Source organism: Lottia gigantea (genome assembly GCF_000327385.1).
Source record: "Lottia gigantea unplaced genomic scaffold LOTGIsca_109, whole genome shotgun sequence".
Classification (NCBI taxonomy): Eukaryota; Metazoa; Mollusca; class Gastropoda; family Lottiidae; genus Lottia; species Lottia gigantea.
The window spans coordinates 699,850-844,028 of NW_008706978.1; the positions used below are offsets into that span (position 1 = coordinate 699,850).

The 144,179-nt window shown below is 32.8% G+C and overlaps 12 protein-coding genes across 12 annotated transcripts in view; 6 read left to right on the top strand and 6 right to left on the bottom strand.

Annotated features, from left to right (window-relative positions):
- Nucleotides 1–3,051, top strand: part of LOTGIDRAFT_237542 (hypothetical protein) — a gene marked incomplete at its 5' end in the record, with an annotated part of 3,219 nt that extends 168 nt beyond the window's left edge. Inside the window, 5 exons of the mRNA XM_009046965.1 lie at nucleotides 365–422; nucleotides 1,116–1,214; nucleotides 1,525–1,586; nucleotides 2,108–2,216; nucleotides 2,745–3,051. Of these exons, the coding sequence (XP_009045213.1) occupies nucleotides 365–422; nucleotides 1,116–1,214; nucleotides 1,525–1,586; nucleotides 2,108–2,216; nucleotides 2,745–3,030 (614 nt within the window). The 3' untranslated portion in view covers nucleotides 3,031–3,051. The remainder of the gene's footprint in view (nucleotides 1–364; nucleotides 423–1,115; nucleotides 1,215–1,524; nucleotides 1,587–2,107; nucleotides 2,217–2,744) is intronic.
- A 252-nt stretch (nucleotides 3,052–3,303) lies between these two features.
- LOTGIDRAFT_207566 (hypothetical protein) lies at nucleotides 3,304–6,353 on the bottom strand. The gene is made up of 5 exons (XM_009046966.1): nucleotides 6,177–6,353; nucleotides 5,580–5,726; nucleotides 4,872–4,997; nucleotides 3,502–4,405; nucleotides 3,304–3,416 (listed from the first exon to the last, which is right to left on the bottom strand). Exons 1-4 carry the CDS (start codon nucleotides 6,273–6,275, stop codon nucleotides 4,259–4,261), a joined length of 519 nt encoding a protein of 172 aa, XP_009045214.1. The 5' UTR covers nucleotides 6,276–6,353; the 3' UTR covers nucleotides 3,304–3,416; nucleotides 3,502–4,258.
- A 2,775-nt stretch (nucleotides 6,354–9,128) lies between these two features.
- On the bottom strand, nucleotides 9,129–15,860 carry LOTGIDRAFT_237545 (hypothetical protein). Its single transcript, XM_009046967.1, has 9 exons — nucleotides 15,734–15,860; nucleotides 14,749–14,916; nucleotides 13,828–14,021; nucleotides 13,513–13,628; nucleotides 12,890–13,037; nucleotides 12,270–12,429; nucleotides 11,401–11,535; nucleotides 9,523–10,892; nucleotides 9,129–9,500 (listed from the first exon to the last, which is right to left on the bottom strand). Exons 2-8 carry the CDS (start codon nucleotides 14,902–14,904, stop codon nucleotides 10,872–10,874), a joined length of 930 nt encoding a protein of 309 aa, XP_009045215.1. The 5' UTR covers nucleotides 14,905–14,916; nucleotides 15,734–15,860; the 3' UTR covers nucleotides 9,129–9,500; nucleotides 9,523–10,871.
- Nucleotides 15,861–16,374: 514 nt separating this feature from the next.
- Nucleotides 16,375–21,388, top strand: LOTGIDRAFT_237546 (hypothetical protein; the record flags this gene model as incomplete). The annotated part of the gene is made up of 8 exons (XM_009046968.1): nucleotides 16,375–16,441; nucleotides 16,803–16,953; nucleotides 17,168–17,209; nucleotides 17,555–17,666; nucleotides 18,775–18,958; nucleotides 19,177–19,254; nucleotides 20,072–20,302; nucleotides 20,511–21,388. The coding sequence occupies 8 exons, from the start codon at nucleotides 16,375–16,377 to the stop codon at nucleotides 21,386–21,388; spliced, it is 1,743 nt and encodes a 580-aa protein (XP_009045216.1).
- Nucleotides 21,389–23,833: 2,445 nt separating this feature from the next.
- Nucleotides 23,834–24,941, bottom strand: LOTGIDRAFT_136778 (hypothetical protein; the record flags this gene model as incomplete). The annotated part of the gene is made up of 3 exons (XM_009046969.1): nucleotides 23,834–23,890; nucleotides 24,355–24,424; nucleotides 24,859–24,941. Coding segments are annotated over 3 exons (210 nt in total), but the record flags the coding sequence as incomplete, so codon positions are not given.
- Nucleotides 24,942–27,741: 2,800 nt separating this feature from the next.
- LOTGIDRAFT_237548 (hypothetical protein) lies at nucleotides 27,742–40,056 on the top strand. The gene is made up of 15 exons (XM_009046970.1): nucleotides 27,742–27,893; nucleotides 28,917–29,007; nucleotides 29,775–29,968; nucleotides 30,368–30,478; nucleotides 30,994–31,127; nucleotides 31,642–31,762; nucleotides 32,672–32,789; nucleotides 33,285–33,361; nucleotides 33,589–33,765; nucleotides 34,223–34,343; nucleotides 35,020–35,210; nucleotides 36,135–36,236; nucleotides 37,195–37,404; nucleotides 38,699–38,753; nucleotides 38,927–40,056. The coding sequence occupies exons 1-15, from the start codon at nucleotides 27,798–27,800 to the stop codon at nucleotides 39,115–39,117; spliced, it is 1,989 nt and encodes a 662-aa protein (XP_009045218.1). The 5' UTR covers nucleotides 27,742–27,797; the 3' UTR covers nucleotides 39,118–40,056.
- A 3,334-nt stretch (nucleotides 40,057–43,390) lies between these two features.
- LOTGIDRAFT_237549 (hypothetical protein) lies at nucleotides 43,391–53,716 on the top strand. Its single transcript, XM_009046971.1, has 9 exons — nucleotides 43,391–43,531; nucleotides 48,176–48,252; nucleotides 48,799–49,008; nucleotides 49,887–49,961; nucleotides 50,355–50,456; nucleotides 51,203–51,265; nucleotides 51,807–51,929; nucleotides 52,435–52,518; nucleotides 52,893–53,716. Exons 1-9 carry the CDS (start codon nucleotides 43,525–43,527, stop codon nucleotides 52,953–52,955), a joined length of 804 nt encoding a protein of 267 aa, XP_009045219.1. The 5' UTR covers nucleotides 43,391–43,524; the 3' UTR covers nucleotides 52,956–53,716.
- Nucleotides 53,717–56,025: 2,309 nt separating this feature from the next.
- LOTGIDRAFT_237550 (hypothetical protein) lies at nucleotides 56,026–72,152 on the bottom strand (the record flags this gene model as incomplete). Its single annotated transcript, XM_009046972.1, has 27 exons — nucleotides 56,026–56,263; nucleotides 56,861–57,064; nucleotides 57,565–57,633; nucleotides 58,156–58,288; nucleotides 59,145–59,326; nucleotides 59,890–60,050; nucleotides 60,293–60,457; nucleotides 60,646–60,814; nucleotides 61,051–61,197; nucleotides 61,739–61,972; nucleotides 62,414–62,750; nucleotides 62,897–63,047; nucleotides 63,212–63,424; nucleotides 63,747–64,029; nucleotides 64,418–64,541; nucleotides 64,696–64,811; nucleotides 65,173–65,334; nucleotides 65,825–65,971; nucleotides 66,404–66,582; nucleotides 67,109–67,286; nucleotides 67,896–68,019; nucleotides 68,825–69,038; nucleotides 69,996–70,137; nucleotides 70,559–70,661; nucleotides 70,983–71,113; nucleotides 71,620–71,766; nucleotides 72,054–72,152. 27 exons carry the CDS (start codon nucleotides 72,150–72,152, stop codon nucleotides 56,225–56,227), a joined length of 4,353 nt encoding a protein of 1,450 aa, XP_009045220.1. The 3' UTR covers nucleotides 56,026–56,224.
- A 326-nt stretch (nucleotides 72,153–72,478) lies between these two features.
- On the bottom strand, nucleotides 72,479–76,083 carry LOTGIDRAFT_136810 (hypothetical protein; the record flags this gene model as incomplete). Its single annotated transcript, XM_009046973.1, has 5 exons — nucleotides 72,479–72,568; nucleotides 73,438–73,563; nucleotides 74,892–75,043; nucleotides 75,196–75,355; nucleotides 76,009–76,083. 5 exons carry the CDS (start codon nucleotides 76,081–76,083, stop codon nucleotides 72,479–72,481), a joined length of 603 nt encoding a protein of 200 aa, XP_009045221.1.
- Nucleotides 76,084–77,829: 1,746 nt separating this feature from the next.
- LOTGIDRAFT_171133 (hypothetical protein) lies at nucleotides 77,830–84,517 on the top strand (the record flags this gene model as incomplete). The annotated part of the gene is made up of 11 exons (XM_009046974.1): nucleotides 77,830–78,205; nucleotides 78,641–78,726; nucleotides 79,198–79,307; nucleotides 79,535–79,688; nucleotides 80,105–80,251; nucleotides 80,906–80,971; nucleotides 82,843–82,937; nucleotides 83,094–83,136; nucleotides 83,259–83,339; nucleotides 83,509–83,610; nucleotides 84,383–84,517. 11 exons carry the CDS (start codon nucleotides 77,830–77,832, stop codon nucleotides 84,515–84,517), a joined length of 1,395 nt encoding a protein of 464 aa, XP_009045222.1.
- Nucleotides 84,518–96,311: 11,794 nt separating this feature from the next.
- LOTGIDRAFT_136747 (hypothetical protein) lies at nucleotides 96,312–96,584 on the bottom strand (the record flags this gene model as incomplete). Its single annotated transcript, XM_009046975.1, has 1 exon — nucleotides 96,312–96,584. The coding sequence occupies one exon, from the start codon at nucleotides 96,582–96,584 to the stop codon at nucleotides 96,312–96,314; it is 273 nt and encodes a 90-aa protein (XP_009045223.1).
- Nucleotides 96,585–111,762: 15,178 nt separating this feature from the next.
- On the top strand, nucleotides 111,763–119,905 carry LOTGIDRAFT_136803 (hypothetical protein; the record flags this gene model as incomplete). The annotated part of the gene is made up of 10 exons (XM_009046976.1): nucleotides 111,763–111,991; nucleotides 112,882–112,956; nucleotides 114,026–114,148; nucleotides 114,533–114,623; nucleotides 115,984–116,150; nucleotides 117,024–117,150; nucleotides 117,977–118,210; nucleotides 118,617–118,811; nucleotides 119,274–119,408; nucleotides 119,758–119,905. 10 exons carry the CDS (start codon nucleotides 111,763–111,765, stop codon nucleotides 119,903–119,905), a joined length of 1,524 nt encoding a protein of 507 aa, XP_009045224.1.
- Between the last annotated feature and the right edge of the window lie 24,274 nt (nucleotides 119,906–144,179).

A 144,179-nucleotide genomic window follows, 5' to 3' on the forward strand; every position in this document is an offset into this window, starting at 1 on the left:
ATATTTGCGACTATTAGACTAAATAGTACAGTTCCCAAATGAGAAACCCGTTTACTTCTTCTTAGTTAGTAGACCTATACTGGCTATAGGCCTACTCTACTAGTACAGCTATTTTGTCTTTGTAATTGTATTTTATTTTTAGTGTAATGAACAATAAATTAGTTGATGTGTTTGACTGTTGTTCGATATTTTCTAAGAATGTCTTTGGAAACCAACTTGGAAGCCTGTTATTTAATTTTTTAACGTTTGAGATAAACACACTATCAAGCCGCAAGGGGTCTACACCTGAAAATAATGTAAGATTGCAAAATAAAACAAATATGCCTATTAATATTATGTTATTTTTTCGATAATTCTTTTTTAGATGGGAGTAGTCATTCAAAGTCTGATAATATTAATTTTAACAAGAAAACATCAAAGAGGTAACTGGAATTTTAAACAGACAAGTAGGCCTAATTATCCTAAAAAGGCTAATGTGCTCTCTGAATACAATTAATTACATATAGAAATAAATATCACTTAACTACAAGTAAAAAACACCTTCCAATATCATGATCTGTTGATAGAACAGTAGGCATGCATAAATTTGCAAAATAAGCTCTTCAATTACACTCTTTAATTAACCATGACATCATTGTATTAAATATTCATGTGCAGAGATTTGAACAAATTCTCAATTGGAGCTGAAATCAGTCTCTATCAGCTATTGCCCCTCATGCAAATGCTGCCGTCCCCCTTGGCATATTGGGCTGGTTACGGGCCTGGAGATACAATCATCCTGATTTATGAAAGTTGGAATGGTGCAAATTGATGCTATAGTGTGTCCCCAACACATAAAAAATTCAGATAATCCCTATTGTTATTTTCTTGCGTGATTGTGATTTGTAACATGAAGTAATAACATTGGTGATATTTAATGAAACGCTGATATGTTTTTGTTGTGTTAAGGGAATTTTGATGCTGAAAATTGATACAGATGAAATTATGATCTTTCGGTACTGCTTGACAACATTGTATATTTCAAAATGTCCATAATCTATATAGTTGACAGTAGAATATGAACTATCGAACTGAATCCATTTCAAAATTATTAAATAAAGTGTTCTTATTTTTAGAAATAATTTAAAGACTGATGATACTAAAAGTAATGAGTTGAATACAACACCAGAATTTAGATTTTTTATAGCTAAAAAGCTTGGATCATATTTAGACAGGTATCTATTTTGTTTTTATACCTATATCGATTGAATATATGTAATACTTGTCAGCCACTTCATCAGTATAATTTTGGGCTCTAGAACAAATGACATGCATGTGCAAATTCTTAAAAAGTTAAAGCATAATTTCTGAAATGACATAATATTTTCATGTCAGAAACCACAGTGGTTAAGAGAGTACATGTAGCACTTGGCTTTGTTATTAATTTTCATTACTCTATTCCAAGTTCACAAGAACATGGTTTTAATACATTTCTCTATCTTGCAACTTACTATTATTAGTATATTAACTATTGTATTTATTTAGTATCACAGAATTTCCAGAAGATGAAAATATTAAGAAGGATGCCAAAATACCAAAACAAGATGGTAAATATATTTTCTTTCTTTATATTGTTCATTTTCAAAGTATGGCAAGTTCTAATTATTTGAAATTCAGGGAATTTTCTCCAAATCCGTAAGAGATTTGCCAATTTGGGGGTTGATTTGAGTCTTGAATATATGTAAATAGTCTTCAGAAGTTTGAGTAATGTATGAAAATTACATAATTCCAAACCAAAATATCTCAAACTTGGAATTTTTTTTGCTATTTTTATAGATGTCTTGTCTATTTATGGCAGTGTCTGAAGAAAAGACAACTTGTCTTTTTATGTTCCACACACGGATAATTCTGGAAAAAGATGGATTTTATTTCAAATTTTGACACTGACCTTTTAACACTTACTGATTAGATTAGCTAAAGAATTCCTGTTTCCGAGACTAAGGTACGATGGGTAGAAAATTTGGCCCATCTGTCCCTTTAAGATCAACATAAAACATATTTTAATTATTTTCTTCTTGTTCTGTTTCTTTTGTAATATCATGTGTATAGCAATATTTTAACATTTCAGGTTTTCGATTATTTTCGGCGTCCTATGGGGACTGGTTGACAGAAGATGAGGTAGAGAAAAGATCAAGTGTCAAACGCAAAAAGAAAAGGAAAAGCAGCTCAAGTGAAAGGTAATGACATGATCTGATGTCATACTGGGATAAGTAAACATGAATAGCATTGTTGTTGCTTTCTCAGATTAGATGAAAAATATGGGAGGTTTTATACTATGATTGTACACAGAGTAATTACATTGATGTTAATGAATGAGTTACGATACTTAACAATTTTTGTCATTTATACTCTAGAAATTATTCAATGAAGCACACGATTCTTTCAAATTCCCTTATTGAAACTGCTGTTTTAGCATATGGACTCCTGGAAGGGTTAGAAGATTCTAGTTTATCTTCACATTGGTCAAGGGATTGTGTCTTCATCTTATACCTTCACTGCAATGGTCCACTTTCTTGTTTCACAGAAGTTTGATTTGATTTGGTATACAATCCAATCAAATTACTGACCGTCAAGCAAGAAAGCGGGCCATGGCAGTCAAGGTATAAGATCTAGACGTAATACCTTGACCATTGTGAAGAGGATTCTAGTCATGATTTGGAATATGATCTTTGAAATAAACAATACAATATATTTTCTTAATTCAGTGGAGAAGATGAAAGACTGATGGAAGCTGTTATACCTGATGACTTTCTGAAAGACATTGTAAATAGTGTTTCTGATCATCCATCATCTCAAAAGGATAATATTGATAAACATGGTGAATTGCCCAGTGAAGAGACTGATCAGTGCAAGAATAAAAAACATAAGAAATGTAAACATAAAACTAAAGACAAAGAAGACTCTTCTGTTTCACATGATTCACAGCAAGATCTCATTGAAAAGAGAAAACATAAGGAAAAGAAGAAAAAACACAAAAGTTGCTCTGAATAAACTAATACTATGAACTTTGTTTGTTTCTTGGTTGTGTAAATTCTTTAGTTTATCCAAAGGATGCAATTTTTTTTTTTAATGTTCCTTTTGTATAATCCCAACATTTTTGTAACAATCTTCTAGATCCCTGGTTTTCACCCTTTGGAGTTGGGGTTTGTTTCTTCTGCTGTAGGAGAAAAATTTCTCTATGTGGGCTATAGGGGCTTTTGGTGTATGTTTTTCAATAGATGGACAGTGTAACAGCCACTACCATAGAGCAAACCTAAAACAGTTAGGAAATGTTGAAGTATTATTTGCTTGAATGAACAATTATAAAATTTACATAATTTCAATTGCCCATTGGTTTTTGGGGTGAAAGGGGTTTTAAGGATTGTTCTGGTGGTATGAGGGCTGAAAAATGTTTGGAATCACTGTTCTAGTTGTTTTACTGGCTCATAGAGCATACTTTTAGCTCTTCATTAATTTTATCAGAAGTAAATTTTTAACAAAATGGTATGTTGATATATTGACTAAACTTCTTCAACAATATCCCATTCAGACATTACTGCACACACACAATTTAAGTTTTTGATATGATAGCAATTTGTCACATTCATAAGATGCCCAACTCAGAAACAGTTCTTTAAAAAGTAGTGTCAAATAGTTTTAGGATAACCTCAGAGGAGTTCCTTCTGACAGAATGTGGAAGCTTAAAGTTTGATGAGAAGTATATTGTGAAGACAGATAAACCAGTATAAGATTTCATAGATATTGGTTGTATCTAGTCCATCTAAAACATTTTCGGAAAGGATCAGTGATACATCGTCGTTTAGCTATATGTTAAGCTAAAAAATGTCAGAAAGCAAAAACACATTTTATTACTTACAAAAAAAACCCAAATATTCAGAATAATTCACACAGTTCATATAACATAATTTTTGTCATTTTAAAGATTTAGAGACAAACTGTGTCTTGCCCATACATCTCTTATACTAAAAAAAATAAACAGACTTCCTATCACACATCTATTTAAAATGAAATTCCTCCAAAATTCAAATCTGTTTTTTGAAATGTCACCAAACAAAACTTTGATTAAATTATTTTTACAACATAAATTTTGACAAATGTCCTTATGTACATCAATTATCAATTCACAGATAAATATGTATAATATATAGAATATTGCAGCGACTGGCAGTATTGATATCATTACATTCTTCCTGAGTAAGGGTATGGAACTTATGTAACCTTAATTTTCTCCTCCTAATGTTTCTTTATCAAATTGGTATTCACCAAGTCCTGGTCCAACACGTTTTAAACTAGCTATATAGTTAGATATCTCTTTAATAGATTCAACTTGTTCATCAAGAAACTTTCCTTCTATGAAATCAGTCATCTAAAATTAAAAGGGACAATAATAAATCATATAAAGTACTATAATAAAATAAGTACATGTAATTATTGCAATTCTACTTAACCAATCGTTTGATGTCACTATCGCAAAATCTGCTTTGCGATAGCAGCATTATGAAAAGCTTAGTTTTAGTAGAATTGCAGGAACCACAGACTTCTCATGAAATGGTGCAAATTGATGCTTAAATGAAATGGTGCAAATTGATTCTTTACGTGTCCCTGAAACACATATTATAACACTCCTTACAAAAAAAGGTGACAAAATCTTGAAAGACATTTCTCGTCTCTTTTAGAACACCTTTATCACAATAGATGTCACTACAATCTTCTATGAGATAGACCACCATAACAAAATTTATCAGTAATTCTACATAATCACAATTGGTGTAGAGCCACTGCTTTGTTTAGGGTTTGGACCAGATGTGACTAAATTGTTGAACAAAACTTACCTGGGCATCATCGTGAGTATCAGCAATTTTATGAAGATCTAATAGGGATTGATTTACTTTCTTCTCTAATTGTAATGATACCTGCATAGCTTCTAATCCAGTACCCCATTCGTTCTGTTCAGGTTTCTAGTAAAATAGTCAATATACATCTTTATATATTTGAAAGGAGTCAACCATCAACCATATTATAGTCATCTCTAGAAATACTTTGTCAATGATGTCAATTTCAGTCACCTACAGTGTTCTCAGTGTTTTTATATATAAAATCTGATGCCTACTATTTGACCATAAGCATTGAATATTAGTGATGATCCCATTACATTAATTTATGAAAAATTCTTGAAAATTTTTAGAAAAGAATCAACAGTTTTAAATTACGCACTGATTATTTGTACTGTCACGACGCGTATTCTCTATGGCTGCTAACAATGATACAGATAAGATAAGACACAATAGGCGTGCAAGTTGTTAGTTTATAGCGTCAAGCCATTTTGTTTATCAAGAATGATATTAAGTGACTTTGTTAGGGTTAAATAGGGATGGCCATATGATTTTTAATGCCCATTTTTTGACCGTCATGGTGCGAATAGCCACAGCCGTTTAATTAAGTGATCAAACAGTTAAACATATATCAATAAAAAAATAGCTGATGAGGTAAAAGTTAAGTGTCAAGTCCATAGCATGAAATTTCATTATAACTGTTAATACCTGGACATTGTTGAGAACAATTCTACCACCTCTTGTATTTTGATATTTCATCAATAATTCAGCATGTTCTCTCTCTTCATCACCTTGTTTCTTGAAAAACTTAAAGAAGCCTGGTAAGTTGACGTCATCTCGATCAAAATGAAATGCCTAAAATAAAATTGGGCATCCAATTTTCACAAAGGCCTACACTGCATAAAATGTAGATAGGCTAGGCCTACATCTTAAGAAAAAACTACTTCATAAGCTCCAAGTCAAGACCATGACTGCTACAGAAACTTGTATTGTACTTATAGGAAATGGCACCAGCCCCGTCGCGATGGTTGGATCCATGAGGGCTGGGCCTCAGTAAGCGAGCAAGTGAGAATTAAACCCCAGGAAAACCTCCTTTAGTTCAGCAGAGATTGATTCATTTACATTGTCTTTGTACATAATAAAAAATATATAGATTTTGACACGTTTTTGGTACCTCAAAATTGTCAGAAATGAGTTCTGGGCCTTTAATTCTTCAAATTTTCAGAGTACAAAATCTGAGCCCCAACACCATTTCATTCCTGGCGACGGGACTGAATGACAGTCGACATTGAGGTAAGAACTTACCATAGATTGATAGACATAACTTGCATATAATTCTAGATTTATCTGTCGATTAATTCCAGCTTCACAATCTTCATGAAAATTATGGCGAGCAAGAGACATGGCTATAGTTCTTGTTATAAGATGACGAAAAATGTCCCTAACTCTGTTCACAACAAATGAGCACTATCTGACCACAATTGACGGAAATAACAAACGCTCGCGGTTGGACAAAAGAAAATATTGAAGTTCAAGGTCATAAGCTCCACTCAACTGGAACTGTTTTTCTTCACTCGACCTACAAACACTGCTCTTAACAGTTTCTATTTTTTGAACCATACCTATAGGGCAATAGAGATTGTGAGTGTCATGAAAACAGTTTTGTGGATTTTTATACGCCCACATGGAAATGTGCACGTATATTGCCGTCGCCCCTGTCCGTCGGTCCGTCCGTTCACATTTCTTCGTAGGCACGAACGGGAGTTATGGTAATAACGTAATTCGTCGTTTTTATGGTCCGATAGAGGCTACAGTTTTTATCCAATCTGAATGAAACTTGGTATGCATGTATATATTGTTGAGATCTCGGTCAAGTTCGAAATTGGTAATTATCGGATGATCGGTTTCAGAGTTATTGCCCTTGACTTGGTTTCAGAGTTATTGCGCCTTGACTTAGTAAAAACGCTTCAAATTTTGCTTGTAGTCATGATACAGGGTGCAGTTTTTATCTGATCTCAAGGAAACTTATTATGTATGTATAAATTGATGAGATCTCAAGTTCAAAAATAGTAATAATTGGATGAATGGTTTTGGAGTTATGGCCCTTCAATTAATTCAGTGATTCAGACATTGAAATGATGAATTGCCTAAAGAAAACTTTCAAAACCTTAAGGTACTTATGAAGGTGCAAAATCACAAGCGATGGGTCTGAGTCTTCTCTCATGGAATTTATCAAACCTAGAAGTCTGAATGTCTCATTACTGAAGAGCCAAAATTTTCCTTCAAACATTTATATTTCGGTTTTGCGTAAAGATTTGCCATTGCAAATTAGGTGACATCCTGAACATCCGTTAAGTTTAAAAATCTATGAAGCTCAGATAATGTATTTAAATAGTACTAAAAATTGAGGCAAAAAACAGATGTACACACTACAAATTAATCAATGACTGCTGAACTGAAGAACGTTTTGAGATTTGGCTTAATTCTAACTGGCCGAGGCCAAGCACCCACCCCATTCGGACAACGAACTGGGGGAATGGAATGATGGCTACAAAATGGTGAGACGCATGACTGAATTTGGAATATCAAAGGTTTCATAAGGGGAAAACATACCTTCATTTCACCTTAAGATGGTTTGTTGATTCACTGCATTCTGTACATAGTACAAAACTATTTTAGTTTCTAATATTGTGAATCTACCAAAGGAAACAACAGGGTTATTTAGTCATGTATTTTATTGGTATCCCATATATACAAATTATTTCACAGCATCAAGATAATTTATTAAATTATAAAGAAATCACTCTTATCATAGCAGGTGCTTTGTTCAGAATAACCAAGTAAGCCACAGTTAGTGGTTTTAATTAACACAAAAATGATATGGCAACTATAGTATGTTTCCAAAAGCACTGCTCTTCAGTCAAATTTTCAGTAAACAGATGCCAAAAAGAAATTCCCACTACGCTGTGAAATAGAAACGAAACAATGGCTGAGTTGTACAACCAATGATTTGTTAATTTATCTTCTATATTTTTTACGCAAATGCTTTTCACTATCGATTCTCTTATATGGTAATATATGGTGACCAAAAATATTTATCCACTGTCCAAATATGAGAATTCAAACATATAAAAACAAACAATTTACGTTTAAAAGCAGTTGATACAAGTTATGTAATATAATTTTGGTACATGTATGTGGTAATTCAATTACATTTTATTCTATGTCATAACCAATAACACTGCTTGATTTATTCACAAATATCTTTGCCAAATTATACTAATATTAACAAGTAATAATATTAACAAAAAAACAATCGATCAACATTATATAACAATTAACAAAAACAAAATATATACAGATATCTTTTTACAATGACCAATGATCTTCAAGCTATTTTGATATATATATATTTTTTATTTGTCATGAAAATCATAGAACACAACATTATAAAAAAATAGCATGCACTGGTCCAATTGTAGTTTGATATGATATGAAGATTACTTACTTTTCTACTTTTGATGAAGATGAGTAATGTCTTGGGAAATATCATCACACAGTGACTTAGATTTGTTACCAAAGGCAGTGGTTCTCAACATTTAAGAATGTGAGGCATTTGACCAACAAAAGTTCTAATTCTTAACTGTATATATGTATCGTCTGCGCAGGTAGCCTACCCAGTTAACTTGCAGAGTTTCTTGCCAACTTGCGGTATTGTTACTGAATAGTATACCAGCTATATTTACACTTGGGATTCAGGACCGAAAACTGAAAAAAAATTGCTTGAGAACCACTAGTCCAAGAATATTTATCATGCACAGTTGGCAGCACACAACCCCACCAATATTTTAAAGACCACCCTTTTCATGTCAACAACCCACAGATGACAATCAGGTTGAACAATTTCAAATTTACCATCTTGACATCCAGGTTGGCAAAAATTCACATCACTAGTAATAAAACCCTGGCTCAAAGCATGATGTGAGAAATCAATGTCAGTTTGTCAAAAGATGATCAAAGCTAAGATGATCAGTAACTAATGAATACATTTAAAGTATATAAAAGAACAAATCATGGATTACTCAAACTTTGTTGTTAAACTTGAACAATAGAAACTAGATAAGCAGTTATTTGAAAACATCAACAAAAATATATCAGAATATATGTGAGATTATGAGACTCTCCCTATACATAACAGTACAAAGTTTATACAAGACGGCAAAATATTAGCTAACAAACAATTTTATTTGTTATCATACAAGGTTTTTTTTTTTGCAACTTGAAAATGATTTCCCGGTTTTAGTTCTTAGAATTTCCTTTTATGTCTACATGATCAGAGCTCCTCTCATGTTGTAGACATGGACAGCAATTTTTTTTAAAAGGAGAGTCTTTATAGGCATATAAGCACTCAATAAACAGTTTTGGAATTATAAAACTCCCACATCTATTGCACTTTAAAAGGATACTACCTCTCGGAATGGACATAAAACTTTAATTCTTAAACTTGGTCAACAAATGTATATTTTCATCAGTTGGACTTACCAGGTGCCATGACTAAAAAAAAGAATCTCTATATCAATTAAACTAAATAATTATTGAAACACACTTCTAAGCATGTTTCAAAATTACTTGTTAAATGAATTATATACTTAGTTTAATGGATTTATTGGATTATAAAGGGATTCTGTTGTATTATAGTTATGACACCAGATAAGTCCACTGATGAACAAAGACTCATTTTAACCAAGTTTAAAAATGTTTGGGTCATCCTAAAAAGTAGTATACCTTTCAGGAAAGTAATATTATGATCTTCAACTATCATGTCTATAAATGTTTTTAAAACTTGAATATGAGAGCCAAATTAAACAGACGAAATTTTGAAATAACAATTTCTCAACAAAAAACCCCACAAAAACTATATTACAGCATATCAATTTCAATATATCCAATAGACATACTTGATACTTCTCACACAAAATAAAGAAACAGGAAACAATACAATGATATATCTGCAATACTAGCAATTGTCATTGTATAGGCAATTGCAACCAATACTGTACATGAATTAATATGCTACAAAAAATGTAAGGTAATATAAGAAACACTATAAATATGATATATGTGACATAAATAATATGTAAGGACATGATAAGTTACTAGGTGGAATGTAATGAAATTCTGATTTGTTGATCAAGGTGTTAGTTCCATCCCCTTGGTGGCACTCGATTGGAGAGTTCTGAACATGTTCCATCTGTTCCAATTCTGACCTCTCTGTTCCAATTCTGGCCTCTCTGTTCCAATTCTGACCTCTCTGTTCAAATTCTGGCCTCAGTCGGACAATATGAAAGCAAGATATGTCACATTTAAAATTTGTCCATCTATTTCATTCTCCTCCATTTTGAATTCTGTCTCAACTTACTATTTTTTCAAAACAGGTTGAACGCCTTCTGAGCTCTGTTCCAACTTTTTTTTATTATGTCTGTTCCATTCTACGAATCCTGAATGTGCAGAAGTCACCAATTAAGTGGCCCCAAGGTGTTCTAATTATCTTATCTTTGATGTTCCATCATTGTCATTTTGTGAAATGTTCAATATAATATATAAATCGGATCACAACTCACAAATTTCATTTTGCAAAGAGATGAAAAGTGCAATTAGGTCTTATCAAATTAGATAAACTTCCTCAATATCTTGAGGTGTCACTGACTTTCAAGAAACACAATTATGTAATTCAACTTACAAGCCCATAAATACATAAAATCTTCTTTCACACTTTCCCAAAAAACCTCTTCTGTGATAGAAATATGATAACTATAGACTTAAAAACTGCATAACCCAATGTTACCTTGCTATCACAGAATAACACAAGAGAAATACTTGTTCTGGTAGAAAAGATTCATATCCACCTGGAAACAACATAACAAAAATATTCTTTTCCCTTTAGATCACAAAATATTCTGAAAGTAAGTTATCACAGGCAGTAGAGATGATGAACAGAAGTTAGGCAGATGAGGTTGGAACCTGAAATTTAAATAAAAAATTAGTTGTATAACGTATCAGACAAAAAAGCAGAGAGGTACTAGCAATAAGCATGGTAGTAATACATTCTGAGAAAATATTCACAAATTGCTAATATCCATTAGTTCATAGCACAGCCTTAACTGTGAATTTGGCAACAAAGAATATTTCAAGGGATTCTAAATTGGTTTTCTTAAGTTTTTAAGTGTATTGGAAACAGAAATGGTATTTGTACCAGTCCAATTTTTAATCAGACGTCTGCTTCCTGTAATTCCACTAAAACGAAGTGTTTGATGACGTCACTGTATCACTTAAAGACTTATAGTGATGTCTGATTGCAAATTGGGATGGTGCAAATTGATGCTATCAGTGTCCAAGATACACATAAAAAATTTTATTAAACCTCTTTACAATATACAGTACGACAGTATAATTCTTACATTTTTGTATTCAATATTTGTTGAACAGGATCTCATTGGCATAAATGAACAAAAATTCTACATGGACCTACCTTTTCTATGTAATGAACAACTTTGCCTTTTGATGGACGGCCCCGAACTAATGCATAACAGAACATAGTAATAACCATTACAAAGAGAAAGTAACTGGTGTGCATCAAATGTAAGTTAATCAAAGAACGGTCATTCTGAAAATAAAAGACAAAATGGTCAAATTTAACATTGTTTAACATTGTTAAATCTGTCATTATTCATATCATGTCATATATCTTAACTGTAGTGAGCTAGTATAAAAAAGGTCAGTTTACTCTGCCAAAAAAAGGCCCTCTTGAAGTGAACCGTACAGGCTTGTATACTGCGCTGTTTTCACTGGGACAGAATGATAAGTACATATCTGCTTGCTGATATTCAAAATGCCCCGCCATAAACAATGTGATTATTTAGAATTCGTGTTAATTTTGTCACCTTTTTGACACACACAGAAATGAAAATTTATGTTTGTGCGAAATTCACAGACATTTGACAGACATTGAAAGCCACGTAATGTCTAACCTATACTAGATGTCTAATAGAGGATATTGACCATCATTCATTTGAGCAGCCCGTCAGTCATGTCCAGCATATTAGAGCCAAATCAACAGCCCTGGCATAAATATTGGAGTTACAATATATTGACATTTTGTCACCCCGTATTTGGTCTGGACCATGACCACCTCGGGCCAACTTGAAACTAGCACAGTGTCTAGTCCTCTCAACCTATTTACACTGCCACTTTTTCTGCTGCACTGTTCTTGGTCCCGATAATTTTTAGCAGTCTAAAGCAGCAAATATCACACAATGAACTATTTGTTATAAGAAGTTTGAATAGAACTTCTTATATATGTTGTTGAAATACAATGTTTTAAAATAGAAAGTAGCATACCAATGACAACATAACTGTGAGGGATGGATCTAGTTGATATCTAACTTGAATAACAGGACGTTTTTCACATCTCATTACATTCTGTCTTGTTTTATGACCAACCATTTTAACTCTATATTCTATACCACCTTCTGCACTCGATACACATCTGTCTGGTTGGCTGAAAAATATTAAGTTTTACATTGAGAAAGATGCTATCAATATTATTGATGACTCAATGTTCAATTTTTGTTTTAAAAAATGGTAAATATTGTTGGTAATTTCTACTTTTTACAATTACAGCTTGTTAACCTCTTGTATTTTAGGTGCTTGAGGTTTAAAGATGGTTTTTAGTGTCAAATTAAGCAAACTTATTTATTAATTGGTGTTTCTAATGAATTATCATGTAGTCTTAATCATATCATTATGTTCTTATTGCATATAATTAAGCTTAAAAGGCAAATCTTCAAAAATTTTCAAGGCAAATCTCCAGATTTTTCAAGGCAAATCCCCAGATTTTTCAAGGCAAATCTCCAGATTTTTCAAGGCAAATCCCCAGATTTTTCAAGCAGATTTTTCAAGGCAAATCTCCAGATTTTTTTCCTGACATAAACAGTTGAAATAAAATAGAATACACAAACCTTGTTTTAGGAAAAAAAGATTCTGGAGCTTGGAAACTGATACAAGTATATATTGGAATTGTTATACAGTCTTCACCAGTACATTTAGTAGTATTCCATTCAAATGGTAAAGTGAAAGTAACATTCATAACTTGATCTGCTACATGACCTACAATAAACCCCATTTATAACTGTATTTATATTGAACACATGACATGTAAAGACACAGATCTTGTTGATAAACACTATTACCATATCATTGTCATTCTTGTTAATGTTACAAAGAAATGTAACTATGGACTCTGTTGCACATATCTCCTAGTATTCAAGAGCTCAAAAACATGTTTATCTGTTTATAAATATAAATAAATGCTTAAGTTAAATCAATAATAGGTTCTTATTATCAAAGTTTATGAAAGAGGGTGAGATAACATAACAAAGCCCCTGCGCTCAATAGAGCAAAATGCTTCCTAATATCAATAGGAAAGATGAACCATTTTGTGAAAAATTAAAATTAAAACTGAATGCATGGTATGAACTTGCCAACCAGAGCAAATGGAAAGTGCCAAATAGTGCAATGTTCTGGCTTACTTTGGCAGCCTTGTTCAAATTAGGCCACATTAAAAATTCATTGAGATACCTACCATTTAAACCAAGTTGTCTACCACTTAATGTTGTAGATAAATAGGTTATATTATGTGGAATGCTTACAAAATCTACAGTTGGAGTCATTTCAACTAACATCGATAAAGATATGTTTCTGAAAAGAAAAAAAAAACAATGTGTTTTTACTGTTGCAAACCATTCATTAAAACATGCTGTTGTTACTCAGAGCTTACATACATCAAAATAGTTATCTACAGCATTAATCCAAAAAGATGCACAAGGAAAATTTAAAAAACCTCTTTACAATCCCTTTATTTTTAGATCTGTTTGTAGAAGTCAATTAAAATACTTACACAACTCCCTCATTTTCTTTAGTTATAGGTTTAAAAGTTGTTGTTTCTATATCTTTCAGGACCTCACTCATCTTTTTAGTGGGTAGAGAGCTAGTACCAGTAGCTGAACTGGTTGATTCTGTGACAAAATCACTAGAATTACTCAATACACAGAACTCTACATCAGAAAAACTTTGTAGAAAACTATTCCAATCCTAAAAATATAAAAATAACATGTTAAAAGGCTCAAATTTGAAGGAAGGTAGGCAAAGAAATACAAAACTATGTACATGGAAAAAGCACACACAAACTTAGTTCACGGCCATTTTGAATATCTTCCTCGACTCAGTAAGTCAAATTTCAAAAAAGGATATAATATTTCAGCAAAGCTTTAAAAAGGTCTAGAAATGGCTTTTAATGGGATTTGAAAGCTTTGTTACAATACTATAGACTTTTAAAATTTGACTTATTATGTCGAGGTAGAGGTTGTGAACTATGTTCGTGTGTGTTATTTCCATGTAAGAACCATACAGAGTTTCTTGGCCAAAGATGGTCTTCACATTGATGTTTAATCACTCTCAACAGAAATCTGGGTTTTATCGGTAAGCTCACTTTTCATCTATGTTTGTAATCAACTGAAACTGTACATAACTGTAATAACCCTGATGGTCCTAAAGCAGATGAACATTGCGCTAGTTATAAACTACATTATTCAAAGGCACGTATTTCAATGATAAAACTTTTTTTATGAATATGAATATAAAGCTTTTGTAATTGAAAGTACATGAATAAATGAAATACATGAATAAATTTAAATATTTCAGACTAAATCTTATCTTCATAGTTTTTGGATATCCTGGTCTACCTTTGATTATGAGAATATTTCCATTAATATCTACACTTAAAAATCTGCACCAAAAATTTAAGAAAATTTAGAATTACCTCTGTCATATCAGGGTTAGGCATATCACGAACTTTAACAATATAGGCAAATGTTATTAGAGCAACAGCAAATGCTCCTAAACAAACCATAAATACAACAATAGGTGGACGAGACTGGGAAAATCCCTTTAAATTTTCTATCACCACAAAAGTCATCTTGCATGCTTACTGAAATAACGAAGAAAATGATGTTCATACGAAATTATTCACTAATTCCATTGTCTTTGATAAAAAAAAAAAAAATGACATTTATGAACTTGACCATGTTGTTCTATGCATAAGTGCAAATTTGATTGATTTCAACACACTATTAGTTCACAATTGGAATGGACAATAAATCTTTTCTACATAGTATTGACATAAAAAAGATAACTTCAGAAAGTATGTCTACTACTCCCCTCTATGTATTTGACTATTTACTGACCATAGTTTGGCATAGATCATATCAATTTTGTTTTTTTCATTTGGCAGGTCTCATATCATAAGCTTAAAACTTAAATAGGTCGAAAAGAAAGCTTCCTAGATAGGCCAATGCCTAATGCTAATCAACCTTTAATTTATTTGACACAAAATTAAAAATTTAATGAAACAGTGTCACAAGCTTGTTTTTTTAAGTTGGTAGGCCCTAAAAACACAGTGTCCTGTCAACGTCACTACTGCCTAGTAGTAGTGGCACGGACTAGAACTCAATATAGTTTACTTCAACAAAAAAAACTGTTCGTCTGTGTGACATCACATTAGTTGGCCCTGAAACGGACATTAACTCATCATATTATTCTACCACCACCTAGTGATCTCAGATTCAGTTTTAGTAGATTTCTCACTGTCACAGTGCTTCAGTTCTGTAACTCGGGAACTGTATGTTGCTTACTGTCACTGCTGCTAGAGTGCCGTGGATGGACATGCAAAATGAGTTTGTAAAATTCACAATCAATCCTCGCGAGAAAGAAAAGTTACAGTTGTAGTTCTCAGACTTAATACTTACTATTATTTATCATGCACAATATATCATTCTTCAAACTTGACCAAGTAAAGTCAAACTGTAACTTATAACTTTATACTTCAAGGCCTTCTATTTAGCAAACTGTCAACAACAATCTCTTTCGGACGCCATATTATTACACGTTTGCTCTCGCGGTAATTTGCGTGAACAAAATTCTATGTCAAAAATGGAAACGCCCACTGGAAAAATATTATTCATAAGGCTAGCTAATTTTTACGTCTAAATGTTCGACTGAAAAGTGTCAAGTGCACACTTAAATGATGGCTTTGAAAAGATCTTTTGAATTAATAGAGGCATTTATTCAAAGGAATGGGATATTAAAGTTTCTGAATAGTAAAAGATATAAATAATATTATGTGAATTAATGTTATTAATGACGTCATAGGCATGTGGCAGAGCAGGTGCTCGATTGGTCCAAACTTGACATATGTCAATCAAAAGTCACATGGCTCGAATATTTGCATACTGCTTACTGTTTTGATCCAGTTGACGACCGCCATCTTATGTTGGAGTCGGAATTCTGTGTTGTTTTACTAGAAAACATCTTTTTTTTTCTTGGAAAATTTGATGTTACTTGAAGAGTTACATAACAGGATAACGCTACTTCATTGAATCAGTTGATAATGAGTTTAGATACGTTGTTAGAGGCTGCTGAATATATCGAGTGGAGCGCCCATTCTAAAACACGTGGTAAGATGGCACATGGCTTGTCTGGCTGTCTGCATGACCTAAACAGTATGGCGTGATTCGATTTAGTAGTAAATACTTTTTCTCTCGAGGTTGTGCATTGTGGATAGGACCGACAGGACCACACACATGCTTGTCATACTACGTTTTTCATTTATAGAAATAAAGTGTCCATGAACATGGAAAATTTAGATAGAAAAAAAAGAAAAATATTGAATGAAATATAACAGGAATAAGCCTAGTGCTGGCCTAAGAAGAAACCTGCTATGTCATTAATTGTTTAGCCTATGGCTGAGAGCATTTTTGTCTTTCACACAACTTTATATTTCTGCAGGCAACAAGAACTGACTTTTGTACTTTACAGAGACTGGATCTCCTGAAGGGGAAATAATGACATTTATAAAATCTGAAATGGATGAAGAACATGAGGATGATGGCAACTCTTCTTTGGATGGCAGTTTAGAAGGTCACCATCAGTTTGATGACAACAATAAAGAGAAGCGTCGAGCTGGAGGGTAATCTTTTCATTTAACTGATATTTTGACCTGCGTGGTAAATTTATATGTATTTTAAATATTGGATGAATACAAAATTTGCATGAAATCATTGCAATGAAATATCTTAATAATTATATGCAAAAAAATACCTTGTTTGGGCAATAGAAGAGTATTATTATTAAATTAAAAGGAGTATGAATTCATTTCAAAGGATGCTTTTTTCTATTTTTAGGGCTGGGACTAGAGAAACACACAATAAATTGGAGAAAAATAGGTAAGTTTGATTAAAAAGCGAATTTCTATTCTTTCAGGAAGCCTTTTGAATTTGAGAAAATCAATCAATGCTTAATAATCATAGACTACAGGTCTTTGTGACTTTAGTTCAATTTCAGAAAAAGTATGGTGCATGCATACCTACTTCCACATTGATACCATAGACTGGAAATAGAAAAACCTAAAAAGGCTTTTAACAGTGCTAACAAAAAAATTGGATTGGAGAAAGTCCTCTCTGACTTGATCCTGTTGTTTGAAGCTATTGGGCATTGATTGCAATCTGGAAATTAATATATTTTTGCAATTTTATTTTGAAATTGATTAAAAGCCAAGTATTACATTTTAGGAGAGCTCATCTGAAAGAATGTTTTGACTTGCTGAAAGTTCAAGTTCCATACATGGAAGAAAAGAAGACATCCAATTTGAGCATTTTAAGGGGAGCATTGAAATTTATTCAGGTAATAAACTAAGATAATGCCATGATCCTCAAAATGCTATTTATAGTGTAGTTTCTCTGTAAGTTATGCCAAATAATATATCATTATCATCATCATTCTCATCAATAATCTTCCATAATGTTCTTTTTTTGATCATCTCTAGGAATCAGATTTTTGGTTGTTTTTATAAGGAGTATAACTGTAGAATAATTGTAAATTTATTAAAAGCTCATTGGATTGAAAGAATTTTGTCATCTATTTCATTATTCCATTTGGCTGATGTAGCATTTTTTACTAAATCTTCAAAGAATTTAAATTATTTGTAAATTATAGGGTACTGGGGAGTACTATCACCATACGGTGTCTACACATATTATTTACATATTTGACAATGACATGACCTGGTATTCAACAATTTCTGATTGATTAGAATCTATTATTATTCATGTTGATGAGCATTCATTAATTATATGACAGTTACATGTGCATTAGATATGAGGTTTGGACTTTAAATATTGGCTATTTTTTTATGTCGTATTTCATTATTCGTCATTGTCATGTGATTATTATCTATGCCCTTAAATTGGCAAGTTCTTTTCATATTTCACAATTTTGACACATTACTATTCATAGTAGCCTAGTTAGCCACGTTGATATGAACATGATGGGAGGAGCTAATTAACATATGGGGCGTGTTTGACCTAGATGAATTAAGTTAATTTAATCTGAACTATATATAGCTGAATGGTGGCACCTGGAAGCTTTTGATTGGCTGACAAGGTTGTAAACAAAGCCTTTGATCACGTGTTATGTGAATGTTGTGGAGATGCGTGGGAGTTAATTGGAGACATCTAGTATTCAAAAGATAAAATTGAATAATGAATATTATTTGAGCATCAAGCTACATTTTTTTGCTCTTATGCCACAGGTTGATTTTAAAAGTGCACTGTCAGAAAATATCCGGTCATTTAGTGATTCACACACTGATATAGTTCAGTTATTTATGAATTAAATAGTCATTTCTGCTTCCTTGGCCAGTGATCCTACCAACCAAATTTTCACCCTTAAAGTGTCACCCTCATGTAAGTGTTTTTGGCATTATATTTTATTTGTAAATAACTTTCTTCAGAATTTAAAGAGAAAAGAAAGAGATTTAGAAAAAGATCTTCAGAGCTTGTCAAATGAAAAGTGTAGATTACGAGAGAAAATTGCCAAATTGAAAGTTGATTTGGCAAAGATGAATATGGATGTTGATTTGACAAAATGGATGCCAGTAAATGAACAAGAAACCAACTCAACATCGACTGCTTCAGGTAAAAAAAATTTCAGTTAATTTAACTGGACAGATTTTTATATCCATATTTCCTGACTGACAGCATTTTCAGTCTTTCAGGATGTTGCATGCTGGCCAATACAGAAGTAACCATCAGGAATTGTGTTTCTGATATTTTCTTGTGTGGAAGACCTACTGGATTTGAACAAATTGAATGACCATTTGATCTATTAACCTACATAACATAATGTCTTTCAGGCTCTGGTAGTCCTATAATGAGTGATAATGAAGATGACAAGTTAAAGAGACCAGGGCGTAAAGTTAAATCAGTGAAAGGTATTTTTTTTTATTGACCTTACAAAATTTGTTTAAAGGGCCAGGTTGAGCAATATTACCTTAGTCCAGGCCTGTGCAACGTTTCCGCAACGGCGGGCCACATTTGGGGTATGCGAGTAGGCCGTGAGCCACGCAACCATCCATAAATGGATCATGGAATTAACAATGAGAAACAAGCAATTTTTTCAAGTCATTTATACAATGACATATTTCAATGTGCATTTCAAATAGCAGACATATTTGACGTAAAATCACTGTTTCACACAAGGACAGACCTCGTTAACAATTTGATTAGTTAGATTCATTTGGATGTGATGGACAGTGACAAGAGCAAAGAAGCATTTGGTCGCGGGCCGCATTTCCTTCAAATTTTACATGACGCCGCAGGGCCAAATAAAATGATTTCGCGGTCCATAGGTTGCACAGACCTGCCTTAGTCTATAAAAATGAAACTTTTTTTGTAAGATAATCGTTGACATCGTAAGACATTTAGTCAAGACCCAAATCAACTTCCAATATGGTAAAGCAGTCCCTATAAAGAAATGCATTATTATCAATGCTGCAAGAGTCTTTTTAATCAAATAGGTTTGGGTTTGCAGATCTGAGTCATTCTGCTGAGTCAGAGACAATGGCCCTGTGCATTGCATGGTTAATACAGAGTTGATCAGATGCACACTGTATGGTGTTTGTCTGTAGTCTGTAGTCATGGCTCACTTTATTGTCCAGAATATTCCAATCAGGTGATATTTTGACTGACATCTAGCTCCATTCACCCGATCTTAACCACTAAAATTTTACTTATTTATAATACTTCCAGTGAAACAAGGAAAGTCTTCATATCAAGTTCCAATGATAAAAAGTATTCCAGTGAAGATTATAAAAAATCCTAGACCATTAGCTCCTGCTACATCCTACACAACTACTGTATCAGCTACAACACCCACCATGGCAACTCACATCCGTCCCCCAGTCACACAACTTTTACAGCAGACATTGAGTAAACGTCAAGCTTTACAGAAACAACGAGAAAAACAGACTGTAACACAGTGTAGGTGCTTTATCACTGTTATTGTAGAATTCTAATGAATACATTTATATACCACATGAGTGTTGCTGGACATTTTGTAGCCACTGTTAAAATTTAGTTCATGGTAACCTTTTATGAGTCATCTTCAGAAACAATATCTACTGGTCTTCGAAAAAAAAAAACACCAGCCCTTCACTAGCTAACTAATTATAGAAATATATTTTTGTAGCCATGCCAGCATGTACGATGAACACATCCTCTATAGTTCCACCAGTGATGAACCAGTTACTTCGTCAACAGTTGTCTTTTCCTGTTTCATCAACACAAGTTCAGATCTTATCTACAGGGTTGAATGGATCTCCATCTCTTAATTCCAAAGGTACCAAATCAAATATGCTCCAATCAACTACAACCTCTACAACTGTAGGTGTACCTAATGCTTTGACTAGAACATCAGCAGCTATGGTCAGCTCTACAAGAATAGTGCCCATGCCATCTACACAGTCTATGTCAACTTTGTCAGCTCTAAGTCAACTTACTGCTGTAGCTGGTTTAGGACATACTAAGACAGTTCAGAGTTCAGTTGCTTCTCCAACGTTTTCCACTATTTTATCAAATAACAACATGAACAGACCAACCAATCAGCTGATAACTACCATGGTCACACCCTCTGTCACCAGCTTAGCTAATATGTCAGCAATCAAACCAATATTGGCTCCACCCCCTCCGACACAATTGGTTGCAGGCCACTTACTTAATCCAATGATTGCCCAGTTCCCAAGGGCTACACTGACATCTCAAGCTGGACAAACAGGAGGTCAACAAACATTGGTGTCGTTAGCTCACATGGGTACTGTTACACCAATGGCAGTCGTCCCCCAATTACCACAGGCATTGCATATGACTGGCTTAACTCCTGCCCAGTTTAATAGTATCATGAATTCCCCACAAATATTAAAACAATTGCCCATTCTTCATCAGCCGCTTCTACATCAAATTCAGCAAAGCCCAGTGATTGGACAACCAATGGTTAAACCAGTTGTCATGGTCTCCTTACCAAATGTGAGTTCAAGTAATTCATCAATGAATATCACAACCACCTCCTAGCATTGACTTGATCTAGTATTTTTGCATTTAGAATAAATCGTGTAACTTTCAAGATTTGTAATCTTGTAAGAGAGCACTGTATGACATTTTGTTCGTTGCTGCAGATGTCGCTTTTCAGTGTCATGTAATGTGCCAATATGTAAAATAGAAAGTACTTAATTTAATGTTATATCTATGATGTATTTAACAACTTAAAATTTGGGTTTGGAATTTTCTTTGTGCTTTGCATAAAGTGCAAAAGCAAATTAAGGAATCCGAATTGAAGTTAAATAATGTTATATTAGTCTGTGATCACCATCTTCGTATTGTCATTGTCAGTCATCACATCATTCATCTTTTCATATGTTACGTCAATGTATCAAATGTTTAATATCGGGTATTGAAATATAATTTATTTTAAGTTTATTCCATCATTCTTCTTTCTTAATAAAGACCTAGGTCATTTAGACTTTAAGACATTTAAGATATCTTTGTTATTATTACTTGGAAATGTTGAATTTTATTTATATGAAATATAAAAAAAAATATGCTATAGTGCTAAACTCAAATGTTCCCGCATGATTTTTATTGTCTGTTTTGTTAGTAAAAACTATCTTGTAATAAGAAGAATCTGTGCTTTGGTTCATAATTTGAGAAATTTTTTCATATTTCATAATGAATTTTAGTGCTATATCACCAAATATAAGAAAGAGTAAAAGGCAGCTATTGTGTCATATTTGTATGTCAAACTTTGTACTATTATGTTTTGTGTTTGTTCTGTCACTATTTATAGTCAAGAAGTGTTAACTTTTGGAGAATCATTGACTTTAAACTAATGCATGTACTATATTTAAAAATATTTAAGAAATTTTCCAAAAGTTACTATTTCTTGACTGTTTCACTTTGTTATGAGTAATTTATTGCTTATTTTTGGTTCACTCCACATGATCAAAATAAACTATGAAAATCAACTGAATTGTCATTATATTCTTTCCTGAATTCCATGATTTTAAGTTTAAATCACGGCCTTCTTCAGAAGAACAAAGTGGCAAACCCCTTTACACCCTTTATGCATGAACATCATCGTGTCCAAACCACGCCCCCATTCCATATACTTCTTCAAGACCTTGGTTATACAAGTGGGAAAAATTATTTAATCATAGATAAATATTGTCCTATCAAAATTTGCCCTGCTGTATTGGTAGCCAAATTTCAGCCAATCAAAACAAATCACTCATAACAAATGAAAGCAGCATGCCATTGCATATTTTGATTAATATGTACTGTACAGAATTATAGCCGAGAGAAAATCAAACCTTACTTTGGAATATTGACTTGGAAAGAATGTGTTCTTATCTCTTCAAACGGGCAGCGACAAAGCAATGTTATGTTTTGTTTACATCACCTCATTTCCATTCTATTGATCTGATTGGTCTGATTCAAATAGCACCAATTTCATTTCCACCCCCACAAACCAAAGTGTAGTGGGCTTAGTTTAATACGGGTTAATAAGACCATGTCAAAACTCGTATTCGTGATACGATATCTGATCATGTACTAAAAAGGGGGACCCGACCCTAATGAAATTAGTACCGGTATTAGTCTTAAATAGAAATTGTTTTAATCATTATATCAACAAGAGAAATATATCTACTACAAATATGTGGTAACACACTAAGATAAGATATGAAAGCCTTTTACATATTTCAAGAGAGAGAAATCTGTTTAAGAAAGGTTAATTGTCTACTGAACCTGAAATAATTATAGACTTTGTTAGATCCTTGAATGAGTGAGGAAGGCAGTCACCTCAAGAATACAATAAGATTTCAAATATTCAAAATACAAATAAAACAACCCAGCCAACAAATTTAAAATATCCATGCAAAGCATTATCTACATAAAACTTAGTAATAGGTATCATCCTTTTCCCAAACAAACTAAATAAAAAAAACTTGTGAAGGTCTTATAAAATGCTATTTCAACTAAGTATCAAATAACACAACAGTATGGAATACACAGAGATCCAATTCAAATGTTAATCTCACGCAGATCCATTTCAAATGTTAATCTCACGCAGATCCAATTTATATGTTAATCTCACTGAGATCAATTTTAAATGTTAATCTCACTGAGATAAATTTCAAATGTTAATCTCACGCAGATCCAATTTATATGTTAATCTCACTGAGATAAATTTCAAATGTTAATCTCACACAGATCCAATTTATATGTTAATCTCACTGAGATCAATTTTAAATGTTAATCTCACTGAGAACCAATTCAAATGTTAATCTCACTGAGAACCAATTCAAATGTTAATCTCACTGAGAACCAATTCAAATGTTAATCTCACTGAGATCCATTTCTAATGTAAATCTCCCTGTGTAAAATTGGGACACAAATCTTATTCTAAAATTGTACACAATTCCATATTTACATAAGTTGCCTTCCGGTCATGCATTTCAGCTATCTGTTTAAACCTGCTTGTGTTTGGTAATATAACCCATCACCTTTTGTTGCAGTCTGAAAAAAATCAAATCATATCTTGACTTAACACAACATTATGGTTTTAATTCAAGCAGTAAAATAACCACAGTAGCAATGAGTAGATGTTCAATGTTCAAAATAAATGTTTTTCATCATATTAAAACAGAATAAATAAGTGGACACTGAGAAGTGTAAAAAAAACACAATCTTATTACTTACAAGTGACATAAAGAAAGCTATTTCTGTATATATCATAAAATTTAGCTGATTTAAAAGAAAGATTATCTAAGGTAGATTTGTTTCTTCAACCTTTTTATTTCAATTTTTCCTAAATCTCAGTGAAGTTTGATATTAAATAATTTTTAAAATAAGTGCTAAAGTGGTAGTATGAACCAATTTACTGATCAAAACATGAAGCACGTATTTCCCCTTTATATATTACGACCTGCTTATTTTTTGAGTCTTTACAAATCTTGGATGAATCAAGGAAACATACTAACTTTGTTTATTTCTTTATGTCTCTCTTTACTAACTATTTCTTCTATTACCTCTCCATCTCCTTTTATCAATCTTAAAATATCATATCAAATTTTTTGAAAATTGTGAAAAATAAATGTTACATTTGGCCAGAATAAACAAAAATTCTCATAAAATTGAGACAAAATTTGAATAACGGTTATTAAAAAGACAGTGGAAATGCTCAGTGGGTAGCGAGATTGATTGTCGTCTGCTACACGATTAGGTGCCGTGGTTTAAAATCATTAACAAGGTTCCTGTGTTTCCGAAAGTTGACCTGGTGTCAACATCAAATAGCTAAGATTTCCAGCTTTAGATAACTAATATATATGTTCTATCAGAAAGTACATCTGAAAATTAATGATAAAATTAAACCAAGTTCTATAGCTATATCAATTCACTTTTCTTAAATAATCTCAAATTCAGCTCTTTTTGATGTCATAGCAAAATCATCAATAGAACCTCAGCAAATAACAAAAATTCCTTACCGATGCCGTCCAGTTTCAGGATCATAAACTTTTCTCACTATACTTTGTTGTTTTTCCCATTCTTCTTTTGTCATAGGTTTCAATACACGAGCGGTTGGACCAATACTGGATGATTTTTTAACTGCGTCTGGTCATACAAGACTATATTAGAATTTATATATTGTAATGAATGCTTTAAGTTCTAAGAAACTTTTGAGAAAGAAACTATAAGAAACCCCGTTTCTTTTATCAAAAGGTACAACAAACAGTCAACTGTAACACAGGCTGTGTCAGCCATTTACATCCGTTGATGACTTCATAAACAAATTTATTTGAAAATGTTCTTTGTTGGAATGTTACTAGAATCTAATTCCATTTCAAAGGTGAATGAATGACATAGGATACAACCAAAGAGATTTTAAAAATGGTTTTCATTAAAATCCATTTTCACCCTTTTAAGTTTGATTCTTTCAATTCTAAACTATTAAAATTAAGCATTTTCTTATAATATATTATATTACATTAAGAGCTACAGATGCTGCTTGAAACCAAAAGATGCCCCCAAAGTTATATCAAGAAATTCCTAGAAAACCTCTTTACAACCCTTTTAATTTTAACAAATTAACACTGAATTTCAACCCACCTTTTTTAATCTTTTCCTGTATTAATATAGCTTCTTCTATACTTTTCCTTTTCTCTTCTTTCCTTTTCAGCTTCTTCAATTTCTTCTTCTTTTTACGCTTTTTCTTTCTTCGCCTTTCTTCTTCTGATGATGAAGAAGAGGAGGAAGAGGAGGAGGAGGAGGAAGATGAAACCTTTGATCTAAAAGAAAACATTAGGAACATTATTTATGTGGACTCTCTAAAGATTGGATGATGTAAAAAAAACATAGGCTTGCGGAAAGTCTCGCAAGCGAATACGCCCACCAGTAGCTTGATAAAGAGCTTAATGTGAACGGTAAAACAAACTCTATATCGTAGCACAAGCCAAAAAAGTGAAAAAACGCAATATCAGAGTTTTATGCGATATCTCTGAAGAAAATCATCGGATCCTCACCAAATTCAATAGTTCACATCTTCATAATGATATTGACACACATACAAAAGATCAAAAGAATCTATAGAAGTACTAGGAATGTACGAAAATCGCATAATTCCTTCAAAAATAACTCGTATAGATATCTTTCCTATATATGGCAGTGTCTCAAGAAAAAAAAGAACTTGTCATTATAATTTTCAAACCTTTGTTGTCAACACTATTACTGATTGGCATAGCTAAAAATAATTCCTGTTTCTGAGACTAAACTATGATTGATCAAAAAAAAATCCATACATAACAACTTCTTAAATTTCAAATAAACCATTATGATTCAAGTTCTGTTTTAATATTTCTTAATAAACTCTTATTAAGTTTAGGTTCCTAAATATTAAGGGCAAGATACTTTTAGTTAAAACATTCATATAAGGTAAGGGACACATTTCTCAAAATTTTACCCTGTGCCATTGTCTTCTGTTGAATAGTAACTTGATACCTAATCTGTAGATTTTGGTTCTATAGTCTTTTCTCAAAAACCAGTACATAAACATAAATTTAATTTAAGATAAATTACTAACAGAAAAGTTCAACAGGACCTTTTTCTATGTTTTGACTTCTTTGAATCATGTTTTCTGTGTTTTTTTCTTTTCCTGTCATCTGAGGAATCACTTGAACTTGAATCTGTGGAGGTTGAACTATCTCTTTTCCTCTTCTTAGACTTTGACGAATGTCTTCTTTTTTTAATTACTTCATGATCCATTTCTAAAATGAAATGAAATTATAGAATAATTTTTATTGATTTTGTGAGGATATTATGTACCCTTATCGCTTTGAAAAGATACCAAATTTCTCAGGTCTTTTTTATGTGATAAGAACCCTAATATAAGTATTCCGATTTCTATAGCTTAAATCTTAAAATGTGCATAATTTTAATCTTGATTTTTATTTTTATTGCATAGTTTTTTCTGGTTGAAGTTTTTGCAAGTTTTTTTTTTTCCAAAAAAAATGTCCTAGAAAAAAATGTGTGTGTTCTACGTGTAAAGTTTGACGAAATTCAATAACGCATGATATTCCTCATTATAATCAATAAACATTAAGCACACATTGACATTGTGTCTTCAAAATTTGTTTTTACACAAGACAATTTTCAGCCAAAATTTGTGACTTTGCTGAGTTGATTTGAAATTTCTAGGAGAGAAATGTGTTTCTTTTCAAAGTAAACTTACAAACAAAAGATTATATTTTCATCAACCCAAATACATTCTAATACTAGCAGTACTATTTCAAGTCTTAAGAAATATCGAAAAAATTCAAGAAACCTTTTTGATTTGCTTAGACTAGATCTATAATTGATTATATTTGTAAACGTGTACTCATTACTGTGTCTGTAAAAATTAGTGAAGACGAAGACGATGACACATAACAGTATAACACAATAATAACACAATTTGTGGAGCAGAAAAAAACTCTACAAATCCGTTTAGAGACAGGACACCCATGATTGAACTCTTGACATCATGTCAATAATACCTGAAGGTGTTGAAAATTCTCACAGGTCATTAATTTTCATTTTTCTTGCTGCCATTTTATTAACTTGTTTTGCGGAATTATCTCGGATGTGAAACGAAAGAGATTTTGGGCGGGTTTTTTTTACCAAAACACGAGTTAGTTTTATATCACATCTCAGAAATATTTCAATTTGAGCTACGTACTTTACAATATTATTGGATTTGAATCAAGTTATATTCTTACTACAGACTTAAAGAGTTGATTCGTTTTGGTTACATCTGAATATTATTTATTTTTTGTCAAGCCTAGTAGCAGATATATCCCAAAATGCACCATTTAGCGTCAAAATGGCTGCCAAAAAACTAAACAAGCTTCTGGTCGTGAAATTTTAGTTATTTGTCGCATGTTTTCTGAGAATGACCACAGTAAACACTATCTCTGCTTCCTCGGCGTTCGAAACGCAACTGAAAACTTTGTGTCTCAAAGAATTTCCATGTGGTGGGGGATCATGGGTAAGAAGGTTCTTCATCAATGTTCAACTATTTCTTGCCATTTCACTACTACTACTAGCCCACTTCCACTTCTCTTCCCAGTCTTAGACCACAATGAGTTGAAAATATTTTGATATCATTTAACAAATATTAAAATGTCCAATTTGTGGAGTGTCTTGAGAAGTTCGAGTTGAGGTCCAATTTTACATCCATAAAGTTTCTCATAAAATCACTCATTTAGGACAGAAAATTTCCCCCTCCTAAATTCATATTGTCATGTAATTATTTTTTTCTGTTTACATTTCCTTCAACCCAAAACCATTCTAAGACTCTAAGTATTATTTTGGAGTTGTTTCATACATTTATCTAATCCTAAGCTTATATTTTATATATGGTAGCAAGTTTTTGCTCTGTTGTGTGAGGTGTTACTTAAAAAAATCTTAAGGAAGGAAAATACCAAACTAAAGTACACACAAAGTAAAGTTCAGGTTTCACTCCAATCTACCAAAAAAATAAGTCGGATGAAAAATTGAAAATCTGGCTTTGAACTGATTGCCTATGCAAAATGTTTGTTTCAAGAACCTCAATTATCGGTGATGTCCGTAAAGTAAGAGCTGTTATGAATTGTCCTGTCTTCTATTATAACTTATAAAAGGCTGTTTTAGCATACTTTACAGTTTTGATGATCACAGGACAGTTGTGCCATTTTGGGGGGTTGATTTGAATCTAGAAAATATGTAAAAGTTATAGTCTTCATAAGTACAAGACATGTACGAAACTCAAAAATACTTCAAACTATGAATTTTAACATTCAAACTCAGATAATTCTGGACACACACAGATTTGAAGGCTCAAATATTCTAGTTTCTGAGACTTAAGTATCATTGGTCAAAGGAATAATATTCTAGTACCTGTAAATACTCTTGGTAGATTCTACTCTAATGGAATCTTCAAGCTTTTTGCAAGTGTGAAAACATTGACATTTTTGTCAAAAATTGATGCTGTGAAATATTATGTCAAAGCTGATTTATATTAATATTTCAGAGAACGAAGACACAACCAGTACTGGTGTCATCAGTCAAAGTAGAAAAAAATCGAGAAGATATTGAAAACTACTTCACTGTTACATTAAAAGGTTTCATAACAGTGTTTTTAATTTTTTTTTTTTTCTATGAAGTTTTTGGATAAATAATGTCAAATAACAATTTTTGGCAGTATTTTTTGAAATGTTAAATTTGAAAAAATCTAGCACCTGTCGATTCTGACTACTGAAAATTGCCATTGTACCAAGCACAATTAATTATGACCTTCAGCATCATATGTAAAATATTTGGGATTCAAACAGAATATGCAATGAAGTAGACAAGTAAGCTTACTACTCGCTATTTTCTTGTCCAGTATATAGTTGTCCAGTTGTATTTGAAATGAAAAGACAAAAAAATTTTTCACAAGGATAACACCACTGGTCTTTGGTGAAACTCTTTTACGTTGATATTTCTCAGATAATCCATACACATTTAAAGCTGGGTTATCTGGAATAATGAAGAAGATGATTCATTAGGTCACCAGATTTTGACATCCTGATTGACATTGCATGACCAACTTGGGTTGGACATAACAAAACACATGATGTCAAAGTTCTTACAGTCTTACTAACTGTTCTACAGCTCATCTGCTGAGGCTCTTGGCTATTTGCTTTCAAAATCATAAAAAGTGTCATTAGTCCTTAGTGACTGTTATGACTATTTTGTAATTCAGTTATGTTTCATTCATATAATGTAGGTGAACTTTTCTGAACCATTACAGAATGCTCTATACCTGGTATAAAATAAATTAGGCAAGAAAAATTCAGCTTAATGTAACAAGAATGTCTTCAATAATTTCTTCTCATTGATTTTGCAGACTATGGAGCAGAAACAGAGAAAACTGAGTCGTTACAAGAGTATGTGAACTCCAAATTTTCACCATGGCATTTAGATTACAGTTGGAGTGAAGAAGCTAAAACATTACGTGAAATAGCTGTCAAATCTCCATGGTTAATAGATGATAGATTTGTTTTGAATCATTTCAAGACGTTACGAATTGTTGATAAAAATGTAAGTAAAATATATTTAGGATTTGTGCACGACTTTATAGAAATTTTTTTGACACTGGATTCTATGTTCAGTAACAGTCAGGTGTAACATACTTTATGAAATGACAAATATTGCATGAATTCATACCACATAAAAAAAAAGGGAATAATTTGCGGACAATGTAAGTTTACTCAAAATGATCAAATTCCCTTGATATTAAAGCCGATTTCTTGAATTCCTAATACATCAATAGGTCATGAAATTTAGACTTTAGAGGGAATATTAATGAGATATCAGTCAGATTTAATGATTGAGAGTGAATTAGTTACTGTCAAATATGGGTCATTAATATGGGATATTATCTAAAAGCACTGCAATAGTTTTCAGATAAGTACTTTTATTCTTTTTTTTCTCCTCTAGGTTACAGAAGTTGATGATCTATTACTAGAGTTGAGAAATTTAGAAAACTTAACATTGAGTGCTAATTTGATCACATCTATCAATTCAAGAAATCTACCAGTATCATTAAAGGTAAGTTTTATACGCCCACATGATAATCTATGTGGTTGTATATAGAAAGCATCATAGAAGCTACAGCTTTCATTAAATTTGGATGAAACTTGGTATATTAAAGTTAGATACCGGTAACACAAGTTATAATTAAACAACGTTTTGGTGAAATACAATATCATGTCTTAACTTCTACTTTGTGAGTGTATGTTAACTTGCCTTGTCTATATTATTTCTAATTTTTTTTTACCTATGGCCACTCTTTTAAGATAGTCAGAAAGGGGAGTGAACTCTTTACAGGTTGTTCCAGATACTAATTTTTATCAATCTCGAATCAATTATTTGACAAGATCTCAAATAAAGCCTCTGCGTATTAGATATACAGTCCTCATCAGGACCAAAAATGGGTATTCAAATATTAATCTTACAATATACAAAAGGCGTGTTGATCTTGCAGAGGCTGAATTTCCTTTGCAGTTAATATTCTATATTATATAAAATTTTGCTATTTTAACCCTTTATGTTTTCTATTGTAGGTTTTAGAACTATGTGCCAATGAAATTCGTGATTTATCATCATTATGTATCAAGCCGCCACCAAATCTCTCACATCTTGGTTTAGGTTTTAATAGAGTATCTTATATTGGTGATTATATCACAGGAGATTATTGGTAAGTTGGTTACATTGTTTTTTGTTAAAATCAATAGGACACTTTTTGAAAAGCTCTCAATTGTTTAAAGGTTATTGTCATTTTATTATTCCTCTTGCCATGTATATCTAAATGTATAACCTGCCTACAAAAGAGTCCAAAAAGCTTTAATTTTTCAGACCTTGTTACAGACCTACACAAAAAAAAGTTAGTTTGCTTTCTATGTTTTAATTTGAAATGATGGCAAACCCAACTTTTGATTTTCATTATGAAAAGAGATACCAATAAGGGAAATGATCAGATGATAACACTAAAAGGTTGCATTTTATACCTCTAAACTTTTTAATAGTTAATTGCATATTTATGAATAATTTCTTATTTTTTTGGATTTATCAGATTATATAAGGATCCTGTTATGTTATTTATGACACCAGGTATATCTACTGATGAATATATGCTCTTATTGACCAAGTTTAAAATTCTTAAATTTTATGTTCATTCTAAGACCTTGTAATTAGTATGCTTTTTATTTCAGGCCAGCTTTATTGTCCCTAGATTTATGCAATAATAATTTAACTGATTTATTAGATGTTGTCAGAAAATTAGGAACGTTACCAAAATTACGAAATTTAATTTTACAAGGAAACCCGTTATCTGTAAGTTCATACTTTTTGAGGAAGATTATACTTAAGTAAAATTCTAGGCAATGGCTTCTATTGTCACAGATGTCATATTGTATGGCCTAAACTACATGTAGTTACAAGATATTTGTTTAAGTTGACAATTTTACGAATGTGCAGCTGGTAAACTTTTGATTATAAAATTATCTGTTATAACTCATAATTTTATGTTGGTATAATATCAAAAAGATTTATTAAGTTACTGTAACAAAAAAAAAACTAGGTAACAGTCAGTATTTTTTCAATAAATTTGAAAACAATGTGAAAAATACAGAAATATACAAATATTTCTACTAAGAATATCAGAATAGTAATAGTCAGTAAGCATTTGAGCACTTCCAGGAAATTAATTCTAATTTAGACATATGCACTAGTGTTTATTTTTGACACAAAAAATCATCAAATTTTAGAATTGATTGGGGTTTATAGAAGATACTCCCCTCTCTCCTATAAAAGCACTGGCCAAGATCTCAAGAGAAGAACATATATTAAGTGAAAAGTGAACGCCGACATCATCCAGTTATTTCACCGAGTGTAGCTATAAGGGGAAGTTTTATAGCACAGTCGGTTAGAGCGTTGGTTCTTAACATGACGTCATTTGCTTGGTTACGCCGGGCAAATGGCCGCTTTGGGTTCAATCCTCCCTCGGCGTTTGATAGTCGGACAACCTTGAATAGCCTAAGTCATCTTCACTCATAATTCCAATCCACTCAGCTGTAAATGGGGATGGATAAACCGGAAAAGATCAATGCCAAGAGGTTAGGCCAAGGACCAGCTGGTAGAAAGAATCTTTAACTGTGAACCTAAGTTTTTATCCTTGTAAAATATAGTTCTTTCTTTCTTACTTAAAACTCATGTTTTTTTTTTATTTTTGTTATATTGTAGTTTATACCAGGTTATAGAGGTTATATTATTGACAGTTTAAGAAAATTATATATATTAGATGATCTGATGATTTCTGCTGATGAAAAACATCATTTTAAAGGTCTGGCACGAAGAAGAGGTATGTGTTTTATTTATAACTAGCAAGTAATTAGATCACTAATAATCATCTCTCAATAAATTGTTCTTTTGATTTTAAAGATGGATTTCCTTATTTTCATTTATTTGAGTTTTTTGTATTTTCCAAGCCTTTCAAGTCCATATACATTTCTTTCGATTATCATTATAAACACCAATGATAAGATAGTTGTGCTTGATTTTACCGAGGCTCTGTGTGCTACAGGCTGTGCATGTTAAAGATCCCCCGATAGTTAGAAATTGAAAAGAGCAGGCTTATGCCGCTGTCGTGGCAAAACTTCCCTCATTTGACCCTGCATGGCGTTGTCCGTCTTCATTAGCCCACATGGTGCAGAAAAGTAGGACGTAAAACTCCATTCATTTCATTTCATTTTGATTTTACTTCTATCAAATGTTAATAAATAGCAAAATTGATCCTCACAAAAACTCATTTACCCATGACATGCAATGTACTTTTATAGCACGGTTGTCTTTGTAGAGTATATATTAGATGAAGCTAAGTTAACATTGTCAGTATCCTATCTTAAAGGTTTACCTGTACCAGAGGAATTAAAGGTAAGATATTATTGTTTGACTTTGCCAGCTGATAGAATTTGATTTCAATTGGTTATAATTCAGTAGCTAAATACATAGCTATTTTGATAAAGTGAACCACAATCTAATCTAATTATTGATAATGGAGTGTTGTTGTAACAATGGTGACGTTCCAATGCTTTTTTGTTATCAGGTTGGTTTTGAATATAGAATTCTTTCATTTGAATTATCTCCCTTTTACTATATAGAATCCAGAAGAACAACCAGAATATCCTATTATAGAGAGACGTTATTATATTCAGTTTGAATTCCTTGAAGACAGTAGTGGCAAGTCTCATATTTGTCTCATACCACAGGATGATGCTCTAACAGATATGTCTATACAGTTAGAATCACCAAGACATGCTGATGATACTTCTATAATGGTAGGTAGTCTAATTTGTTACAATATATTGACTGAGTTGTCTGAACAAAGTGTGACTCACATCTTAAACAAACAGTCCAGACTTGTATCAAGTGTGGACACCAGAACAAGAAATATTTCAGTACGGTTGCGGGCTGAAAAGGGTCAGTTTTGACTGTAGATCGACAGTATGAAACTCTTGAGTAACAGCATGTTTCAGGTTCTGTTTTAATATTTCTATATCTACAATTGTTGTATTTAACAGAAAAATATTTTGTTATTGTATATCATAAATCATAATGATATATGTATAAACTTAAGTCAAATTAACTTTTTATTTAAAAGTGATAGCAAACATATCTTCTTTGACCCCACGGTCTAAAGTGAAATTTGTCCCTTCAGAATGAAGAATCTGGGTAAGATTTGTACCCTAGGATACAGAAGCTGCCTTGAGTAAGGTTTTATATGTTTATTTCTAGCACTCTGATGTTATTGGTAGTGAACAGATGGATGATGATAAAGATAAATTAATGGAAAAGAATGTTTATTTTAATAGTCAGCCTGATCTAAAGAATCTAGAAACTGCTAGAGAGTACACTGGTAAGACTATTTACCTTCAAGTCATTATTTAGTAAGCTTAAAGCTAATATGTCTGTTTTAAATGGATTGTAAAGAGGTTTTCTAAATTTTGTATGTGTATCAGGGACAATGATTTGCACCATTCCAATTTTCAATCAGACGTCTGTGGTTATAATAATTTTACTTAAAGTAAGTGTTTTATGACATCACCTCCGCAAATGTCTTATGTGATACAAGCAAATTTTGCAGGGGTGAAACACTTAGTTTAAGTGGAGTTGCAGGAACCACAAACACCGGATTGAGAATTGGAATGGTGCAAATTGATGCTATCAGTGTCCACGATACGCATATAAAATTTAGAAAACCTCTTTACAATCCCTTTAAGCTTTTATAGACATTGAATTTTTCTGCTTTACCAGAAAATTTGCCATAAGATTTCTGTATCTCTTTTCAAAATGGAAAACGAAATATCCTCTACAAATAAATAAAAATGAATTACTGAAACAGCAGTTAAAGAAACTCAAATTTACAAGCTATTTTTTTCTTTCTACCATTTTGATTAAAGATCTGAGTGACTAATCAACATCTATCTTATTGAATACAAAATTAATGTCAGAATTTGTTCTGAAAAGTTCCAAATTTAAAAAAAAATAAAAACTGTTTTGTTTTGAACTGTAATAAAATACTTAATTTTAAGGAGTTGAAGATGTTGGTGTAACAGAAGATGAATTATCTAAACCAATAAAACTAGCTCCAATATGTACAGATAAATTACCTTGGGCAGAAGAACTAGAGGTCAACTGGTCACAGAGTTTTATAAGAGATAATCTCATTGCTCTCAGAGATTTCTTTCAACAAGGCATGGATTTTTCTATCATTGAACAAGTGGTATGTAGTTTTTAAGTCTTAGATTTGGACACAGTATTTTTGTGAGTGTTTTTTAAAAATTTCTGCATAAAATGGACCTTCATGAAAACAGATTTTGCCTTAATGATTAAGTGTTTTTAGATGTTTTTGTACCTTCTGATAGAGTTAAATTTCAACTTTCTCAAATACTTTTCAAGAATTAAATGTGCCCTCACACTATAGTGATCACTAGAATAAAAATAGCGGTCAGAAAATTTAATTGCAACTCTCATGCAACTGAGTTACATTATTTACAACCATGCACAACTGGTAATCACTGTGGTGGGAGGATCCCTTTAATCCTAAATCAGGATCTAGTAATTCATCAAAAACAACACCAGTTAAAAGGGGCATTACACTTTTTTTGTAATTCATTTTCATTATCAAAAACGTCTTAAATTATATTGATATTTCTATAGTATGCTATTTATATCTATGTATCTACTTGATCAAACTGAATTTATTTCAAAAGGTTTAATTAAAAAAATCTAAAATTAAGCGTTTATTAAAATGCATACAGTAGTTTTCTAACAGCTTCTAAAAAGCTTAATAAACTTAATTTTACGTAATGTTTTGGTGTTAAAAAAATTAATGGCTGAAATTTTTTAGTTAATCTTTCAGATACGTTAAGGGACATGTTTCAACCCACAAAATAGCGGAATGTCCCTTTTTATCACTGTCAGTATGTTAACATGGATGCTATAACTGTCTAAAACAGCTTGTATAGCAAATATATAGTAAACATTATAACTGTCATGTCTGTATAATAATAAAGCTTAAATAACTGTACATTTCCCTGGTTGATGTGCTATGCTTTTGAATTGACATACCCATATATTCGTGTAGTGCACAATTTTGTTGTTGTGTCAACTCTTTCAAACATTTTATATACATAATCTCTGTCAGGTATTGTGTTATCCACAAGAAGAAGATACTGGCTCCAGTACACCAGCTAGTAGCAGAAAAAATGATAAAAATGCTACAGGTAAAGGTGATAAAAAGGCCAAGGTTAGTGGCACAGTTTCAGTCCTCACTATAATCTTTTTTCTTTTCAGCTACTCTTACTTTTTTTCTAATCGGCCCAGTTGCAGATGGGTGTAGATAATCAGGACCTTGTTGTAAGCCTGGCCACGTATTCTCGAAACGATCTTAGTGCTAGGACATCCTAGGATCAATGTTAGAAGATAAGAACCTAGGACATCCTAGAATCAATGCTAAATGATAAGAACCTAGGACATCCTAGAATCAGTGCTAAAAGATAAGAATCTAGGACATCCTTGAATCAATGCTAAAAGATAAGAACCTAGGACATTCTAGAATCAATGTTAAAAGATAAGAACCTAGGACATCCTAGAATCAATGCTAAAAGATAAGAACCTAGGACATCCTAGAATCAATGTTACAAGATAAGAACCTAGGACATTCTAGAATCAATGTTACAAGATAAGAACCTAGGACATTCCAGAATCAATGCTAAAAGATAAGAACCTAGGACATCCTAGAATCAATGCTAAAAGATAAGAACCTAGGACATCCTAGAATCAATGTTACAAGATAAGAACCTAGGACATTCTAGAATCAATGCTAAAAGATAAGAACCTAGGACATTCTAGAATCAATGCTAAAAGATAAGAACCTAGGACATTCTAGAATCAATGCTAAAAGATAAGAGCCTAGGACATTCTAGAATCAATGCTAAAAGATAAGAACCTCAGACATTTTAGCACTAATATCGAGAATACATGGCCCGGTTCCTCATTTGACAATGAAACAGGTTGGAGAAAATGGAGTCAATTCAGAATTTCTCTTTGAAAAACATTTCCAGACTTTGTTGCCTTAAAACCAGAGGGAAGAAAAAACTTAATATTCCTCATTTCTGCAATCTGGATATACATTTCCTCTTTTTGACTAAAGCAACTGTCCAAAGATTGATTTTCTCAAAGGAACATTTCATGTAATATTTTAGGGAGGCAAACCTGAGAAAGAAGACAAAAAGAAAAAGAAAAAAGAACCAGAAGTAGAGCTCAAAAGAATGCCCCCTCAGCTGAATACACTGGCCACATTCCATATTAATTTGGATGAATTCTTAGAAGGTGAATTTAACTATCAGTCTGTATTTACAAAAGGTAATACAGAAAGAGCTTCCACAGTGAAAAGTTCTGAACATGGCAAGAAGGTAGGCATGCAATTTCAAAGTAACATTTCCGGAATTGTATATCATTATACAAGTTCTTCTCAATAGTCATAATTACATTTGCATTCTTGATCACTTAAAATTGTATAGAACAGGAAAATAATGAGTTTTTAACAGTTAGTAGAATGTAAAAAGGTTTCCCATTTTCAGTGATGGGTACAGTCTGGAGGCAAAAAATACAATCAGGGAAATTGGATTCATGAGCAATTGTGGAATATGATTTATATCACAGTCAAGTAACCTAATTTCGTGCTAACCTATTTTTCGTGCATTTCCGGAAATGATTAATAATTTACATGTGCAACCTTGCGTGACCTCTGCATTTGCTTTTTTTGATAAACATGTGTTATCTCTACAATATCATCTATTAGAATGAATTCAGTAGTTTCAAGCAAGGTAAAATGTATTAATGTATACTTTGACAAATACAAAATGGCGGATTTCAGTTATTACCAAACGTCACCATTTTTTACAGCCGAATTTCCTTATAATCCCAAGCGGATTCCAAATATCGTCTGCTAGAATGTAGTCCAACGAATGAAGTCACGTGATCAATTAGCGGATTCCGTGTTCTTTGGAACACAAAGTGGTCCATATTCTTTACCTTGTTTCAGTGACTTTTAGCAATAAATCACGCTATGTATCTTATTTTGTCAGTCACTATTTTTTTTTTTAAATTGTGTTCTTTGAAGGAATTGTCACTAGTTATAACTAATTGATATTAAAGATAAATACTAAGAAGTTAATTAAACCACCCGATATCCATACAACGTGTTTTTCTCGACTTATTTATAGATCAAACATTGTACACGAAAATAGATGACGCATTCTGCCACATTTGTCGAGTTGGTTGCTCATGAAATATGGGTCAAAGTGAAGGATTCATAAAGAAAATCCAAACAAACAAATTTTAATTATTTTGTAGAATATCTGAGGTCACATCTTAGACATAAAAAAAAAATTCTGTTTTTTTAACATTGACAAAATTCGGTGTTGAATCCTTATATCCACGAAAATAGGTTACACCACTGTATCTTTGCAAATGGACATCCGTTACAAAAAATGTGGTTTTCTAATAACCATTAAGTCTAAAGCGATAGATGAATTAAGAAAGATTACCATAAAAGATTTTTTTATAAAAATTAGTTACCTGATTCAGTTCCATTGGATTTCATAATCTTATTCCAGCTTAGTTGAATGATGAAATCTTAAACATTGAAAATACACTTTTAGTTATTAAATTTTGAATTTTCAAATTATCTGTGTTGTATTGAAGGATGATAAAAAAGATAAAAAGAAACCAACATCAGCCAAAGCAGGAAAAGATAAAGGTAAAGATAAAGGTAATACTAATTTTACACCATTTTACTACACAGACTGAAGTAAGGAAAGCTGACAAATTTGACCAACATAGCGATCTAGATACTTCCCGTGTCTCTCTACTTGCTGCCCTGTTGTGGTCTACATATTTTGCTTTCTTCTAATCAGGCATTTATAATTCTAGATGCAAGAAAGAGTGCAACAAGTAAAGGAAAAGATGATAAAAAAGGAAAAGCCAAACCGTCTGTTGCTCCAGTTGAAGAAGGGGAGGAAACTCTACCACCACCTCCATTAGAGCTTCAAGTCTCTGTTGATCTTCACCATTGGACTACAGCTATGGACTCCTTAAAAGATGAAGAAGAAAAGAACAAATAAAATTTCAAACAGAAATACTATCAGATGAAAGTTATAATTCAGGAATATGTAGAGTGTGTTTTATTTACAAACTCAATTGTGGTAAAATTGCACATATATGGTTAATTCACTTTTTCAAAAACTCTCTACTTACACTTTAAATGTTCTGGTTATGGTCTACTTGATCAGTTCCATAATTATTCACATCATAGCAGATCACCAGTTGACTATGGTTACGAAAAAGAATAGTGTTCATAGGTTGTGAATGTAATTCTCATGCAACTGAGTTGTCAGTTTGGAACTCATGGCCACTTTCATTATTTGCAACCATACACAACTGGTAATCACTGTGGTAAAAGGGCACCTTAGTGGACAACTATCATGTCAATGTCATATGAAGGTTGAAACAATGTCAAAACCGCTAATATAATATCAAATTAGTCTGAAACTGTCCTACGCTCTGGCCACATTGAGTTCTAAATTGAAATTTTCATGTCACAAATATTCAAGTTCATACCAATTGTCTTAGAATGCCTTTTCGTCCATGAATATATAAGTTTTGAAAATTTTGCACTTGAAATGAACCCACTTCATCTAATATGAAAATGACACACAGTTTGAACTGAAAATCTCACTCTATAAAGTCATAGTTTCAAATAAGTTTGTTTCCAATGGTTGGCATTTGCATCAAAGCAAAGACAATCTAAGACTCTCAGCAATATTTGGAGATTAATATTTCAATTCATACAAACATGAGAACCAAAATGTGATTTAGAACTTGATGTGGCCAGAGAGTAGATTTTTATTTTTGATATTTGGAATTCATTTTTATGTATAATATAGGTGTAACATTCTCTAACTGTGATTTTTGATATATGATATTTTATGTTATATTACGCTGTGATAAAGCAATGTTTTGTGATATTTTAATGATTATTTTAAAGAAAAATAACCCTGTTTCTTTCTTTCTTTTTCTGTTTTGGAGTTCGGGAACTCACTTCATTTGGTGTTTCTGCCTCTTAATTTTAATCAACCAAAAAAGAAAGTACTGTATCTGATCGCAGAGTGAAGCAAACATGGAAAAAGAGTCTAGTTGTGCGGATTTGGAAAAAGACCTTTGAGCAACAGGCTGTGCATCCCTGACAGTTGGGAATCACAAAAAGAGTAGGCTCCAGTCCCAGCAGAAGTCCCTTGCTTGCTTCATTAGCCCAATAAGTCTATTTCAAAACAAGATGTCCCTTTAATTTATTTATTGCCGGACAGAAAACCAAAATTTAGACAATCACAATTCTTTGAAAGTATGACAGTCCGCGTTTGAATTTTGGGATGGGCTTCGAGTATTATTGTAATTCTGTCCATCTGTGAACATTTAGCCAGACTTCCGGTTCTTCACAAACCGCCAGGGGAAGAACTGCTGTCACTTTCAGGCCATTATCATGAACATTCTTAAAGTTCGTCTTCGTTTGACTATTCGTACTTTAGTCTTAGATCAGCTGTAAGCTAATCAGTAAAAGCTCACCGTCGAAAGCCTTCAAATCCACGAGTCAATTATCCGCATTTAATAGTTATGACGGCTCATCTGTTTTTTGATAGAAATAGAAAGTGAAATTCTTAGTTTAAGGTATTTTTGAAGGAATTGTGCAATTTTCCTGCATTTACTTCTAGAGACTAAAATCAGCACCCGAAAATGGCGAATGTTTTTTTAATTTCCATCATGCATGAAAGCCGTATAGAAAGTCCTGGATTTTATGACAGTATGGATGTCCTCCTTGATTGTTTGTTTCATTTGGAGGGAAGGAAAACAGGATTTTAATCTGAGAAGTGACACGGAGGTCTCTCCATTGGTCTAAAAGTTCATCCTCGGTTATAGCGTTAGTCCTATAATGTCTTTTCTGTATATATTTTTATATCGTCAGATCTTTCGCTTTTATTCCTAAAGATTTCCAGAATTATTTAACAACCGTAAATGCAAAGCTAAGCATATCTGGAGGGGGCTTCTTCATGTCCTGGAGATATTGGTAAAGTTTTGATTATCTACCAAAAATTGCTCATGTTATGACAGTTGTACTTGAAATTTAAGTGATACGTCTTAGAATGAACATAAAATTTAAGTTCTCAAGAATGGTCAATATGAGTATATATTCTTCAGTGAAATAAACTGGTATCATAAAGTTACAACAGAATCCCTGGAAAATTGGAAAATTCCTAAAACTAAGTAGTTATTGAAAAACGTTTTACCTTAATATTAAGTGTTTTTCAATAGTTAATTGCATATTTATGGATACTTACTAAGTTTTTTGGATTTATCGGATTATATAAGGGTCCTGTTATGTTATTTATGACACTAGGTATATCTACTGATGAATATTATATGCTCTTATTGGCCAAGTTTAAAATTCTTAAATTTTATGCTCATTCTAAGAGGTAGTATTCCTTTAAAGGTATACTTCGCCTTAGGATGACAAAAAAATTTTTTTAAAACTTGGTCAAAATGAGTCATCGTTCGACGGTATCGCTGGAGATGATTCATTTGGATTTTACTACCTGGGATTCCCCTTGCGATGCAGTGAAAAATGGCTCTGCCCCTTTGCGCTAAATAGCGTGCATGCTCAAGATCCTTGGTAGTTGGAAATCGAAATAGACCTATGCCAGTGTCGTTGCATGTAATTTGGAATGGTGTTAATTACAGCTATCTTAACTATAAACAAGGCTCGGGTGTTTTAACTTTATACGAGTTTTAGTCGAATTAAAAATGGTAGAGTTAATTTACGGATTGTGACGTACAGGTATTTGTCAGTTGCGATTGATAACATTTATGAATTTCAGTTTCACATGACTTGCTCTATTAGTAAGCTTATGGAATGTTCCTATGTAGGTTGATATTATTGTATCCTATAATAATATATGTAAGTTATAATTGTTTTGATCTTTATATTCTATATAATATAAGCTGTTAATTCTTACTTAGCATTCATTAGTTAATGTTATTCTTAACATTGTTATTTCACGTTTCTTTCATTGGGCTACTTTAGGGTAAACAAATGGTTCAATTATGTTGACAAAAGTCGCTTTATGTAAAGTTTAACCCTAATTTATACAATTCGAGAAAAATGCATGTAGACTAGTCATTTTATGATATAATGTTCTCATAAATTCAAGGCGTTTAGATTTTTGACTTTGCCGAACTTTGTTTCGGTGGAGAGGCAAATACTCTAATTATTAATCAAACGTTCAATTTTGGCTACCTGTACACTTTCGGGTACAACACCTGTTGTCAGCTCCGCAAGTTGATATAAGTAGCACAAAAAATATTGATATGGGCCTATTCAGTACTGTATAATGTTGAATTAGCTAGCGTTATGGAAATTTACTGAGTGGCATTATTATGGTCGATGTAAAATGATGCTCATATAAGTACCTAATGTTAATGAAATCAGAACTATAATGTGTATGGTCAGCATTTCCTAATGTTGATGTAGTCAGTATTACCTACCTAATAATGTTGTAGTCAGTACTACCTAATGATGGTGTAGTCAGCAACATCTAATGTTGATGTAGTCAGTATTACCTTAGTATGTTGATGTAACCAATTTTATCTAATAATGATGTAGTCAGTATTATCTAATGTTGATGAAACCAGTGTTACCTAATAATGATGTAGTCTTATCTAATGATGATGTTGTTAGCATTTATCTGATGATGATGTAGTCAGTTTTATCTTTAGTTGATGTAGCCAATTTTACCTATTGTAGTCAGCATCATTTGATGATCATGTAATCAGTTTTATCTTTAGTTGATGTAGCCAATTTTACCTAATGTTGATGTAGTCAGCATCATTTGATGATGATGTAGTCAGCATCATCTGATGATGTCAGCATCATTTGATGATGATGTAGTCAGCATCATCTGATGATGATGTAGTCAGTATCATCTAATGATGATGTAGTCAATATTATCTAATACTGGTGGAGTCTGATGATGTAATCCGCATTAGGCCTACCTAATGCTGTAAACATCACTATCTAATGTTGGTAAAGCCAGCATAATGTTTAAGTAGCCATATTGCCCAATCACTTATGATCTGTCCATGAAATAGGGACATTTATAATTGAACAATGGTAATAGGCGTTGTATATTTAATCTCTTACCTTTGCAGGGTGTTAATCACCTGGTGAAAGAATCTATTTATAGCCCACCTGTGTAAAAACTTGTTTAAGAAGGATCTGTTTGAACAGGTCAATAATTCAGAAAGCGTAATATACGTCATATTGATTTAGCAGTGGGCTGACAACATATTACTCATAGTGCTTATATTGTATAGGACAATGGTCTTATTCTGTGGCAATGTGACAATTCAGCTTTAGATTGTACAATCTTATTTGAGAGGGATATCATATTTCTATGTAAATTTGTTTAGAAACATTCATCATGGTTCGTAAGTGTCTTTCTTTGAATTTTTAAAATGATCTTAAGATAACGACTTTGTATGATCTTTAAAAAATTTTGAAAACAATTGCTTAATGAAATGTCCAATATAGGCATATAGTCTACTCTTATCATATTTGAGATTGGAAGCTTTTTGTTATGAACAAGGATATGATGTCTGTAAAATTAGGTTCCTTCGTGGATATTTTACTTAACAATAGGGCGACTACAGATTTCTGCGAATAGGCATGACAACCCTTAGTTGAATATTTATATGCATAAAATTGTATAGTATATATAGTGTAAAAATCACTCTATGCTAAGAAATGACATATTATTTACTTAAGAAAAATGCGATGGAATATGATATTCGGGAACATATGTTGAGATTGGGACAGTATATTCCGGAATATTAAACTTGTATTTCAAACGGGGATATAGATATATCACACTGTTTGTTTGATGATATTTGGTTTCATTTAATCATTAAAACTATATTGAACAAAACAGTTCATACTGCTCTATAAAATAGTTGACTATAGGTCTATATACAAGTATACATACATAATACAGACCTAGTCAAAAATCAATACTATTTTAGTATACAGTAAGTTCATTTAATATTTATTTACTTATTATGGTGTGCGGAATGAAAAATGAATCTTGTCCGAGAATGACCGACGTATTTTATCTAGACTTTACTTTCTTTTTGGAGAAATACGCGATACATTTAGTCTCTCCAAGGCAAGATACTCTAATTTGAGAGATAACTTCCGCATCAAGGAAAAGCTAAATGAATATTTGCTTTGAAATGACAGATTGTGAATATGCGTAATTTCCCATTCTAAGATCTTCCTGTTTCACATTTTTTAAAGGTTTTTATTCAATTTCAATTATGTGCGGTTGTTTTTAACTTTTTTCCTTTTGTAACGACCAGTTAAACACATAGGGAAGTTGACTAAAATGAAATAAAGTAGAATTTAAGCATTTTGCATACAAAGCTACAAATGAACAGGTAGTGATCCCATCACAGGGAAATTCAACAAAGATAATTCCACTGTCGCACACTTCCATTGCGAAGGTTAAAAGGGACAGGTTCGTCTTCCATTTGACCAAACCCTTTAGACTCAGAAACGTGATTTTTTTTCTAGCTAAGCGAATCAGTTGATACTGTTCACTGCAGCTTTGAGCCTTTAAATCCATGTGTTTACCCGTATTTGAAAGTTAAAATGACGACTCTGATTTGGTATATATTCACTTACATACAATCCAATCAAATCACTGCAAGAATGGCTGTTGCAATCAAGATATAAATTCGCAATTCGTAATAGCATTGTCAAGATGTCAACATGATCTGGTGAAATTGTTATGCAATGTACCTGTTCTGGGTCAGTTGGTATTCAACAAAAAATGTTCCGGTTAAAAATTAAATAATTGTTTAACATACATTCTAACATCTTTGGGTGCTATTGGTTCAAAATCCCCCAGAACACACTTTAAAGAATGATCTTTTTAGATCATGAATAACATTTATACCTTTAAAAACACGAAACAAATCAAACAGATATATTTACGATTGCATGTTAGTTGTCAGTAAAGTCGCGCTCGTCCGGATTCGACAAGATAGTTTGAAGGGCCTGTAACCGCCGTAAGAATATACGCTTGTACTAAAACCATATTTTCCAGTAGTCAAGCTTAATCCATTAAAGTTCGGATGATGTTCGGGCCCACGATTGGGCAAGAAATCACCTAACATTCATTCATTCACGATCTATTTTGCACCTAATTCTTCTTTAAAATAGGAACTTATCATCAGTTCATCAGTATATTGAAATCGTTGATAGATTTGATCATTCGTTTCCTTAATTATTTTGTCAGATCGGCTATGTAATACGCATTAGATAAGGATGCTTTGTTCCTCGAACACCTGATGCCATTGCTAATTAAGCTTTTACGTCAGCTTTCCAAATGTCAGTATTCCGTTAATTGGGAAAATAATTAGTGAATTCGTTATATTGTTAAGGGTGATTAGGGTTTCTATATAATGAAGCTATAATTAAAGTAGAGAGTATGATATATGACAGTGTACACTTTATAACTCACAAATTGGACAAGGGTTTGATGCAGTCTGTTGCACAGACGACTAGAAATAGATCGATGAAATTTTAGAATGGATATATAAACCAGTTACATCTATATTCGTTCTGGAAAATTAAAAAGACGCATTTAAAATATAATTTATGGTTCTCTGTTGAAATCAACCAACGAACCATTCAAGCAAATATAAGACTCCGTTATTAATATTTCAATATAAAATGGAGAATACCCCGCCTTGACTACGTAAAACTGCGTTTCAGTAATATTCCAATGAAAAGTACAACTTTAAAGGCCATGTATAGACACAGCTTTATGAAACCACAATCACTGGTTAATGTATGAAACACGTCGAAACGTTGCATAAAACTTTAACCAGTGATTGTTGTTCCATAAAGCTGTGTCTATATATATTACTCACAATTTTAAAGGCCATGTCACAGCTACAGGAAGGTATTTCACGGTTGTAGGCCTAATGGTTGCTGTTCTGCTAACAAAGCTGCAAGTGGGTGTATATAATCTGGCCTGACAAGCTTTCTTTGATGCCTAAAATTAAAATATATAACCCCAAATCAATCTAGGACACTATAACCTTTGAGGTGAGATTAAATAATGAGTATTCGGATTGTGAAAAATTAATGTAGAATATTCAATGAACAATGGGCTTATCTTAACTGGATTGTACATTGGTTTTCTAAACTTTCTATCGAGACACTGATATCATCAATTTGCACCATTCCAAGTTTCTATCAGACATTTGTTGTTGATATATAAAGGCCTAAGGACCTTTGCGATGGTTAAAACAGCATTGAAAGAATTACGGATAATGGAATACCGCAAATCGTTGCTATTAGTGTCCCTTATAGGCCTAGCCTACACCCTTTTTTTTCGTCAGAAAACCTCTAAAATCCCTTTAAATCGTTTAATCTTGGTCTAGCCTATACAGTTCATTAAGGTCAAAAAACCGGTATATCTGGTAGAATAACCTACATTGTCAATACTTGTTATGGAAATACGCTCGATAAAAATAGCTTACGATAGTCTACACACCACAAGAGTTAAAACGACTTTAGCGAGCATATAAGACTAATTTTTTCGATTTTAAAAGAAAAGAGAGTGCCTATCTTCTTTGACTAGGTCGTCGAGATATTTCCTTACAACTGGTTTAAAGAGGTCTGTAATTTCTTAGACCTCATTATTATTATTTTCATTGGCTGATATCGATCCATAGATGCTGTTTATAGCAATCAGTAACACTCAGTCATCTTGGATGAGGTGGTGATAACGTAGGTCCGGTCCCCATGATTAAAACATTTAGTATCAATCATGCAATTTCAGCCCCTGTAGATTGTGTTGGTCTGTCTGTGATAGAAAATTACTGGTGGAAATGGGAATTTAACATCTCGGCCCAATTAACTTCGGGGTCCTGTCTTATTTTGTTTTAAAGAAGTTGATTCTATTTCTAGACTACTTTGTGCTTTTGTTTGTCGGTCAACTTTTCAGAGTTCTACTTTTGGGGTTCCCCTTAGGAGCAATTAAGTAGGCCTATCCTAATTTGCAAGATAGTCAACTTTCACGACATGGTCTTTTGTATTTTGACGAGGATGGTATCAAAATCTAGACCACAAACCAAAGGGATAGTACCCTCAACCAAACCTGATTTTAGTCTAATCAATTGTCTCCCTTAAAATATTTTTTTATAGAAGTTATCTCCCTTGAAGTACAAAATTATCAGTCGATATAAAGCCTAACTAAAGGAAACGAGTAGAGAGGCACTCGAATTCTATCACATTTATTTTCTGTCGTAGAATATAATTCTTAATTCTTGTAAATGTGTGGCTTTAGTTTCATAGCATAAATTAAGGCTAGGCTAATATGTGTCTATTATTAGGATCTGTATAAATAGGGCTAGGGTTAGGTCTATTAAAGGCAAAATTTGTCACAGAAAACTTGGTAGGCCTATGGTAACACGAAAATGGTCTTTAAGGAAAGTTATTATTAGGCTATTAATTAGGTCAGGAGGAAAATTGAATTCAATGATTTGGTCACAGTAATTTTGACACACTAATGGCTCTAGGCACATGATTTTTCTCTAGATTTATAACTCTATTGGAGTTTGTCTTGTATGTAGGGCCAACTGATAGCGCTTGGTTAGGCCTACACTTACAGACAATGTGCTCTTCAAGTTCAAGATGCCCATTCTGTAATAAACCGGTATCCTGTTGTCTTCGCTTATCACTACACTTCAGTGTGAAGCTTTAAGTGGAATGGGGGACCAGTTTGAATTCCTATAGTTTTGGAGTAATATCCCACTAAAACTACATCTAGGCCTAGAACCTACATATTCTTAAGCTTGAGAAAAACCAATAGTAAGCTTATTCATATTGATACCAGCCTAGCTTTGCTTTCCACTTTTCCTTCTACTTCTAGACTGAAAATCTCTTTCAACCTTCTGCTCAAGACAGGATCATAACTTAAACCTAGGCTACACTCAATTAATGAAAACACAGATCATGCCTATAGCTTTTTGTATATAAACTGTAATATTTTGCTATTTCAGAATCTAAATCCTGTATGGCGGGGTGTGCTGGGAAGACAGCACGGGTGCTGTTGATCGTCTTTAACATTTTATTTGCAGTAAGTATATTTGTTATTGAACATTCAAAATTCTTAATTTTGACCTAAATCCTTTTACAGTTAATCTTAACACCACACCCTTTTGTAGGCCTACTGTTGCAATATAAAAACTCATATTATATTTGATAGACTTGCTGAATGCTTATATTCAATCCAGTTTGAGTTTTAATGCATAAGAAGAACACTAGCACAGTTGCACACCTCCTGTCCCTCATCACGTTAAGCTATTACCAACCTAAACAGTGCTGAAAAAAAAAACCACAAACTTAAAATAATTATAAAGAGGTTTTCTAAACTTTTTATGTGTATGGGGGACACTGATAGCATCAATTTGCACCATTCCAAGTTTCATTCCGACATCTGTGGTTCCACTAAAACTAACAGAATGAAAATACCTTAAAAATTTAGAAAACCTCTTTATAATCTTAAGTATTCTTTCAAAGAAAATATTTATGTCCAGAAACTTACAAAAATAATGAACTAGACATAAAAGAATAGCCTGCAGTTACAAACCATAAGAAATTGAAGCCAACCCTTTCATTTCAGGTATGTGGTGTAACCATCCTAGCAGTTGGTATCTGGTTAAGGGTTGATCCATCAGTTGTTCAACTACAGGAACTTGTTAATCTAGATAGTAAGAATCCCAATCTAGCCAACGCAGCTTATATTCTGATTGGATTTGGTGGATTTATGCTTTTGGTGTCAGTATTTGGATGTTGTGGTGGAATCCAAAAAAGCCGAATTTTACTTGGTTTGGTATGTAGACATTCTTTGTTTCTCAATAACACTATGACATAAGCAACAATCAACATCAACTTTTAGACTATTTATTTATCTGGAATTAGATATCAAAAAACAAGAACAGGTTTGGATAATGACCATTAATATGAAAAAATCAGTATCCCAGTTGAGAGAAAAGGCAATTTCAAATTAGTCTGCTGTTAGCAATCAGTCATATCTGTTATGCTGATTTTTTAAAAAATTGACAAAATACCAAGTCATAGAATTTTGGCCTTGGATTTTTTAAAAAATCACTTCAATGATCAATGTTTCATGGTTGTGTGTTTAACCAGATTGGCATAGGACCTACATTTTCTTTAACCATTATATTTTTGATGTAATATAGCCGATTTTGAGTAATATTTCTTGGATTGCTGTATCAAGGAAACATGTTGTTACTAAGATTATAGCGCTCTTTCTATACCACTCTACAATTAATTTACATGTATTGAGCACTATTTTAAAGGGACAGTTTCGCTATTCTTTTAGACTTATCATACTTTAGTCTCAGAAACGTAATTTTTTTTAGCTAAACCTATCAGTAACAGTGTTCAGTCAAAATTTGAGCCTTCAAATCCATGTCCAGAATTATCCGCATTTGAATGTTAGAATAACGACTCGTCAAGATAAGATACTCTGTGATATATAGAAAAGACATATATAGAAATAGAGAGGAAAATTCCTAGTTTAAAGTATTTTTAAAGGAATTATGCGATTTTCGTTCATTTATAGTACTTCTGAAGATTATTGACATATATTCAAGATAAAAATCAACCCCCTAAAATGGCGCAACTGTCCCTTTAACAATGAAAATATTTGAAATTGTATAGTAAGACTTTTATTACTAATTTCAGTACATAGCTTGTTTAGTTATTATATTTATTGGTCAAATAACTGCTGGTATACTTGCTGCTCTATATAAAACTGATGTAAGTATTGCAGACTAGTCTTTTATTGATGTATTGCTTCTGTAAATTTAATAAAAAAAACACTTTTATTTGGTATTTGTTAAAATGTAATAATATTGTTTAAAATACGTAAAAGGCAGGATGTAAGCCCTTTATTTTCAAAAATTAGATTTGAGAAACAGAAGAATATTTGTTGGGGATGTGAAAGCTGATTAATTCAACAAATGATTACTATATTTGTAGAAAATATAAATGTAGCATTTTAAATCTTTCATCAAATAAGGATTTTGTATCAAAAATTGATGGAAAATGACTTGTAAATGTCCCAAAAAAATCTGTCGAATGGAAGATTATTGTGCATCATGTTGCTTTGTTGTTGATTTTATTATTGTTAACTAATGTTTTGTTACTCAGGTGGAACACACAATAGAAAGCAATCTTTTGGGTGTATTGGAGAATGATTACAAGCCTGGTCGAACAAAATATACTCAACCCTGGGACTATGTTCAAGTTTGGGTAAGTTCTTAAAGATGGGTTCCCCTATTTTCATTTATGAACATGAAAATGAATAGAAAGTAGAGGTGTTCTAATGACGTTGAAAAATATCAGTTTGTCTCACATGTCCATAATTAATTCATAATTAGATAAATTAGAAGAGAATTACCAGCAGAATTCCATTGAGTGACCGATCAAGAAAGGTCAAAAGGTATTTTTTGTTTATCTCAACTGTAAATACATGGACATTTATGATTGGTTAAAACTCTTCATTAAATGCAACAAGAACATAATGATTTGATTAAGAATACATGATAATTCATTAGAAACACAAATTAATCAAATAGTTTGCATAATTTGACACTAAAATATATGGAAAACCATGTTTTAAGGGCATTCTGTGTTTTTAGTTGGCTTAAAAAACCTTTACTCGAGTCTGTGACAACTGGAGATAATGATTTTTGGTAGGTAAAAGTACTGTACAGATTTTAGCAAAATAAATATCTAATTGTAGAGAAATATGCATACTACTTATTCTAAAGGTTGCAATTTTTTGCAATATTTGGTTTAAGTGTTATCTTAAAACCCTTAACCCTTTCAACCCTAGCGGCCCGTTTACCGGCCCCACACTAACGCAATATATACCTGAGCAGACGGTATACCGGGTCTTACTAAGTGACATCAAACAACGTTATCGTCATACGCTGTTACTTTCATTAGTTGGAGTTTATGACGTTATATTTCATTAACGCTGTTGAATTTTTCAGTTACATTGTTGTGGTGTTCATAATTATACAGATTACAAAGATATAAAATTTGGAGTGGGCCAGGTTGGTAATTTATATGGTTTACAAATCAGATAACTGATAATGAATTAAGAGGGGTGCTGGCTTCTAGGAAAATCCAACTTCTGTGCTCCCAAAAAAACACTTTTCCTGAGAGAATTCAAAATTGAAAAATATTTTGATCCTGTGACGTAGTGTGTTTTTAGACACACAAAATGTTATATAAAGAAAAAATGGTTTATTTTGACTGAAATTATTTTTGATATCATATATAGATGCATATCTTCATCAGTTCACTGTTATTTTTTTTTAGTATATTTAAATATGAACACATATTTCCATCACCCTTGTTGGTTTATTGATCAGACCTTAAAGCCACCTCTAGCCTCCTGAGCATGGCCTCGCCTGCTTTAATAAGAGAAAATTTGTATTTTAGTTACTGATGACACATCATTTCTGACAGCTGCCAGTTGGCGTTTCTTACCTTGCCTGCCAAGACATATTTTGTTAACATCTTCATATTTTCTTGTTTCTGAATTAATGACTTTAGAAGTAGTAATATCACTGAATGATTTTATATTTACAGATGGTACCACTGACTTGCTGTATATTAGAAAATGAAGACCCAAATGATCCCATGCCCAAAAATAACACTCGTTGTCAACTAGAAGCTAATCAAACAGTTGCAGGAGAGTTTTTAAAACCATTAGTAAGTATTTTAATCATTCCAAAAACATTTAATTTCACAGTTGCTTCAGTCTGCAGGTTTGTTTATTTAACTATTATACGCCCCTGTCTGTCCGTCCGTCATAGGCGTGATAGAGACTAAAGTTTTTATCTGATCTTGATGGAACTTGGTATGCATGTTTATATTGAGGAGATCTCGGTCAAGTTTGAAATTGGTAATAATTGGATGACCAGTTTCAGAGTTATTGCCCTTGACTTACTAAAAATGCATCAAATTTGGCTTGTAGGCGCGATAGAGTCCACCCAGCTGTAAATGGGTATGGATAATCCGGAAAAGATCATTGCCAAGAGGTTTGACCAAGGACTAGCTGGTAGAACCTGTGAACCTAAGTTGTTATCCTTGTAAAATATAGTTGTTTTTTTTGTCTTAATAGTTGTAAATAACTCTGCATGGAACAAGCGAACATTTAAATTTCTTGTCTGTGAAAGAGGTTTTAGTATGTTATTTTGAACTGTAATATTTTCAGGGGTGTCTGGATGGAGTGACCAATGCTATTAAGGAATATGATGGTATTTTGATTGGTGTTGCTATAGGAATTGCAGTCATTGAGGTAGTACACACACACACATAAAATACAATTCACTTTAAAGCGATATAAAAGTCTTCTCAAAACACTAAGAGCATCAATTTGCACCGTTCCAATTTTTAACCAGACTAAAGTGGCCACATTAAAAATTAAATGTAATAAAAAAAAAAGTTTGGTCTAATTTGAATTAGACTGAAACATGAGCACTTTATTTATATCTGTGTTTGACTGTATACAATCTCTATTGTCCTATTCTGCATACCTCATTAATACTGAACCTCCGTACTGGCTGAAAATCTAAATATAGTTAATCATGACCTGTGCAGTGATGATATTGGGATATAACTGGATTACTGAAAGTCTCTAAAATTTTAATGTTATTTAATGTTTTTTTTCAGATTCTGGGAATATTGCTGGCTTGTTGTGTCTGTAAAAATATCCATTCAGAAAAATTGGCATAATGGGATCAAGGATTGATAACGGAGGGTTGTCAGATAATCTTTGCCGAAAATGTAACATCAAAGAGATTATCCTTACCACTCTTACCTAAAGTTTCACCTCGGCCTGTGCTTTCGTAATTTCAATTATATGTTGCTGTTACAACTACTTTTATTGCCTGTGTCAGGTATGAATTCAGTGTACATCCAACACTTATAAATATCACGCTGATGTAACTGAATTTTCACCTTGGCCTGTGCTTTCGTAATTTCAAGTATTTGTTATCACAATAACCTTCCCAAGTTGCGTGAACGTAAATTTTGAGTGTAATCTTTTGGATTCATTGAATTGAATTAGTCTGAGATTCATTGTCTTATTGTACAACAAACATTCCATGAATGCGTCCTAAAAATTATTCAGATTATTTTGAATTGTACAGATTATCTTAAATTATACAGATTATCTTAAATTGTACAGATTATCTTAAATTATACAGATTATCTTAAATTGTACAGATTATCTTAAATTGTACAGATTATCTTAAATTGTACAGATTATCTTAAGCTAAAGAATCTACACCCTCTGAAATCTTCCCTTGAAGTTGCCCTTGTTTTTATTCATATTTTACATAAATCTCAGTGTTGATGTAAATTTATTGTTTTTATTGCCTTCAATAGTAACTTCTCTTGTACATTTTCATTATTAAAATTTTTCTATTGTTTTTCATATTATGATATTATGTAATATATATATATATATATATATAAAGATTTTCTTAACTGAATCTACACTATCTGTTTTATTGAGTTGTTAGTAAACAAAACATCTCCAACATACATTCAACAACGGATCGAATTTTCAAGTCCAACAAGCACATTAAGATCTTCATGTCAGTGTTTATAAGTGTGCCATCAGTTAACCTCGAAATCACCAAACAAGCTTCCTCTTACTCTGCACCCGTTTTATGGAACAATTTACCATCAGAACTTCGATTTTCAAAATCTATCGACATCTTCAAGAAAAACCTAAAAACTTTCTTATAATGATTCTTGAGTATTATTTCATTCACAGAAATTTATTGATTGAGGGCGCAATAGGAACTGAAAAGTAATTTGCGCCATAGAAGTGAACTATTATTATTATTATTTGTTGTAGGAATTAATATTAGACAAAACAGTTTTAAAGGGATTGTAAAGATGTTTTCAAAACTTGTTATGTGTATGGGGACACTGGTAGCATCAATATTAACCATTCCAATATTGAGTCAGTAGGTAAGAAGGGCTGACATGGAAAAATGTCTAGTCGTTTGGATGGGACAATAAACCGAGGCCCTGTGTGCCACAGGCTGTGCATGTTAAAGATTCCTCGATAGTTGGAAATGGAAAAAGAGCTGGTTAATGCCGCTGTCCTGGCAAAATTTCCCTCTTTGCTCACTGCATGGCATTCTCCATCTTCATTAGCCCACATGGTTCAGTGAAGTAAGACGTAAAACTCCATTCCTTTCATTTCTAATATTGAGTCAGATGTCTGTGGTTTCTGCATTTCCATTTACACTTATGGCGATTTTGCTAGGGACGTCATAAAAAGCTAACTTGTAGTGGAATTGCAACAGCCATAGACGGAAATTGAAAAGGCGATAATTGATGATATCAGTGTCCCTGATACACAACAAATTAATCATACCTCTTTACAATCCCTTTAATATATATTGCCTTATTCCTATCGATTGTAAGGAAATTATAGATCTTAATTTCGATAGTTCATATCTCCCTTAAAACGAGATAAAGATTGGCTATGTAACCAGTTATCCCTGATTATCAGTGACTAGTTTTGTTCGTGTTTGAACTCTTCAGACTGATTAGACTCGCGTTGCAGGGTTCTATTCATACTGATCAGGGATCCTAGTGCAAGATTACCAGGGGGTGGGTTTTACTGGGGTTGGTTTGTTCCGGGGTAGGTAAGTTTTAGACTTCACCAGACTGTCTGAGTTAAGAGAAGCTGGGAGACATAAGAGTAAATGAATATCCAATGTCTGGGTAATTATTAAAGGAAATAAGGTAGCAGACTACATATTCTCCAAAGAATCTTAGTACTAGGACAGTGTTAGAAGTAAAGACTTCTGGATCAATGTATCAAAGTTTAGTTAAGTTAATATTAACCCTGTATCCCAATAATACACAGTCAAAGTAGTAATAATTCAATATATTTGTATTCAATAGACAATGATATGAAATATAAAACAATATAAATAAATAATTGAAAGTTTCTGTCTAAACAAAATATGGGACTAAATTTATTGTTCTATTGAAGAAATACCTTCTCCAGAAGAATTTGACAGAATTTTTTTTTCTCAAATTTCTCTGTCCAACTGTTTGCTTTACACAGTGATGAAGATAATTTCATCTACCTGCACTCCATTTTAAAACTATAAAATACTGACAAGTTAGTAAAGCAGAAGTGAAGAGTATTTTCTACGCCTTCATTGTCATCACCTATTATCTTTTACTAAATTGTAGAACAACCAATTTCAGATTGCGATTTCTAAATGTGGAATAGATAACTAAAACTTTACCAGCAAACAACCAGTCTAAGTAATTGTTACACCTTATTAAAGGGATTGTAAAGAGTTTTTCTAAATTTGTAATGTGTATTGGGGACACTGATAGCATCAGTTTGCACCATTCTAATTTTGAATCGGATGTCAGTGGTTGATGCAATCCCACTAAAACTAAGTGCTTAATGACATCACTATCGAGGGGTCTTATATGATAAAGCAAACACTTATTTTTGTGGAATTGCAGGAACGGTTCCTGAGGAACCACAGATTTTTTTAGAAAACCTCTTTACAATCCCTTTAACATTGAAGACAAAATGGTAATGAATTTACTACAAGTTTGTGAACCATGATTTTCCTTGTATATAATTGACTATAAATAATTCATACCAATAATATACATAATACAAATATAATTAACATAACAATTACATATTGAACAATCTATAATGTCACAATTATATCTTAATATTGTTAATTAGTCTTTCTCTGGATAACAGTGTTTTTATGAAACAGAATAGTGTTTTTTACTTTCTCGTAGAAACGTAAATGCATTTAGTACATCAAGGGATTAGTATTGATATGACACATTAAAGTTGAACTGAACTAACACACCCTAAAAAAATATTGACATTATAATCTCCAAAAATCTGAATTCACGACAAATCTCAAATAAAAAGATAACTGGTTTAAAACTGTCTCCCCACTTAAACACTATCAATAACTAATAAAACACATCTATAAAGGCCCAAAACCTGCAGTCATTAAAGCACTTTCCTGAAATAAAAATAAAGTACATTCTATATAATACCAATAATAGATATCACTTATAATACTGCAATATTTGTTGAAGTGATTGTTGCCGGGTGTGATAGCTCATGATGGCTTTTTTGCTTGGGGGTTTTCCCTTCAGTGTGTCTTAGGTTGCACTCGTTTTGAGAGTCTGTTCCAATTCTGGCCTCATTGGAATGTCACATTCAAAATTTTCCCATTGATAAGGTGCATCAAAATTCATGGAATTTTATTGTCTGATGACTTTTACTAGAGTTTTGGATTGATTAGCAATGCTTTGCTCGCTTGACATTAAGACAACTTTTGATGTATTGAGTAAAAATTCTTCAGAGCACAATTTCAAGAGAAATCTCGTTAGATCATGGATGGCAAGTGGAGTCACCTTAGGTTACAAAAAAGAATAGAAGAGCAGACACCAAATCTTTGTGTTTCAAACACCATGAAGCTACTGTTATGTGTTAGTCATGTGAAAGGCCTCTAAGATTGTGGACTGCCCAAGGCTTTAGGGCATCATTTGTATATGCAGTCTTTTTGAAATTAATATATCTGAAGGCCCAATCTGAAGTCACAATAGCTACTTACCACCAAATCATAAAATGTTTTTGACATGATAGAATCAAAGAAACCTTGTTCTTTTTGATAAATACTTCCTTTTGTACCCTGTTTTTTTAATTTTTGAGGCAGAGAGTCCAGGACGAAATCACAGTATCTTTTACCAGTTTGTTTTTTTCTAACAGCCGTATAATCATTGATATTCCCTACTGCCTCTAACAAATGTTCATAATCCTACAATTATAGATTGATATAATATCAGGAATTACTTATTCATATAATATGATTTATAATAATATTGTTAATATAATATAATAATACTTATAATATAATATATTAATACTGTTAATATAATATAATAATACTGTTAATATAATAAGTTATATAACAATACAGTTAATATAATACAATGATACTGTTAATATAATAAGTTATTTTATAATACTGTTTATATAATATAATAATACTATTTATATAACAAGTAACAAGTATATAATAATACTGTTAATATAATATAATAATACTGTTTATATAATAAGTTATATAATAATACTGTTAATATAATAAGTTATATAATATTACTGTTAATATAATATAATATAATAATACTGTTAATATAATATAATAATACTGTTAATATAATATAATAATACTGTTTATATAATATAATAATACTGTTTATATTAGTAAATTTTTAGACCCACACAACCAAAGTAGAATTATCTATAACTTACATTGAATTCTGGTATTTCATTAAATTCATAATGGGCATCCCACATAGTCACAGCTAAACTTGCTGAATCCTACAAAAAAGAGGCAGGTAATGTTTTTCAAGTGGAACAAAATTTTAAAATTATACAATGCAGCTTTTCAATTTTACCAAAAACAAAAAAACCAAAATTTGACAAACTCTATGGTAGTGAAATTGTGATGTATTACAACATTTAAAAAAAAACATATGTCTACTGAAGCAATTGTTGCTTGCAAAAACTTTGCCAATTTGTGACAAATTGTAACAGTATTAAACCTTTGTTTTCTAAAAAGTAAAAAATTCAATAGCCCCTTTAGTTTTCAAACAATTTTCATAAAACTTGTAGTGGAGGTATGTGATAACAAAATGCAGATCAAACTGGAGAACTATGACAGTTTGCAACAATGTTGAAAGCACAGCTCTTCTAGTTTTAAACCAATTTTCATAAAACTTAATGAAAAATTTTGGTTTGAAACCAGAATTCCATGAATGGGTTAAATGTGATCCACTTTCGTTTTTACAGTCAGAATGACCATATTATATTCAACTGTGTTACATTGAATTATTTACTTACATATTTTTCTTTTGGTATAGTTTGAGATCTTAAGACAAGATTAGCACTATTTTTAGTTATCTCTGTTAAAATTTCTTCTGTAGGATTGCCTTTAAATATTGGTACATAGTGTGTCCCAGTCAATACTGAATTTCTACAAAAAACAAGTCATTAAATAGGGTACGATGATAATATCTGAGATTATAGAGAATAAGAAGGCTCAGTAATATAATAGAGTCTTATTGATAGATCAGAATGATTCCCCATCAGTTTCTGCAATTCTCCTAATCATTCTCATAATGATTCAACTTCTACTTTTAATGCCCTGAGGCTTAATATTATCTATACAATCCAACAGAATCTGAACAGGCTAAAATATTTCTCAGGATAGATCCTTAGGTAAGACTTCTATTTAATTATTACCAATTAATCTTCTCAGGCTATGCTTTGTGATACAAGGCTTACAATATGATTATATTCTACTAGCAATAAGAGGTGATATTCTAAAGACAACAGTTTATTTTTCAGGAAATAAATTTTGGTAAGTAAAGCTAAGATTCTATATACGCGTCATGCAGATCCGTCATCCGTCATGCGTTAAAAATCGAAATGGTTGGTTTAAGAGGGTATGATTCCATATATGCGGAAGCGGTATCCATCAAAGGATCTGCGTCATGCGTTAAAAAAAAATCGCCGGGTGCAGCGATTTTTAACGCATCCGGATCTCCCAAATGTGACATATTTTGTGGGGATTCCTTGTCTTTTTTATGCACCAAAGCATCCATCTGTCTAGAAGTCCGTGCGTCAAAAGAAAGATAACACATAAGTTTAACGCACATATGGAATCATATTTGACGCATGACGGATTCTCAAGGGCCACATGACGCAAAGTCCACATGACGCATCCGCATGACGCGTATATGGAATCTTAGCTTAATTCTATCAGATGTGAGAGGATTGGATCACTTTTCGCATAACACAAGGAAAAAAACAAGTTATATGAGACATACCCTTCAAATATTGGTACAACAGACCATCCTATAATATTCTCCATATCAAGATTGAGTTTCTCGCCTTTCATCCCAGTAACAACTCCTGGTTTAGAATGGCTTGATTCAGCCTTATATTTTAATTTCAAACCAAATATTTGAATGATCAAACAACTATATGGATCATAAAATGGATGCAAACCCTGAAATATATTAAAATACAAATTGATCCATTTTTTCTTCCAATAGTCTTTACGAGTGTGTATGTGTTTTATGTGTGATTTTTATACACTTTTACATTCTTATTCATACAAGTGCCCATTTGCAAACCATAGTCTTCTACAAATAATAATTTGAAAAATGTTGGAATCCAAGAATCTGTGTCCTTATGGATTTAGAAAAAGATTGGAATGCCAAAATCGTATGTCTTGACAATTATGCTTCTGAGGACAATTCTATCAAAAATGGTGCCCACAATAAAATAATTACATTGTCATATTTTATCATTCTTTATCTTCAAATGACCTTCAATTTGTCTACAACAGGGGTTTTCAATATTATCCTTTTAATTACTCCCAGTCCCTCTATAAATCTTTATCATTGCATGATTTTCTCTATTTTTCCCCTTCAGTCTTTTCAGGACAATTTAAATTTAAAACTGTCAAAACATTTTATGTGCCTAATTACCCTCCAAAAAAATAAAATTTCCAAATTGACCCCAATTACCCTGGCCTACAATTACTTCCTGAGACAGACGTACACTTACTTCTGGTTGACTAGTCCAAACAGGTGACATCAGATAACTTTCATTATCATGTTTTAATGTTATAAATTTACTTTCTTTACCAAAACCTTCAGTAGTAGGTTCCATACCTAAAACTTTACGACCAGGTGCTATTCTAGCAAAACAGTGTACATAATAATCTCCTGAAAATTAATCACAGATAATCACAATGAATTCTTTACAAAAATATATTAGCTGACATTGGAATCAAAAGTTTGTTGTTAGATCATTTTCACAGCATTTAGCACAATGAGCGCCAAGAAGTTGACAAAATACCTACTGACAGCAATGACTGTTTTTTTAAAAATACCTACTTCTTTTAAAACTGTTTTTGATTAAAATAATGACACATTGAGAAGCTTTCATGCAAATGATACTCAAATACCTTTTAAGCCAAATGCCTGGTTGATCTTTATGTTGAGGCCTTGTTTTACACGATATCTAACGCATCTGGTTAAACTTAATGATTGGGGTTTCTCGTTACTGGATAATTGCTTCTTAATATCCAATCTCTCTATTAACCAGTCTCTCAGCGACCTATCTGACTGACCTACAAAAAAAATATTAGATTAAAACTGACTGCAAACAATGTGTTGATTTTGCAACATACATGTAATATATTGTAGGCCAATATGCTTATAGAATATTGAGTGTGATATAGCTATAGCCAGATTACATTAAATACCACCCTATGAAAAATTATGGAAGTGATTAATCCAAATTAGGATATTTTCTTACCAGTTTTAACTTTCTCAGTTTGTTGTAAGCGTTTGATCATTTCTCTCTCTGTTTGAGGGTAAGCTCTATGGATACCATAACTTGTGTAGATTTTTTTCTCTGAATCATTTGGTCGACATTGCTCAGACAAATAATATCCTAGAGAATATTTTGGTGCTGGTATTGGATTCTGAAAGAAACATCAGAGATAATAATGTGCATTTAACACAGAAACCAGCAAATCTACAGCATCAAAATTTTGCACAAATACATATAGGCTTCAACATAATTAACTTGTATGTGCTTGCAATTAATCTTTAAACCTGAGACTACTCCATAGCTGGGTTTGTCAACTTTCAGAGAATCAACATAGCAAATAGCATAATTTGGTACTAATTTAACACCAGCATTTTGACTAATCCTTACCTTAGTATGTGGTAATAATCTTATCAAAATTGAAGTAGATGGTATAGCAATATGTTGGTCTAAATCACTTGCTTTTAACTTGTCATTCTGAACAGGAAGACCTTCTCTTAATCTTAATTGATGTCCACCTACCAATAGTTTACCATTCTACAAAATATTGTATCAAATTCAAATAAATCATTGTAAAATATTTTCCACTAATGTTTTTGTGAGCTTTAAAGAATGTGCCAGATACTCTTTTTGGTTTTCTCTTATTGAAGAGTTTTATGGCAGAAGTCATACATTTTTCAAGAGAATCTAAAGAAAATCTATCTTGCAAGTAATGGGTGAGTTTTATTTTGCAAATTTAAATAGTATACCAATATTTTGAATATTTCAACTTTCTTAAAACCATTTCTTTTCAGAAAAAAAACCCCAAAAACAAAATATCTAAAACATGTGCTTATGTCTCCAACTAGCAATGCAAGTTGCATGTGTTGGCCCTGCAAATCAGATTGTGAAAATGGCTGCATGACAACTAAACTCTAAAATGTCATATTTTCTCATGCTACAATGTCATTTTATGTATTAACGTAAATTTTGGTCTAATATGATGTTTTGCTTCAACTCAACAACAAATGAAATGTTGGACCACATGTTTGTTGGAAATTTACTAAGACTTAAAAGGAAAACATATCCAGATTCATACCTGATCAAAAAGAGGGACCAAACAATTTCCAACTACACAGAGAGTTTCTTGAACAATATCTACTGTATAACATCTCAATAAGACCAGCATATCTTGTCTAGCTTGCTTATTACTTGAATTAATACATAATCTATAGTCAAATACTGGACATCTTGCTGACATGTCTAAATTGGGTATAGCTGCAATATCATTTAACTTGTCTATATCACCTGTTTGTAGAACACGTCCTGTCACCTAGAAAAATATAAAATTGACACTTATTTGTAGCAAAAAGTATTTTAGAGAATAAAATATCAAAATTACTGTCTCATCTCACATGCACATAAACTGAGTGATATGAACAACTTTCCTACTGAGCTTTATAGCAACTCTTTTGTACATATAGGTATTAGCATGTTGTCTTGCGATAAGGTATTGTGAGGTTTGAACTCTCCTAAAAACTTCTGATTCCACCGATATTGTTTCTTTCCCTATCACCAAGACATTTGGGCTGTGGCATCAATTTAGTTATATTAGTGACACGAGAATACATCAAAGAATTTACAAGAACAATCGTAAACCTCTCTTAAGATTGGCGTATGTATGATCACAAGGTAGGAGGGTGAGTGGAGTCCATAGAATTGTCAAGAGGGTCTCACTTAAGAACTTAATGATAGAAACACCACTGTCTCGCACCTTAACAATAGAAGCATTATCAGGTATGTATCGAACTTGATCAATATATAAATCAAAAGCATCTTTAACAGATATAGGGCTAGGATTGTCTGCTGCAGCAAGGGGCTGATGTTCTACCCATGGTTTAAACTCCTCTCTTAAACTAGTTCTAGATAATGTTGGTTGTGGTGTGGGGGTTGGCTGTGCTGTTGGTTTGATGATTGGTTCTGGTTTTTGAGTTGGATGTTGTTTAGGTTGATGAACAGCTGCTGGTGGTAGAACTGGATCTGGTCTTCTTGGAGGTAGATTTACAACAGGATCAGATTCTGGTGTTAATAGCTTTCTAGGTTCTGGTTTCCTAATCAATAAAATAAGGTTTAAAAATTCAACTGTTTTGAAAAGTCCCTTCCAAGCAGTAGTGTACTAAATGTTTGACAACATAAAGTACATCTAATAACACATTTATGGCAATGACATCTTCAGTTTCATAAAATTTTAACTTACCTTGGAGATTGTTTTCTGGTATCATGTGGTGGAACTGGTGTCGTTATATTATCTGTACTTGTAAAAGGATCAGGGCTAGCAGACTGTGGTTCATTGCGAGGATCATACACAACAGCAGATAGTTCAGAATTATATCCAATTAGGACATCAGCTAAAATATACATGTGCATGAATGAAAACAAAAAACAATCAAAATTGCATAATTTCGTCAACTAGACTATTATATTGTCACACCATACCTTCGTACAATTCCTTTGATAAAAGAATTGGTTGGGCCAGATTCCTTTGGCTATACATATCACTGAACAGACTTACCTTCATCTTTATCAGTAGAGAATGATGGTAGAGATGGTGTAATAGGGTGTGAAGATGACACCAGACTATCTGGTATTTGTCCAGGATGTAGTGTAAAACTTGTATCACCTAATACTAGTGACCAGGAGGAATCAGTTGATACTCTACCGCCACCTCTACTACCACGTTTAAATAATGGTACTCTAGCCCAACCTACTGATATTGGAGCTTTTCCTGCAATCATAAATAACAACGCATATGAAATCAATTTGAGCTTATCATTAAATATTTCTGCCCCCTATGGGTTAAGAAAGATGGGAGTGGGCAAGGTTCAAATTTGCATTCTCTCTTTAATTCTCCCATCAACAGGCTGGGGGATCCAGTTAGCAAGCCCTTTTAATTATAGGGCAAAAACTGTGCACTATACACACAAATATACTGTAATCAGAAAGACAGTAAATCTTATTTTGCTGTAAGAGTTGATTCAATACAACCAACATAGCTGTGTGTGAATTGTAACTTAAAAATCAAGTCATCCATAACAAATTGTTCATACCTTGTTGACTCTGTTGTACTGAATCATACTCTAATCTTAATATAGCATATGGTGAAGCTCCTAATTCTCTTTCAACATCATACTCCAAGAGATCCAAAGCCTCATACACAAACTTTTCTTGAGGATAGGACAACTGGTAGATGGAATTACCAAAATTATCCCTGGAGGTTCGATTGACTTTAGCTGGAGTCAGATTCATCCTTGATCTCAATCTTATACTACCAAAATAAATAGCTGAATGAAGCTTTAAATTCTCAGCCTTCACATTTAATAACCAGGGTTCCTGCAAACAAAAGGTTGAACTTCAACTTGGAAGATTCTTTTTCTCCTACACAGTATACCATTTGGTAGGGAAAGGTTTTAAAATGTGACACTACATTCACATAACCACACCTTGAACAATGCATCCATTAGCCACCCTGGAGCATTCAAGATGGAAAAGACATAGCCAGGTGCTTTCTGTTTAAGTGGATTACAGTTCTAAATAACTTTGTAATTGACAATATCTTCAAAATACAATATGAATGCCTTGAGCCTTTTGAGTGTGAAGTGAAGTGGAATTCTTGGCAACAAGGGTGGTTTTCAAAAGCAGCCCACACAACTCCAAATGCTTTCAAACAATCCTCTTCAAAACTGTTCATAGATTTATGATATACAACTCTTCTACTCACCCTTTGTACAATTTCTAATGGTATAATTAACTTTATACGAACACCTTTAATACCACAAGGTTGCAATATACCAGGAAAAGGACTTGCAGGATGTACTGAAGGACTTCTTGTTCCTGATGGTGAACTTGAAAAATAAAGAGCCAGAATGTTACATGTACAGATTGATTTGAAGGTTTTGTCATACAATTCATGCAATTACTCCTTCAAATTACACCTTAACATCTTCAAATGTTTATCATATAACATAGAATGTCTTTGATGCCAATAGTAATGCTTACCTTGGTCTTTGTCTGTTAAGATATTGTACCTCTGTTAAAGGTTTACCTATTTCTAAATGTATCCATGAGGCCTGAACATCAGCTGTATACAGTTTACATGGTTCAATAAGGAATACCTAGAAATATATTCATATTTATTTGCAAATATTAAAACCGGACCTTAAACATGTTATTAATCTGAGTTTATTGATGATTGGGCAATTACTCTGAACTGTTCATTGAAACAATGTCAATTTTGAACTTGTTCATCCTACATGTCCATACCATACATCAGATGAAAACTATAGCGTCTAATTAAGAAATGTTGATACATCAACAAAAATACTCATGAAGTCTGTGATATCAATTATCTGGAAACAGACATTAACTTGTCATCTACTGTACCACATAAAAAGGATGATAAAAGGTGCTGTTATGTATGTAACTACTGGTAAATGATTTCCTTTCAAGGTTTTCTGTAAAACTAAATCACCTTACCTCTTTCATACCCATATAATCTTCAACTGTCATAAACTTGTGACGTAACAATTGTAATAAAGATAGACATGTATTCTGTAATACTGTATGTGTCCAACCCTGCATAAAACACTGATCCCAAACATACATTACACCTGGTGTGTCTAAAACACTAACAAATCCCTGTTAAAAAAAATATATAAAAATTAAAATTACAACCAATCTAACACAGATCACCATCAAAAATTGCAGATTTTCCTTTAGTTTTGACCACTAACCAATGAAGGTAGTAAAATTATTTTCCTTTGGGCCTTCTAGAGTGTTTACGAGCATTTCAAGAACAAGGGCAATAACTCTACTAAATATCTTTCTGATTTTCAGCAGGGTTCCGTTGGGTGATTTCAAACAATCATATCAAGTTTCATCTAAATCAGTCAAGAATTGTGCCTTGTAGAGTGTTTACTAGCAATCGTGGACGGATGAACATGGGTGACAACAATATACGCCCCCCATTTCATGTGGGCATATAAAAATAATGTTACCCATCTTTAATTGAAAAGAATTTTTACTTTATTTGGTACTAAAATCAGATGTTGAAAAAAACTAGAATCTAATGCTGACCCATTTAAATAAAGTTTATTAATATTATCATTAATATAAAATAATTATTTACCTCTCCTATCCACCGTCTAATAAAAATAATAGGATCAGCTAATAACTCAGTTGACATACTCTCATCTCTTGATGCACCTGGATCAGTAGCCTTCAATATAGCTTCTGCCTTAGCCTTCTCTTCATGTATCATTTGAACCAGAAATTCCTTAAAGAACAAAATCAATATAATTGATCCCTTGATTAAGATTAGGCTGGGTAAAATCAAAGCAAGAATATAACTTTTATGAAGCAAATATTACCCATGAAATTAAGAATTTTGGCATGTTTTTAATTTAATAGTTACAGGTTTTCTCAATACTGAATTATTTCGATTATTAATTGATTATTGATTGGTAGTCTGCCATCGATGATTGATCTCAATTTGGTAATCGATACCCAACCTCAATGACATAACCACACAGTGTCATTTAAAGATTTTAACGCTCTAAGTGGCAGTTTATTCAAAACCCAGAGAATGTAACTCACTGAATATCTTTAATCTAGGAAGGTCCCCATTGGTCAAATACTACATGTAGGCTTACAGTTTTAATTTTGCACTGTAATCTCTGGTAGTTTATTAACTTTAGCTTGTACATACCTTAGGGTTAAATTGAACATTAATTCTAGAAATGGTACGCAGGTGGTTATATAATTCAGGATCTGATTTCTGTAGTACAGACATAACTTGTTCAGCTATAGCAAACACTTCAGGCCATTTTGGAAAACAATTAGTATTCAATAAATCTAAATACATTGATAAATCCATAGCATGTCCAGCTGTAATAGATAAAGAGAATATTTTGTTACATTCATCAATACAAATACACCTTCAAGCTCATCCTAGAACTCATCAAACCACATTAGCATAAATAATTTCATCCAAATCTGAAGAAAACTCTATCTTTTTTATACTAACAAACCACATTTTCACCAACTCAAAAACCATTCATTGAAACAACTTCAACTTTTAACTCATCTCAATCTGTATAAGCATACCAAGTTTCAAGCATATAGGATAATACTAGAATCACTTTATTCAAAAATACCAGTGACATGGTCCTGTCTAACATTCAGCCCATAGATCAGGCCTAAAATCAGACATAACAAGTGTTTATCACAACATCGCCTAATTCGAACTAGTTCAAGATCTTGTAAATCTAAATTCACTGGGTAGAAAATTTCATAAGAATTATATGAAAACTAAGAAAAGATATTGATGAATGGGCCAAAGGCGAAGATACATCCAAACTTTCTTGGGCCATAAATAAGGAAGTTTCTTTCCAGAGGCAACTACAATACTTACTTCTATCAATGACTGTATCAGATTTACCACGGAATGCTATTTGTAAGGGAAATAGCCAATGTATTAAATATGGTTCATAACTTCTATCATATACATACAATATATTCAATACTCTAGCTGTTTCTTTTAAATGATTCATGCCTTTATAAGCTACCATACTAGTTGTCTTAGAATACGTCTGAAATTGAAACGAAAGATTGTTATGATTGGAAGAGGACTAACCCATTTACATTGAAAGAACTTGGGACGAAAATCGAAGACATTCTGAATCTGAACCGGACATGACATTAAAACAAACTAAATAATCTCTTTGGACTTACAGTGGACCTACACTGAGTGGCCATCCATATACAACAATGTCAAAGGAAACCAAGAGTTGGATCAAGGGGAAACAGGTCATTGAATAATGAATAAATCAACAACCCTGACTTTAATACATTCATGCAAATTAGGATATGTAACCTCAGTCGTCAAAGTGTGGAGAGATATTGGCAAAATAAACATATTGAAATGAAGTCAAATTAATTTATATCTTGTACATATTCTTAGCATCTTGATAATACACGCCACAAAATCAATTTTTTGTGAAAGGTGATAATTGGACTCTTTTAAGTGTATTAGTATGCACAAGGATACCTTAATCTTAAGATTACTCTAATAGTTTTAAATTAAGAATTTGTTTTTCACTGTTTGATGCAGAATTGTACAATTCCCTAGAGATTTATAATTTTTATTCCTCAAATCACTTTTCTATTGTGGCTATTGTGAAATTGTTTTTACAACCTACCTCAATAACAGCATTCTGTATTAACCCATTAATAGGTGACTGTGTTGCTCTCTGTACATGTAAATCTGTTAACCCTCTTGATACTGCTCTACCAAATCTTTCTCTTACATATTTCTCAGCATTACTAAAACAGAAACATGTTTTGATAACACCTTTCTCAGTCTACAATATTTTACTCTATTTAACTCATTGGAGATTTTTTCTATATGCTGCACACAGGTTGTACAATTCCATATGTTTTGCATGAATCATAATGAACAGTGTCTTTTATTTATACCATTTGATCACTTGAGAACTCTTGACTCTGAGATCTGAATCAATATTGTATGCCATTGCTTCTATTCTTTGTTAGAGCATATGGTACACTTATAGCTTCCATTTGCAGCAATACAATTTCAGGTCAGACTTCGGTGGTTCCGGAATGCTATCACAAATAGGATAGTGAAGTCATATTTAGTCATGTTATTTCTTTAAAGATGGGTTCCCTTATTTTCATTTATTAAAATGAAAATGCTAATACTTATATGAATAGAAACTAGAGGTGTTCTAATGACTTGGAAAAATACCAGTTTGTCTCACATGTTTATTAATTCATAAATAGCTAAATTAGAAGAGAAATACCAGCTGAATTCCAATGAGTCAAAAAGTATGTTTTTGTTTATCCAGACTGCACATATATGGACATTCATGATTGGTTAAAACTCTTAATAATATGCAATAACATAATCACATGATTAAGAATACATGATAATTCATTAGAAACACCAATTAATCAAACAGTTTCCTTAATTTGACACTAAAAAATAAGGAAACCCATCTTTAAAGGACCCACTGAAGCTATAATTTTTAGTAACAAAGTATGACATTGAAAACAACTGACGATAAATGCACAAAACTGAGTTGGTGTTAAAATAGAATTAAAAACTTACACGTCCTTCAATTTTTTGCGTTCCATTTTCAAGAGAATATCAGCCCACATATAAGATCTTAGTTGTCCTGGTAACTGTCTTCCATGTAATCTACCTGCTACATGTTCAAATTTCCTTGGATCATGTTGTAATATAGCTAAAACTGAATCACCAACTTCATCACTCTGTTTACCCCATAATGGTGGAGGATCACCTTCAACTCTCTGTACCATGGCTAGAAGAAGATTCATGGATTTAAAAAGCTCAATGATTTGATGTTGTGGTGTCATGGGTACAAGACAAAAGTTATAAAACTTATCCTTGTTTTAAAAGTTACATTGATGACTTGTCTTTTCTTTGGACCCAGCCATGTGGTTAAGGTCATGGGTAAATATCTTTATAACTTTTGCTTTCATTTCGCTCAAGGTTGAATGTTCTTGACATTACATTGATTTAGTTGAGAGGCCATTTCCGTTGTGGCATGTGTACTAGTGCTCGCACGATATATCGTTGAATCCATGTATCGCGATACAACTAGCCACAATACACGTATTGTATCGCAACATTGTGTATCGATACTTGGGGATACCTTTTATTCCATTGAAAAGTGCGGATTTTTATAAGTTGGTTTATGATATAACAATTTTTTTCACTGAAATTGTTAGAAACTGTTTATAAGACAGTGGATGCTAAACACTTCTATCAACTATATTACCAAATATCACAGTTATAAGTTATGAGTTAATATATATAGAAACTTTGAAGATAAAGTGTTAATTTTTATCCCATTACCCCATATCGCGGTATGTATCTTATCTTGATCTATGTATCGTGATTCATATCGTATCGTGACATGATTGACTATACCAAGCACTGATGTGTTCACCACATTTCTTCATAAAGACCTTGTCAACAAGATGTAGTAATATTCAGGCAGGGGAGAAACCAGTGAAGATAGAAATAGAAAGTGAAACTTGGAAGTATATTTAGACAGATATTTTGAAGTTTTACAGTTCTTCTGAAGGCTATTTACATTTATAATATTAAAGACCCAAATCAACACATGAAAATGTCATTTTTTTTCCCTTAACAAGATTCTGGAGATGTTCATTCATCAAACATTTTAAATATTGTGAAACCAAAATGCTTTGTTAACACAGGTATTTTCTGTATTCATGATATTGATATTTACCTTTAATTTGACTAGAAGAGGGTTTAGATGATGTATTGGTATCTAATGATGCACTAGACACTGGTTTATATCTACTAGGTTTAGGTATAAACTTATTTTCATTTCTTCTTTTGTCTCGATCAAGTTGATGTTTTTTCTTTGCCTGAAACCAATAAAAATAAGAAGTTTTAGTCTAGAAGTTTCAATACAAAACTACGAAACAATATAAATACACTGTACTCTGATGTCCTTATTATTATTATCGTAAATTGAAAGGAAGCTTTTACTTTTTCTGATACTTGATATTCAAACATCAGTCTGTTTTTGTGTGACGTCTGCAGTGATTATTTTTGGTTACATTTGTTAAAGGTTAGTTAAGTCTGACTTTTTTGGGCATGTTTTCTAATGCAATCAATCCAACCAAAATAACGTTAGTGCTATTGAAATGGTGCTTTACATCCCTTAATCTGAACAGAGATCTACGCCATATGTTCTGGGAGAAACTGCCCAGAAAAATCTTTAATAATGCAAGGACTGAACTCTGAACTTGCAGGTCGTAACAGTGATTCAAGAAGGTTACTTACAGCTAAGTCTTTTTCCTGTATGAATAATTCTCTATCTAAACCATCATTAAACACACTAAATGTATGTTGTAAAAAATCAGTAAAATCAGATGGGGGTTCATCTCTGAAAAAAGAATTAGAAATTCTTTTTCTAAGCCTAGACAATAAAATGAGGTTGGCAGTTAGTTTCTAGGGGCAGCACCTGCGGGGTTACAGGGGGAGTGGTCACATCGATAGCTAAATGTCAAAACAGCAGCTATTTCATAGCTGTCTGTACTACAAACTACTAGTTTAAACCAAGTACAAGGGCAATAACTTTTATAGAAAAATCAAAAATAAAATCTACAAGACCTTATCACCATTGGGGAGGGAAAAGACTGAATAATTGTTTATCTCCAATTGTGGGCATATAAATATGGTGTTACCGGTATTGCAAAAAACTCACTCAGAAGAGTTGCCATTCAACATATTTTGATAACCAAGTTCTCGTACTGTTTTATACATTTGACTATTCAACCAACCCTGAGCCTCCACATACAATAACTGACGACTTTCATAACTTAAATTAGGTGGTTCCTGAAACAAAAACAATTGTTTCAGAAGTCTTTCATGCAATCTTTTATGTTTATAAGCTCAACTGCAAATATCCCTGATATGCAGGACAAAAGGTCAAAAATCACATGATAACTAGTATCTTATCGTCTGAAATAATTGACAAAAAAAAAATAATTTATGTACAGAAGTGTATCATCTTTCGTGTATAACAAAAGTGAATACTTTATAAGCAAATTGGAAATTAATATAAATGAAAAAACGAAAAATATTTCAGTTGACATTGATCTAAATAGGTCAGTTATCTTATAATAGCAAAGCATAAACTGTTTCAGGTTCTGTTTTAATTTTTCTATATCGCTCTGCAATTGATATATTGCGTAGGGTAGCGACGCAGGCTGAAATAGGTCAGTTGTTGCAGTGCGTTACTTTGAGTAACAACATGTTCCAGGTTCTGTTTTAACTTTTCTATATCGCACTATTTTAACAGTGTAAATATTTTTTCACTATAGAAATAACAAAATACAAACCAGTAATGTTGGATTACGTTGAACATTAGGTAGAAATTCCTGTACAAATTGATTACCAAGTAAATCTAACAGCATTTCTTTTCTTTCTAAATGATCAAATTGTTTCTCTACTCTGTTAGCTAATTCTCTAGCTAGCTTAGCTTCTAGCTGAAAAAACAAGCAGATTTCATAAATCATTTTTAGAGAGCAATTAGAGATTAAATTCTATTAGATTCTAACAAATGAATATGAAAATGTAATATAATAAATGAAAGCTTTAAGAGTTCCATGCACATAAAAGCATCAGTGAACCTTTAAAAAGTAATTCGAGTACAAATTAAAAAAACACAATATGAATTTTAGCTAATATGTCCTTTACTGTATGTGAGAAATGGTAAAGGCGTCTGTTGTTTATACCATGGAACTGCTTAAATGCACAATAAAATTTCACTAACCTTATGCCATGGAGAACCTGGCAGCAATGTTTGTTGGTAACAAGAATTGATCCATGCTTTCTTGAAAGGTTTTTCAATACTTATTTTAATATCACCCATTTTGTTGTCTCTATATAGCTATTTCACTAATTATCCAAAGAGAAGAATATTCTGATTATCACGGCTTAGGGACAATAACAGATGAAAACACAGTAAAAATAATAACAAAACTTAGTAAAATGTCCACACAAAAACACTTAGAATTTACACACTGAAGTTCTGTATACACATTAATTGGTGTAATCAAAGTAATACTGTGTCCTGTACCATCACAACATTTAAAATATTAAAATTATATACAGCTTTCAAATGTTTGTCTATAGTCACATAGTCATCACAGATATAAATGTATATTTTGTTCACTAGGAATACTGTTTAGTATGGTGTCATACAGTAACTGATTGTAAGTCTGGTGGTGTTTCACCATAACAATGCTTGGCTCTTGGATCTCGATAAGAGTTCTCATGTTGTACACTCTGAAAATAGTTTAAAAAAAGATGAAAAATTGAATAAAACTCAGTGTCATAGGCAGTAATTGGTTGTCATGGAATGCAAAATAATTAGCAAATAGAAAATATTAGACTCAAAAGCCAGGTTGTCACCAGCTCTTTCTCAGTGTGGGTCATTTTAAATTGTACTGACAGTAACCTCGCACATCCTGGCCAGGGGTCGATATTCAATAGACATAAATACACAGAGATAAATCCCCTTGAGATAAGCAAACTTCTGTTCCTAATAATCTAATGTATACATCTTCGCTACAAGCTACTAGTACGTGATCTAAGTTTTTAAAATTTTATTTTTAAAAATATTGTGCTGGTCTGAAATGGTTAATAGAGGTGTTTGTGCTGTCAAGGCTCATGCCAGTTAAGCCAACACTGCTCAAAAGTATGATAAGATTTACCATACAGACAGTCTGTTAGAGAAACCTCCACCCTTCTTTTTTCCATAACAAGCACAGAAGGAAACTTTGCCATTATAAAATTTGTTAAAAGCAGGGTTCAATTTAACCAGTATTGCACAGCAATTTGAGCATAAAAATGACCCCTTTTCAATCCAATATCTTTAATGATAAGCCAAAATTAAAATTGATCATGAAGGTCTGGGAATTCAATCAAAGTTTTGGTGGTTTCTATAACCTTAAGAAGCAAGACTAATCTGAAGTCAACTGGAACATTGCTTATCAAATTTGTCAATCTAAATTGATCACTTAGTTTCCTTAGATGACATACAAGATCAGTTCTTGATAAAACTCAGGCTCATAAAGACCAAACACCACAATAACATAACATTATCAGATAATTGGTTTCTCTTAAATTTCCTAAAACGCAGTGCAAAAACTTACCTGTGAAGACGTTCGACACTTGGCAAGACAGAGCTCAAAATGGTCTTCAACTAATTCAAATAATTTGTTGTAGGGTTCGTTCTTAGAATCTCGACTATCTCTCAATATCTTACTTAACAATGGTTGCTGAAAGTATAAACATTTCACAATCTTCTCATTCTAGATAGCAGGGTCAGAGAATATCGACATATACAACTTAATATTCATTTATCTATTATCATAACAACTGAATGTTCATTTATCTATTATCATAACAACTGAATGTTCATTTATCTATTATCATAACAACTGAATGTTCATTTATCTATTAACATAATAACTGAATGTTCATTTGCCCATTATCAAAACAACTGAATGTTCATATGCCCATTATCATAACAACGGAATGTGCATTTGCCCATTATCAAAACAACTGAATGTTCATATGCCCATTATCAAAACAACTGAATGTTCATATGCCCATTATCATAACAACGGAATGTGCATTTGCCAATTATCATAACAACTGAATGTTCATTTGCCCATTATCAAAACAATTGAATGTTCATATGCCCATTATCATAACAACGGAATGTTCATATGCCCATTATCATAACAACTGAATGTTCATATGCCCATTATCATAACAACTGAATGTTCATTTGCCCATTATCAAAACAACTGAATGTTCATATGACCATTATCATAACAACGGAATGTGCATTTGCCCATTATCATAACAACTGAATGTTCATTTGCCCATTATCATAACAACTGAATGTTCATTTGCCCTGTTCCACCTACAAATTATACTTTTGAGTTTAAAATTGGCATTTAGTTTTGTCCATTTCTATCTATAAGTGATAATTAATAATTCTGTCCGAATTCTTCACAAACTATACCATCAAGTGTGTTTGATTGTAGATGGACAGATGAACATAGTCAATGCTAGTATTTGCTCCACATTTCATGAAATGCACCATGTAGGCTAATGAGGACAGGCAGTGCCATGCAGGGTGCAATGACAGAAATTTTGCCAAGACAGCTGCATTAGCCTGGCCATGTATTCTCGAAACGATCTTAGTGCTAAGATATCCTAGAATCAATGTTAGAAGATAAGAACCTTGGACATCTTAGCGCCAAGGCCTTTTCTGATTTTCAGCCTGTAGCACACAGGGCCTCGGTTTATTGTCCCATCCAAACAACTAGAAACATTTTCCATGTTAACCATGTCTTACCTGCATCACTGACAGGGAGTAAACCGGATTGAAAAATCTGAACGTATTATCTCAACCTCAGGTTAGCATGCTCCTAACTCATTGAGCCACCGCGGCTCCTCCACATTTCATGTCAGCATATAACATTTACTTTTTATTATACATTAGAACACAGGGTTGCTACTTTAATATCAATTTCGTTTAAACTACTTCAAATAAAATGTTCAATTCTGAAAGTGAGAATTAGGCCTAGATTACCTTATCAGGTTGTAAACAACAAGATACACAGTGTTCATATATTATACAACAACCATTATTATGACAACTTTCACAATTATACCTCACAGCAGACGATTCTTTATTATCACAACAACGGTTGGAGTCTAAATGCCGTCTGTGACAACAATATCCTGAAATATACAAAAATTCATCCAAATTTTACTCACTGTAATGGTCTATTAAATGAATTGTAAAGAGGTTTTCTAAATTTTGAAACCACTTAAACTAGGCGTTTGAATATAAATACTGTTTGAACAAAATTTACGGCTTTATAAAGGCTTACCTCTTTCATCAACAATATATTTTCTACCCTGGACGGAATTACGACATTTGATTTTGATTGTATCATTCACTTCAATTTCATCTGATATTTTTGGCTGCCATTGGAATGGTTGTCGAAGTGTTCTCCTTGATTCATATTCTTCTAATATCAAGTCATTTGTCTGAAAAAAATAAAGGTGATTTAATGTTTCAAAATGTTCATAATTTTCCAAATCTTCCAAACTTAAGTGGTTATCCAAAAAATACTAACTTTATGGTAACTTTTGCTTTTTGAAGGTATGCCTCGGTTTATTGTCCTATCTGTACCCCTTTTACATTTCAGCCCCTGTGACTTGTATCCCTAACAGGGGGAAACCGGTTTGAAAATCTGAAGGTATCTCAACAAATGCCAAGTCTAAATCCTTGCCCTGGTCAGTGAGCAAGTGTCAAAGTCACTGAGCCATCTACTAAAGGGAAACATGATAGAAAAATGAAACAAGATCTGTATATCGGCTAATTAGGCCTAATCAAATTCTATTTAGACAATTGCCATGCAATCAAAATTCTACTTTGAAATTGAATTCTTCTTCTTTCAAAAATAGACAAAAATTGAATCCTCAACTTCTGAAAATACTATGATCCTAGAATAATGAGCCAATGTCAATACTCTAAGTGTTGTGCCAGTGCCCTTGCCTTGCAAGAGTGGAGTGGTGGCACTGGCTGAGGAGGAGAGGTGGGTGGGGACTTATGAAAGGGACTAAACTAGCGATCGGGATAAAATATATGTAACAATTTGGTTTCAGTTTTTATGGCTTACCTTTGAAAAAGTAGCAACGAGGAAATAAATTATAGAACTGAACAAAATAAGGAATAAAACCCAACGTTTTCGTAAAACACGAAAACCAAACATTGGTATCGTAAACAGGACATACTGAGCTTAACGATTAGTTTCGTAAAATATCTTATAAAATTTCATGCAATTTTTCTTTTTTTTAACAATTTGAGGGTAATATATATTTAAAATATAGAACAATTAATTCTTATGTCCTTAACGAAAAAGGCAGTCAAATGCAGCATAGACGATAATCAGTTAGTTCGAAAATAAAAGAATTGGCTTCGTACATAGTCTGCATTCGATTACAGTCTCGTCGTGTCGAGTTTCGAGTGGAAATGACCCGAAACGCAGGTCCAAATCAAATCAAATCAAAATTGTATTAGCCGGTTATTCCATAATAGAAACAATGAATAAATCCTCTTTGCAGGAACTGGGAAATTACATTCATAAGTTAAGCGAATCGTGTCTTTCTTACGAATAAGTTGACAAGAGTAACCCGAGTTGAAGATACGGAACAGTGATCTGAGAACATGACTTTGTAAACACAAGATCTAAAATATAAGTTGAAAGTGAAATTGGAATCTTTCAGAACAGTTAGTCCTTATTTACAACACGGTAAGACAGATGACAGTAGGCCATTCGCTGTTATCGGCCATGAGTGACACAATGTTTGAGAAAATGTAACATTGTAACCCTATCTGTCTAAACTATGTGTCACGTAAACAAAACAATTACCGTACTAAAAAAATAATATGATACTTGATAGATTAAACTACTAGTAATAACAATAAACCTTGCTTGAAAATGAAAGTGTATGGTTAATCATCTTTTATTGGCTGTGAAGTCATTAATCAAGAAAAAGAGTCTACAATTCTACACTTACAATCAGAATGAGTCGATAAACTTAAAAAGTAGATAGCTGAGTTATAAAACCTAGTCACATAGTGGATTTCATCTGAATCAAACACTGTAACTTAACCTATCGTATAGCATATATAATTTGTTAATGTCATACCCAATTTAGGTTCCAATGACAATGTCTTGCGAATTTTTTCCCAACCTCTTCCAGCATACGTTTTGAAAGTCAGCAGGCAGAAAGCCATTGATTTAATCCGAACGGCTTAACGGACACGATTTTTATCACAAATGGAAATGGTTAATCTTCAACATAAAATTATTTGTCTCAGAATGTCTTTGTATCCATAGAAATATCATTTTCATTTTACATTGGAAGCACCAGAAACAATTCCCTCTTACTTAGTATGAACGTTTAAATGACATTTGGGCTGAAAATTACCGAATGAAGTTTAAAATGCTGTAGAACTGACAAACTATTAGTTTAATCCAGCGGTACAAAAACTATATAGTCATGAAAATATAATACATGTATTTGTTTTGGGTGTCGTATATTTGTGAAATAAGAAACATGCAATTCAGGCCACGCATTCTCAAAACGATCTTAGCGCTAGGATATCCTAGAATCAATGTTAGAAGATAAGAAACTAGGACATCCTAGCACTAAGATCATTTCGAGAATACGTGGCCAGAATTATAAGTGATTAAGAATGTAGAAATTCTTTTTGTATATATTAGTTGAGAAATAACCTCAAATTAACGTAAATGCACTTTCTGTCTGTGAATATGGGAATCAAGTATACCGGTAGAAATACTTAATAATTTGTTTTTTCTATTCCAGGGTAGGCCTACCTGCAAGCTAATAGATCTGTAGTAATGAGTGGAGAACCTCCTAATGCTGGAAACAGTTTACAGGACAACTTTTCTGCTCGCTTTGGAAATCTTAGAAACTTCAATGTATCGAACATGGCCAGAGGATTGTTACCTAATTTACCAGGTAACATAAATAGACCAATTAATCCTAGGTATCATCATTTACCTTCTACTACACCAGCTCGTGATCACCAAGTTTCTATTAACATGTTAGATCAACCTAATTTATACACTCCAAACTCACCTACTGGTCCACCCATCAATATACCACGCTTTGATTTACAACAACAGTTAGCTAGTATGCACCCCATGGAAGAACGTCCACGACCACCTAGTCCACCAGATGAAGGTCCTGGAGTAACAGGTGCTGATGGTCAACTAGATTGGCGTCTGCTGATTAATAGGTTACAGAACTGTGGAATATTTATAATTCTACTCTTTTTGAAGTTAATGTATGATCATAGATTAGGTGAGTTTTCATTTCTATTTGTGACAGGTTTGCTACCATATATTAGTAAATCCTTGCAATGAAAATTCCAGTTTAATACCAACAATAATCAGGAGCTCCACTGAGTTTGAAGCTTGCCAACTTATTTTAAATAATAATACCTTCAAATTTTTAATCATGGTTTCCCCTTTTCAGTGATGCAGGTCAGAGGGGCTGACATGGAAAAGCATTAGTGTTTAGATGGGACAATAAACTTAGGCACCTTTTGCTACAGGCTGTTGAAAAGTTGAAAGTGAAATAAACTTAGGTCAATGCCACTGTCCTGGTCAAAATGTCTCTCATTGCACACTAAATGACAATGTAGAAAAGGAGGTCGTTAAGTGTCATTTATTTCATTACATTTATACTACATTCCCAATGTTCTGAATTCATCCATTCAAACATTTTCAATTTTAGGATTGTTGATCTTCTTGGCTCTTGGTGGAACATTTTATTACGTAAATCAGAGATTAGTGTCAAGCATCCATCAGTTTTTAGTTAAAGTAAGTTATTGTATTGTTATTGTCCATCAGCTCTATGATAGTTATACTAAATACTCGTTTTCCCACATTCCAAAAAAATTTATTATTAGAGAAGCAAATGTTGATTACAGTTTAGCTTGATTATTTAGCTAATTTAATTTTTGTATTTTCTTAAGCGCCCGAATTTTTCTGATCCCCTTGTCATGAACAGTACACCAATTCAATTTGGCCATACTTTGATGACACAGTTGGTCAATTTTAACTTGCTTCAGTTCCCATTTTTTTCCCCAAAAGTTGACTTCTCTTGTTTGTTTTAATGAATGACTTGAATATCCTACTATGGTTTTTGTTATATTATTGAAGTTTTTTTTAAGTTTAGAAAGATTAACAGAGAACCTAAAAAAACACACTACCATCACCTAGAGTCCATCGCCACACAATCCCTAAACAACTGACCCACTCTCAGTTTTTTAAGGTTTATGTATTTTGTAGGAATCTGGTAATAAAGGAAATTTAGTGAAATTATTTGGATTAATTGTATATTTAGCTATCAATATCTCATTTGTGTTCTATATGTTTTCTGGACAAGCTTTGTGGAAATCGTAAGTATTCTTAACCTGATTTTTGCATTGAAAGATAATTTTAGTAATGGTTCAAGAATGTTTCATATTGAGTGATATGAAAGTTGGTGATAACATTTTATGTCCACACCAAATCTTGCAGCGGACTGCATTTTTTCTATCAATTGTACCTTAGTCTCAGAAACGGGAATTTTTTCAAACAGATTTGTACTGAAACACTGAATTGATATCTGCATTTATTATTTTAGGTTAATATTTCAAACACCAAATGTAGCTGATTTTGATATTTGGACGTTATTATGGGTTGTATTAATCAATGATTATATGATCAAGTTTTCAACTGTTATATTGAAATGTTTTATAACTATGTTACCAAATCAACTCATTAAACACAAACGTAGGGTAAGTAAAGAGTTTTTTCCAACTAATAGATAAAAACACCACAGCCTTCACTCCATTCCATCCAAACATTTTTATGTGCGGTATTTGTTGTAAGTCATCTTTACTCATGATTCCAGTCAACCCAGCTGTAAATGGGTAGATTTAATCTAATGCCAAGAGGTTTGGCCAAGGACCAGCTGGTAGAAAGATCCTTCTTTGTGAAACTTAGTTGTTATCCTAGTAAAATGTAGTTTTTTTCTTCTTTCCTTCTTTTTTTCATTCTTTCTTTCCTTCTTTCTTTCCTTCTTTCTTTCATTCTTTCTTTCTCTCTCTCTTTCTTTCTTTCTTGTGTATATATCTTACAAGTTTTATTGATAAGTATAATGATAATATTAATAATAATAGAAGATAAGTAATAACTTGATATTGTATTTCAGGGTAAATATTATATGTTTATAGAATATGTATCACAATGTTATAGACAGTTAGTACCTATTATACCATGGATGCACTTCTTATCAGATGATCAACATTCAGGCAAATGGTTTGCATCTTTCGAAGTTATTTTATATTTATTGTTTAAAGTAAGTATAGTATATTGATTCATATGCTTGGATTAATGAAATTCCTTTTGATGACAAAGTTTGTTGAGATTCATAGCAATGAGACTGGTATAATGGAAGCATTAAGGTTTGAACAGACAAGTATGATGCGGTATACCATATTTATACCATAGAGAATTATAGAAGTTAATACTGTCAAACTTGTACCAACGGTCACTTGTAGTATGCAGCATAAATCCCCCAAATTTACCTCTTGAAGCAGTTAGCACCTTCAAATTTTTTGACCGTAAACACATATCACCCTCCAATCAGAAGACAATTGTCATGCTTTGATTGGTTTAAAACAACAATCCTTTGGTAGAAAGCTATTGAGATTACAATATAGACTAAAAATATCAACAGAAAAAAAAAATGATGCTAAGTAGTTCTATTTAAATTGTATGGACAATCCCAAACTATATTGCTATCTTTACAATCACTGTTTACTTATATTCTCTGCATAGCTTTACTTCTGATAGGTCAAGTCAATGTTTACAATTCTATTTTCACTTCATATCCACTGTACTATATTCACATAGTCTATAAAGCTACAGAAAACTTCTTTACCCATTAACTAATTCAGTTTGGGTTTTAACATTAACTCATTCACATGCACAATATTCTTATTCCTTACAGGTCAACATAGTGTGGATGTCCATAAGAGATCTACAAAAAGCTTTCCAAAGATTCCGTGTTCACAATGTAAGTTCAACTTTTCATTATTTATTCTACCCATTTTCTTGATGATCACCAACCCCTTCGACTCTTCTTGTCCAGGACTGGCCATAGACATTTTTATACGCCCACATGAAATATTTACTATAAGTTATTGCCCTTGTTCTTGAAACGATTGTAAACACTCTAGAACTTAGAAGGTGCAATTCATGACGGATTTTGATGAAACTTGGTGTTTGTAATCACCCAAGAATAAACCCTATCGAAAATCAGAAAAATTGAAAAATATTTAGTATGAGTTATTGCCCTTGTTCTTGAAAACGCGTTCAATTTTAGCTTGTAAACACTCTAGAAGGCACAATTCTTGATGGATTTTGACAAAACTTGGTGTGAGTATTTGTAATCACCCAAGGATAAACCCTATTGAAAATCAGAAGAATCAATATAATATTTACTACGAGTTATTGCCCTTTGTTCTTGAAAACGTGTTCAAATTTTTGCTTGTAAACACTCTAGAAGGGACAATTCTTGACGGATTTTGGCGAAACTTGATGTGAGTGTTCGCAATCAACGATGAACCCTATTGAAAATCAGAAAAAATCGAAAATATTGAGTATGAGTTATTGCCCTTGTTCTTGAAAACTCGTTTAATTTGTAGCTCGTAAAAACTCTAGAAGGCATGATACTTGCCAGATACGAGCTAAAAATTGAACACATTTTCAAGAACTAGGGCAATAACTCATACTCAATATTATTCAGTATCGCCCTAAGAGTTCAGAAGAAGTATATGACTGAAGGTTGAATATTTCATACTGGTGATTGTTACTGTACTGCTAAATATTTTTATTCAAAATCAAAGCTGCCAGTGGGCGTGTATTCCTTTGCCTGGCTAGCTATCTTTTGACATGTTTTTGAAGATGATTTGTTTGTTATAAGTTTGTTATAATCAATGTTCTAGACTCATGTTTTTCATATTGCTAGGTTGAATAGAGTTGATTCCCCTTGATATATCTGACATGTACATTTAGTAGGGCAGGCCTACATATTATAGTCTACACTAGAGATTAACAATATCATGTGTCTTTTAGTCCTAGGCATAGCCAATTGTTATATATATTTCAAAGGCCTACAATTTATGGAAGTCCTTTTTGTTTTTGGATAAAATAAGTTGTTATTACAACTGCATGTAATAATATATTAATAAAACAGACCTATGACATTATGACCACAAATTTAAAGGAACACTTTCACTATCCGTTCGACCAATCATACCTTAGTTACAAAAACAGGAATTTTTTAGCTTACATAATCAGTAATAGTGTTCACAGCTCATCATCGAAATTTGAGCCTTCAAATCCATGTGTATCCATAATTATTCACTCAAATTTTTGTGAAACTATGCCGTATATAGAATTGACAGTGAAATTTCTAGTTTTAGATATATTTGGGATTATGTGATTTTTGTGCATTTTTGTACTTCTTAAGACTATTAAAGCACATTCAAGACCCAAATCAATCCCTGAAAATGCTGACTGTTCCCGTTTAATATACAATGGTTAATAGAGAGTATCATTGTGTTCTGTGTTAAATTATTTTCTTGATACCATATATACCATTTTGAAGCCACTGACAAATAAATGACATGGTGTATAATAACATCACAGTAGGATTCTACATTCATTTATCTTTAATTAAATATCAATTATAGCAAGCTGGGACTATTATAAGCCAATTAATACTGATTTGAAGTCATGTTATAGAAACAGCAATTTGGTGGTAAGCCATCATCAGAAGTTATAATGGTGAAAGTTGTCTTATTTATTTTATTTCAATATTAATTATAGGTATTTGGCGGTAGATGGTGAGGGTTGCCCAGTTTATTTCTATATTAATTGTAGGTATTTGGTGGTAAGCCATCATCAGAAGATATAAAACAGCATGGAGAAAGTTGTCCTATTTATTTTATTTCAGTATTAATTATAGGTATTTGGTGGTAAGCCATCATCAGAAGATATAAAACAGCATTGTGAAATGGGTCTATTTATTTTATTTCAATATTAATTGTAGGTATTTGGTGGTAAGCCATCATCAGAAGATATAAAACATGGAGAAAGTTGTCTTATTTATTTTATTTCAATATTAATTATAGGTATGTGGTGGTAAGCCATCATCAGAAGATAAAAAATAGTATGGTGAGGGTTGTTCAGTTTATTTCTATATTAATTGTAGGTATTTGGTGGTAAGCCATCATCAGAAGATATAAAACAGCGTGGAGAAAGTTGTCTTATTTATTTTATTTCAATATTAATTGTAGGTATTTGGTGGTAAGCCATCATCAGAAGATATAAAACAGCTTTGTGAAAGTGGGCCTATTTATTTTATTTCAATATTAATTGTAGGTATTTGGTGGTAAGCCATCATCAGAAGATATAAAACAGCGTGAAGAAAGTTGTCTTATTTATATTATTTCAATATTGATTATAGGTATGTGGTGGTAAGCCATCATCTGAAGATATAAAACAGTATGGTGAGGGTTGTTCAGTTTATTTCTATATTAATTGTAGGTATTTGGTGGTAAGCCATCATCAGAAGATATAAAACAGCGTGGAGAAAGTTGTCCTATTTGTCAGGATGAATTAAAAGATCCAGTGATATTATCTTGTAAAGTAAGTTTCTTTCCATCTGTTTGAAAATTTTAATATTTTAAGCCTTTATTTACAAATAAAAAACCTTCAGATTTATCAATATTGGGTTTTAATATTCTCATAAAACTCTGAGAGTTTTTTTTTAGAAAAATCCTAGATAACTCCTGTGGACAGAAAAATGAAAGATAAATTTTTTCTTAGAGATTTGTATGATTTGATGGTTTCTGTCCTCTTAAGTTATTTGCGAAGGTGTAATGCCTCCTCCACTTTTTTTTTTTTTTTTTTATATACAAGAAACTCTGGTAAAGAAGCCAACTGAAATGAGACTTGAGGTTATGATTTTCACAAAATTCAATTACATTTTTATTTCTCGCATTGATTTCCTTCTGATTCTCTGGTTTAAAAAAATCAAACAATTAATGCTCTGTAAAAGTGGTAGGGATATTTATAAGGAGAAAATTGTAAAAAAAAATGTAATATTGGTTACATAAAGTATATCAAATCATCAGCTGAACTTGACTTAAAGAAAGGATTTGTCAGATCTGGAATGAGTAGGAAACTGGAAGCTGTATTATATTCAGATTGTTGGAATGTTAGATATAAGAGGATAAAAGCCAACACCAGGCTGACTCTAGGAAGCACTGGCACAGGCATCAGAATATTTCTTACCTGGAAGAGGATTTGAACCCAATGGCACCTAATCGCCTAGCACATGGCAATCCAACTCGCTGCCAACTGAGCTATTCCACTGCCACTGCCATTGTTAGTATTTACCTTATTTCTTGAATTTCAGCACATATTTTGTGAAGATTGTGTGTCTGTTTGGTTTGATAGAGAGAGAACGTGTCCAATGTGTCGAGCCCAAATAACAGATTATAATCCTCAATTTCAAGATGGTGCAACAGCTATGCATCTACAATGGTATTAGGGCACTGACTATTCTGTTAGATATTTGAAACTCTCCAAGAATAAACTAAACGTCTTTTAGAAAGATCTATGAAAAAAAAAAAAACTATGATAGGTCATTGTGGAGAAGTTGTAAAGGTTTTGTCATTTCCACTGAAGATAGAACTACAACTAGTGGGTATAGCTGATGGTGATGGTAGTTTGTGTGTTTTAGAGCATAAGCTTGTTTTAAGCTTCATCTTTATGTAGGCATTTGATATTTTCAGAAGCTTAAGTCAAGCTTAGCAATGGTAATTGTCTTATTTCCATTCAAGTTATTGAGTTGAACGATCAAATAACTGTCAAAGTAGATTTAAATTTTTCAACCTAGATGTGTTGTTTTCTGGTGGTCAGTGGTTCTATTCCTAGTCAACGTGTGAATGTCTTGTGATCTTGAATGAATTGTCTAAACTTCAATATGGCAGTCGATACAGCTGTAAATGGGTAATCAAGAAAAGATCACCTCTTGGATGTTTTGCCAAGGATCAGTAAGTAGACTGAATCTGGGGAAACCTTTATTGCTATCCATGAAAATGATGGTTCTTCCTTTCTTATTTTTTTAATATTCGTTGTCTGGTTGTGGCGGAATGGATCCTAGATGGCAAAAGATATTTTTTTAATGCTATAAAAAAAAAAAAATAGAAATGTTTGGAAGTTGATTGTGAAAATTATTTTTTTTAATGCCAAATATTAGTTGAACAGCAGAATTGCATGCTTTCTGTACAAAGAATTGAACCCCTATAATAACACATGAAAGCTGTTTGTAAAAGTCTGCTGACCTTGAATAAGTCATTAATTCCAGTTGTTCCTGTAAATGGAAGTGCAAAGAATTCTAAGAGCATAGTATAGTAAAAAATATCATATATAAAATACAAAGAGAAAGTTATTTATTGTTAAAAGCAAATTATTCTATAATTACTATATTGTTCATCTTAGCAAATAAAAGAATGAGGTATGTCGCTATTCACACTTTTATCCTTTTCATATCAATTGGTTATATCAAAATGATGTTTGAATACAAATAGTTACTCTTAAAATAAATCAAAAAATCAAATACAAGACTGGACTAATACTAAAGTCGATTCACTGCAAGATTCACTGCAAGAATCGATAGAAAAAAAAGACAAATTTATATAACAGCAGAATAAAAAAGATATTTCTTGGATTTATTTTTTAGCAATGAAAAATTAATCTTGATGTTTATAGAATGGATGTAATAATTTCAAGAGCAGTTTCTAAGATTGGTTGAAAATTCTCCTTATTAGGATTATGTTACCTGTATTGCAAGACTGCTATAGTCAGCCAATAGGCTGCAAATAACCATAGATTAATCTACCAGCTGACCCTTAGCCAAACCTAATTGCAGTGATCTTGATTTTCCACTGGAAAGATGACTCATTCTTGACAATTGAAGAACTAAAAGCTAGATTTCTGATAGCTCCGAATGAGACACCAATCGACACCAACCGTAAAAAAAAAAAAAAATTCCAAAAAATATTGTGGGTTTTTGATTTTTCGATGTTTCATTTTAGTTTTATGTTTTGTTCTGCTTTAGTGGTTATATAAACACGAAATGACTGCTTTGTATATTCACAAAATACCTATAACATAAATTATTATTCATTGTCCAGCTGGCTGTGATTCATTTGTTCAAACTTAAAATACATCAGTCAAACACATCGACAATGATATTATCATAATTAGGCTTTTGAGTGTATATCATCACAGGCCAGTGGCGGCGCCATCCTCTAGAGACTTGGGAGTACATATAGGGGGCAGACTGACTCAATGGGGGAATAACTGTCAAGATTCAAAATACGACAGCTCTATGCATAGAACTATGTTAAGCGCATGCTCATTGGAAGCGCCATGGAGCGTCAGAAAGGGCCTTCCATAAGACAAAAATGGGGGGGGGGGGGGGAGGCGTATATTGGCGACACCCATGTCCAGTGGTATGCTGGTCCGTCCGTCCGTAATTGCTCGTTAACACTCTACAAGGTACCATTCTTGACGGATTTTGACGAAACTTGGTGTAAGTTTATGGAAGGGTGGACTCAATTGAAAGTAAGAAAAATCGAAAAATATTTAGTATGAGATATTCCCCTTTCCTTGAAAACGCTCACAAATTGTGACGGATTTTGGCGAAACTTGGTGTGGTGAGTGTTTCTAATTACCCAAGGATGAACCCTATGTCGAATAAGCTGCAACATATTATCTCGATCTCGATCGAAAAAACTCTTGCAGACAAGTACCTCTTCGGTGCTCGGAGTTGTGCTTCGCCCGACATCGCCTCCACCCCCATCAGGCATTCGACCCGTATGCCTATGACCATGGTTGTTTGTAGAGTTATCGGTCTCGTAAGGTGATGATGTAAGCCAATTGTCTGTTGTAAAATATGTAAATGGTTGTGCTATCCCAATTGAAAGTTCACAGTTCACTACTCTTGAGTATATTTATGTTTTATTGAAGAGTTTATACCAAAAATATTGATTTGAGGGGACCTACAAAAATATGGAAAGTTGAGTTCCTCCTCCAAACGAACTAAATAAAGCGTTCATAGGTTTACTGAAATGGGTGGAAGAAAGATTGGGCGAGACAACATTTTATTGCTCGTCGTTCCGCACTTAATCACCCTCGACACCCATGACTTGCCCGAATTTGTTGCTTAATTGAATTGACGATAGCTGTGTCTTACTCTAAGGGATATAGTGAACTAACAACTTGCAGATGGAGCTTAATTTTAGCTGAATCCCTTTTTCAGAATGTAAAACCAATGTCTCTGATTCTCCTACAATTCCTTAAGTTAGACTATCGTCACTTGAAAAATCGTTATTACATTCTCGTGTCCTACGTTCTCGTGTGTATTCATTCTGCTCTATCATGGACAGATCAAGCAAATATTTAGATGATGGTATCCCTTTAAGAATGAAGACTTTCTATTTGGAGAAGCCAGGTAAATATTCTGTTATTAATGAGGAAGTTGTATAGACCTCTGTAACTATATACTTATTCAGTATAGAATGACTCCCCCGAGAGATTTATTTGTCTTAAGAAATTAAGAGTGACAGTAAAGCTATCTCTTCAGTAATTTCATCAATTAATGCCAATCCCGTGTCTATTGTTAACAAGATTTTGCTAATGGCTATTGTTATTAAAGTTTATTTCTTTCTATATATAAACGAAAGGCGACTTCCATTTGGTTTCCTGGCGTTTTACTATTTGTTTTCAGAATCTCTAGTTTAGTACATACTTGTCATTGTCTTACTTCAGATTTGACAGAACTGAAAGTGTCATATTTTTGCAACTGGGGTTGTCTTTATCTACAACGTCTTAAAGGGATTGTAAAAAGAGTTTCTAAATTCTTTACGTGTATCGGCACACTGATAGCACCACTTTTCACTATTCCAATTTCAATTAGACACCTGTGGTTTCTGAAATTCCACTAAACTTAGTGTTTGATGACGTCACTATTCGCAAAGGGTCTTATGTGATAAAGCATATTTTGCGGTTTTGTTGTTGCCCTTTCAACATGTTATAAGTTAATCTCCTTTAATAATATCTGGCTCAATATTAATGAACTGCCAGTATCCAGTATTTAAATCCAGTCAAGTTTAACATAAATGTAACCCTATTTTGTTTGATTATTGATATCGTCTGGTTCCGGACGAATTTGGAAATTGTGGTGTCTTAGTTGAACTGTAGTCATTGCAGAATCGTTTTATCCCACCATATTTAGCGATGTTTACAGTAGGAGAATGCCATTACACGAAAGGGTATTTGGTCAAATTTGCTAATTTCTTGACTCATTCATTTTGTTTAGCTTTGCGTTTTCCTGCATGATTTTCTCGATAAACGTAGAATAGTAAGACTTACCATTCCAATTCGTCTCCTAAGATGTCCTTGTTAAGTTTGGTAAAAAAAAACCTAGTCCGAGGTATATTATCTAACTTATACAGCCTCTCATCCAAAGAATTAAGTAGGATATGGCATTATATGACAATTCTATTCAAACTGAACTGGTTTTTGACGGCAAGGATGGACAAATAATATGATTTCAATAAAAGACGATGATCTTTTGTCGAGACTGAAAAGAGTACAAATACGAATGAAGTGTACATGCTTCTTTTCTGCACATGTTTAGGCATCAAAGTATATAGATTTATATTTAAAAGTAAAATCGTCCCTATCATACTGCATTTCGGTGTTCACGCCTTTATTAGCGTCATGACCATATACTTTTTGAACTTACTTTTTGTATGTGCTAAATAAAGAATTGTTGATATACCGTAATTACATTTTATTACATACAAAGGACATCTAAGGTTGAATTGATGACTGTATAATTAATGCGTGGGGGAACTACAATGCAAAACCCATAATGACTTTTATTAAATCGGTAAATGAATCAACAGAAATGATAGACATCTGAAAACAAGGCTTCACCTGATTATTGTTCTTTGGAGATTTTTTGGGAAAAACAAGAAATGCCTTTAAAGTTTTACTCGACCTATTATTTGAAATTTATTTTTATTGGAAAATTTTGGTTAAATACAGAAAGTTGCAGAGTTTAAATACGGATTAAAGGAGATTCACACTATTTCTTTCTAGCACTGGAAATAACATATATGTAGTCATTTTATAACGAGCATTGTCGCCCATAAGTTGACATAACTTGTGCCCGAATACATCCCCACAGACTCTTACTTTCCCAACAATTTATTTCTAATAAATTGAATCTCGCAAATGTTCTATTTGACATCACAGCCCCACACTGTTTATTTGTAAGCTAGTATACGTCTCGAAACGATGATTGTAAATATTGGTATGGATGTTCTTGAAGTTACATAGTTTTTTCTACATTTAAATACAAAAATAATTTTCTGGTTTGGTAGAGATAACGACTGGTTTCACCTGAAAAGAAACAAAAAGAAGCATTGAGAAACTTTATTTGTCTTAATATATTTTTTTTTAATTCGTTTGTCTTTGCCTTACATGTAGTTTTGTCTCGTTAATATAATAGTTAAAAAGAAAATTGTTCATTATCACCCAAGGATGAATCCTATCGCAAATCAATACTATTGAAAAATACTTCATATGAGTTCTTACCCTTATTCATCGAAACTCGTTCAATTTTTAGCCGTAGAAGGCAAAATTATTATTGATGGATTTAATTGAAACATGGTGGAATTGTTGTCGTGAATCGAGTAGGAACCCTATCCACTGCATTTATAAAAAAAAAGGAAAATATTTTATGGAATACTGTCCTGTGGGCGTATTATTACCTAGCCTGTCAAGCTACCTTGATAATTTAATGAGCTTGGGTTAAGGAAAACCAAGCATATATAACTGCAACCAGTAGCTGCCCCAGTTGGGTATACCCCCCCTCCCCTCCCCCCTTTAGAAAAATCAATCGTACCCCATTTTTATACGCCACATGAAATGGGGGGGGGGGGGGCGTATATTGCCGTCACCCATGTCCGTCCGTCCGTCCAAAATTGCTTGTAAACACTCTACAAGACACAATTCTTGATGGATTTTAACGAAACTTGGCATGAGTGTTTGTAATCACCCAAGGATGAACCCTATTGACCATCAGAAGAATCGAAAAATTTTTAGTATGAGTTATTGCCCTTGTTCTTGAAAACGCGTTCAATTTTTAGCTCGTAAACACTCTAGAAGGGACAATTCTTGACGGATTTTGACGAAACTTGGCATGAGTGTTTGTGATCACCCAAGAATGTACCCTATTGAAAATCAGAAAAATCGAAAAATATTTAGTAAGAGTTATTGCCCTTGTTCTTGAAAACATGTTCAATTCTAGCTTGTAAACACTCTAGAAGGCACAATTCTTGACGGATTTTGACGAAACTTGGTGTGAATGTTTGTCATCACCTAAGGATAAACCCTATCAAAAATCAGAAAAATTGAAAAATATTTTGTATGAGTTATTTCCCTTATTCTTGAAAACGCCTTAAATTTTTAGTCTGTAAACAGTCTAGATGGCCCAATTCTTGACAGATTTTGATAATATTATTCATTATCGCCTCATAAAGTTCAAAAGAAGTGTATGTCTGAAGGTTGAATATTTCATACTGGTAATTGTTACTGTACTGCCAAATATTTTTATTTAAAATCAAAGCTGCCAGTGGGCGTATTTTCCCCAAAATATCAAATTAATTCCATTTTTTCAAAATCCTTTCAGACGCTCAGAGCTGTCGCATTTTGAATTTAAAATTTGAGTCTCGGGAGATTGGCGCCGTCACTGCCTTCAACAACGTAAGCCTATGTATAATTTAGATGAAAACATTGCATGCATTCGATAGCTGCCAGTGCCTATATTACCTTGCATGGCAAGCTTTTTTTTATATTGAAAGTATTGTCCTATTAAGATAAAATAAAAATACAAATAAAATGTCAATAATTTTCTATTTTAGAGTTGTTTGAATCTATAAGGTTTAATCAAATAGACTAAATACACTTCCTGATCAAAACAGGAAACCTTCAAATGACTTTACCACCATCATGATTAAATGTACGAATAGCATATAGAAATTCGAGCAGTAACAATTATTTTTTAATTGGATTCTACGAAAATGTGGTACCCTATGGCTAATCACCGATTTTCATGGAACTTTTTCTCATTATAGAAACCATACTCTCGTCGTATTTGGATGTGATCAGAACGTGCCAGATGCGGCACTTCCGGGCGTTGATTTCGACCTTGAATATATATAAAAAGTCTTCAGAACTACTGAAAATGTATGAAAATCGCAAATAATTCAAATAAACCCAAATAAGAAATTTAACTTATTATTTATTTCGTTCACAAGCTTATCTCCTCTCTAAAATTTTGGGTATCCGAAAGTTGACTGTCTTATTGATATAGTCTCTGACACCAAGTCATCTTCCGGGACAGGACAGTGGGAGTGGGGCAGGATGACGACTCGCTAAAAAACCTTTTAAACATAGTTAATTATGGATACACCTAGATTTGAAAGCTCAAATTTTTACAGTAAGCTGTAAACATTGTTACTGATAGTTTAGCATAACTATTCATGTTTCTAAGACCAACGTATGATTTGCTCCCGGAATTCCGCATCTGTCCCTTTAATGGCAAAAAATGTAATAAATAGCACGGCAGGCAAGGTAACATACGCCCAATGACAGTAAGAAATATGAAGACTTTGCACTGAATCTCGAACTTAATGTCACGGGTGTTCTAAAGCACAAAATCACACCTCGATCAACGCAGTCTATATTAGTCGTGTAGCCATATATTATTAGTTATTTTAGAGGAGTTCAACCTTGTGTGATAATTAACAATTTTAAAGGTTTTCTAAATTTTCGGGACACTGATTCGATTTGCACCACTCTAATTTTTTGGTCAGACTTCTGTGGTTCCTGCAAGTCCACTAAAACTAAGTGTAGGAAATGGTCCGTTGGTCAACCCGTCCGTCAAAGTTTCCTGTGAACACAATAGAGAAATAGAGACTGCGGTTTTTATTTGATTTTAAGGAAATTTTATGTGATTATTTAACTTTGAATTTGGCGACTTTTCGATGAACGGTTTTTTAGTTATTGCCCTTGACTAAAAAAAGCACCACAATTTGTAAGTGAGCACCATACAGACTACAGTTCTCATGAAATTTGGTGTAATCATCTATTACAGTGAGATCTTGGTGAAGTTCCAAATTGACGATTATTTGATGAAAGGATAATGAAATGAAAAATGAAAATATTTTTCTAATAGCTGAAATTTTCAAAAATTGAATTTATCTTGTGATCTCAGATGTGGAAAGTATTAATTTAAGATTTCCATAAACTTTAATCTTGATTGTCATATCACAGAAAAGCCGTGATGAAATATGCTTTTTATTCTTGAGAAATTAAGTGAGTGGTCTAAGGATTATGGGTTTGACATAGTGTAAATGTTGAAAAGTTTTTCAACTGGAAAATCACTTTCAGATCGGAATAACAATTATATATGGTTCACTTCTTGATTGACACTGTCTCATCCCCGTATTTAATTTCAACACCGTTTCAATTTCATATGCCATTTTATAAGAAATGTCAGTAGGCCAGATCCTTTTCCGCCTACGCATTCCGTCCAATGTTTTATCATCAGGTTTTAAAAGGTTATCAATTGAAGTGTAAGAATAGAAAATTTTATGGCTTGAAATTAGCATTTCGAATTCCAGCTTAATGTGTCATCTTCGGAATATCAAGTATCTCGGTCAAAATTAAACGACAAAGATCGATTCAATCAAGACAACTTGACTAGCACTTTTATTGCGCTTAGCTCAAAAATATATTTAAATGGGTTTTCATTTAAAGTAGGCTTGAAAAGTAATTAATAGTATTAACAGTCCTTGTTGAACATAGACACATCGCACAAAATTCTCTTTTGCTATCAACTTATTGCCAGTATCAATCAAACTTGGTTTAAAAACAACAATATTGCTGATGGAGAAAAATGATTATGACGCAAATTAATTTCTAAAATTGATTATACCAATTCTTTACATTGATTACGTCACGTTTTATCAAAGTATTTATAAGTTTTCACTTTTAACACGCTTTCTTCATGAAGACACATGTTCGTTCGTTTATATCTTCACAAATTATATTCCTATCGGATTTCTCATTCAACAAATATTTTTTATATAAAAACTTTAAAATACTTGTATATTTCTAATATTTCGTCAGGCACAAAAAGCTTTTGTTATTTGATAGCACTTGACGGAAATAGAGTCCGTTGTTGGAGACAACTTGTACGTGTCGAATTGTGAACATAAGTTTATTATTAGAATATATTCAGTATATTGCCTGTTAAGTATGATATTGTGCAAGTGGACCCTGAAGCTTACACTTGAAGCAAACAATTGATTCGTGCTGAACAAAAATGACATGTCTTACAGGGATTGTAAAGAGGCTTTCTAAAGTTTTTATGTGTATCGGGGACACTGGTAGCTTGAATTTGCACCATTCCAATGTTCATATCGACATCTGTGTTTTTTGCAGTTCCACTAAAATTTATGACGTCACTAAAGGGGAGCTACCGGAAGCTACTATTGATCTATGTAGTTCCCACTGGTGATGTCATAAAACGCGTTAGTTTTAGTAGAATTGCAAGAACCACAGATGTCGGAATGAAAATTGGAATGGTGCAAATTGATGCTTTTAGTGTCCCCGATACACACAATTATCATCCAATTTGAAATGAACACGGTCACATCAATTACACACCAGATCTATTATTTGTTGCCACTAGCATATATTTCATACCAAATTGTCAATTCAAACTTGATTATCAATATGGACCTATATAACTGTAACGTATATCGTGTCCACAATCAAAATTTGACGCATGAGCAATAACTAGAAAACCATTCATCCTTAATACCAAATTCGAACTTTACTGATATATTATCAATATATACATACATACAAAGTTTCGTCGATAGAAGATAAAAACTATAGTCTCTATCGTGTCCACAATCCAAATTCGACGTGTTTATATTTTGACAATAACTATAGGCCTAAAACCACTCATCTGATTATTATATTAATAGCTCCATTGTGTTAATTTTGACGCGTTTTTTCCAAATCAAGGGCAATAACTCCAAAACCGTCGAAAATGAAAATTTAATATCATTATCGATCTCTAAATGATCACATCAAATTCTTTTCACAAGAAATATTGATGGACGAACAAATTGGACGACAATATATACTTCCACATTTTCATGTCTGAGTAAAAGAAAAAAAAAGGGTTAGATCAAAATGAAAAAAAAATTGAAAGTTTATAAGTGCTATCCAAATATAGCATTTATTTTTCCATATGGATTTTTTTTTTAACTCTCACGTGTCAATCTCAAGATTGAACTGGTCGTAATTCTCTTGACAATTTGCGATTTTACTCTCAACTTCCGATTCCTGTGATTTAATTTCATTTTTGTTGATAACGAAACAAAAATTGTTTCCGTGAAACCATACAAGAAGAGATATTATAATTAAAAACAAAATTCACGTTGTATCACTTTTTACACACACCGATCTATTTCGGTTTTCTATTTATAATAATAATAATTAAGGACGCAGCAGATGGTCGGATATTTTAAGTAATTTTACAATTACTGACAATCATTCAACCTAACTTTATTATTTTGACACCCTATATTAAGTGGAGCGATTTTATTTGTGATAATGGTTTAACAGTACATACGAGATGTTTGGTTGAAATATTCCCTTTTTCCCCATGCAGTGATATATGCCGGACATAGGAAATACCGACTCGTTCGTATAGGACTATAAACCGTTGTCCCGAGTGCTACAAGCCCTTACGTTAAAGATCCCTCGACAGTGTTTCGTATCAAAAAAAGTCTTCTGTCATTGACCTGGTATAATTTCCCTTATTGCACACTGGAAAGCATCACCCGTTTCCCTTATTCATCAGCCCAAGCAGTTGTTGAAATATTTCATTTTGTATTGCTTGTATACAACATAAGTACATGGTGGTTAATTTTTCGAGAAATTGGGGTATATGTAAATTATTTGATCATTGCCCACCAGAGTATCAAATGACTTAAGTATTTTAATTCAGAAGTAGCATACTCTATAGTAACATTCTAGATTCTAGGAACCACAGTAGTGAGACGAGAAATCGGAATGGAGAAAATAAAAGTGTAAGTGACCCTCTACATCTATAGTTAGTTATTTGCGGGGTTGATTTGGGTCGTGCATCTGTAAAAGGTCTTAAGAAATAGGCTACTATATAGAACTGCACGAAAACCGCATAATCAGTTCAAATATACCCCAAACTAGAAATTTCACTGTCTATTTCTGTATGTTTTTCAATATTGGGCAGAATCTCTAGAAAAGACGAGTTTAACATTCAATAGCGGATAATTCTGGACAAACATGGATTTGAAGGCTTAAAATTTGATTGGTCAAACGGATGGCGAACCTGTGTCTTTTTTCATCACAAATGTTGCTTTCACCGTCAATGTGTTGAATCACACCCAAATTATGATTTGTCCGGAGTTTGTGGACACCAAATTTTGACACAAATTGTTACCTTTCTCGCGCACAAGCCAATTTTAACATAATTTCACAATAGCTTATCCATTAAGTTTGAATGAAAATCCGTTAATATTTGTCAAATCATACCAAATCGATATTGTACAAGATCTTGTGAATATAAATTTACACACAAAATTTGATCAAAACCTGTGGCCTCTATTGAGTTCACAAGCCAATATGGCCATTAACTGATATAGGCGAAGGCAATGGCTATCCTCAAAGTGGTGTTTTTTCTTCAAATTTGGAACCACCTGAAAATCATATTTATCTGCTCTAAAGCGAAAATCACATGCAGATCAACTGGTTTTAATATTGTTTAATATCAATTTTGGTTAAATCGCTCTCTTTCTGGTAAAACCACAATTTGTGGATTTCCTAATGCCTTGACAAATTGATAACGGTTTAATTCATTTAAGTGACAAAAAGGTTCATATAATTTGATAGCAAAAAGTGTTTTCTGTTATTATAAATAAGACGATACTATATGGAAAACAATTTAAGCCAATTACGAAATTCCCAATAAAGAATAAGTTCTCTGTTGTAATACCTCATAGCTGCTGTTTCAAATGATATTTCATTAGATTGGTGTTAAATTTTAGCAGCCTTCGAAATTATTGAAAACTACTGTTGACGATATGAAATTAGTTAACTTCCAAAATTTGTATTAGAAAAAGGACTGATTATACTTACATTTATCACAGACAAACACCTTGTCCTAAAAGTAAGGATCTGATTGGATGTGGATCATCTATTGGTGGTCTGCACCTTAAACCAGGTGCACATCGTCCACGAGAAAGTCCACATGGAGCCCCCTTATCAATAGCACACACAAAACAACATCCGCAAATGCCAGGTTCTCGAACCAAAAAACAACCAAAATCTGAACGGTTTTGTTTGGGACATGCATCTGGCTCGCATACTGGACAGTCAAATAAATTTTCTACATAACTTCTTTGTTCGATTCCCATTACTGTGACTAAAACCTGTCCACAAAACAAAGAAAATACTGAAAGAACTAAATAAGATTTCATCGTTGTTTGGTCTTTGCCTTACTTTCCTATACGTGTATCAAATAGTTGCACTCTTGAAGCAACACTCCACAATCTGAAAAAGCTGGTCGAAGACTAGAGTAAGTTTAGGATACAAGTTGTAGATAATTCTGAGAATTGTAGAAATTAATGATAGATTATGTACCATTGACGGACCAATCATGAGATTCCACTTGATTAACGTTCTCCCACGTGTTGGAGGTCCCTCTAAACCGGCGTTCTCGATTTAATCTCTTTCCGATTCACGATACCTGGAATCTTTCCCACTCTTTCTTTTCTTTTTATTTAGATTGGAATTAAAGGATTGATTTTTTTACATTTTGAAAAACTGGAACGATTTAGAGTACATGTATATGAACTTTTTTTTTAATCTGTGTTTTATTACCTTTCAAAAACTATTATCGTTTTAATTATCAAAATAGAAAAGAACCATTATTATGAAAAATGCTCTCAATCGAAGAAAAAGTCATTAAAATTAATTTTGAAAATCCTATTTAAAACATATGTCTTCGTTGTTTCAAGACTTAAAACCTACCGGAATATCCGTCCATGGCCACATATTTTGTTGGACCAGAATGACCACTGCATTTTACTTTTTTTTTTATACGCCCACATGGAAATGGACGTTTATTGCCGTCGCCCCTGTCGGTCGGTCGGTCCGTCCGTCCGTTCACATTTGGGCGCGATAGAGGCTAAAGTTTTTATCGATCTTCATGAAATTTGGTATGCATGTATATATTCATGAGATCTCGGTCAAGTTCGAAATTGGTAATACCCAGATGAACGGTTTAAGAGTTATTTCCCTTGACTAAGTAAAAACGCTTCAAATTTGGCTTGTAGACGCGATAAGTCTATATCAGTCTCTATCAGTTTTTATCTGATCTTGATGAAACTTGGTATGCATTTAAATTGATGGGATCTCAGTCAAGTTCGAAATTGGTAATAATCCGATGAATGGTTTCAGAGTTATTGCCTCTGTGTGTACAGCGATGAGGAATTGTTTGAATTTAATGATAATTTAATGATCTGTTTGGGTTTTTGCCTTGACTTTTAGATGATTTTACTTGGAAATTCATTATAAAGCCACAAAGGATTTTTTTATCATTTTTTACAGCTGGTAGTGGGTGTATGTTATCTTGCCTGGCAAGCTATCTTTTAGTATGCACCAGTTACTGAAATCTAAATAGTTCTATTGAATTTGAACCAATAATCTTGAAATTGATTAATGCATATAGTCATAAAATTAATGGGTATGCTGGATTGTCTTTGCCAGTTTACTGCAATTATGGCATTTTTGTCGAAATTGGTGGTCACCTTAAGGTTATGAAAATACAATGCAATCAATCAAAAAGAGAAACATGAAACATAAGTAAATCGAACAGTTGAAAATATGTGATTTTTTTTTACATAACCATGGAATATCAAATTTCGACAATAAGCTGTGAACACTCTGATCAGCTTGTCTAAATAATTCACGTTGCTAATACTTAAGATACGATTGGTTCAACGGATGGCGAATCAGTCCTTAAAACAACGACGATATGACCCATTACATAGAAGCTACAGATTTCTAGATCTTACTGATCTAGTCACTTGAAACAGAGGCTAGACTGGAACATTGTAGGTGGAACTATAATGGGTTATATTATTGTCTATTGTTAGTTTTAAAATTATCTGAATAAGTGTCCATTATAGTTGTTAACTTTTGCTACTTGAGTTGATATGTCGTTACTTTACATGATTAATTATTAATGGAAGCTGTTAAGTTTAACATCAACTTGTTGCTTAATGGACAGACCTGATGATATTGCGTATTGGAATTCTTTTGGGACTGAAGGTCAAAATGCTTCAAACTATTTGAGTCAATTTCCAAGTCCTCCCTCGTCATTGGAAATGTATATCTATGATATTGAAGTAAATAGTTTGATTTCGATAGACCAATACATTTTCTGAGTAATACCCTTTGACTTGGTCCATATGTTTCAAAACATTCTTGTCGGAGATGCCTTTAATATTTGATGATTTTTTAGGTTATCACTATATGCTAAGTCAATGGTCAAAGTAAAATGAACCACTGATATGGAGTTGTTAATCTGACATTCTTTCCTTAGCGTACGTTGGTACATCGAATAACAGTATTGTAGGTTTAAGGCAGAAGTTTTTTTTCTAACCAAAAATCTGCCAGTGTTTGTTGGTCAACGACAGTCTTACGACAAAATCGGGAAGGTATCTGGCATGTTTCTTCACCTGCCAACATTTTACCAACATGCAACAACTTGTCTTCACCTGCCAACATTTATCCAACATTTGTCCAACATGCAATTCTGTCTTACACCTGCCAACATTTCTCCAACATTTTACTAACATGCAACAACTCTGTCTACACCTGCCAACATTTTACCAGCATGCAACTCTGTCTTACACCTGCCAACATTTCTCCAACATTTTACCATCATGCAACTCTGTCTTACACCTGCCAACATTTCTCCAACATTTGACCAACATGCAACTCTGTCTACACCTGCCAACAATTCTCCAACATTTGACCAACATGCAATAACGCATGTGTTGCACACTGTCAAAAGGTAAATGCAACTCTTTGAATAAGCCAAGTAATTGACCAATCAAATTTGCCCGTTCAAATCTATTACATTCTTTGATATGGTTTAAATCATTCCTTACTTGACTTCTATTATTAGGTATTTTTCTCAAAAGGGAAAATGTACGCAGAGGTAATTGAATGGTTTAAGCTTGAACTTAGATAATATAATGACATATGGTTAATTGCTTCACTAAATTTAAATGGACTGCGTGGGCTATCTTAAAGCGTTTAATAATTTCCCTAATGGGGGAATTATCGGAATGAATATACGCTACCTTTTAATAACTGGATTTGACTATACATAATAGTGGAAACAATCATGGCGAGACGAAAGCAATAAAACTTCTCAATGGGTTTCCTTTCCGGAAAGGATAAACAACATCTACCGAGAAGGAATACTAAAATAAATATATAATACAACCAGTAAAACTAAAAGGAGACATCTCAGATGGAACTTGAAACGAGATTGCGACAGTTTCACCTGGTTTCACTTTGGCAGTTAAACCTTGTATTAGGTTCAATTCACTAGCATGATGAACCATGTTGAATCGGTCTCCAGAAACCAGATAAAATGTTCATAAACGGTGTGTGAAGGTCTCATCAATTTTGACTTAGACTCAACACACACAGTCAATAACTGGAACAAATATCCGGGTACAAAGGAAAAGACTGATAAAGCGGTAGTGCCTGACCGGGAGACCGTAAGAGTCGATTATATGTTTCATTGCACCAACCATTAATTTTAAATACATGTAGATACGTTTGTTTACATGATCAGATAAATTAATAAATTATATTTTTGCGACAGAAAGGCAATGATGTTCAATTTGGTATTAACATTTACTCGAGCAAGAGACAAGTTTTTAGTTCAAGTGTAAGTTCCCGTTAAAACACAAGTCACACTAGACAAAACGAGGAAAAAGTTGGAAATGGGGAAAGTAATATCTCTGAATATTGCTTAATAATGTGGACTAAGTTCTGACAGCATTCCTGGTGCTTCTTTGTGACCGGTCGTTGTGCGTTCGAAGTTAGGACTATCGGACATTCCTCCATTTCATACTGCACTCTAATTTTTCTCTACAATCAAAACATGTACTCAGGTTTTCAGAATGCGTTCTGAAATTATTCTGATGCATTCCAACTTCTCTGGTATGCAGTGCATCCACATATATAACCAAATTCATCAATGAACGAGGTCTCCATAGTGGTTATTCTTTGACTTTAATACCTATGTGAGTCAAGGACAATTACTAAATGTGTTTTCAATTCAAGATATTTTCAATTTGGAACTTTACATCAGCAAGATGCTACACGAATGGACAGTATCTATTAAGCGTTTATCGCATCGATGAGTATTATTTGACAAAAAGTAGGGCAATAACTCAAAAAACAGTATTACAGCATTGTAACTTAATCAAAAAACTCAATATAGACTATGCCAAGGTTCATCAAGGTCGATCACAAACTGCAGACTGATTGCACTTTTATTTTCACAATGATTCCGAGTTAAGTGTGGATGGGTCATACACTATTTTATTACCATAAATAATGAAATTAAGGTCATGAGTAAAACTAGAACTGTTAGCTGATAATTCTTTTACTGCATGAAGCATCTCCTGCAAATCTGATGCTACATCGTAAGCTAGGATACGTATCCGTGAGATCATATAAACAGGAAGCTGGTAAGAAAATTAAATTTCTTACGATATGCCAGGCAATGCTTGACTTTAATTAGATTAAGACATCTATATACTGTGACAATTAAGTTATTACTTGCATTAATCAATCAGTTCTACCTTTTTTTTTTTATCAAGTTTTTGGTTATTACCAAATTCTTCAGATTCATGCATATTGTTCAGTTTGGTTATAACGCGCTTCTTTAAAAACTAAAGCTGGCTTAGATGATCAGAAAAAGCCGATGTCAAGAATTGTGTCTTCTAAATTGTTTTTAAACACGAGGATTATATCTCACGTTCACTTTATTTAAATTCTCTAATGGGTTCATCTACAGTTGATCACAATTAATTTCACAAAGTTTCAGCATAAGCTGCCAGGAATTGGAGCTCGAAGCTTATTAAATATTCTGTGTAAACAATCTTACCCTCAAAATGTGAGCAGATCAGCAGACGTAATGTATGAAGTCCGTGTGGACGTTTAAAATGGTTTTAAAGTACACACAATATCTTCAATAACAGGATTGACTCACTCCACGTATACGACCCAAATATATTCATTGGGCTTCTTTCTCTCGTGCTATTTCCCCTCAAGCTACAATGACTCCAGCTAAATTAGAGATATCATTAATTTCCATAGTTAAAAGTCATAACAACTTAGATTTTACATATTAAGAGTGACATAATGACGAAAATTTCTATTACATTAGTAGTTAGTGAGTCTTCACTTCTTGAAAGACTAGACAGTACACTATGGTAGGTTATGTTCTACAACAACAACCTTCCCACACTTTTCAACACCGATATATTATCTAAATCAGACCAACCATACGATACTAGAATAAATCTGGTACATACAAATCCAATTCCGATGTATATTAATTCTAAATGCGATTCAGATATATTTAACTTGTTAATTCAGTTCTGATATATTTAATTTGTTAAGTCAGTCCTGATATACCGGTATTTGAGTTGTAAAGCCAGTTCTAATATACCGGTATTTGATTTGTAAAGCCAATTCTGGTATATTTCATTTGTAAAGCCAGTTCTGATATACCGGTATTTGATTTGTAAAGCCAGTTCTGATATACCTGTATTTGATTTGTAAAGTCAGTTCTGATATACCGGTATTTGATTTGTAAAGTCAGTTCTGATATATTTGATTTGTAAAGCGAGTTCTGATATACCGGTATTTGATTTGTAAAGCCAGTTCTGATATACTGGTATTTGATTTGTTAAGTCAGTTCTGATATATTTGATTTGTAAAGCCAGTTCTGATATACCGGTATTTGATTTGTAAAGCCAGATCTGATATACCGGTGTTTGATTTGAATAGTAGGTTCTGATATATTTGATTTGTAAAGCCAGTTTTGATATATTTAACTTGTAAAGCGAATTCTGATATATTTGATTTGTAAAGCCAGTTTTGATATATTAAACTTGTAAAGCTAGTTCAGATATATTTGATTTGTGAAGCCAGTTCTGATATATTTTATTTGCAAAGCCAGTTCGTGTATATATTTGAATTGTAAAGACGACTCTTGTAAATTTAAATTTGTAAAGCTAGTTCAGATATATTTGATTGTTAAGTCAGTCTTGATATATTTATTTGTTTAACCAGTTTTAATATATTTGATTTGTAAATTCTGCCAGTTTTGATAAACATGTATTTTCTTTGTAAAATCAATTCCAAATATTTGATATATAAAGCCAATTCTGATATAAGCCATGTTTCGTACAGCCATTTCTGATATATTTGATTTGTAAAGCCATTTCTGATATTTGATTTGTAAAGCCAGTTCTGATATATTTGATTCGTAAAGCCAGTTTTGATATATTTTATTCCTAAAGCTAGTTCTAATATATTTGATATGTAAAGCCAATGCTGATATCAAAATCCATTTCTGATTTGTAAATTGATATGGAATATATTTAATATATAAAGCCAGTTCTGATATAAGCCATTTTTCGTCTAAATGTTTTGTGAACAGGGTGTATCTAGAAAATACCCCATGAGATGTGGTCATTCCAGCTATTTATCAGATTCTTCCAGATGCCGGAATGTTCAGTTAATCCTAGATTCTGTCAAGTTTACCCGAGTAAATCTCGAGATTGATCGGGTTCTTACAAAAATATAAACGTAACGTGATAAATGCTATTATGCGAATCTTAGAATTATCAATATAAATCAATGGATTTACTATCAAAAATTATTGGACAGTGCTAATGGCAGAAGTCGTCTTCAATGCCAATATCATGCTCAGTGTGACTTGAGTGTTACGAATAATGAATGAAACGCGAAATGTATTGAAGAAAGGGGTGTCTTTTAGTGAATAGAAAGTTAAAGAATGGTCGATTGCTAAAAACGCCTACGATAAGAGTTGTCAAAGCCAAGGAATTAAATCATCCGAATATCCAGAGACCTATTATTCCCTAGCCACAATCAGAGACCGAGTCAATAATTGCTTTTCCCCTCCCACTATATGATTGACGGGATTATATTTGATCATTTGAAAATGCTTTTGAATACTAATTAATGGGTCAATTAGTGGATCAAAATGTTTCATTAAATACTTACAAGGAGATGTCAGATTAATTTAATAGTCATCCAATGAAAACTTGGTTAAATTGTTTATAGGATAAACACTATCGAAAATATTAATAGGTTATTGCCCTGCCTTTTTTGGAGGTGGGGGAGTGGGGGTGGTGTGGTAATTAAATTTTTGACGGAAATTGGTCATTGCCCTCAACGTTGTGCGACTTTATGCACATAAAAACAATATAAAAGTCACAATCATTGACGGATTTGGACGAAACTCGGTACATTGGATATTTAATTTATGTATGAAACCTATAGAATATCAAAGAATAACATTTCTTAAAATTTGAGTTATTGCCCTTGCTCATCAGAATGTGTTTAATATTAGATTGTAAGCACACTTATTTACAGATAAGGATGAAGCATGGGGATTTTTTTTTAAAATAATGAACCAAGATTAAAAAACCTGAAAAATAATCTAAAATAGTTCATTATCAAGTTACTTTCCTTTTCAAGTTGTAGCTTTCATCATATTTGGCTTCTTACTGGAATTAACAAGTTCTGGGCTGATTTTGATGACACCTGGAGAAACTGGATTTTATACGCCCACATCCCTCTATGTGGACGTATATTGTCGGCACCCCTGTCGGTCCGTCAACATTTGCTTGTAAACGCTCTAAAAACTAGATTTTTTGATGGAATCAAATGGAATTCGGTATGTTTATACATATTCATAAAAAGAAGATCAAGTTCGAATTTGAGCTATTTTCGACCGTTAGAAGCTATAGAGTTATTGCCCTTGCCCCAAAATCTTGAATATGCCATTACTCTCTTAGTTTTCAACCGATTTTGATGAATGTCGTAAAGGGCGTATATGACTGTGGTCCACTATCTTTATCACTCTAGAAGGCCCATATTTTCATGTGAGGGTATATATAGATTATTGGTTATTTTATTGATGGCTTGTAATAATTGACCAAACTGGAATCAACTAGCACATGGCCAAAATCTGATTTTTCTACCCACGCAAAGCTTCCAATTGACTAGATGTAGTAACATTATAATGTCAGCTCCTTTCACCCCATTAAGCCTAATATTATATTATCTGACCTAAATTATGTTGTTAAGTCTAGATTAAGCCTTCCTTTTAAAAACGTCCTATGTATATTTACATATTTAGGTATAAGTTTGTATTTTAGCTTATACCAGCGGGCTCGAAAAAATTTCAACGGGTTGAACGTCTATCTTTTTATTCGTAATTCCATCTGTCCGTACAAAATGGCTTGGAGGCGACAGTTTTTGTCAAAAATGTTTGTTTTTATCAAATTTGGTCTAGGTTTACCAACAACTTGGAACTGAGCACCACCGGACAAATCTTTAATGAGTTCCGGCCCTTGATTTACTGAAAATTCATTAGGAAACTTGGAATTTCTCGCCTGGTAACCGCTTGTAACTTTAAGCTAGCTTGTATTCCATTGTAAAGTAACAGAACAGAAATAGTACCACAATTTTCCTGATGTTGAACCAAGGGAGGTAAATATCATCTACTCAACTTAACAACATCGAAGTTAGTGAAATGGAAAATGCGTTTATACTCTAGAATTTGTCATTTCGCGACACAAGTTTACTGGCGTCACCCCTATTGTTTCCTCAATATTTGCTATTTTTTTTAGTTATTGCCTTCAACTTAGCCAAAACAATGGAGGCTACAGTTAGGTATATGCTTATAATTGTATGGTGATTTAAATATAAGTTTAATTAATTTGAACTGTGTTTGAGTTATTGTCCTTGACTTGATTAAAATACGTCAAATTATCTGATCTGGCGATGTCAAAATTTGGTATGCTTCAGTATATTGCTAATATCACGATAGTTGCATTGTTACGAATTTCATAGCTCATATAGTTATATTCCTGAACGCAGGAATATGTCGACAATGGTTTGCGAAAGTAATTTTCTATAAATGGTCAATAATTTGAAATTTCCTTTTCATTAACCTTTGTCTTAGTCAAAACAGTACCAAAATGACTCGTGAGAGAATAATCCTTGAGTAAATTAGCATAGTAAAGTATATGTATGCCTACGCATATTAGTAAACTTAGATAAGCTAGAAACCTTCCTTTTAAAAATCATAGCTTCTATATCAGTTTTCATTTAGGGCGACCACATTTTTATTTGGGGAAATATTATGGAAGAGAAACCTTTGGCCAAGGTACGATCTGTCGTAAGAATATAATGACCGCCTTTCTTGCGGGGTTTATTGGTTTATCTCTGATAGTCGGTGTATGTATAGGGGCCAAAATCAACTTCATATTTTATATACATAAGTACACAAAACTAGTTTTAACCCAATCTTATTTGCTTCATTTAAAGAGATTATTTAACCGAAGCAACTTTCTGTCAAAAATTGTTGAGAAACTTACCTCAATGAATTGAAATAATATAGAAAGAAAAATTATTTTTTACAAGGATAAAGACTGAATTTTACAAGGATCTTTTTCACCAGATGGTCCTTGGTCCAACTTATTGGTATGGGTCTTTCTCACAATATCTGTACCCAGTTACTGCTTGGTGGATTGGAATAATAAGCAAAGATGATTTTCACACGCCGACCGATATTAGAAATCTCGGCCAGTATTAAATGACATCAATTAAAGATTCTACATCTGCTCGTTCGATTTCCAGAATAGACATTTGCTTGCGGGATGTTTTTAAGAGTGAACCTTCACAAAGATAACTCTCTCACCAAACCAAAGAAACAAATATGGATTAATCACTATTAAATAACTATTTTGACGAAACCTAATTACAATTCATACACCCCAAGAAGGAAGAAGTACAAACCTTATGGAAATTTTGACCTGGTATATTGTTATTTGTTCTTCGAATATTTCTGAATTTGACATAAATACCACAGAACAACTATTCAATATTGTTTATCTGATCCTAAATGATTTCTAATTTCAACCAAAGACTGTTCTCGGTGCCACCGTCAATTGAGAAACTTAGTTTATTCACATTATCTAATCATTAATGCTACTGTAAATTTGTGTTATATTCATCTTATTTCATGAAAGCTTGCACACTCACTTTAATGACTTACTTTTCAGATGAATAGGCTATCCTGTGAATGAAATGCCACCAAAAATATTTGTTCATATCCAATTCTTTGTTTCAATTGGTCTTGTTCAAGGTTTTCGTAATATCTTGAATTGTGTTTAAACATTATCATTATTCATATAAGATATCTTTAAACCCATCATATCATTTTATGGATGTGACATTGTAAATATTTACATTTTCACCGAGGCATTATTAGTAGGACTACATAGTTTATATAGTGATATTCACAGAATCATTTACTCCAAACGAAATAGGTCAAAAGAACTAGATCAGATCACCTTGTATAATACTTTCAAAGTGTTCCAGATTGAAAATGGATAGCGACATAAATTCTAACATGTGAGTACCAATTATTGAGCTACCGTCCACACTGGAATATAGTTTTACCTTTAATAGATGTGTCTCCGTATTTCTATTCTATTGACTTAAACAGGCTTTGGTCGACAATAAAACAGTAAATAGCAGGTTTACTCTTTTAATTTGAACGCAATTACATTTTATACAGATTGCCTCCCTTGAATAAACGGTTTTCCGACTCGTGTCGCCACTGCTACATTTCGTCGATAAGCTAGTGTAGTTACCTCTTCAAAAATTAGTATGGACGCCAACTGCGACCATACCTTCTCTCCAATTGTCGCCCAATGAAAATGAGAGGCGACAAGTCGAAAAGCGACTAAGCGTGGGTGTAAAAAGGCGAGAAAGTGAGGAACATTTACCTCGCTATGTCGCCTTTTTCCTCGCTTGCTCGCACTTTTCCTAGATAGAGTAGACTAGATATTAATAGTAATTATGGCCACAGTCGGCTTCCAGAAATTAACCTACCTTCAGTTATTTTCCGCTTGAGGTGAAAAAAAAAAACAACCTGTTACAATTTGTATAGCGACAGGTTTCCTTAATTTCAATTAATGATGTTTATGGCCATAACAAATCCAGAGAACTCACACGTGTGTGAAGTCCAATGGCGGCGTCATGTATTTGAAATCAGTCTTATTAAAATTAGACCAAACTTTCGTTCCGTTTTTTATACGCCCACATGAAAAGGGGGATGTATATTGCCGTCACCCATGTCCGTCCGTCCGTCCGCCCGTCCATTCACATTTCTTGTAGGCGCAATAGAGGCTACAGTTTTTATCCAATCTGAATGAAACTTGGTATGCATGTATATATTGATGAGATCTCGGTCAAGTTAGAAAATTGGTAATTATCGGATGACCGGTTTCAGAGTTATTGCCCTTGACTTAGTAAAATCGCTCTTCATGAAATTTGGTATGCATGTCTATATTGATAGGATCTGTCAAGTTCGAAATACGTAAAAATCAGATGAACGGTTGCAGAGTTATTGCCCTTGTCTTAGTAAAAACGCGTTAAATTTGGCTTGTATGCATGATAAAGGTTAAGATTTTTATTTCATCTTGATGAAACTTAGTATGCATGTATATGTTGATAAGATCTCGGTCAAGTTTGAATTTGGTCATAATCGGGTGATTGGTTTCAGAGTTATTGCCCTTGACTTAGTAAAAACGCTTTAAATTTTGCTTGTAGGGTGCAGTTTTTATCTGATCTCAATGAAACTTGGTATGTATGTTGATGGGATATCAAGTTCAAACATGGTAATAATTGGATGACTGGTTTTGGAGTTAATGGCCCTTGAATTAATTCAGTCCGTCTAATTTGGCTTGTAAGCCTGTTTTATTCGTTTTTTGAGGAAACTTGGTATGAGACCTGAGTTAAGCTTGAAATTAGTAACAATCGGGTGATTGGTTTCACATATTAAACCACTACACACTGTTATCATTTCTGACAGCTTGTAGTGGGCGTATCTTTTTATCTATTTATAAACGTTATCTTGTCGAGTCGACAATTTAAAGACTTTTTATTTGATGACGTCATGTGTATACAGTAGACCCAATTATCCTGTTCCACTTCTACGCACTGCTGCTCATGAAATTTTGTGACTACATTTGTCGTAAGCGTTTTGATAGCAAATGTTTAACCACCCCACTGTGTCGAGTTAAATCGCGAATTAAAGTAAGCGCACCATGTTATTTCTGAATGGAGATTATGTCGTTGACTGCATTTTCAAATTTATATAATTGATATAGTCACAATATTTCATGTTGAAAAATGAAAAGATTAATCTTTTGTTTCATTTCATCATACATAATAAGAACATTCCAACTTCTTACTGCAGCCAGCGTGAAGAAAACGTGCTTTCCAATTCGCGAATACCAAGGCTCAAAATGACCTGTCGGATACTGTCTGAGAAAACAAGATACCGATTCTAAAGACTACTTACATGTATTCAAGGCCCAGATTTCATGTTTGAAGTATTATGCGATTTTGCGTACAATTCTGGTATTGAAGGAGACTATTCATAAACACTCAACCCCAGAAAATGACGAACCATGACCTTTAAAGGGATTGTAAAGAAGTTTTTTTTTTCTTATTTTTTATGTTTATCGGGGACACACATATAGTGCAAATAGATGCTTTCGGTATCCCTGATACACATGAGAAATTTAGATAACCTTAACAAAACATCGTCCTATACGTCTGATGTGAGTATAGATTCGTTATATGATTATTTTAAAAACGACGACAATAACTTTGTCTCAGATGACTTCTCGTTGGATGACTGTGTAGTGAGTTATGATGACGTTATCAATGAGCCAATTACGGAATCTGAGATTGAATATTGTATTGATAATTTGAAAAACAATAAGTCACATGGATCGGACGAAATTCTAAATGAATATATCAAATGTATAAAACTGACAATGATACCGATATATATGTGATGTTATTAAATGTGATCTGGGATACAGGACTTGTACCTACCCAGTGGTGCTCTGGAATGATTTTTCCAATTTATAAAAATAAAGGTAGTAAAGATGATGTCTGTAACTATCGCGGGATAACGATTTTAAGTTGTTTCTGTAAACTGTTCACCTCAGTTATCAATAACAGACTAACACAATTTGTAGAATCAAATTTTAAGCTCGGACCCGAACAAGCAGGTTTCCGGAAAAATTATTCCACAATTGATCATATATTTTCTCTTAAATGTCTTATTGAATATGTGCCGGATTCATCGATTATCGATCAGCATTTGATAAGATCCCCAGGTTGCCCCTATAGCAGAAAGTGTTAGATTGTGGCGTAACAGACAAAATATTCCGAGTTATTCATAACTTGTATAAGTATGCTAAATCATGTGTATGTCTTAACAAAAACAGATCTGATATGTTTAATTGTTCAGTAGGAGTTCGTCAAGGTGAAAACCTGTCCCCTCTTCTGTTTTCCATTTATTTGCAAGACTATAAAGGTTTAAGTGTTCATGAAACTGATTTTGAAAATGTAGGCGTATTTCTTAAACTATTTGCTCTCTTGTATGCCGACGACATTGTCCTCTTAGCAGAAAGTGAATTTGAATTACAAGCTGCTTTCAACTCCATGTTAGAATATTGTTCACACTGGAAACTTGAAATTAATTCATCAAAAACTAAAACCATTGTATTTTCGAAAGGTAAAATTAGGAATACACCTAAAATTACGTATGGAGATGTTGAGATAGAAAATGTTCATGAATATGCTTATCTTGGTATACTTTTTAATTATAACGGTTCTTTTGTCAAGGCCAAGAAAAAACTTCATAGCAAAGCATCTTCAGCAATGTTTTCTCTTTTACAAAAAGCTCGTAAATTAAATCTCGATGTAGATACACAGATACATTTGTTTAATTGTCTTGTAGTACCTATTGCCCTGTACGGTTGTGAGATATGGGGTTCCACTGATAACACACTGTTAGAAAGACTTCAACTCAGATTTTGTAAATATCTTCTACCCCAAATGTCATGGTCTATGGTGAGCTTGATGTATATCCTTTGCAAATTTATATAAAATATAGAATGGTTAATTACTGGTATAAATTTGTAACTGGTCCTCCAGAACGAACGCACTAAATTTGTGAAAAGTTATTACCTCAAGCATCCTTCAGTTATTAATATGTATAACTTATTTGATAGCCAAGGTACAGAGTTGGAGAATCTATGTAAATTCATCTCTATTATTGTACATAAATGAACACTGAGAGTTATAGATGTTATAAGGTGTCAGATTATACTAACTGTAGATATTATTAATCCGTACTATCTCTAACTGTAAATATTATGTGTATATTATATTCATGTGTCTCAATGAGATTTTTTTGAATAAAGATATATATATATATATCTTTACACTCCCATTAAAGTGATACTACGTCTTAGAATTAACATCACATTTAAGAATTTAAACTAGGCGAATAGGAACCATTTGATATACCTGGTGTCATAAATAACATAACAGGATCCTAATATAATCCGATAAAAACCCAAAAACTTAGTAATTATCCATAAGTATGCAATTAAGTATTGAAAAACGCTTAATATCAAGATTAATATTAAGATTAAGCGTTTTTCAATAATTACTTAGTTTTATGAATTTTCCAGATTTTACAGGGATTCTGTTGTAACTTTATGACACCAGGTAAGCTAACTGATGAATATATACTCATATTGATCATTTCGAGAACTTCAATTTTATGTTCATTCTAAGACGTAGTATCACTTTAATGAGAGTAGCTCAACCAAATCGAGAAGGTCACATATCCAAGGTATTTAGAAAACATAAGACGCGACCCTTACAGTAAAATGTAAAATGTCTTAAGTATACTGTCTTTCGTGTTTGTAAATGTAAGTAAAAGCGATAAGCTGATTTTCATTATAAAAAAGTGTCTGCAGTTGGCTTATTGAAATCTATGAAGAATTTTTGGAAAGATTTGTGGTACTTTAGGCCTGTGATAACTTATAGTTTTAATTGGGATTTTTAGGTATCACAATCACATCAATATAGTGCAAATGTATATGTTTTCAGTGTTACTGCTCGATAGGACTATATTATACAAGGCTTGAAAACCTGGTTTAATTTCGTTAATGATAATAATCTTCGAAAACTTTTAAAATGTTATGGTCAAATAAATATTAAACGAAAATGAACTATTATTCATAATTGTTTAAAGACTATATATGTATATTTTATTCTAACGTTTTGATTTAATCATATCATTTTGATTTACATTAAAGGAATGCACCAATAAGTACGATCCAGAACTTAACAACCATGGAAAACAGACGGAAAACAGTGGAAGAAAACGGGAACGATGGTGCCCTGGACAAGTTATATGAGACAACCAATAAACAGGAAAGTAAAATATCCAGAAACATAGTAATTAATTGGTTGAAAGATAAACTTCTATTGATATTATTGATGTTAGGTGTGGCTATTGGTTTTGGTTTAGGTTTTGGATTACGTCAAGCTCCAAAATCTGAAAGTTTACTGTTATGGATAGGTATGTAAAATGTTTGTTCTTTCAACCGTGAATAAGTAAGTCGTAGGCATCGACTGACTCGCACTAACGAAAGGGGCCTATATCGAAATTGATGGTAAAGGGTACCCTTTGAAGATATCGATATCATTAATTATAAAATGAAACGGTTTATATGTCGGATTATGATCATTATGTTCATGATTACATTCATGAGGCTAGAGCGGTTTATTCCCTATGGGGAGGGGGCGATATGGGAAAGAGGCAAAATAGTAAGAGGTGATATGGAAAAGGGGCGAAACGGAAAAGGGGTGACTTGGGATGGGGCGATGAGGAAAGACACCGGCTATAGCCTAGGACCATTTTGCCGTGTTCTCCTGAATAATTTTCATGATTGAAAACTAATAGTCAGGGCACTTGTCGTTGTCCATTCTTCAATGCATATCTTCGTATTTATCAGTTTCCGAAAAACAAAAACAAAAAATGTAGTACATGTATTGAACTTCTTTGAAATACAAATTGCTGTTGATAACTGTTGTCTTTTCATTACCCGAGTCTCCCTGGAATTTCCATCCGTACCATTTAGAAATAGTATTCGCTTCAAGGAAAGCCTCAACCCAACAATTATATTGTTTCTGAATAGTTTCCACTAGTCTTTTGTATGGCTTTCAGCAACTGTGGGATTCTCCCGCAGCCTTGACCCTTCATTAGCATGCAATTACCGAAGACCGGCTTGTACGAACTTCGATTCGAATGAAATAAACAAAAACATAAGAGTTGTTCTTCTGTGCAAATTGATCATGGCGAAATAAAAGACAATGTGTATAGCGATACGTTCTGTCCTTAAAATAACTGACAGTTAAGTAAGAAATTTAGATTTAGATGTCTAAAGCCAATGATATTTATTTTTCTAGGTATGCCTGGAGAATTGTTTATGAGAATGCTAAAAGTAACATTATTACCACTACTTGTTAGCTGTATTATAATAGGTAATTATTTCCATTCATTATCTTTAAAACCAGCGTCTGATTGATAGGATAGGTTTGATAGATCTTCACAATGTCAAGCTATTACGAACTTCGTCTTATACCTTGACTGCGGTATCCACCATTCTTGTGTCACGGAATTCAACGCTTTGATTGAATTGTACGTTTACGAATACTACTTATTTTCGACAGAAATATTGCATGCATTATGGCTTATTGTTTATGTACTATGTCGAGAGCTTACAATCATACCAAATGGCAACATTAATAAACTTCCATGATACATGCAAGGTATAAGACGAAGTTCATAATAGCTTGGCATTGTGAAGATGAGATCTACCTTGTAACTGGCGAAATCTGAGAGAAACTGAAATTGTGGTAAGGCTCATTTCCTGCTTTGACTAATGTGGATCTAATGTGGATTGTCAGTTGGTTAATTTGTTAATACGAGGGTATTACTCACGCAACGGGTAACACTAGACTCCCAGACTATATATTATGGTAAAGGATTGTGACAGGTTTTTAAGTAACTATGGTACAATGACAGAAATTGATAATTGTATACTGTATGTCAACTGTGAAAGCTATGTTTCAAGTGCATCCAATTTAATACAGTAAATATGAAATCCTTATTTCAAAGCTGGTAATTCCCCCATTGTTAGATAGATATACACAGACGATAAATACTATCGAAAATATTTTATTATTATTTCGGATAAGCGTTATAGAAATTTAAAAATTACAATCTTAAGTTTACAGTCTATCTTTTAAACTAGTAAATCTAACGCAGTTTACAATCAGTCTACCATCTTGACAATGTAAAGCTTGACTGCACGAAAGTTTGTATATACAGCGATTTAAATGGATTGTACGCTTATACAAGCAATCAAAGCCCTCGACAAAAAGTCTGCAAACAATAAGCAATCATGTTTATAGAATTTCTGTCGAGAGTTCCGATTTGTTGTAGTCGCTGGCGTACAATCCAATCATATCGCTGCATTCCACGGTACAAGAATACGAGTCAGGTTATTAGGTTCATAATATTTTGACATTTAGCTATTTTATTTTTCAGGAGCATCATCATTAGATCCTAAATCCAGTGGTAAAGTTAGCATAGTATCACTATCGTACATAATACTTACAAATGCTGTTGGTTCATTGCTTGCTCTGGCTGTAACCTTTGCTATACAACCGGGTGCGTAGAACATTTTCCTTTACTGAATCAAATAAAGTGTCACTTAAAAATATTTTCGCCAAAGCTATCAAAAGCTTGATTACATGTAACGTTGCACAATATGAGCTGAACTGTCCTGAATGTTTCTGAAGCAAAATTCTATTACTAATAGGTAATATGCTTGTATCACATCGTGATTAGTGACGTCAACAAACACTTAGTTTTAGTGGAATTGCAGAAACCACAGATTGATAATTGGGATGGTTCAAATTGATGTCATCAGTGTCCTTGAAATACGCATAAAAGGGTTAGAAAACCTCTTTACAATTCCTTTAAAACATAGCCTTAGTATTAAGATGACACCGATGCGAATACTAAAGAACTCTAATAACACTTTTATTTCAGGAAAAGATCAAGCGATACCAGACGATCTGATGTCAACTAGGCCAGACACCAGAAATCTTATGACAGAAGACATTTTCGCTGATCTCATCAGGTACGAACTAATATAACGGATTCGTTACGGACGAAACCTTAAAGGGAAGAGAGTATGCACCAGCTTTAAAGGGTTATTCCACTTTTTTATGAAAAGTTTTCATTATCAAAAATGTAATAAATTATACCTGAAAATATTTCTAAAGTATGTTATTTATATCTATTTATCTATATTCTTGATTAAACTGAATTTGTTTTAAAAGGGTTAATTAAAAACTGAGAGTACTAATTGTTAATTAAGCAGTTGAATCAGTTTTGGGGTTTAACTTTATAATGGCTCTATATTATTAGTTTAAACGTTTAAAATACGAAGGAGACATTTTTTTCTACAATTAAGCGTTCACTTTATTAAAATCCGTACAATAGTTTTCTAACAGCTTCCAAATGCACGACGAACTTAAAAATGTTACTTTTTACATATTTTTGGCGTTTTAACAACTGGGTTGTTTTGGTTTAAACACAGGGCATATTTATCTATATTTTGGTGTATAGTTTTCACAAACTCGAGCACATGTCTCTTTGAAATAACAAGAATTGTGTAAAAACTATATCTCATTTTGTGCCAATTTCCGGCAATGTTGTCAATGTAGTGTGTATACATTATTGTATAAATTCAATTTGTTTTCAAAAAATATAAATCTACACTTTCACATTCAACACTCATATTAATTGTCAATGGAATAAAGTGTGTTTTCTTATATGACAAAATGACAAAGGTGATAAAACTTCAGTCAATAAGACAAATGTTCTTTTTAAAAACTAATAACTCGAAGGGCTCAAAATAAAGAAAGAAACTTGTTGCTGAGAAACGAAGACATGGCATTTGTGTTGCTTTTTATACACCCACACGTAAGTATGGGCGTATATTGTGGTTGGCCGTGTCGGTCCATCGGTCCGTCCGTCGGTTCGTCGGTCTGTCCGTTCTCATTTACCTCGTGCTCATTCTACAGACTACAATTCTCTATAGCTTCTTTTGATCTTTTGTATGTGTGTCAATATCATTAAGAAAATGTGCACTATTGAATTTGGTGAGGATCCGATGATTTTCTTGAGAGATATCGCATAAAACTCTGATATTGCGTTTTTTCACCCTTTTGGCTCGTGCTCACTCTACAGGCTATACGATATAGAGTTTGTGTTACAGTTCACCTTTAGCTCTTTATCAAGCTACTGGTGGGCGTATTCCCTTGCGAGACTTTCCACAAGCCTATGTTTATTCACAATCTGTAGTCAATAAAAAATGAAGAAAACGTTTCGGGCTGTTCATCGAATTGGCCTACTTAGCATATGTGATGCTCCGCCCATTTCCTGTACAATTCCGTTTCAACAAAATATATGGTATTTCTTTTGGACATTTGCAGGAATCTATTTCCAGACAACATGGTATCAGCAGCTATACAGAAGAGTCAGACAGTATATACACCCCAGATGTTTAATACTGTAGAAAATACAACTAATGGTTTGACTAATGTTACTGTTGAGTTTTTAAAAAGATCTGTTAAAAGTACTTCGGGTAGTAATATTTTAGGTAAGATTGCAGGGCTTGACATTTGTAAAACATGTATTTGTACCCAAACAAAGATGTGGTCCTCGATCAATACCCAATTCGCTTGAAAAAGTTCTCTTATAAATAAATGATCCGATAATAATGATACTTTCGGTTATTTTCAGCTATTTGTAAATCCTAACGTATTTAAAGGTACCCTCACATCATGTATATAGCGTTTGTGTATATGGTTGTGCTACAATTCGTGATGAATTTAATGCAATCCAGTGGAATAATATATTTTTATTCTGGGACGCCTTCTTAAAATCAGAAGTTCTTAATGATATGCAATTTATAGATAAACGAGGAGAAAACATTTTATAACACTCCGGTAATTCATTTGCGATCTCTTCCCATGTTAAATCTCAAAATACAACCTTCTATAACTCTTCCAAAATCTCATTGAAAATTTTCCAATTGTGGCCAATGCTTAGTTTCTGGACAAAATTTCAATATACCATGACCATGAAAATCTTGAACTAGCCAAACTGAAAGTAGACCACTACATTTTATCAACATCCGCTTGACTGTCAATGCAAACAAAACGACTATTTTTTTTAGAATTATCAGTCCGCATGAAAATCTCTCATCATCTTACAAAATCTGAAAGAAAATGCAATTTCAGACATCAAATTCCAAATCTAGACCAAAATTTAGTCAAAAATTGACACGCAAAAACCCCAGAAGGGAGGGAGAAAGAGGATCTTTTAAAAATTAGCAAAGAACTATTTGTCGACCTACAAATTCTCACATGATCCAGTTTGATTTCCTGTTGGTTTGACAATATTCTGGATCAGATTGAAAGATATAGAACTATTTCTATATTTAATTTTTCCTCCTCTGTTTAAATTACAGGTATTATTATTATTTGTGCTGCCCTTGGTGTAGCTGCTTCACAACTTGAGGAAGAATCCAGACTATTTATTGACTTCTTTAAAGCTATCTATGCTGTAATAGCAAAAGTACTAAAATGGATTGTTTGGTACGTCTCAGTAATCTCCTATCACCTTAATATTAAATGTTCTCTACTGTACCAGTAGCGACTGAAAAGATATAAAATGAAGAAAAATGTAGATTTCTTGACACAAAAAAGGATGGCTGTTTCAGAAAGATATGCATATGGATAGGACAAATCCATTTGTCAGTCCAAATCATGAAAACAAAATCAGATCATATAATGTAAAGGCACCGTTACACCTAAAAAGCGTTGGAAAGTTGGCTGAGAACGTGCCATAAGGTTGGTATAAGAGGACACACTGTAGGACACACACGACATCGTCAGACAAGCGTTGTAACATCTCCTTGAGCGGTATAAGAGAGCAGTTCGTGCGCTAACATTATAACGCAATATGGTCGCATAACTCGCGGTAAGAGGTCGACTGTTTTCTGTAGTTTTTCTCACGTTTGTCCGCGACTAAAGTGCATTTCATGTCGCTGTAAGATCGCAAATGGTCGCAGTCCGGTGTAACAGGGTAACATAGTAAAATAAATCACAATAGACGCAAGCATTATGAGTTATATATTGAATTAGTTGATAGTATATTCTGTCACAGTGATGTTATTTTTACTAATCAAAGAATGTCATGTAAAACTCATTTCTTGTAAAATTGCTCTTCTATAGGTTTAGATAATCTACAATTTCTAAATCCCAAAGAAACGGGTTTATTTTTATTTTAATGTAGCCACGTCGGACCATTCAAATTTATTGAAAATGCTAAAGCTACGTTTGTACTGACCAATTTTTGACTTTGAGGTGTAGGACATATGTTGATGCTATGAACAACTGTTTTCTATTTGCTCTATTTCAGGCTAACACCTATAGGAGTTGCTAGTTTAATAGCGGAATCTGTATTGAAAACAGAAAGGCTTGAAGAAACATTTAGTAGTTTAGGTTACTTTGTATTAACCATCGTAGTTGGATTGTTTATACATTTCTTTATATTTATCCCTGCTTTATATTTCATCATTATGAGGAAGAATCCTGTTAATTTCATAATTGTCGCTATGCGACCCGTGTTGACCGGATTTGCACCTCCCAGCTCGTAAGTATATCTCAGAAATACTAATTAATATATGACGTGTTGAGAGGGAGGGTATTGAGTAAGCAGATTATCGATGAGACTTTTTTGTTAGCCAACTATAGTTCATGCCAAATGTAAAATGCTTTTCTTTTCATCGACCCACTCAATGTATTGTGAAGATTGTCACGAAATAAAAGGCTAGTAATAGGCTCATATGTCTGAAGTCACAAATTAGGTAAATAATCTTTAAAGCCCAGAAAAGTCCAGCATTTCTCGGGTCACGAATTAAAAAAAATGATTAATGGCCACGAAATAAGTAAGAAAGAGTTGCACAAGACTCAACTGTCCAATAAGGTAACACAATATTGGAATAATTTTGACTAACCCATGAAGTGATAAACCTTAATAATATTATATGTATTTTCAGGGCAATTGCAATGCCAGAAATTTTTAGAGTTTGCGATGAGAAGCTGAATATTAATAAATCAGTATCTGGCTTTACGGTACCATTAGCTACATCGATAAATCGTGATGGAAGCTGTTACTTTATAGCAGTAACGGCTATTTATATTGCTCAAGTAAACCAAGATGAACTAAATGCAGCTACCATTATAATGATGGCGTACGTATACATGTATTAACATTTCTTAATTAACAAATGTCAATCTTGAAGAATTCATTTTTCCTCTTTTCCGGAAACTCAGCTGTAAATGGAAACGAATCAGCATTTAGACCAGAACCCCGCATTTGAGCATTATCAGGCGGCCATGGTCCTATGGCCATCCCCCTACTAAATACATAACTACATATCGATGGAATGCGATTCATTTGATGAAAATATTTGTCCAAATTTGATAAGAAATGCGTTATAAAAAGATTAAAGCTGTCATGAAATTTGTTACTGTGTAAGACGTGTACGCTTCCTGGCGATCATTCGTTGACGGTTATGGTATAAATAAACTCTTGATAAGAATCATAATTTTGATATCGGTGGGAATAGGTCTATAATCTTACAAATAAACCCCGTCACTATAGTGTATAAATTGGTACCATTAATGTTATTAATTCCCCCTTTTTACTCTAGCTTGTTAGCTACTATTGGTTCGTTAGCTATTCCATCTATACCAAGTGCATCCGTCGTTACACTTCTGATTATATTATCATCTTTAAATATGGAAGCTCGGAATATTGGGTTAATAATGGCAGTGGAATGGTTCACGTGAGTATTATGCTTGATGCGTTTTCTCCAGACCATCGTATCACGAATACAGGTTTTGACATGCCCGAGGAAGTATGACTTATGGGGATGTGATTTGGGCTCTTTGTCTCCATACTAGCATAGAAACCCACACAAAGATGTGACAGATGCTTGGGTCTCGTAAAGTCCTTGATGTTTAATGAAATCATATATAATATCGTGCACGTTTGTTTTTTGTTTGTGCACACGTTAATTCTTGTGAGCTCAGCAATTGTAGGCACATGCATATTACAGATTTAATCCATCAAACCCCTGTTCTTGCCGTACAGTTTGAGTTTAAAATGTATTGGAATTTGATGTTTCATTGCAGCGATCGTCTTCGAACATCCTGTAATGTGCTCAGTTCCACGTTGTGTTGTGTAGTGACAAATAAATTATGTGGATTTGCAAATAAGAATATTGATATAGAAACACCAGTAATTGAGAAAATACCAAATCCTGAAGAAACGCGGCTTTAGTTCTGAGCATCCGATGAATGGATCCCAACCTAGGTGTCTCTTTTTTGCTTTTTTTTTCATTGGCCTATATACACCCAATATAAATAGATTTAATTTCTGAACACCATATACATCCTCTACTCCCACCTTTAGACAGTAGCATACAAACAAAACAGCGCGCTGACCTAGTTACAGGAATCATTATTTGATTATTAATTTATTTACTTATTTAATCGTAGACTATTTTGCGATTTGGCTGATTCAAATTTACGGTTTTGAAAACATGCTGGCAATGAATAATACATATTAATTATTTGAAATATTATAGCCTTCTTAAAAACTAAAAGATCCGACTTTTTATGTCGAGAAGTCAAGGCGTATTGATTTAAAATGGTTGTGACCTATTTTAGTGTGTTATTTCCAAGAACTGTACGGAGTTTCTTATGTATGTTAAATTCCATAAATGGCCAAATTACAGGCTTCTGTTTATTTGTGAATGTGCCTTATAATAAAAGTTTTATCATCTATGTATTTGTTGAAATATAACTATCATGCCTTTTGATAATAAGACTATTTAGTAAGTTTGAGTAATTTTGTTTTTAATTTCAGACAAACTGCACGTCTAGTTTTTATTCTGAAAATGTTACAGGTAGTTGAAATTGCCGATACATTTCATAAACCATTTGGGAAAAAAATGGTTTTTATCTCACGATTCGTAGGCCCAAATATAAAACTTATATAATTTAGTTAACCCATTTAGACTACTATAGCGTCCCAAAGTTTTCAATATTTGAATTAAAAGACATTTTCCAAAGACAAAGACATTAATGTGTCGATATGTTATAGAAATAAGATCCTTTAAAAGAAAGACAATATAGTTCATTTAGTTTCTAAAATTGAGTAAAGCATTGTTGTCTTGTTGATTTATATATTGGATTCTTTCCCTTTTAATGATTTACTGCATGCTTGCCACGAGAGAATATTTTTCGCACGAAACTAAAGAGCTTATAATTGACAAACTGAAGGTATGGTCCAGACACACAGGTGAGTGATAGTTTCTTTTCTATATATGTTCCCAGACAGTCTGCTCAATTACTGTCCACCCATACTCCTTCTCAAATATCAAAACAGTTAATTTAGGTATTTTCGTAAACAATTATGCTATTAATCAACAAAATAATCTATTAGTGGTTCTATATTGTATATTCTATTTATCTACCTTGTTGTTTTGGTCGTAAGTTGTCTCCATTTATAATGTCAGATCATTGTGATATCAGAAATGAATTTTGTACATCATTTCAAAGATATTCAAGTAACATTCAGTCCATTAAAATGTAATATACGTATTTGAAGTTTTTTAAATAACACACTGACGTCACAGAAATAACATCAAAATTTTCCACAATTTGAACTCAAATGTCCTTTGACTCTGAGCCTTAAAATCAAATTCAGTCAAACCAAGAATCAACTTATGTTCGTCTTTTACCTTTGCATATTGCCTGTTCTGTAACACTAATGAATTTGATTACAAATTTCTGATTTCTTTGATTTTTGGTTGACTTTGGTTGAATGTAAACTTTGCTCTATGACTATTCTGTTTGATCTTTGATTACTGACTTTTCTGTTTGACTCCTTCTTCTAAACATTACGTTCGGTCATTGGCTTTTCTGTTATAAACTTTACATTTGATTATTGACTTTTCCGTTTGACTTTTCAATAATAACCTTTAAGTTGAATCTCGACTTTTCTGCTTGACTCCTTATTTTAAACATTACATTCGATAATTGACTCATATGTTAAACTTTACATTTGATTACTGACTTTTCTGTTGACTCCTTATTTTAAACATCACATTCACTAATTGACTTTTCTGTTTGACTTTCAATAATAATCTTTAAATTGATTCTTGAATTTTCTGTTTGGCTTTTCAAAAGATTTTGTAAAATCTTCTGTGACTAAAAAAGTAAAAGTAAATCAATGACAAAGATTTAGCTGAATTTTCCCTGTTTGAGAAATTATGGCACTAAAAGCGTAGGTTGTGAGTAGGATTGATAAATCCCAATATCATATGCGTTGTTTATATTTCTGTCTACGACTGGACAGCCGATATTGTTTTCTGCGTTATTGTGCATGAAGCGTGATGTCAAGCTGGTTGGTTGGTTGGTAGATGACAAGTTAACGTTCGCTTCCAGCGGATGCTGATATCGCAAACTAGATGTCAAGCTATTACGACCTCACTCTTATACCTGCAATAGCCACGTTCTATCACAGGATGCGGCGATTTGATTGGATTGTTCGGCCAGAGAACACAGCCATGCAAACAGAATCCCGAACAGAAATACTGTCGACATTATGGCTTAGTGTTTGCAGACCTTCTGTCAAGGTCTCTGATTTGCTGTATTCGCTAGCGTAAAATTAAATCGCCACATTTACAAAGTTCTGTAATACAATAAAGGTGGCTATTTCAGTCAAGGTATAAGATGAAGTTCGTAATAGCTTGACATTGTGAAGATGATGGAGTGGTTACTTCAGTTGTACACCTAACCTAACGATCGGAATATTAGCACCCACTATATAAGCTATAGAATTGTTGTCTCATTTCTTGTTTACTAATAATCTTATTCTTCTGCTTAATGTTAACTTAATAAATGTCATAACTTGACGTCATGTCTTAGATTCCAAACTTGTAGGTGGGTGAATAAGAACGGTGGATTCAAAATAAAAAGAAAGGCAATTACGGCAGGAAAAAGTAAACGCTATTTCAAATATACCAAAATATCAATCACGCCATAGTTTAAGAATATATTTATATTTAAGAGATTTTTTACAAGAAATGATAAAATGTGTGGACTTTTATTAATAGAATATAATGACAGTGACTAATGGCAGCGGACGAATTTTCCCTCTAAAATTGAAGATCAATAATCTAATTTTAGATCATTGTTAGCTATTTTTAGGTTGTAAGTCTATTTTCAGCCACTACTGATATATTTAGAGAACCATCTAGATAAAAATAGTTCAAACTCATTGACGGTTGCTTTTTCTGACCCTATTGGGATAGATTAAAGACGTCGTAACTTGATAAATATCCTGTCCCTAATGATCCCTTTTGTCTATTATTCGAGGCTTACTACTTAATACGTTGACAAAATAAATGGAAAACATGGTTAAGACAATGGGTTAAAACAGTGGGTTACGGATTTATACAATCTTTTTTTGACCATACGAATACGAAGATTCTGTAATATAAGCATTTATAGACCCTAGGCATGTATCTCGATTTTTACCCATAATCCTCGCCGTGTATCATTAAATTTAAGTACTGTTAGGCCGAAAGTGTTCCTGGCCAACCAAAATAATGTATTGGTGTACAAAACTCAATTTAAAGTCTTTTGTACTGTAAGTGCGTCGTATATATATGGATAACTTTCATAACCAATGTTATATGACAAAATGCCATTCTGATATATCACAATATGAAAAACGTCATAACGATGAGTTCACTTGACAGAGACGAGATGAGGGTATCGCCAATGTTTTCTGTCAAAACTTAGCTATTAGACCAAGGTCTTTAAATTTAGATGTTCTCTATGTGTCTCTGCTGTTTTGGCCCCCTGGTATTATATAGTCGAAAGGGGATACACATCCGTGACCATTTCAAAACTTAATATAGTGGACACCTCATATTGAACAGGGTCCCTATGGGCGCAAATATCTTTGCTTGACGAGAATGTCGTGTAATTTTTCATCTTGAAACTGTGACTTAAACCTTTCTTAATCTTGTTGACCAAATAATTGATATTTAAAAAATGAACCCCACTATCCGAAAAGACTCTTATTAAAAGGGTTAGTAATATAATCAGTTATTCAGACGGCTTTGTGCCATGGTATTCGAATTGTATACACGATAGTTTTTGTGTTTCTTCATTGCCTTTAAGGTGAACGAAGGACGCCCGGACATACCAAACACATACTCATGTCTCTGGATGAAGTGGTTCTTGAAATAATGTGATGGATCTGAGAGCTCCATTGGAGGGATTTTGCCAACACATTTCAGTCCTCTTGTTTCTTTGTAGTATCACAATCAACAATAAATCGTCTTAAGGGTGGTTTTTAAACGTTTGACACGTGGGGCTGTGGTCTACCGCCATTTACAATACCATATTTTCTGTATTCTGATCCGAAGATTGATTCGTGTAGGCGGGAAAAGATTATGTTCGTTTTAGGATATATTGGAAATAAATTTAAGACGGTAAAAGACATTAATTCTATAAATAGAAAACTAAGTGTTATACATGTGTATATATATATATATATATATTTTGGCCATGTAGGGCGTTAAAAGTCTAGGAAACTTCCGTGTCTATTTGAACCAAAACCAATTTTGATAAATATGTTGTAGATCATGATAAGACAAATACAACCAAAACAATTTAATGGGGTAGTTGATGGACAGTGGTTCAACAGTTGGCTTTGGTCCAACCTGATCGCAATCCAAAATTTCGATCTGTCATTCATCATCTTAGCTGGTCTCTTGTCTTTCAGGGTAACAATTGAAGGCACGAATTAGGTCAATAGTATTGTCACTGAACGAATTGTCCCCGGGGAGTACCAATTCCCAGCATTTCAGAAGAATGTACATGCTATTCTCCTCTCACTTTAACACAAGCTTTTTAAAGCAGCAGAATTTCTATTGAATTCATCAGCTCAACCAAAATAAAAAAAAGTTTGTGATCCATTTTATATCCCCCTATCCCTGTCCATTGCCTGGGTAATATTGATTTGAGAAGCTCGAATTACGATATATCGAAATTTACAAAATATGACGACATAAAGCATTGTTATCTTTCCTACTCTTTCTTTACTCCCACCTTACGTACTTGTCGATATGCCTCAAGTATTGACGATTCCAGCAATTAACATCGTCAAATGAAATGATAATATCAGGTCAAGTTTATATGATAGTCTTTCAACATCTGTCTCCCCATCGCCCACTCAAACAACCTTTGTCAATATTTTAACCTCTTTGGTGTTGAAATTCCGATTGTGCAATAATTTGATCTGTACTGTGTGTTTACTAACTGAATAGCAATATTTTCATCAGTGCCGTATTTAGCAGTAGCCCACGTACTGACCACATTTCAATAACTACACCTTTTTGTCAATTACACATTACAATGTGTCGCAGCTGGCATGCTTACCACTCCGAAACCCAGTTTATATAACTAATAACTTTCAGTTTGAGTATATATTCACGTGACTAAAAGCAAGAAATTTGGAAAACAGAAGTTATTTTTGGAGCAATTTTTTTTTTCATCTAGTTCTCTTCTTCCAGAAGTTAGGTAATTATTACAAGCAATTTGCACCATTTCAAAGTAGTATGCTTAATGCACTTTGCTATTATTCAACAGATGAAAATGTTCGACCTAGTTCAATCATTCTTCTTAGTTTTATTCTTCGTGCGTTGGTTCGGGTTAAATATTTGCGATGACCTTGTCCTAAAATTGGAGATTCTCCTGTCGTCATTCCACCAGCAATGGACACATGTAACTGATGGTGAAGTAAATCTGGGAACTGATTGTGGTTGACAAGTTTATTTCAGTCAGGACGACGTTTCAATCAAAAACCCCACAAAACAGGATGTTACAACACGTTGGTAAGCGTTTCAGACCGGATATTACAACATAAAATGGCGGTTGTGTATACACCTGATCGTTGTTGCATCATGATCAACTTGTGATGATGTAATTCTTTCTGGAATTGTTATCTACGTGCTGTACGTTGAGTAGGTCAATACAGTTTCATATACTTTGCTAGTCCGAGTATTGTTGCTTCCATTTTACGTCTATATTTTACATAATGATGTTAAATCTTTGCCATGTGTAATAAAAATTCCCTATCAGCATCATTGGCTATGAGGATTATCGGAAGGATATCGAGAGTGTAACACAGTAAAACGCTAAAAATCTTTCTAGATTAATCCATTTGAACTTAGGCTAGACTATGCCGATGGAATAACAGCATGGGTGGGGTAGTAGTCCTAAAAAAAGTATTACTGTTCTTTGTGAATCCGGGGTAATTCAAGTGTTGGTGGTATCGTTGGAATACCAACACGACAATTATATATAATCCTTAAGCGATATTTAGGGGTAGAAATCACTTAAAATAACGGAAAATAAGTTTATGGTATACCACTCCTTAGTTTTATTGTACACAACGATTCAACAATATACATTGTCATCATCAGGTCAAAATTGTGTTCTATTGTGTGGAAATTTCAAAGTAGAGTGTTCTAGAAGAATGAGTATGAAAAGAACACACGTCACAGTAATTATTTTTAAATATTTTCCAGTGACCGATTTCATCGCAGAATTTTCTGGTACAAGGTCGGGCTAAAAAAGGCATAGAAAACGTAACAGTAAAATGATTGATCGATGAATGAGGTTTGATTATGTAAGCATCTGTTACACCACCCACTCTGTATACTCAAATAACCAACCTGACAGGTGTTATTTCAACTTCGTGTGATTTTACTTTTTATTAATTAATACTTGACAATAAAAATAAAGTCTTGCTCTTTTAACTAACTAGGCTAATGACAATGAGCGTCACTATATATCCTGTGTCGTAAGAGTTATTTTTCTTTTAATAACGTCACAAAGTGCCCTTCTTGGCCGTACCACATGGACACTGGGTTTTGCCACCCGTAAGAACTACTAAAAAAATCCCATTCCATGATTATCTCTGACCTGAGGATTAATCTTGTTCTATAATTAATTTGGGGTTTGGCTCTACATTGGGACTTCGGGTCCGGTCAAAATAGCCATTCTATTGTTTGAAGGCCTCTCTATGTACAGTTCAGAGGAGGTCGGTTTGGTTTGGTTTAAGACAAGGGTAGTGTTTTCGGATTATAAACACTACACGTAATATATAATAGATTCTGGTAACATCTTACTGATCTACATTTTACCTATGACGTCAGAGTCTTCACTATTTCATATATAATTTGTAGGCCAGTAATAAACTGCTTTCACAGACATCCCGGTACAATTTACAATTCTCAAGCCAATTATCTCAAGGCATCATTTTCCATTATCTCTGTACCTAGATTATTCTTGTCTGAAGTCAATTGAACCAAAATTAGGACAGTAAAGATGGACCGGTGTTCACCTATGATGCCCATAGTGGTAGCCTTTAGGAGGGATCCTTCTGTCTAGCATCTGTTTTGACAAGACTGTTTTGAACAGGACAAAAACAAGTTCATTCAGAACATTTGATGACGCAACCTTTGATCTTGATTAAGGCAATGCCAAAGGGTTATTTTTTTTCTGGGAACCTTGCTGGTGGATACTGAATGGAGCCGAAGGTCGTTTTCCTATCAACCACTAGCTATATCGTCTGCTATAGCAAGGAAAGATAACGGTAGACTAGTATGAATGGTTGAAAAGCAGTGTAGAATACAAGAATGAAACCTAGGTCCTGCCAGAAACGCGTGCGTCAATTCAGATCTGAAAATAGCTTTATTGATTTTCAACTTGTTGCTATTAATAGCCATCATGTTCCGTGAATATAGTCTGAATATAGAAAGGTTTGCCGACGGCTCAACAGTTCGATTGAGGGATTCCCTTGTCCGTGACGTCAGTATTAATAAAATACACTGACATCGAAGCCTTTTAATGAATTTCTATATCTTAAAATGTATGATTAATGGCCATGCCTTGAATATTTCTACAATTTCTGTCTCGAATGAAGGTGTTCTATGACACCACACAGACTTTTTTGTTAGAAAAACGTAAGAATCTCCAAGCTACAAGCGCTGCAAAAATCGGGTCAAAGACATTGCCGACGTAATGTGGTGTTTTCCGCAAGCTTGAACGGGTTAATAATAACTCTGTGACGTCAAAGGGGGGTATAAAGCTAGTGAATGGGGGGAATAGTTAGTTATTCACAATTTTCATCAAACCTTCTAAGACTAAAGAGATATTTGAGAATAGGAATTTCCCTGGACATTTGAATTGAAAAATTGTATATTATAGTTGTCGATGTATTTCATCATGTTAGTGATTATTGTTTGTAAACTTTAAGTGTATTAAGGTAAGTTTTACTATATTATTTTAGCTTCTTACTATACAATACTATTGACAGTTAGTAAGAAAGAGATTCATGACAAACTTATTATTAGGAATTTCTGAGCTATTAGGTACTATTTGATATGTTTATGTCTTGTTTATAATGTAGTCTTCTATAGGGCATTAAAGGCATTCATATTAAGTCCTTTGCCAAATATCGTCCCACGTTGGAGGAATTCCATGCAAAACTCTTTACAATTTCCCACAATGTAACACATAACTGGATACGTTTTACCTAGACTCAAAAAATTTAGGCATAATGAACAATTGCCCTGTGGAGCGAATGCCTCGGTAGGCCTAAATGTTGTATAAGGAATTCGGTATAGCCCCAAACACCAGATAAACGGATTGACTTCAAGATAAGGGGTCTAAAACTGAACACATAAGCCTATTATTGCTTACAACATTGCCTTTATGAGATTCCATAGATAACGGAACATTACACTATTTGTCTAATTAACAGTGTTTTCCTTCTTTCTTTTTTTTTGGTCACAATTAGCTCTATATAAATGAGGCCTGCATATTAGCGTGATATCTTAGTAGATCGGGATATTCTTAGGAAATTTTATCAAGGATGTTCGAAGTAATGCTTTTTTGTACAGGAACCGTTGTCCAGTTTAGAGTAGTTGTATTCATTTCTCTTTTGAAGGAAATAAACTTAATGTCTGTAATTGCAAAGTTCCAGTTATCATTTATCTCAAATTGAATTGAAATATTAGAATTGAAATGGTACTTTTAATTCACGAAAATTCCAATTACCTCCTTACATAGATATCGGCCTAGTGAGGTGCCCAACTTCTATTATTATATTCTCTATTGGTATTTTTTACAACCTGGGAGGATATGTAAACATTTATGGGTTTCAGGACAAAATGTTTGAATATTAATGTTAATTCATTCCATATTTGCATTGATTTCTTTGCTTTGTTATGAAATACTTCCAAGATATAATATCTAAGGCTTGGTGCTGAAATCCCATGCATTTCATTTGTGGTTGATTTTTTACAAGGACAAATACCACTTACCTTTTCTCTCTATCATACAGGGATCCCATACTCACTTTCAACTTTAGAGGAATTAATCTATATTTCTGGCCGGTGGTATTTTGTTTTTATTTTCGAATAAAACCACTACAAATTTGAGTTCTTATATAGACAATGACTTCAAAAGTATCTTATAATGGTATTAATATCTCCCTTGTACCCCACATGATAGCCAGTGGCCCTCTTGACCCTCAGCTGATCTTAACCATTACCTCTATTTTTTGTATTCCTTACTGTTATCTCTAATCATATTGTAAATATAATATACCATATATAGAGTATATAGCAAAATGTTGACCGCTGCTGAGGACAGATACTTAATAGTCGTCAAACTCGGTATACGTTATTTATCGGAATGGGTAGAAAATAAAGGGAATAACCATGAAAAGTCCATTGAAACACAGTACACTTTCACAAGAAGTAGTCTATCCTAGATCCTTAGGAGCATGTTCAGATTCATCACAATGCCAAAGTCCCACTAATATCTACAAATATATACAATTTTCTCTTTCTGTTCAATCAGTCATTCCTTAGTTTCAGACACAGGAATTTTTTGAGCTTACATAATCAGTTATAGTGTCGAAATTTGAGCCTTCAAATCCATGTGTATCCATAATTATTCACGTTTGAAAGTAAAAAATTCGACTCTAATTTTAGTGAGACTATATGGAAAACACATATATAGAAATAGACAGTGAAATTTCTAGTTTGAGGAATATTTGAAGGGATTATGCGATTTTCGTGCATTTTAGTACTTTTAAAGACTATTGAAGCATATTCAAGACTTAATTTAATCCCCGAAAATGCCGACTGTTCACCTTTAAATTATATCACACAATTTCTGATCCATTTAACAATTTATCCTCTTTATATTCGAGTCAACATCATCCTAGATTTCCTGGTACCACAAAATGACCGAAAATAATATCTATTCGTGCAAATAGGTAACGTTAAGTGTTTAATTTATTAATTTTTTTTATTTTTTCATAATTATATTACAGATTGCTGATGCCAATATGCAGATATGGCAACCCAATCTTTACAGATTCTATGTTCATTTCAATTTTGTCAGACAATCTTATCTTATTTTCATCGACTAGAGTTCCATATCGCCTTTAAACTTATTCTTTGAAATTTCTGGATTTTTATTTTGTTATCATATTACATTTAAGCCATTATATATCATTGTATCATATTGTGCCATATTTATGAAAAGGTCATTTTTTGGATGTCAGTTTTATTTATCAATAGTTGTACATTTTATTTCAATTTTCTTCACCAGATGTCTTTTATCTGAACTCAGTACTTCCCATACGACCATAGACTGCATTACATGTAGCCTACCACCCTATCGAGAAATCTAATCATTGACTTAAGCATATAATACTGGGTTTCCTATGCCGTCTGGATGGTTACACTAAATCATCTCAATCTTAATTAAACTCTCCCATCCAAGTCCAATATTATTCTTTATTTTCGAACTATTGTTTGCAACAAGATAAATTGGGTCTCTGTCAGGGTATACATTGAGTTCACATGGTTATTTGCATTTATATTCATGCTTGTGAAACAAAGCCGTCCACCATATGAATTTTTCCGTGTTTGAATCGTGTGTCTGGAACTTACTTCATCATGATTACGATTGCTGGCTTCATTAAAAATATTTAAGAGGCAATGTAAAGCTCCAATCTATGATTTTAACTCTTTCCGGAATCGTCCAAATCCCTTTTATTGTAGGCCTATAATAATGGCATTAACTGACCAACTATGACTTATGCTTATTTATATATAATAATGGCGTAAATGAGTCTTAATTCCACAGAGGCGGTGAGTGCAATGATTGACATTGACTATGATGACATTGCGTTTACATGGTTTTAGTAGTACATCCCATCAACCAAGTTGCCCCAACCGGAAGTGAAGTCTTTCACGCAGAAATGCAAGTAAGCTACATGCTTACAATATGGATCACACATTTTTATGTCTTAGTTCGAAATGATTGAACTTGGAGGAATAATTGGTAACACCGATACCATCTCGAAACGATTTTAATTTGGCTGTATTTTAAAGAAATCAACGTCGCCGATTTTTCTTCTAATTTATAATCATTTTAAAATTCGTAATTCGTAATATTAATCTAAACAAAAGCAAGGCCGAAGAACAATCCAGGTTAAAAAATTCTGGTTTGATTTCAAATACATAATTGAAAAATATGACACGTACAGTTCGGTCGTCAAAGTAAGACATTTCCCCCCATTGCGCTACGGCCTTAGCAATATTTTATATCCGGTTGGGTGTATGGAATGATTAACTAATTGTATATATTCGGATGTTTGTTTCGACATATGAGATGTAGGGATTTATTCAGAGCACTGAAAATTGTCATTGTACATGTTAATCTTGAAGTATGCAATTTAGAATCCAGTCGGTAATCTTTTTGTAGGCCACAGCAAAATATGAAACCAAGTTAGTTTAGCGTTCTGTTTTAAGCAGTGAAAAATGTTTTGCACCCCAATTTGTACCATACCATTTTTTTTAAAAACAAATTAAAAAATATATGGTTATTATTATACATTTTTACCCCAAAATAAGTATCACCAAATGCACCAAATCAATTAATTTTTTTGAAAATTTTCTCTGGAGAGCCCCGAATTGAATCTGTCTGCTCCTTGTGTGTTCTCTTAGTCTCAGGAGGCTTGCGCTACCACTGTTTTTAGACAGTCTTATATCAAAGTGTGGAAATTTGGATCCAGCACCTTGGTAAAATACATTGGAATTCAATAAATGACAAAAATTGACAAAAAAGATGTTAGGCTAGACATTCGGTATTCAGTACCTGGGGCTTATTGGTCAAGTTCGAAGTGTGTTAGGTAATTAGTATAGTAGGGCTTATGTTCTGAAATCATAGCCGACTTACCGCCAACCTCTGATAACTTGGAAAAGTACCAGTTTGTCTCACATGTCCATAATTAATTCATTATTAGCTAAATTAGAGAGAATTACCAAGAATTGCATTGAGTGACCGATCAAGAAAGGTCAAAAAGTTTTTTTTTGTTTATCCAGACTGTACATACATGGACATTTATTTTTGGTTAAAACTCTTTAATTATATGCAATAAGAACATAATGACGCCTTTCCTTCTATAAACTACATCACATAGGCTAACTTTATATATGATGTTTATAGAAACAGATTAGCCAGAAGAAACAGAATTAATATGCAATACTTTGATATTGGCCTAGGCCTATATTATACATTGTAGGTTAGATTTAACTAATAGGCTACGCCTAGACAGCCATAGTAAACCTTGGCCTCTTATGTTTTAAAAACAAATAGAAGAATCATAGCTTTCAATTGTGTAATTTTGAATTCCATTTATTTCTATAGTTTGAAAACCCACTGGTGATCATATGTTTTATATTAATTCATTTCATAAAAATCGCATTAGGCCAGTTTGTAGTATGGAAGGACTTACAATCTCCAAAGTCTTTGACGTCATTGCCATATTCAAATGACGTCACGAAATTTTTAAGTCTGTTTGCTCTACTCAACCTCGTCGAGGCTATCGGTCCGGAAAATTCCAGTCAAATGCAAACAGTGATATTGTCCTTATAACGCCTCAGAATTCATCCATTTTCACCTAAGAACTCTCACAGTAATTTTCATTGCTATAATAACTTTTTATAATTCAAGTAAAAAGGAAAAGCCTGTGGAGGTCTCTCCATTTCTATATAAGGCCTGGACGAAGCAACTGTAGTTTCCATTCTTAGTTACATATTCTAACTATTTCAGTTTACTATAATGATTAGAGTCTATTTTTGGAATTCGACATCAATTCTCGTTGTGTATTGACCGCCATCGGCCAGTTGAGTAGCAAGAATTCCACGTTTTACAGTTTCTCATTCTCTAGTTTGAAATACAAGCTATAATAGAGACTGAATTTCATTCATATTTTTATATATAAAATCATCCCAATTTTAGCTGCAATTATTCTATAAATATCTTGTACGTTTAAAAATAATGTACAAGTTCTATATGCTGGAGTATTGCACAATACTTGTAGTGGTTCTGAAATGAATCGGATGGTTTCGTTTTGAAATAAAAATGAAGATTAGGCCTATGCTAACTATTCCAGTCCGTAAATAAATAGTAATATTGCACAATAAGAAACTTTTTGAGTATAGAATGTTCATGTAATTGTTTTTGAAGTATCCTTTTCGTTCTATTTCAATATTCAATCAAGGCTACTGGTGGCAGAAATCATAACGATGATGAAGAATAATTGTTTCTACCCTCTATTAACACTACATACCTAGGACAGGGAAATTTAGAAATTAGAAGAGGAGTTATTTTGTGGTCTCAATTAACGGTATAGCTTTCTTCCGTTCATCTTGTCGCAAAGACATTTTAAGACTAACAGCTCTAATTCTCATAAAAACAATGGGAAAATTTTTTTTAAATTTGCTCAGACATTAATAAAGACATTATTAGACACTCGACAATACACTTATGAAAAAATACTACCTCTTAGAATGGACATAAAATTTAAAGTATCAAACTTGGTCAACAAGTGTATGTATATATTCATCAGTTGAACTAACCAGGTGTCATGACTAAAGAAAAGAATTTCTATATAAGACGTTATATCCATTAAACTAAATAATTATTGGAACACGCTTCTAAGCATATTTCAAAATTACTTGTTAAATGAATTATATACTTAGTTTAATGGATTTATTACATTATAGAGGGATTCTGTTGTATACCTATGACACCAGTCCACTGATGAACAAAGACTCATTTTAACCAAGTTTAGGTCATTTTTTGGTCATTCTAAAAGGTAATATACCATTAAGTAATATCTGTAGTATTAGTTCAGTAATGTGATAAGTAAAACAACGTCTTAAAGTAAAATATATGATTTTTTTTTTTGGGTAATTTAGTCAAATTATTGTGTGCCTCGGATATTAAAGAGATTGTAAAGAGCTTTAATAGACTTTTTATGTGTATTGGGGACACTGATAACACCAATTTGCACCATTCCAATTTTCATTCCGACGTCTGTGGTTTTTGCAATTCCGCTAGAACTAACACGTTTTATGACGTCACTATAGGGAAACTGCATAGATATTAATAGTAGCTTCCGGTAGCTCCCCTCTAGTGATGTCATAAAACGCGTTAGGTTTAGTGGAGTTGAATCTTGAATCAAAATTGGAATGTAGCAAATTGAAGCTATCAGTGCCCCCGATACACAAGCCTCCCTTACAATTCCTTTAAGAAACTCACACAGAACAGCTGTTTTGTTCCATTGCCACTAAAGACCAAAACTTTGTTTTGATTTATAATAAGTTTGTAAATTTGTCACCTGTCCTATCGCTTCATGCAGAAATCAACCGAAAAATTTGATTTTATAAATTTCCTAGATTAGTTTTGTGATGAACAAATTTAAATAGTTTTATTTTACACTTTTTTGGCCTTATAGAATATTTTGTGGCCTATCCATTGTGTGTTTTATGTTACGATTTCGAAACAATGTTTATAGTTTTATACAATCTAGACAATACCGTATGTTTGGAAATTAGAACCCCCTCTGTATTACAGCATAAATAGATATATGGACAAAACTAAGGTGATTCAGAACAGGTATTTATTTAAGTTTCTCTCTGAATAATTAATATTCTGTGTTGCCTCTATTTATCTGTACCACACAGTCTGCTTTCTTCACAGTCTGATTTCAGCAAATCATGCAAAGCTAAAAAAAAAAAAACAAATAACAAATTTTAAAGATCTGGGAGTAACCGAAATACATGTATTTTGAAATACAGTGAACAATAGTGGTTTATCAAGTCTTATAGAGACAGATTCGCCATTTTTTTGACCAATCCTTCCTTAGTCTCAGAAATTTTTTTCGCTAAGCCAATCAGTAATAGTGTTCACATTTCACTGTCGAAATTTAAGCCTTCAAATACATGTATATCCGGAATTATCTGTGTTTGAAAGTTAAAAAGACGAGTCTCTTTTCTTGAGACACTGCTATATATAGAAAAGTAATGAAAAATAATAGGAAAAGAAATTCCTAGTTTGAGATATTTTTGAAAGAAATATGCGATTTCGTACATTTCTAGTACTTCTAAAGACAATTTACATTTTTTGAAGACTCAAAGCAATTCTCCCAAAACGGCGAATCTTACCTGTCAAGAGAGGTTGCCGAAGTGCTCAGAAAAAAGGAGTTTTTTTTTGCAGTTTGCTGAAATCAAGCCCCTCAAGAAGGCAGGCTGTGGTTAAAAGCAGGCTGTGGTTAAGACAGATGGAGGCCACACTTAAAAACTAAAATAAATACCTGTTTTGTAAACACTTTAGTTTTTGTCCAAATTTATATTAGTTTATGCTTTTAAATGAGGGGTTAGAAACATCCTGTAGTACGTAAACACTACTTAATCATAATTATACCTATCTGTTACCTACTACCACGTAATACCTGGTTCTGTTCTGTACCTTGTACCATATCTGCTGTTGAATCCCAATCGATGAAGATCAGAGCAATGGCCTACATCCCTAAAAGGAAGTTTATCATCGATCTTCTGATAATTAGCGAAATAAGATACCCTTTAAAACAGATGAGAATTTCAGTTCTGTAATTTATGGTTCGGTTTACTTTTATGTTATTTTAAATTGTCAAACTTTTAATTAAGAAAGTGAAACCGAAGCTGATGAGGAAAATGATTTGTTGTCGACAAGTCTTAAAATGGAAACTATAGACAATAAGTATGGCCTGATGCAGACTTTCATTTTTGTTTTTCAGCTAGTGGACGTCATCAGATACGACTGATATATTATAGATTATTGCGTATTTGTTTTTAATTAAACTTAAGCGTTAATTAAAAACAACCCACTCTTGGCTAACGAGTTTTTCGTTGTTAACAACAACCTGGCTAAATGCAGAACAATATTTTTGGTGTCACATTTTTTGCCACATGCCACTTTTTATTTCAGAAAATTGATATTTTCCACGTGTTCTATATCATTTACTTATAATTCAAGTCATCAAATGTTTTCGTTTATAATTAAAAAAGAATAAAGAGCATTTGTGGATATTTTTGCGATATCAAGTTTTAGACACGAATTTGTCTTATCAGCCCATTTTCAACAGTGCTTTTTGGTCATAAAATCAAGTTATGAACCACTGATATCTGTGATAATATTATAACCTTCTGATATGTGTGACGATAGAATAACCTACTCATATCTGTAACGATAGAATAATCTTCTGATATAATTATGTTATGGTAGAATAACCTACTGATATCTGTAATGGTAGAAAAACCTATTGATATCTTGGATGGTAGAGTACTGATGTGGAATGGTAGAATAACCTAATGTTATCTGTAATAGTAAATAGCCTACTGATATCCGTGATGGTAGAGTAACCTACTGATTTATGTAGTGGTAGAATAACCTACTAATATATGTAATAGTAGTATAACCTACTGATATCTGTAACGATAGAATAACCTTCTGATATATGTTATGATAGAATAACCTACTGATATCTGTAATGATAGAAAAAAACTACTGATATCTGTAATGATAGAAAAACTATTGATATCTTGGATGGTAGAGTAACCTACTGATATCTGTGGAATGGTAGAATAGCCTAATGATATCTGTAATGGTAAATAGCCTACTGATATCCCTGGTGGTAGAATAACCTACTGATATATGTAACATTAAAATAATCTACTGATATCTGTAATAGTAGAATAACTTACTGATATCTGTAATCGCAGAATAACCTACTGATTTATGTAATAGTAGAATAACTTACTGATATATGCAATGGTAGAATAACCTACTGATATATGTAAAAGTAGAAGTAGAATAACCTACTTATATCTGTAATGGTAGAATAACCTACTGATATATATAATAGCAGAATAACTTACTGATATATGCAATGGTAGAATAACCTACTGATATCTGTAATAGTAGAATAACTTACTGATATCTGTAATGGTAGAATATCCTACTGATATATGTAATAGTAGAATAACTTACTGGTATATGCAATGGTAGAATAACCTACTGATATCTGTAATAGTAGAATAACTTACTGATATCTGTAATCGCAGAATAACCTACTGATTTATGTAATAGTAGAATAACTTACTGATATATGCAATGGTAGAATAACCTACTTATATATGTAATAGTAGAATAACTTACTGATATCTGTAATAGTAGAATAACTTACTGGTATATGTAATAGTAGAATAACTTACTGGTATATGTAATAGTAGAATAACTTACTGGTATATGTAATAGTAGAATAACTTACTGGTATATGTAATAGTAGAATAACTTTCTGGTATATGTAATAGTAGAATAACTTACTGATATCTGTAATAGTAGAATAACCTACTGATATATGCAATAGTAGAATAACTTACTGATATCTGTAATAATAGAATAACCTACTGATATCTGTAATAGTAGAATAACTTACTGATATCTGTAATAGTAGAATAACTTACTGATATATGTAATAGTAGAATAACTTACTGGTATATGCAATGGTAGAATAACCTACTGATATATGTAATAGTAGAATAACTTACTGATATATGCAATGGTAGAATAACCTACTGATATCTGTAATAGTAGAATAACCTACTGATATATGTAATGGTAGAATAACCTACTGATATATGTAATGGTAGAATAACCTACTGATATCTGTAATAGTAGAATAACCTACTGATATATGTAATGGTAGAATAACCTACTGATATATGTAATATTAGAATAACTTACTGATATATGCAATGGTAGAATAACCTACTGATATCTGTAATAGTAGAATAACTTACTGATATATGCAATGGTAGAATAACCTACTGATATCTGTAATAGTAGAATAACTTACTGATATATGCAATGGTAGAATAACCTACTGTTATCTGTAATAGTAGAATAACTTACTGATATATGCAATGGTAGAATAACCTACTGTTATCTGTAATAGTAGAATAACTTACTGATATATGCAATGGTAGAATATCCTACTGGTATCTGTAATAGTGGAATAACTTACTGATATATGCAATGGCAGAATAACCTACTGATATCCGTGATGGTAAAATAGTCTACAACTTCTGAGATGGTGTTATAACCTTCTGATATCTGTAATGGTAAAACGGCCTTCTGATATCAGTAATGATAGAATACCCTAATGATGTATGTAATAGTAGAATAACCTACTGATATCTGTAATGGTAAAACAACCTACTGATATCTGTAATGGTTGAATAACCTACTGATATATGTAATAGTAGAATAACCTACTGATATCTGTAATGGTAAAACAACCTACTGATATCTGTAATGGTTGAATAACCTACTGATATCTGTGATGATAAAATAACCTAATGATATATGTAATGGTAGAATAAGCTACTGATATCTGGGATGGTGGAATAACCTACTTATATCTGGGATGGTAAACTAACCTTCTGATATCTGTTATGGTAGAATAGCCTACTAATATCTTGGATGGTAAACTAACCTACTGGAATCTGTAATGGTTGAATAACCTACTAATATATGTAATGGTAGAATATTCTACTGATATCTGTGATGGTAAAATAACCTACTTTTTATCTTATATATGATGCTAAAAATAAAAGATAGCTTGCCAGGCAAGGTAACATACGACCACTGGCAGCTGTCAGAAATGATAAAACAGTCATTAGTGATTAAAGTATGAATTTTCCCATATCAAAGAAATTTTAATAGTTTGAATTCAATGATATATATATTTACTGACAGTTATTTATGCTGAGAAATTCCACCAAATTTTTAAAAATCAATATCAATAACCCAAATACATCAAATTATCTCATCAATATACATGATCAAACCATGTTTCCTTAAAATCAATTAAAAATTGTAGTCTCTAATGTGTTCACAAACAAATTTTGACGCGTTTTCCTAAGTCAAGCCTTTCATCGAAATATCATCAAATTCTGACTTGTCCAAGATCTCATCAATATAAATGATCACACCAAATTTCATTAAAATCAGTTGAAAACTGTAGTCTCTATTGTATTCACAAACAAATTTTGACGCATGTCAAGGGCAATAACTCAAAAAGCGTTCATCGGAAAATCATCAAATTTAAACTTGACCAAGATCTCATCAGTATAAATGATCACAATATAGCTAATAGAGTGAAACGTCAAGTCAGACATGATATTTCGGTGAAAAATTATCCGATCATCAAGAAAATCGATAGGGATCATCTTCATAATGACATTGACACACGAAATCAAAATCAAAATCAAAAGAATCTGTAAAGAATTGTAGAGTGAGCACAAACCAAATGTGAACGGACGGACGGACGGACAGAGTGATTACAATATACGCCCATCTTATGTGTGGACATATAAAAAGGAAGTAGAATATTTCTGATATTTGTAAAAGTAAAATAACTTATTGTATATGTGTAAAAAAGAATTAACCATTGCTTTAGTGATTCCTGAAATGAATTAATGTGTTTGACCCCTTAAAACTCCATTAATCCAACTACATCGGACATTGAAGAACCATGCACAATGCATTATGTAGTTTTAATACAATCTTCTCAATGACTCATATTTCCATTAATTATTTCACAAAATTGGAAAGTCACAAATGTCTGTACTCAAAGCCACTCTTTTATACAATGAAACATCCAACAATCCTTTCTTTGTCAACTTCAAATTCCACCATTAAAATTATAAACAGTTCCGTAATATTTTTTTTAAAAATCTGTCAAAGTAAGTCAAAATTCGTCACGAACAATGCATAAAGGGTGACGCTTATTAATATAAGTAATTATTTTTGTAATTAATTACATTACGCTTTATGAAAGTAAGTTATAAATGATGATAAGTACAAAAGATATATCGAGAATTTCATTATATTGTATTGGAAGCGGATGAACTTCATGTTAATTTTACGTACGTCAGAAGGTATTTGACAAATAGCGTTCGATATTCAAGAGTGGTAATGTGTAATGTGTCGTCTAAATATTGTAAGGATATCGAAATATTGGGTTATGTTTTTAAATATCGACGTCAATATGTGGCGATTAATAAAATAGAAAAGACGTAAGAGAAGAGATATATGGGGTAGGAGGTTAATCATATTCATTAACACCATTCTATGAAGCTAGTGCACCAAATAATCACCGGATTTGCACTACTGAATATAACAATATAGTTCTCAAAAGGAAGTCTTGGTAATCAAATCTAATTCAATCCAATTGAATTATGAAGCAGATACATGATTTGTTATAAAGCCAGATTTTCCGTATCCAATCATTGCATAGTGGTAATGATGGAATTTCTAGATCTTAATTGTTCAAAATGATAGAAAAAATATAAAAATAAATTTTAATGAACTAAAAATCTTGAAAATACATTGTATTCCATGAAAAACACAAATTGTAATTGGTCACAATGTAAATCGGTCAGGAGGTAGATAGTCACACGATGAGTTAATTATGGTAACATGGTCACACTGTTAATTTGTCACACGGAACATTGGTCACATTGGTCACATTGAAGTTTTAATGGCCAATTCATCTTGTGACCAAATTACTGACCTAATTCCAGTGACTTAATACTGTGACCAATTCTAACCTAATTCCAGTGGCTCACTACATTGAAGCTATGGTACATGTGTACAAGAAACTTAAAGTTATGATATCATAAATCTTTTGTAATGTAGAATATGGAAATCACATGATATCATATCTATATAACTCTTTAAAATTGTAAGATATAATATCACATATAGACAATAAAATATGATATCATATCTAGACAACAAAAGAAGACAATAAAATATGTTATCTAGACAATAAAATCTAGGCTGTAAAATACGATATCACATATACACTATAAAATGTGATATCACATATACACTATAAAATGTTATATCAAATATACACTATACAATGTGATATCAAATATACACTATAAAATGTGATATCAAATATACACTATAAAATGTGATATCAAATATACACTATAAAATGTGATATCAAATATACACTATACAATGTGATATCGCAGATTCACTATAAAATGTGACATCACATCTAAATTTAAAAATATGATATCACATCTGTACTAAAAAAAATATGATATCACATCTAGACAATAGAATATGATATCACATCTAGACAATAGAATATGATATCACATCTAGACTGTAAAATACGATATCACATATACACTATAAAATGTGATATCACATCTAGACTAAAAAATGTGATATCACATCTAGACTAAAAAATGTGATATCACATCTAGACTAAAAAATGTGATATCACATCTAGACTAAAAAATATGATATCACATTTAGACTATAAAATATGATATCACATCGAGACTATAAAAGATGATATCACATCTAGACTATACAATATGATATTACATCTAGACTATAAAATATGAGATCACATATACACTATACAATAGTATATCACATCTAGACTATGAAATATGATATCACATCTAGACTATAAAATATGATATAACATCTAGACTATACAATATGATATTACATCTAGACTATAAAATATGATATCACATCTAGACAATAGAATATGATATCACATCCTCTAAAGTTGGATTTGTTTGATATAAAATATGATATCACACCTAAACTATACAATATGATATCACATCTAGACCATAAAATATGATATCACATCTAGACTATAAAATATGATATCACATCTAGACTATAAAATATGATATCACATCTAGACTATAAAATATGATATCACATCTAGACTATAAGATATGATATCACACCTAGACTATAAAATATGATATCACATCTAGACTATAAAATGTGATATCACATCTAGACTATGGAATATGAAATCACATCCCCTAAATTGGGATTTGTATGATGATGCTCTAAGTTATATTATGAATAAGAAAAATAAGAAACGATGGAGAAATTATACCATATTTATACTTCCTGGATAGGACAAAAAATAACAGAATTCCTGTCTCGAATATTAAAAGAAATTATATTTAAAATTTGTACATCTCTAAAGGAAAAGTAATGATACATTCTATGTAAAGAAAAGGAAGATGAAACATCACTAAGTAAATCTTTGTGCTTATACAGGGAAAAGTCTATCATCATCATATAAGACAAAAATCTTTGGCATTTTGTAATACCTTTTTGAATTCGACAACCGTTAGAATATATAATGTATTCAATGCTGATGTCAAAAGACAGTATTGGCCATTTGATATTTGTATCGTTGCATCTTTTGGATATATATTTGTAAACTTTTAAAGAACCTGCACCGTCCTGCTTTAATTTACACCAGTATTATAATACGGCGCCATTCCAAAGCTCATCAATAAGCTTTGGTTGTTACTAAATATAGATTGAATGTGAATGAAAAGCGAATATAAACCGATACCATTGAGAAATTACTTTAAAGATAGCCTGATCGATAATCTGAACATGATTTTAGCCCTTCGTCAAACTACAAATATTACCGCGTGCTTATTTCTAGCCACAAGTCCATGGCGTAATCATTCTGTTGAGTTATTAATAACCGTTTTAAAGATGGCGGATTGTCGGTGGACTAAAAATAGTAACATTGATAAGAAACTCTTTTTTATGGATGTTCTGTGTTCGAAATTTGCTAATAATTCGTTCAAGGTACGAGTAATATGGGGTAAAACAGAATGGGCAAAAAAATAAAACAATGAATTTTTAAAAACATACCTCAGTACAAAGAAACAATATTTTCCCTTTATCTTAAATTTGCTTACGTCATTACTTTTTTCCATTATTAATGCTAGTTATTACATCATTACGTACGTCATGCCTTACTTCTATCATTCTGTCTATCTCCAGTGCACGGTGAACATTACAAAACATACCTTGATCCAATCGAGATTTAATTTTATCCATTAAGATACCTTTATTGTATATAGTTATTTGTTGAAAATAAGAATTGGATATTTCTAGCAGTCATTCAGATAAACTATAATATTTTTGCCACAATTGGTTTTCCGCACTAAAAGAGTGCTTCTTCCCCTTAATGCTTGCGCCTTTCACAATGGCATCCACATTTTTTAATTACCAGTAAAGAATTATATGGTTTAATTAAAAGGTTTTGTGTATTCCAAGATGATGCAAGGTTTTCCAGACTTAACATACATATAACAGTCATACATAATGATAAGAAAGGTAATATTGTCTTTGGTCCATCGTCCAAAATTACCTGCCAAAACCCAGATGTTAGATCAAGTGTAAAGAGTAATGATATACCATGTCTTTCTTTTAAGGTTTTATCAAAAAGAGAAAATCGAAGTAATAATGTTTTTCAATTACATTTCTAGTTTTCGATAGTCAATTCATATCCTAGTTGAGGGTCATGGTTTCACAATGATAATATTGGGGCATGCCCAAGGACCGCAATTCTCTAATGACTTTGTTCCAACATCATATTTCAGAAACATTCTAGTATCTAGTGTAAGATACATCGCAAGTACCTGTGTATATTATACACAAATTTCATATGCGAAAAATTTATTAAGTCGAGCGTAAAAATTTAGGCTCGGATGTAAAACTTCATTTCTTCAAATTTCTAACGCCTTATGGACAAGTGTGCAGATGGTCCAACATTATCCATGTTTATCTATCAATTATTGTCAGATCTAGACACAGGAAAGATGGGGCCGTTCTTACCCCCATTCCCCGTCGCCTATCCTTGACTTATAGAGTTATTAACACATGGGCACATTTATCAAAGGCAAAACGTCTCCAAAATATAGCCTACTACAGACTCCTTTGGTAATCTCAATGTTTCATTAAGAAGACCAATGATTAACATGTGCTCGGCGGTCGCCGTTTTTACTGGATTCTGATTCATTGTATAATAATAAAAAAAAAACCTTCCTTGGTAATGAAATCAGACCAGAAAAATTAATTGGTTTAATTTGGATTAATGGTTTGCAAAAGAAAACCTGCTTGAAAGATATAAGGCGAGTCGTCACCTAAAAAATAGTCAAAATTGTCTTGCCAGTGTGAACTGAAAA

Excerpts from the sequence above, each read along its gene's own strand:
- LOTGIDRAFT_207566 (XM_009046966.1), bottom strand. The coding sequence starts at position 6,275 with ATGTCTCTTGCTCGCCATAATTTTCATGAAGATTGTGAAGCTGGAATT. Across the intron at positions 5,727-6,176 it reads GTTATGTCTATCAATCTATG|GCATTTCATTTTGATCGAGA; the intron begins GTAAGTTCTTAC and ends ATTTTATTTTAG. Across the intron at positions 4,406-4,871 it reads ATACTCACGATGATGCCCAG|ATGACTGATTTCATAGAAGG; the intron begins GTAAGTTTTGTT and ends TTTTAATTTTAG.
- LOTGIDRAFT_237545 (XM_009046967.1), bottom strand. The coding sequence starts at position 14,904 with ATGACTTTTGTGGTGATAGAAAATTTAAAGGGATTTTCCCAGTCTCGT. Across the intron at positions 14,022-14,748 it reads CTAACCCTGATATGACAGAG|GATTGGAATAGTTTTCTACA; the intron begins GTAATTCTAAAT and ends TTATATTTTTAG. Across the intron at positions 10,893-11,400 it reads TTGTTCATTACATAGAAAAG|GTTCCAACCTCATCTGCCTA; the intron begins GTAGGTCCATGT and ends TTTAAATTTCAG.
- LOTGIDRAFT_237548 (XM_009046970.1), top strand. The coding sequence starts at position 27,798 with ATGACCACAGTAAACACTATCTCTGCTTCCTCGGCGTTCGAAACGCAA. Across the intron at positions 29,969-30,367 it reads TACGAATTGTTGATAAAAAT|GTTACAGAAGTTGATGATCT; the intron begins GTAAGTAAAATA and ends TTTCTCCTCTAG. Across the intron at positions 34,344-35,019 it reads AACTGCTAGAGAGTACACTG|GAGTTGAAGATGTTGGTGTA; the intron begins GTAAGACTATTT and ends CTTAATTTTAAG.
- LOTGIDRAFT_237549 (XM_009046971.1), top strand. Across the intron at positions 51,266-51,806 it reads TAAAATTTGGAGTGGGCCAG|ATGGTACCACTGACTTGCTG; the intron begins GTTGGTAATTTA and ends TTATATTTACAG. Across the intron at positions 52,519-52,892 it reads TAGGAATTGCAGTCATTGAG|ATTCTGGGAATATTGCTGGC; the intron begins GTAGTACACACA and ends GTTTTTTTTCAG.